Here is a 144,179-nt window from a genome sequence, read left to right on the forward strand (position 1 = left end):
TGATATGTTTTCTGTTTACATGTTGCTATGACGTTTTTAGAACGGCGTCAGAATACGGCTTGAGAACGTTTTGTGCTAACGTCTGGAGGATGTATGTGATAATCTGCTTTTGGATACGTCTAAATTAGGACATTTCGGTGCTTTTCTCAGATTACGCGGCTGTTACACATCTATGATCCCAAAATTACTATATGTACTGCTCTTCCGTGGGTCCGGTAGCGGCATGGCGAACGGCTGTCTGAACTTTGCTTGCTTCATCTTGCAGGTAAGCAATAGACACCGTGTACATTGCTTCAGAAGTGACGATCGTGGTTTGCTGCTGCTGCCGGACCCAGAGCGCCTTTTGTGTACCTTTTGTGTTTGTTACCTTCGTTGAGAATCTTGCTAATTATGTCGGATGATGTAGAATCAAACCCTGGCCCAGACACAAAAACTGAACGTATGCTCACGGAACTGCTAGAGGGGCAAACCCGAATAAGCAAAGACTTAGTAAGTCTGACCGCTAAAATTGATGCATTTGAAGATAGGATCTCGAAGATAGAAGCGTGGGCATCGGCCACTGCTAATGTCGACCACCGTGTGCATACTTTAGAAGAAACAGTCGACGACCTTAGGGAAGCTATCAAACTACTGGACAGAAAGAATGACGATTTAGAAAACCGATCACGTCAGAACAACTTAATAATATATGGCCTGCCGGAGCCGTCGGCTGAATCCCCTGATCAACTACTTACCGCTGCGCTGAAGCTTTTTTCCACGAAATTGAAAATAGAATGCACCTGTGTTGAGCGCTGTCACAGGCTCGGTGCACAAAAAAATGGGAAGGTAAGACCTATCATACTTAAGTTGCTTGATTTCAGAGTGAAGACTTCGATACTAAGGAATGCTTTTAAATTAAAAGGCTCAGATACTCATATCAGTGAGGATTTTTCTTTCTGTGTGCGCCAGATTCGCAAAGCTTTGTGGGATAATTCAGCCGAGCTTAGGAAGAAGGCGAACAAGGTTCGACTGAGCTTTGACACCCTAATAGTAGACGGCGTCCGCTACTCGTGGGATGACAATAGAAAGTCGCTTATCAAAACTGCCAGAAACGTACCCACTAGCAGCACAGAGTGACTTCGTGATAGATACAACGTAACCCTTTTGAACATAACTGCACGCAGCCTATTGAACAAGCTAGCTCACTTCAATTGGCTAATTGAGTGCCATCAACCATCTCTGATCTGTGTCACTGAGACCTGGCTAAACGACTCCGTCACGGAAGGCGAGTTCGTGCCTCCTAATTACTCTGTTTTACGATGTGACGGGTTATGTGGTAGGGGTGGCGGAGTAGCTTTATTTATTCACAAAGCCATTGATTTTGTAGTGCTACCGAGTCTTCCTAACACCGAGTCGGTATGGTGCAAATTATATATAGGTGATCTTGTGGTGACTGCTGGCGCTTTATACCGACCTCCCGATTCTGAAAAAAATATATTTCCAGATTGTTGCGATTATATATTAAAACACAAGTTTCACGACTGTAAACTGATCCTTGCTGGTGATTTCAATACCCCTTGTATTAACTGGAGCACATTGGCTTGATATGGTCGCGACAGGTCGATTTGTGACTCGCTTATTGACTTGGTTTTGTCGTTAGATCTGACACAGATTGTTAGTGGCGTTACCCGCGAAAGCTCGATCCTAGACCTGATTTTCCTTAACCAGAAGTTACTACAAAACGGATATGACTGCCAAATCATAAAAGGCCTGTCCGATCACAAGGGAGTTCTGCTAAAGGTGGATGTCACTTGTGAGCGCAACAGACCTGATTTTCGGATTGTTACTTATTTTTCCCATGCTGATGACAATTCCATTGTTGATATTCTAGCATCCTCCTATGACGATTTTATTTTTAATGTAGCAGCATTTGCAGTGTGGAAGAGTTGTTTGATATATTTTGCAACATTGTTATGAAATACATCTTGCTGTATTTTGTTCCCAAAAAGTGTGTGAAACGCAACCCGAGGCACCTTTGGTGTAATAGGGCCATTATTCTTCTTATCAGGCGCATCAGGAGGCTCCGAAAACGTAAAAACGCAAGTTGGAGCAACCAATGCTCAAAACTGCACCTGCTTCAGTCCGAACTAAAAACGAAAATGCACGAAGCCAGACACTTTTATTTCGACACCACGTTATCAACATTCTTTAAAGAAAACCCATCAATGTTTTGGAAAACGGTGCTTCCGGCTGCTCACGACAATTCATCATTCACCATAAACGATCGCCCTTGCTCTGATCCGGTGATTATTTCCGAAACTTCCAACACTTACTTTCAATCTGTATTTTGTCAGGATGGCGGCGTCGATCCGCCTTTTTGCGTCAACAACACTTTACCAGAGCTTCCTACTCTCGTTATAACTTATACTGGCGTTCTCAACTTATTACTAACAATTGATACTACACAATGTTCTGGAGCTGACGGAGTGCCAAACAAATTTTTACAGCGATACTCTGAATCGAACGCCCGATATTTGACAGTTATACTTAACAAATCTTTTGAGATGTCGACAGTTCCTAGTGTTTGGAAACAAGCTAACATTATTCCCTTCTTCAAATCTGGCAGCAAACAGCTAATTACTAACAACAGGCCTATATCGCTGCTGCCCACGTGTTGCAAACTTCTCGAGCACATCATCCATAAGCACATCATTCAATATTTATCGGCAAATAACTTTCTGTCTCCACAGCAGCATGATTTTCGAGCAGGATTTTCTACAACAGCGCAGTTATTAGAATTCACACATGACATCGCCACATCACTAAATAACCGCGGTCAGCTTGATGCCATCCCTATCGATTACTGGAAAGCATTTGACACGGTAAGCCATAAAAATTGCTTCTAAATCTTGCTGCAATCTTTCCTGGTAATAAACTAATTGACTGGATATCCGATTACCTGCACCTGCGTTTCCAGTCCGTCACTTTTAATTACAAAACCTTTTCTATAGCTCAGGTCATGTCAGGAGTGCTACAGGGCTCAGTCCTCGGGCCACTCCTATTCATCATATGTGTTAACGACATTATTTAAGTAGCCAGAAACACACAAGTGAAAATACGTCTTTACGCAGATGATTGCGTGATCTATTCTAATATTCGTACTCTTCGTTATCAAGAAGTGCTTAATAACGTATTTTCATCCTTTTCAGAGTGGAGTAACACATGTCAGATGAGCATTAACTTCAGCAAGACTGTGGCAATGTCTTTTACTAATAAGAAACAGCCCCTAAAATTTACGTACAGCACACAAGGATACAGTATTAACGAAGTTAACGAGTTCAAATACCTTGGATTTACTATCACAACTAACCTTAGTTGGCATAATCACATCAATATAGTCTGCTCTAAAGCGATGCGAAAACTAGGGTGCCTAAAACGAACTTTAAAACACGGCACTAAAGACTGCAAGCTTACGGCCTATCAATCACTAATTAGGCCTGTTTTAGAGTATGCTTCTGTCGTGTGGTAGCCTTATCGCATAAAGGGTATTTCCAAACTAGAATCCATTCAGAAAAAAGCTGTTAGATTTATTTATGGCCGTTACGACCATATGTTTTCACCGTCATCCCACGCACACGCTTTATCACTGGACCCGTGGTCGTTCCGTCGCACGTGTGACCGCCTAATCCTGCTGCACAAAATCGTACAAGGATCGACTAACATTGAAGCGCCTATCTCGCTAACCACACCTGCTGCGCGAGTAACCCGACGTACTCACCCATTAAACATAGATCCCTTCGTTCCAAAAATAGATTGCTACAAGTTTTCTTTTTTTGCACACCCTGTCGAATTATGGAACAACTTAGATGGTTCTCTGCGTTAATTGCCGACTGATCAATTTCAGAAAGAACTGCCTAACCATGTTGGTTGAAATGTTGTGTTCATAAGGTATGTAACCCACCTCTGCTATGTCTCTAAATGAGATAGCAGTATTTGTAAATAAATAAATAGGTGCACTTATTGGTACCCTTTCATAGCATTGATACGTACGTCACCGAAAGAAGACATAAACTAGCGTAAAATTAAGAGTGCTAAACTCCACTGACAACGCGCACCTGCATATTCCAATATCAATCAAAGCTTTACTTATACCAATCAATCAATCAATACCAATAAAAGGGCTCTACTTAAATTGAGCACGACGCAACAAGCTATGCAAAGAAGAATGATGGTTGTGACGTTAAGGGATAAGAAAGGAGCACATGGTTGAGGGAATAAACACGAGGTAATGACATCTTAGTTGGAATCAACAAAAAGAAATAGGCATGGGCAGGACATGTAATGAGGAGGGAAGATAACCGATGGTCATTAAGGGTTACGGACTGGATTCTAAGGGAAGGGAAGCGTAGCAGGGGGTGGCAGAAAGTTAGGTGGGCGGATGAGATTAAGAAGTTTGCAGGGATGGCATGGCCACAATTAGTGCATGACCGGCGTAGTTCGAGAAATATGGGAGAGGCCTTTGCCCTGCAGTGGGCGTAACCAGGCTGATGATGATGATGACACTACGGCACCAAACAACCCAACTGGTACCGATAAAATCTTAATTTAGTACAACCTGCCTCCGTCCGCCGGCCGCACACCATATTGTGCAGGTTAGTCCCGACTGAAAACACCATATCAGGATCGCAGTACGACAGAATAATCAGCAAACTTCCAATGCATACATTAAGTCCTCTGAGCTTGAAATTACAACTGTTTACAAGGTCACAATCGAAACATTACAAGACATTTGGCGTTGCAGTAACCTTTAAGATAGCTGTTTTGACATATCTAAACTCCAGACGCTACGGAAATGAACAAAAAGACAAAGATCAAGTGGTTTTAGTGAAGTATTAGCCATTATGTTATAAGCTATTTGCTACTTAAGGCAATCTTAAACGTTTCCGTGCTAAGAGTATGTAAAAAAAGAACTAGTGATCGATGCCTAGAAGTACTAGCCACGATAACGAAATTATGCTCGATAACCTAATTGATGCTCGGCAATAGAGACAATGCATGCGGTTTTAAAATGGCGCGACGAGTCTTCCAAATTTGGCTTCGTGTAATCTATGCAACAAGAAGCAATGAATAAAGGGAAAGTCAGACATCCACCCGTTCGTAGCAATTGCTACAAAGGAAACCCATACGGGTTCCTCGAAAGAAAAGCCTCATAATTGAAGAAAAATTCGTCCTGGTCCGGGACTCGAACCCGGGACCACCGCCTTTCCGGGGCAGCCGCTCTACCATCTGAGCTAACCAGGCGGCTAGCAGATGGCAGGGCGAAGTCGAATTTGTCGACAACACGAAGCAAAGGCAAGAGTTTGACGTTTTGACTACTACGCCAACAAGAAGCAACTGGAATGCGCGTAGAGGTTTTTAGATGTAGAAACATGCGAAGGTACGTAACTACTGTCGATGCCGAAGTGTTTTCAAGCGCGGCGCGCAGCTCTTATGGTTGTGACGTTAAGGGATAAGAAAGGAGCACATGGTTGAGGGAATAAACACGAGGTAATGACATCTTAGTTGGAATCAACAAAAAGAAATAGGCATGGGCAGGACATGTAATGAGGAGGGAAGATAACCGATGGTCATTAAGGGTTACGGACTGGATTCTAAGGGAAGGGAAGCGTAGCAGGGGGTGGCAGAAAGTTAGGTGGGCGGATGAGATTAAGAAGTTTGCAGGGATGGCATGGCCACAATTAGTGCATGACCGGCGTAGTTCGAGAAATATGGGAGAGGCCTTTGCCCTTTGCCCTGCCCTGCAGCATTACGAGCGACATTTCCCTTTTGTTTCGGTGTGTTTCACTAGCATCAAAATACCATGTTTAGTCACATCCTACAATGGGCACTGCCATTGCTTTGGCAGCACGGTAAACGGGGGGTGGGGGGGGGGGGGCGCTTTCGGTCGCGCTTGTCGGGCGCGTAGCACACGCTCTGAAACGGACGCGGCCAAATCTGAGCTTTTCCTTGGTCCTCGCTCCTGCGGGGTCGTAAGCGAACTCCGCTGCCACTTCTGCGCCACCCTTATCTATGTGTAAGAATCTTTCCCTAAGAAACTGCGTAAGAATGGCACAGCTTAGTGAATTTCGCACCTGTTTTACCGAGATTATTATTGAGGGGTACATATGCGGAGCCTACAGTCACCAATTTGTTGAAAAGAATTGACTGAACTGACTGTTCCTCAATGGCTGTCTTTAGGGTCACATGTTTACAAGCTGCATACTCTTCTACAACTACCAGAGGATGCGGCAGCCCCATCTCGTTCTCTGCTGAAAGTGGCCAATGGCCGACAAAAGTGAGTTTGTGTAGGTTTAAGGGGTGTCTCTTGAATACGCATCACCTTTGGATGAAACCTGTGTACGATTACTTTAACGTCATCGAGGTTGTTGAGGAGCACTCTAAGGTTCCACCGTAATATCTGTGTATTCATGGTGCAAGTGGCTTTTGCGCTGTGTGTCTAAGAGAGACAAGTTAGTTCGTAGAATCCTTGTCGGGCTCTGTGATGCGGGATTTGTCTTTTTAGGAGCTATCGCGAGAGTCTTGCCGCTCCTTAGGTTCTGGTGACACCGTTTGACTGATTATGTCTATAGCCTCTTGCGAAGAGCTACATATGTGTTCTTAGGAGAACTGTGTTTCAAGTGAAGGCCTTGTTTCAAAAAATGAGGCCCCCGACGTCACAAGGCCGCATGTCAATGACGCTTTTTTCTGGGATCGCGGAGCTGTGCAAGCTGCACTCGCGCGGGGTGCGAAGGGGTTCGATTGCATTTTTCATTAATTTTTTCTTTGACAGTTTGTTCTGTAAAGACTATTCCTATGCCACTTATAAGCTTTGCCTTGTGTTCTATATGTTATGCGTCACCCTATATAAGTTACGCCATGTATCTGCGGTCTCCCACTGATGAAGTGCGTGGGTGTTGCGCTTTGCGAAGCAGTTACTTAGGATGGGTACATTGAAAATGTGTGGAAGGATTAAAGACAATGATTGGTTCCCTATACCGACTTAGCCGCGTGATACCAGCACGAGTGAATTTTCTTTAATGCTTTCTTATTATTAGTCTTCACTTACTGCTTGTCTGCATTGGAAACAATCAATAAATCGAATAATGGGACAGTGACACCAACGCGACATGACATGACAACGTGCTGACATGACGAGCTGACAAATTGTGCTGTCAGACTTAGCACTAAAGTATCATAGTACACACATGCTGAGCAATACTTCACAATCTTTAAAGCCTTGTGGATAACCATGTTATATGTTTTTAAAGCACTACGCATGTAGAAGGCTGCTGTTATAAGGCTCTCATGTTATATGCATTCAAATCTGTTGCTTGTGCAGTATGAAGTGCGTTTATGAAGTACGTCACGATGGTCCCTGTCTTTACCCTTTCGCCGCACTATTAATTATGGGCAATCGTTGCACATCATCGCATCGTTTCATCTTAGTAAACTTGAGCCGAATGCGGTTTTATTAAAAGAACTTAAGCAGAAAAATCTGCTTTCCATTCTTCACCTATTATAGCACATTCGTAATTAGAATAAAAATAAATGTGTGTATCATTCATTTTTACAAACAATACTAGTCTAATTTTTGTGATAGTGCATTTTAATAATAATAATAATAATAATAATAATAATAATAATAATAATAATAATATCTTTATTGCCATAACACATATACAGCATTATAATCAGGCCTGTCTAAGCCTACAAGGGCTTGTGGGACATGGCCCTGCAGAATTGGCAAGGCAATACATTGAAATAGGAAAACAATCACATATCAAAAAAAAAATAATGACGCTGTTACATAAAGCGCGCGACACTACATTTGGCTGCGCAAATTTATTGCAGCAGTACCTAGAGTTCAAGCTTACATAAAACGAACAAAACATACAACACAGAATGCAAGAATTCGAATCTTTAAAACAATTTCCTCATAAATGTTACCCGAGATGAGAAGGCAAAACAATGTGAATATGGAACATGTTTAGCCTACAGAGCACGTATCATCTTTTTCAGTGATCTTTTAGAAGTTGCTGTGAAAATGCCCTCTGGTAGATTGTTAAACAAATTAGGAACATACACACATCGCCGGGCCTCACCATATCTCGTTGCGGAACGAGGCACAGTGAAACGCAAGCCCGAACGGAGCGTGCGCACAGGTTTATGCTCAACTTTGAAATCTGAGTTCCAAAAATGACGTAATACCACTGTTTCAACAAACAATGAGCGGAACGTAGGAAAACTTACGGCGGTAAATATGTTTCGAGAAGAAAGCAGAGGCGAATTATACGCTACACTTTGGAGCATGTTTTTTAATAGAGCGTCCACCCGGCTCTCCCAACGCGCAGAACAGAAGGCGAAAATTGTGATGCCATACCTTAATATTCCGTACGCAAGAGCGTTCACAATTGTTTTTTTGACTGAAAAAGGAACTATACTTTTACAGTGATAGAGTACCCAGGCAACGCTTCGGAGTTTACTGCATAAATACGCTAAATGCGATTCCCACGACATGTTTGAGTCAAAAAATACGCCCATGTATTTTATAGACTGCACATATTCCACTGGAGTACAGCTACAATGCGAACATGACTTATTGTGCAGAAAGATATGTTCATCTATCAACGTCATCTTTAAGGGATTTCTGAAGCAAATCAACTTTGTTTTTGAATTGTTGATTACAAGAAAATTTTTAGAAAACCAATCAATTACGTTATAGACATCTTTTTGTAACATATTGATTGCTGATTTGTAGCATAAATGCTTTGCTAGCAGAACGGTGTCATCGGCGTATTGAAAAATTGTACATTTTGAAACAGTGGACGCAAGGTCATTCATGAAAATATTAAAGAGTAGCGGGGCTATGATGGATCCTTGAGGGACTCCAGCTTTAATAGGCAAAATAGAGCTAGAGTGATTACCTAATACTACTGTTTGCGATCTGTTCGATAGATAATTTTTCAGGGTGTCATGAAATGGCCCCCGGAAGCCCAATAAATGTAATTTGTTCAACAAAATGTCGTGGTTAACTGTTTCAAAGGCTTTACTAATATCTAAGAATAATGCAATGCTAAACAAATTTTGGTTGAAAGCGGAAACAATTTCATCCGAAAAGGATTCTAAAAGTAAGGTAGTACCTTTACCAGCGACAAAACCAAACTGATGAGGGGACAAAATCGAGAACTTATTAATGAAGGAAAGCATTATTTCCAATAGAAACTTTTCTAACACTTGGGAGAGTATAGGCAAAATGGATATGGGTCTATAGTTTTCAATTACATCTTTTTTTCCTCCTTTGTGAAGTGGCTTGACTAAAGCAGTTTTGAGTTTTTCAGGGATAGAAGAATCGTCCAGAAACCCGTTAAGCATAAAAAGAAGAATGCCCGACAGGGTTTCAAAGTTTCTTTGGAGCATGCGCGCTGAAAGGCCATCAAGACCTGGTGGTTTGTTCTGTCTGAAGCTGAAAATAATCCTATGTAAGTCAAGCTCCGACAACTTCGGCAGGAAGGCTGAGGCAGATATAGATTTTTGAAGCGTGCAGTCCAGAGCATGCCCTTGACTAGCTCCGTCAGACGAACGAGCAAAATGACGGTTAAATAGATTAGCCGTTGTTGCGGGGTCGTTCGAAAACGAATGAATGGCAGATCTCGAGTCTGCTTTTCCTCGAAGGTGATTTATTAAAGACCAAGTCTTTGCTGGGTTTTTCAAAGCTAGATTAAATTGATGTAAAAAATACAGCCGTTTTGCCGATCTAATGAGGGCAACTACCCTGTTTCTAGCTGCTGCGTACTCAGCGCGAAGTGTTATATTTTGGGGGGAGCGTTTCGAACGTTTCCACAAGACATCTCTTTCCGCTATAGCATGAATTACGTTAGCATTTATCCAGTTATGATTTTTTCGGCGTTTCCTTGTTACAGTTTTTTTAGCTAAGTTTTCAAATGTTTGTATTTGTTCACAAAAGCAGTCGTAGACATGTGCAGCCTTTCTGTTCATTAATGTAGACCAATCAAATGCCCTGATTAGGTCATCGAGCTTACGCTGGTCTATTATAGAAATCTGAACGCTGCTAGGCGAGTCCTCAGCGCAAGCGCGTGTTAATGGGGTTGACGACACAAAGTGGCAAGCCACAAAATAATGATCTGCCAAACGCTGTTTTATGACACCTGAATCTAAAGAATAATTTGAAGTACGAACCAAAATATGATCTATGCATGAACTGACTACACGCCCATTTAGCAGGTCTTCTCTGGTTGAAATGTTTATCGTATTTTCAATGCCGTGGGAAGCTAAAAGGGATAAGTAGTCGGATACCGCACCCTTTGTGTGACAACGAGCGTTTATGTTGAAGTCTCCAATTAGGCATATTTCATCCACCGGGTTGAATCGTTGTAAGAAGGCTTCCAATTCTATTAAAAAGCGACTGACACTATTTGATGGAGGACGATAAAACGCGAATACAGATAGCAGAAACCGCCCCTGAGCCACTTTGATAGCAAGACATTCCGCAAAAGTGAATGAAACATCGATGTGTGACACGTCATACACGTTTTTGACGAAAATAGCAATCCCTCCTCCTCGCCGATGTGATCGTGTTACAAAGCGCGGTTGATAACCGTTTAGAACAAACGTATCCAGGCCTGTATCTGCGACGTTAATTTCTGTTATAACAAAAAAATCCACAAAACTAAGTGTTGAAGTGACAATAATTTTAAATTCGTCCCAGTATTTCCGTAAGCTTCTAATGTTAAGATTAATAATTATGAAGTCACCTTTCGACTTGGGACTGCAGCTGTCACCGAAAGACTGAAAATCGGGCAACTCTTCGCAGGTGCTTGCCATTATGTTAAACAATCTTTTCAACATCTGCTAGCATGTTGATTCGAATCAGAGTCGAGGATTCATCTTTCTTGGCGAAAATTTTTCCGGCTTTGACCCAAGTGAACTTGTATCCCTTTTCTTTGGCTGCTGTCCTTACTCGCCAAAACAATTCTCGATTTTGCTTGGTTAAATTTTCATTGAAAAATAGTTTTGGCAACTTATGAGAGTGATGGAGCTCCCGCAACTTGCCACGAACCTGGAACCATCTTTCCTTAGCCGTAACAGATGTGAAGCGCACCAGGACTGTGGGAATCGAGTCGCGTTTTCCTTGTAAGCGATGAACAGCCACCACATCTGATAGGGTGAAATCCGCCAATCCCAGTTTATCAGCGAGCTGCCCCAACGTCTGCTTCAAGTCTTCGTGATCTTCTTGAGGAAGGCCGTGAATTTCCAGATTAGCACTGCGGCTGTATTGCTCACTGTCATTTTGAACATCGTGCAGATGCTGAAGCTGCTCTGCCTGCATTTGCACTGTAGAAGATAGAGCGGCAATCTCAGATTCGTACTTAGCATTTTGAGTCCTGATTTCGTTTAACTGAGTGACAACCGAGTCGTACTTATTCGACATAAGTACCACCGCTTCCTCCAGATGGTCAACGGACTGAGTTTTTTCGAAAAATCTTCTTTGAGGCCTAGAAGTGTGTCCACTTTTTGAGTCAGGAATGGTAAGCAGAGAAGACTCTTTTTTATGTCCTTGAGCTCAGCCGCCAGTGACCCACTCGGGATCGCGTTATCGACTACTTGAGAAATGTCAGACTGTGAAGTGGAACCCGCCCGGCTCTTTGTAATTCTACAGGTTTTGCAGATCCAAGCTTCCCTTTTAGACAAACCCATTGTGGTGAACGTATTTTGGGCAATACCAGAGCAAGATTGGCCTAAGTGATAGGAATGGTTACAGCCTGAACACTTCATTAACTTTCCGTCAGTGTGCAGCTGTTTGTGACACACAATGCAATCTTCATCATCGCCCGACATGCTGATTTCACGAGGTAGCAACAAAATTGCAATCAACAACCAAAAATTGCAGTCGGCGGCGATACAACCAACAAAAAAAGTAATAGTGTCGCAACACTCTAACTGTTAAAAACGAGGTATCAGCCTTGGCCGAGGGTATCGCCGCCAACTGCAAGGAACCGTGGACGTCCGGCCAAAATATATAGGTGCCCTTCTGCCAGAGTTTCCAGGTGAGTAGAAGGATGTCGCTGAATCCAGAGACTAGCAACCCAGTCCTGGTGTAGCAAAATGATGGACCGGTCCAACGACGCTTGACGAGAATCCCGGAAATCAGGAATAGCAGCGGGGGCGGTGGCTTGAAGAATCGGCAAACCAGTTGCAGTGCAGCCCCAACACGTTCCCGCGGCGCATCTGTAATCTGTTAAAAACGAGGTATCAGCCTTGGCCGAGGGTATCGCCGCCAACTGCAAGGAACCGTGGGCGTCCGGCCAAAATATATAGGTGCCCTTCTGCCAGAGTTTCCAGGTGAGTAGAAGGATGTCGCTGAATCCAGAGACTAGCGACCCAGTCCTGGTGTAGCAAAATGATGGACTGGTCCAACGACGCTTGACGAGAATCCCGGAAATCAGGAATAGCAGCGGGGGCGGTGGCTTGAAGAATCGGCAAACCAGTTGCAGTGCAGCCCCAACACGTTCCCGCGGCGCATCTGTAATCTGTTAAAAACGAGGTATCAGCCTTGGCCGAGGGTATCGCCGCCAACTGCAAGGAACCGTGGGCGTCCGGCCAAAATATATAGGTGCCCTTCTGCCAGAGTTTCCAGGTGAGTAGAAGGATGTCGCTGAATCCAGAGACTAGCAACCCAGTCCTGGTGTAGAAAAATGATGGACTGGCCCAACGACGCTTGACGAGAATCCCGGAAATGAGGAATAGCAGCGGGAGCGGTGGCTTGAAGAATCGGCAAACCAGTTGCAGTGCAGCCCCAACAAGTTCCCGCGGCGCATCTGTAATCTGTTAAAAACGAGGTATCAGCCTTGGCCGAGGGTATCGCCGCCAACTGCAAGGAACCGTGGGCGTCCGGCCAAAATATATAGGTGCCCTTCTGCCAGAGTTTCCAGGTGAGTAGAAGGATGTCGCTGAATCCAGAGACTAGCAACCCAGTCCTGGTGTAGCAAAATGATGGACCGGTCCAACGACGCTTGACGAGAATCCCGGAAATCAGGAATAGCAGCGGGGGCGGTGGCTTGAAGAATCGGCAAACCAGTTGCAGTGCAGCCCCAACACGTTCCCACGGCGCATCTGTAATCTGTTAAAAACGAGGTATCAGCCTTGGCCGAGGGTATCGCCGCCAACTAATAATAATAATAATAATAATAATAATAATAATAATCAGCCTGGTTACTTCCCCCTGCAGGGCAAAGGCCTTTTACATACTTCTCTAACTCGATCATGTGCTCACAGTGGCCATGTTGTCACTGCAAACTTCTTAATCTAATGTGCCCACCTAACTTTCTGCCGCCGCTTGCTACGCTTCCCTTCTCTTAGAATCCCGTCCGTAATCCTTAATGAGCATCGGGTATCTTCCCTCCTTATTACATGTCCTGCCCATGCCTATCTTTTGTTGATTTCGACTAAGATGTCATTACCTCGCCTTTCTTCCCTCACCCAATCTACTCCTTTCTTATCCCTTAACGTCACACCCATCATTCTTCTTTCCATAGCTCGTTGCGTCGTCCTCAATTTGAATAGAACCCTTTTCGTAAGCCTCCAGGTTTCTGCCCCGTAGGTAAGTACTGGTAAGACACAGCTGTTATACACTTTTCTCTTGAGGGATAATGACAGCCTGCTGTTCATGATCGGAGAATGCCGGCCAAACTCACCCCAGCCCATTCTTATTCTTCTGATCATTTCAGTCTCATGATCCGGATCCGCCGTCACTACCTGCCCTTAGTAGATGTATTCCCTTACCACTTCCAGTGCCTCGCTATCTATAGTAAACTGCTGTTCTCTTCCGAGGATGCTAAACATTGATATAGTTTTCTGCAGATTAATTTTTAAACCCGCCCTTCTGCTTTGCCTGTCCAAGTCAGTGAGCATGCATTGCTATTGGTCCCCTGAGCTTCTAAGCAAAGCAATATAATCGGCAAGTCGCAAGTTACGAAGGCATTGTCCATTAACACTTATCCACAATTCTTCCCAATTCCGGTCTCTCAATACCTCCTGTAAACAGGCTGTGAATAGCTTTGGAGAGATCGTATCTTCCTGCCTGACGCCCTTGTTTATTGATATTTTTTTTATGGAGGACTACTGCGGCTGCGGAGCCGCTATTGAAATATTTCAGTATTTTTACATACGGCTCGTCTACACCCTGATTCCATAATGCCTGCGTGACTTCTGAGGTTTTGACTGAATCAAACACTTTCCCGTAATCAATGAAAGCTATATATAAGGGTTGGTTATACTCTGCCTATTTCTCTATCACCCGATTGATAGTGTGAATATGGTATATTCTTGAGTAGCCTTTACAAAATCCTGCCTGGTCCTTTGGTTGACAGAAGTGTAAGGTGTTATTGATTCTATTAGCGATAATATAATTAATACCTTGTAGGCAACGGGGAGTAAGCTGATCGGTCTATAATTTTCAAGTCTTTGGCGTCTCCTTTTTTATGGATTAAGATTATGTTGGCGTTCTTCAAAGATTCGGGTACACTCGAGGTCATGAGGAGTTGCGTAAAGAAGGTGGCAAATTTTTCTAGAACGATCGGCCCACCATCCGTCCACAAATCTGCTGTTACCTGATCATCCCCAGCTGCTTTCCATCTTGGCATAGCTCCGAAGGCTTTCTTTAGTCTTTCCGGCGTTACTTTTGGGATGTCAAATTCTTCTATAATATTCCATTTTCCATTATCGTCCTGGACGCCACTGGTACTGTATAAATCTGTATAGAACTCCTCAGCCAGTTGAGCTATCTCATCCATATTAGTAATGATATTGCTGGCTTTGTCTCTTAGCGCATGCATCTGATTCTTGCCTGTTCGAAGTTTCTTGCCTGATGTTATGTTTCCTCCATTTGTGAGAGCATGTTCCATTCTATCCATATTATACTTACTCATGTAAGCTGTCTAACGCTTGTTGATTAACTTGGAAAGTTCTGGCAGTTCTATTCTAGCTTAAGGGTTAGAGGCTTTTATACATTGGCGTTTCTTGATCAGATCTTTGCTCTCCTGCGATAGTTTATTGTTATCCTGCCAGACGAAGTTACCACCGACATCTATTGCACATTCCTTCATGATGCCCATTAGATTGTCATTTATTGCTTCAACACTAAGTTTCTCTTCCTGAGTTAAAGCCAAATACCTGTTCTGTAGCTTGATCCAGAATTCTTCTATTTTCCCTCTTACCGCTAACTCATTTATCGGGTTCTTGTGCACCAGTTTCTTCCGTTCTCTCCTGAAATCTAGGCTAATTCAACATCTTACCCTCCTATGGTCATTGCAGCGCACCTTGCCGAGTACGTCTACATCTTGTATGATGCCAGGGATAGCGCAGGGTATTAGGTCTATTTCATTTTCAGTCTCGCCATTCGGGCTCCTCCACGTCCACTTTGGGCTATCCCGCTAGTGGAAGAAGGTGTTCATTATGCACATATTATTCCGTTCTGCAAGCTCTACTAATAACTCACCTCTGCTATTCCTACAGCCCATGTCATATTCCCCCACTGACTTGTCTGCAGCGTGCTTCTTGCCTACCCTGGCATTGCAGTCACCCAACAGTATCGTGTATATTGTTTTGACTTCACCTATCGCCGATTCCACGTCTTCAAAAAAGCTTTCGACTTGGTGGTCATCATGACTGGATGTAGGCGCGTAGACCTTGCGGTTAATAAACAGACGGTTAAGAGCGCTTAAAAGCCATAAAGAACAGACACTAACGTTCGCAAACTTTTTGATAACTGAAAATTATGTTTGTAGTTTTATTTGGTTACGAATTTTTTCGCAGTTTTATGTTGGCTGTGCTATTTAGTGGTGTGTGAAATGCATGTAATTGGATCGCGTTTGAAGTTAGGAAGGTGGAACTCTCACGACCATAACCGCCAACTGCTGTCTTGTGATCAACGGGTGCCGGGCTGACTTTAAGCTGTACCAAGCATCTGTTTGCACTTGGTACCCTCCCATTAGCTACCCTGAAACTGAGAGAAAAATAAAAACATCCTTTCACCGCGCAATAAGGAGAGTGATGTAACCAAATGGCAATTCAATGGCGTTACTATCATGTATAAGGAAGTGTTCGGCGACTCGATTTGTACGAGTGGACAGTTCATTCGTTTCCTTTCTTGCACTAGAAGCTGTGAATACGGGCATCTGCTACTAACTAATCTTCTATGTATTTATGTCATGTAGCGCATGAAATATAGGTGGTCCATTCCGTTATATACAGAGAGACAAATAAACTTTATTTATTGACCATGCCTCTTCCATTTAAGCCCAAATGTGGTTGGCCTCTTCAGTTCAGGTAGCCATGGGTCACTGGCGCCTCCTGAGCCCTCTCCACCAACCATTGCTATTTTTCAGAACCATGAATAAGCAGCATCGTCCAAACTGGGCTCCAAATTCTTGCTGTCGTTCACGATCTCTCGCAACCTGCGAGCGGGATTGCAAGTTCTATAGGTAGTCAAGTATTTCTAAATGTGAATAGCAATCTTTGTCGCTTTCAGCCGTTCGGTATCGAAAAGAAATAACCTTAGACGTGCAAAACGCAGTCTTACACGTTAAAACTCTCAAATATGACAATTTTTTGCTGTAAAATAACATCTTTATAACACCGTAATCAAATATCGAAGGAAAATTATTCAAAATGAAGCCTTTACGCAAGAGATCGCGTGACGCGTCATAAGACCATTAACCCTGATCGCGATAGCCCGTGTATCTCTGGTGGACTACGGTTCACGTTAAACACGGTTGAGCGAGTTAAGTACTGTTTGGCTTTACCGCTAGGAAGAAACTAAGAATAGACAAGAATCACATGTATGCGTTAAGAGACCAAGCCGGCAATATCATTACTAATATGGATAAGATAGTTCAAGTGGCGGAGTTCTATAGAGATTTATACAGTAGCAATGGCACCCACGACGATAATGGAAGAGAGAACAGTCTAGAGGAATTTGAGATCCCACAAGTAACGCCAGAAGAAGCATAGAAAGCCTTGGGAGCTATGTAAAGGGAGAAGGCAGCGGTGAAGGATCAGGTAAGAGCAGATTTGTTGAAGGATGGTGATTAGATTGTTCTAGAAAAACTGGCCACCCTCTATACGTAAGGCCTCATGATTTGGAGCGTACCTGATTCTTGGAAGAACGCTAACATAATCCTAATCCATAAGAAAGGGGATGCCAAAGACTTGAAAAAATATAGACCGATCAGCTTACGGTCCGTTGCCTACAAGTATTTACTAAGGTAATCGCAACTAGAAGAAGGAATACCTTAGACTTCTGTCAACCAAAGGGCCAGGCAGCATTCCGTAAAGCCAACTTAACAATAGACCATATTCACACTATCAATCAGGTGATAGAGAAATTTGCGGAATATAACCAACCCTTTTATATAGCTTTCATTGATTACGAGAAAGCGTTTGATTCAGTCGAAACCTCAGCAGTCATGAAGGCTTTACGGAATCAGGGTGTAGACGAGCCGTATGTAAAAATACTGAAATAAATCTAGAGGGGGTCCACAGCAACCGTAGTCCTTCATAAAGAAAACAACGAAATTCCAATAAAGAAATGCGTCAGGCAGGGAGATACGATCTCTCCAATGCTATTCACAGCGTATTTACAGGAAGTATTCAGAGACTTAGATTGGGAAGAATCGGGGATAAGAGTTAATGGAGAATACCTTAGTAACTTGCGATTCGCTGATGATATTGCCTTGCTTAGAAACTCAGGGGACCAATAGCAATGTATGCTCACTGACTTGGACAGGCAAAGCAGAAGGGCGGGTCTAAAAATTAATCTCCAGAAAACTATATCAATGTTTAGCATCCTCAGAAGAGAACAGCAGTTTACGATAGGTAGCGAGGCACTGGAAGTGGTAAGGGAATACATCTACTTAGGGCATGTAGTGACGGCGGATCCGGATCATAAGACTGAAATAATCAGAATAAGAATGGGTTGGGGTGCGTTTGGCAGGCATTCTCAGATCATGAGCAGCAGGTTGTCATTATTCCTCAAAAGAAAAGTGTATAACAGCTGTGTCTTATCAGTACTCAGGTAATGGGCAGAAACCTGGTGGCTTACGAAAACGGTTCTACTTAAACTGAGGACGACGCAATGAGATATGGAAAGAAGAATTATGGGTGTAACGTTAAGGGATAAGAAAAGAGCAGATTGGGTGAGGGAACAAACTCGAGTTAATGCCATTTTATTTGAAATCAAGAAAAACAAATGGGCGTGGGCAGGACATATAATTAGGAGGGAAGATAACGGATGGTCATTAAGGCTTATGGACTGGATTCTAATGGAAGGGAAGCGTAGCAGGGGGTGACAGAAAGTTAGGTAGGCGGATGAGATTAGGGAGTTTTTAGGGACATGGTTACAGTTAGTACATTAACGGGGTAGTTGGAGAAGTATGGGAGAGGCCTTTGCCCTGCAGTGGGCGTAACCAGGCTGATGATGTTGATGTTGAAGCTTAAGCGCGGTTAAGCTGCCCGTGTAACTAGGGTATAAATGAACTTAAAGTGACTCAATCGATATGCCTCGCGCTGAATTTTTAATGAGAGCTGCCGCCCCCCCTCCAAAAAAAAATTGAAGCTCTAAACCTAGAGGAAAAGTGATGAGAAGGTTTGTAGTAGCAGACAAACAATAAGAAGTAAATAAGGTAACCTCAACATATGCAAGTTGTGACTTGATCAGGTTTGAATTCCCTGTGGTGATGATGTCGTTCCAAATATTGTTCATCTTGAATAGTTTCATCTCAGAAGGATTGAAATCCGGGCCCGTTGGTACATAGTTGAAGGAAAAACGAGTCACAAAACACAAAGAACAGGAAGAGAGGTTCACACCACAGCGACTGGACTATCAACTGCGCTTTATAGAAACGGCGTAGTCCCAGCAAGGCCAGCAGAGCATGCGCATCCAGAGCATCACTAATCACAGCGCATGAAAAGTCATGTTCTTGCATCTATCGTAAGCAATCTAAATAGGCAAATTCTTTTTCAAGTAAGCGCACCGAGGTTGTACTAATGCATTGGTACATCGTCGTCATCATCATCATTAGTACATTATTACAGCATCTGAGTCGAACACTTGTTCATCAATTGGGGTATGTGAAAGTACAGTGTTAATCAAGCAAAGCCACTTAGTTTGATGGCTTCTGCAGACCCAATTTTTATAAGGCAAAATAAAATTGTATCAATTTTGCACATAGTAAACTACTGGACAGTAAAGTGCACAGTGAGGAGATGTATTAACCTTCCCAGACACATATGTACTTGTTTTGAGACGAAGATAAGTTTCCGTGAAGCGCGATCATTTTTCTTGCTTGAAGACATCTTAACCCCTTCACTACGAAAAAAGCTTTGGTTTCAGGTAGTTGGTTCATTGTGCAAGTATATGCATAGCCGCATGCAAAATCCACGTGCATGGAAGGAATATGTGGAACGGGATGGTGCCTTTGTCAATTTATTATTTGCTTCTTTGTCTTTTTCGTGCACTTCCCTGCCTGTAATTATGTTTATGTCCCATTTGATGCATCATATTCATCACATCTGATTTCTGGTTCACATCTGAAGCCGTGCTACACTTTAGTTAGATTGCATTTGCAACTAGTAACAATATTTGATCATGCAATCATCGTATCGACTCCTTAGCAGTATAGCATTCTTGCCGCAATGTGAATGAAAAGCTACCATGTATGACATGAAATTTGATGCGCGTGATTTTAATGTCAATGCTCCTTGCAGCTTTATACTCATTTGCTACCCACTAGATAATATTGTAAATTTGATTTTAATTATTTGTGAGAAAGTGTGACGCATCAATCGCAACAGCACCATGAATCTACTTTCGTGATGAGGTCAACCGAACAGGAAATACGATACGGATGTTTACTGCTTTGAGACCGGGCCGGATATTACTGCAGAACCACAAGCCACACTTAGAAACAGGGGGGTGCAGCCCATCCATGAAAAACTTTATGTGAAATATAAGCAAAGCTAGCTAGACCTGTGGCCTCAAATGAGAATATATAACACATTTCGAAATACGCTGTACTCTGAGTCAGGAACATCCATACGATGTACAGGACGTTATCTATATAGCAGCTGTCTGAGAATATGGCACACTAAAAAAGTTTATCGCACAATTTATCTACATTACCAGCCCCATGCTTACCAGCTCCATCTGGTAACCTCTGCCATATAAGTGCATTCGTTCTGTGGCAGAAATGCGTTTGCTGGCCAGTAAAGCGGCGCATATTTCTCTCCGATCCTAGTGTCAATATTTGTGTGTTTGCACACGTTTGTTCTATGCTTAACTTTCCATTGTGTACTTTATTTTTGAGAAAGTGGAGCCAATTGCTATAAAGGATATTTCCACACTTTACTACTGACGGAACTTTCGACAATATACTTATGTTTTATTATAAGATATGTTGTAAAGTTCAGGGGCATCATTGCATTCTGATCTTATTGTTTGTCAGTATGTTTTTCAAATTATTGTTCAGTTTGTCTTGTGACTGAGCAATAAAAATTTTGACCTTATAAGAGAGAAAATGTTTCAACTGAGCAACTCGCCGACTACAGATTACTTCCAATTCTCCAAGCATAAGTGCAGGAGCTGCTTATGAAAGAATCAAATATTCCCCACACGTAAGTATTGCGAATCAGTTCTAACGTGATCATGGCTCTACATCGTGCTTTCACACTATTGGGAAGATTACTAGCACTCTGTTGTGCAGGAATGCAAGCACTCTGTACCGGGAAGTAGAAACACTTGGTTTGGAGGAGTGGAGGCACTTGGTCCGGGGGAGTACTATTACCCTTGGGAGAGTATAAGAACTCTGGAAGAGTACTAGCACTACCTTGGAGTGGAGCAATACAACTCTGTCAGGAGGAGTTATTCTACTGTCTCTCAAGGAGGGTCGATCTACTCTCGAAAAGAGAATGAAATACGGGACATGCATATACTCCCTCGAAGAGTGTGCCCAGAACTCTCTTTGTTTTTAGAGTGCAATTCATGTCTTTGCAAATTATTGAAGGGAGACACCGCACGACATGAGAAATATCGGTCACAGTCGTACATCGTAATAAGGAGGATGGAGGGGCACCCCGAAATGTCGGAAAAATGGATCGGTGACTGTGTTGATGAACAGGGCAGCGCTACGTAAATTAAACTGGAGTCGTCTTTGTATAAGGATGCCTGGCGATTTTTCAATGCGAGATTTAAAAAGAAAACACATTTTAGGACAACCAAGAAAGGCTTAGTGTCAAACGCGAACGACAACGCCTAGCCCTGCGCAAAGCCACAACAAGGTAGCAATAATCAAACGAGAATACACGATTGGCGTGATATTGAAGTGATTAGGTGCAATATTTGCACTCTAGCATTCCCGCGCACCCCCACACATCACACTTGTGTGAATGCGTGTGTGGGTGTCTGCATGAATGCGAGAATGATAAACTTGCACCTAATTACTTCAATACGACGAATTACCAACGACGACGAATTACCAACTATCCCAATAGCAAATTCTGCTGGGCGTGAGAGACAGGGTTAATGGATAATCCAAATGCGATGGCAAAGAAAGTGCCGTAAATACCAACAACATACAAATAAAAACTGGTTTATGTGAAAGCAACTGAAACAGGACTCCTGACTTTCTTGGTTAACAAAAGGTAGCAGGTGAACATGTATTCAAAGTGCAAAACGCCTGAAATTCGTAGCCTTGAGCGAAGGCAAAAAAAAAAAAACCAACAATAAAGCGTGCTTTAAGGCTAAACCCCATGAGCGCGATTTTGTGCGCGACAGCGACGAGCGACGGCTTCGAGCGACGGATCGGGCCGTCGCGTGAACAGATCGCTTGGTCTTGTCGCGCGATCGCTCGGTTCTGCAAATCTAGAATTCGTCGCTCGTCGCCCGGAAGTGCTATGAGCGACTAGCCAATAGCGCAAAGCCGGAACTGGATGTACATAACTCCAGTACTTCCGTTTGTCGCACGGAACGAGCAAACGATTGAATTTTTATACGTGCAAGAATAAGAACCTACTGCAAGACTTTCAGAAATATTTTATGCTGCTTTTTACAGTAAAATACATCAACTTAAGTTAATAAAGCACGCGTCACGCTAGTTTCGGCGCCTATATTGCTGCCCTCATACCGGCAACACTGGGAAGACGTCGCTCGAAGTCATCGCTCGAATGGGGTGCAACTTGTAGGCGACGAGCGAACGCGACAGCCATCTCCATCGCGTCGCTTTTCGCTGCCGCGTGCAAGATCGCTTGCATGGGGTTTATACTTTATTTTTTGAGAGCGAAGTGGTTACCGCTCACCGATTCAACGTGCCCGCAAGCCACTGGGCATATCGCATATATTTGGGGGCACCGGGCCAACTTGAGTAGCATGCACTGAACGCGTCGAGCGTGTCGACGCAGCTGCATCCGTCGCCACACCTGGCGCCGGTGAAGCCGCCGCAGTGACCGCCGCACTGAGGCACGCGCCGGCACACGCCCCAATTCTCGTAGTCTTCGAGGACGCATTTACACCCGTCCGCACACTGGACGTTGCGGCCGCCACCGCAGTAATGCCCGCACGGGTCTTGCTCGTAATACCAGTCTTCCCGGGCCAGCACGCCGCCCGGCCCCGCCAGCAGCAGGACCATAAGCAGGCGTCGCACCATCGACATAGAGCGAGAGGCGAAGGCGCACGGAGGCTCAAGCCGCAAGCGGCTGGCAGGAAGGTCGTGCTCGCCTGTCAAAACCTGCACGTGGAAGCACAGAGTGAATTGAGCCATTAAATCAACTAAAGCAGAGTCCGAGTGCTTGCGTCGCCTCACGGTGAATTATAGCACGCGTTCTCTCGTATCCAGCTTTTCCATGCACCACGGTTTAGTTCGTGGGATTCCACCACGTGTTGTATCGACACTAATCTTTTGAAACTTCCCGCGGTGACAAAGTGCTGACGTCATCAAAATAAAAATGAAAGAATGAAAATCTATCCATGCGCGCTTTACTTAACCACAAAGCTTGTCCCGCCGGCGTTATTGGTGTTCTTGATAAGTAGTAGCCGCTCGTCGGGTGCAAATGACTTATCGTGCTAAGAGCGCTTAGTCGGGACGAAGCAAACCCAGCAATTATTGCTTCCGGATTTTGCAGAGGCTTGTCGAATGGAAACCACGGTTTTTTGTTAATACTACGGAGTCAACGGGCGAGCATAATCGACGGAAGCACTCCGCGGCCGCTTTTCTTCAGCTGGCAAACATTCTTAGCTTCCGAACGTCGCCCAGCGTCTACGAAAGACGCCTTCGTGGACGGCTTTTGATTTTTACCTATCGGTTTCATTGAGGTGCTCCAAATATTTTTCTAGCAATTTTGCTATCTGTACTCACGGACTGTCGCAGCAGTTGCATATTGAGAAGAGATGCGACTATTGAGATTAGGTAGGACAAATTAACAAGTTGGTTTTGCACCTTCAGGCAAAAGGTGCGACACAAGAATTGTGCAAACTGTCTGTGTATCGCTATCCGGTACCATGCCTTGGCCGAAGCAGCTCACAATTTTACGTCGCCTTCACGGTACACAGGCACAGGTACACCTTGGGGTATGAGAGATACAGTACTTGCAGTTTGTTGTCAAAGTGCTGTACTATCACGGTGATCCACGTGCGTGAAGGAATACCGCCATTTAAGGTTATTCTGTAGTAATACACACGGGAATTGTTCTGTTCTCTATATTCTCCACCATGTTGCCGTTCTGCCTTCAGGATATAGCCGCAATGTAGACTAGCAGATATCGAGCGTCAAAGGCATCGCTAACAACTCCTCACACTTGTATTCAAGAGCTGGGTAACTGCCATGGACATCCCTAAGGGATGTTGGCAGTTCGAGGAAGGGGACAGTTGGCACATGAGAGTGTTTTCTTGCATCCTCATTGCGTGAGAATTGGTAACAGCTGTCGTAGACTGACACCGTAGAGTGTGTTGTATTTAATGTGATGGAGTCCACGTCACAACAATCAGACCTGACTCACCCGCTAACGAGTGACGACCAGGCATCACGCTTATATGTGCAGTCTCCCGAGAGTAGCCGGACGCTGGCGTCTGCCACAGGACCTCTGGTTTTCTCGTCAACACTTGCCGACATTCTCGCCTTATTTCGCACCATCGCGTTTCCGCTGAACAAGCAATTTATTTGTCCAGAAATTTCGCCACACTGTCAACAATTTTTATCTGTAAGTTCTCTCTTATATGTTTGTTAGTGCTGTCCAGAACTTTTCATTCGTTTCACCATTCCCAAGATGCCCGCATTTTAATGCGCAAGCATTCTTTGGCGAGTATCCCAGCAAGATCTTTCACGCGAAATGTGTAATGCCTTGTATCTGCATAAAGAAGCGTAATTAGCGAAGTTTAGACATTTAATATTTAAAATAGCATAAATGTAGATGATCGGTAGGTTTATAAGCATTAACAAACTACTGAAACAAAAGGAAATTGATCCGACAGATAGATGATCAGATTTATGCGTACACATAGGGATACACAGGGCTCCAAAGAAAATCCATGCGGAAGCCTTATAGTAGGGGTGGACCAGCTTGATACTTGGGGGCGGGCCAACTTGAAATTTGCACGAGGGCCAACTGAAATTTGGTGTTGGGTCGACTAGAAATTAGGAGGTAGGCTAACTTGACATTTATGGGCGAGCCAATCTAAAGTTTAGGGTAACCCAACTGAAATTTGGGCTTGGCCAACTTAAAATTTGGAGGTGGGGCAGCTGCAATTTGGAGTATGCTTCCGCATACTTAGACCACTCCAGTGGAGTGGCTGCATACTTTTTGTCTGCATCTGTTCATACTTTAAGGGATCTTTTGTAGACGTCGTAACAACAGCACGCCGCCTGACTACGCTGCTCAAAAAGCCATTTTATTTTCCTGAGGCCTCCTGCAAGCTTCGGCCTTCTTGCAACTTGTCAACCTGCCGAATTCACTGTCAATTGTAGCCAATATGGACGACTACGATTCCTGAGAAGTCCGCAGTGATGCATTGACGTTGGCATGGAAGCCGTTTAAATGAACTTTACCGTGGACACGACAGCCACTTTTCCCCACTTTGAATGACGCTATGCCATTATAGAGTATGGTTCTTACGCGTAAAAATTCGTACTCTGAAAAATTGTCTTTATTTATTGCCGTCCACTCGCATGTCGTCATGGCATGATGGCGTCATTGAGGGGATATCATCACTGCGAGGGCCAACAGGCCGACTTGGCCACTACGTTTTCTGCCTTCAGGAGTAACATTACCCTTTTACTAAGACGCCAATGGTCTATCGAGTTTAGTACACAGGTACAAGACTGTAATTTTCAGCCTGTTCATTGTTTACGTCCTCGATAGCTATACTGTGAAGGTGCTTCATCTTTATTGGTGTACTATTAAGTGAACATTTTCGAATTATATTCGTTTAGTAATGTTGTATTCTTGCTACCTTTGTCATACATAGTGTACACAAAATACTAGGGCACCCTCAAATTTTCTGCTTTTAGTTTTTGCCTGAGCAAGCCTTACAGCGTGTCATGCAAATAAGCACAACTTGAACCCCTTTTCTCCGAACAATAGGCTGAATAAAATGCTGACGTCATCCTCAACAAGATCAAAAAGGGCAATAGTACTCAATGTTGTAATGCTTCTATTCAAAAGCTTATTTTTTCCAGGCTGTATCTTGTACCGCAAGGACGTCCACATGTTGTATCTGATGTGCTCGTTATTCTCGAGCACACAATATAAACCGTCATCGCACAACTCCATAATGCCCTGGTGGCAGATCTCCATGGCGTGCCGCGCAAGTATGACCACGCCGATTCATTTGGATTGGCGTATGCGAGTACTATATTGTGCGTCGTTTTTTCGCCACATGTGAGCTCTGGCAGAGCTTGAAGAGGCCATCCATCTAACCTGAGTGTCTCCTTCCGGTTCTTGATATACTATACGAGGTCTTTCATTAGGTTATTTATCAACTCACTCGGCCCTTTCTCCTTGTTTATTTTGCAAAGTATGCGTTTATCGCCGTAATTACCGAAAACGCCCAATGGTAAGCTACCACTGAAGCCTTCCCGGTCACCTGCGCAACTGATATCGCACGCTTTCTTCAACACCCCGTAGATGTTCAATGTGGCGATCCTCTAGTACTTTTTGCCGACTCAGCTCATCGCTTTCTGTCCAATGCCATCACTAACACTAGTCGCTCGTACTACACACAACACTAACATGCAACGACCTTAGTAAAGTATGGATTACGTGTTACTTAAACGCTGTCGGTGTACATTTGCGCTGATCACAGGGATATCAACGTGGGCCTGTCGTTGTTGACATTGGCGTGTAAGTACTTGCTCTACAACGACGCTTGTTATTCATTACCTTTTTTTTCGCCAGGAGCTTACTATATTTTGTCAGAATATACTTTCGGCTTTAGATGCGACCTCTGAGAATACTTCAGATGCTCGTGGTGATGTGCCCTGATTGATCACCCAAGCGAACTCGCTCGTACCCACTTATCCGCTCAACAACAGGACCAAAGCATTTTATGTCACAGCTACGCCTCGATCACCTGCTTATCAGCAGAACCGCTTGTGCTTGCCAGATGGCCTAGCAGCGCCCTGCGTCTGCGTTCGTGTTGTGAGTGTGGAGCCTTACAATACGTACTTGATCCCTGCATCGAACAAATACAGCGCATTTCTTCCTCGTGTTTTTGTCGCCTAGCACCTTTCTATCGCCGACACCTACACCTCAAGTGCAAGAAATAAACAGGCATTACACTTTCAAGCGTACAAACGGATGCACACGATAGGACACAGTAACGCCTAAGTTTTTTTTTTCTTTCTTTTCGCTTTTTCACGGGTGTCGTTCACTATAGTGTAATTTAGGTTGAAACATTTGTAGCTCTATATTTTCGCAATTGTGATTTTGACAGGTATGTGTAAAGTGAGCTTTTGTTGCACATCACAATTTGGTTTAGAAGTGAAAAACAGAAACCATCATCCGAGAGCACAGAAAGCTTTGTTCGCAACCACTGTCACTGGGAATAGAACCCATTTGTCTGCAGCATTGTGCGTGTGGGAGCTGGGCATGCTAACCGCTAGCTGCTTCTCGATTTTGGTGCAGGCGCATGCCGAACGGATGCAGAAACGAAAGGAGTAAATACTGCTTCAGCCGCTAGCTGACGTAATACCCTAACTTGGTCAGGCTGCTCTAATTAAAAAGCGGGGTTGTGCGTACCAAAACCACGATATGATTATAAGGCACGCCGTAGTGGGGGCCCCGGAAATTTGGAACACCTGGGGTTTTTTAACGTACGCCTAAATTTAAGTACACAGTTGTATTCGCATTTCTCCTGCATCGAAATTTGGCTGCCGCGGCCGGGATTCGATCCCGTGACCCTGCGCTTAGCACCCCAACACCATGGCCACTAACCAACCACGGTGGGTCAGGCTACTCTCATCGGAGCGCATGTGAGCCTTGCGGCTGGGTGCAGATCGTCACCTTAGCTTTATTGTAAATTTGCTTTCACTGACTCCTTTCGGTCAAAACTGGACCGGTGGACGAAAATGACGCATATGGCTGCATTTATTTCCCTTCTTTTCTAGGTTGAAACCAAAAACGCCCAATCTGAACTTTAAACACAGCAACAGCTTAAACATTATGGGTTTTTACGTGCCAAAACCACTTTCTGATTATGAGGCACGCCGTAGTGGAGGACTGCGGAAATTTTGACCACCTGGGTTTCTTTAACGTGCACCTAAATCTAAGTACACGGGTGTTTTCGCATTTCGCCCCCATCGAAATGCGGTAGCAACAGCTTCATGTCAGCGACTTGAACACTAATTTACATAAATGGTGATTTGAAATGACATAATGATGCTATACGTCGAGGTCACGTCGCTGCCAGGACGGGCCGGCACCACGTGTCAACGAAAACCGATCACAATGCCGATGCCCATGACAGGTTACTGAATGATGAAAACAGAATATATGACTGTTTTTGGGTTCGCGCAACTTATCACCCAGAAGGCACCCGCCGCCATAACACAGCGATATATATATATTGCTAAGAGATTTATTAGCAACGGGCGCGAACGGGTAGCTATCACAAGCGTTCGCCGAAAGACAGCAACCACGAGCTCATGCCGGTGGAGATGGTGCTGTGGCGCAGGCGGCTACTCTTCTTCCTTACAATCGCCCTTCGCAGAAAAAGGCGCCATCCTGGCGGCTTAAGGCGAAGAGACTACTATTGGGTCGTAGTACGGCTTAATGCGAGAGACGTGGACAAGTTCGCGGCCGCGATGGCGTAGGTCCGTCGATGGCGTGAGGGGCTCTACGATGTAATTGACGGAGGACGTTTGCTCGAGAACGCGGTAGGGTCCTAGGTACTTTGCGACAAGTTTTGAGGCCGGGTGTAGTAGCGGGTACCCGAAGCCATACGAGAGAGCCAGGCAAAAAAGTTGGTGCAGAACGGCCGGCAGGCTGACGGGATTGCTGCTGCCACTGGTCCTCGGTGGAAAAAGAGCGGGCAAGCTGGCGGCATTCCTCGGCATGACGAGCAGCTTCAGATAGCGGAGTACTTTCGGACGCGTCAGGTGTGTATGACATTATGGTATCGAGAGTAGTGGAAGGTTCTCGTCCGTATAGGAGAAAGTAAGGGGAAAAACCAGTAGTTGCTTGGGTCGCAGTATTGTACGCATACCTCACGAAAGGGAGAACTTGGTCCCAGTTTGAATGATCAGAGGCGACGTACATGGAGAGCATATCGCCAAGAGTACGGTTGAAGCGCTCGGTCATGCCGTTAGTTTGCAGATGGTACACTGTACTGGTGCGGTGAATGACTCGGCATTCGTCTAGTAGTGCCCTCAAAGCATCGGAAAGGAAGGCGCGGCCTCTATCGCTCAGAAGTTGGCGAGGGGCACCGTGGCGAAGAACGAAATGTCGTAACAGAAACGATGCAACGTCGCGGGCGGTGGCAGTCGGCAGAGCAGCTGTTTCAGCATAGCGGGTCAAGTGATCCACTGCAACAATAATCCAGCGGTTGCCTGCTGGAGTGGAGGGTAGCGGTCCGTAGATGTCTATACCAACACGATCAAAGGGCCGACGAGGGCAGGGAAGGGGTTGTGACGGGTAGACTTGTCCTGGAGGTAATTTTCGGCGTTGGCACTGAGCACAGGAGCGAATGAACTTTCTGACGTAGTTATCGGATGCGTAGTCGTAAAAGAGACGTAAAATCGGATGCTAGTCGAGCATTGGTCTTGAAGAGGCCGGCATGTGCGCACTGAGGGTCTGCGTGGAAAGCGTCGCAGATAAGGTCACGGAGATGGCGGGGTATCACGAGAAGCCACTTGCGACCATCAGAGAGGTAATTACGACGATAAAGAAGGCCGTCGCGAATGCAGAAGTGGGTAGCCTGGCGGCGAAGAGCGCGAGATGGTGAAGAGGTGGATGGATCAGAAAGGATGCTGATGAGAGCACTCATCCAGGGATCCTTGCGCTGCTCCGACGGCATGTTGCGCAGTGCATGAGATGGAACTGTGGGCTCAAGGGCGGATAGGCAAGCGCAGTCAGCGGAGACCGGTGAGCGAGAAAGGGCGTCAGCGTCCGTGTGTTTGCGGCCGGAACGGTAGAGGACGCGGATGTCGTACTCCTGTAGCTTAAGGGCCCAGCGAGCAAGTCGGCCAGATGGGTCTTTAAGAGTAGACAGCCAACAAAGGGCGTGATGGTCAGTGACGACATCGAAAGCGTGGCCATACAAATAAGGACGGAATTTTCCAAGGGCCCAAATAATGGCTAAACACTCTTTCTCTGTAACAGAGTAATTAGCCTCGGCCTTTGTCAGAGTTCGGCTCGCGTAGGCAACGACATATTCATCAAAGCCCGCTTTTCGTTGTGCGAGTACGGCGCCAAGTCCGACGCCGCTGGCATCGGTGTGGACCTCTGTGGGTGCTGCAGGATCGAAGTGGCGGAGGATAGGTGGCGAGGTTAGCAGGCGGCGTAATTTCGTGAAGGCGTCATCACAGGTGGGTGACCAAGCGGAAAGTTCTTTGTCGCCACTTAGAAGGGCTGTCAGGGGTGCACTTATGGAAGCGAAATTTCGAATGAAACGTCGGAAGTATGAGCATAAACCAAGGAAACTTTGAAGCTCCTTTAACATCTTTGGTTGCGGAAAGTCGGTGACAGCGTGGAGCTTGGCTGGATCCGGAAGGACGCCGTCTCGTGATACAACATGGCCAAGAATAGTGAGCTTTCGGGCGCCGAAACGACATTTTTTAAAGTTAAGTTGAAGTCCCGCGTCAGTAAGGCATTTGAGAACTTGCTCGAGACGGCTGAGATGGGTTCGGAAATCAGCGGAAAAGACAACTACGTCATCCAGGTAGCATAAACATGTGTTCCATTTGAGGCCGCGTAAAATATTATCCATCATTCTCTCAAAAGTGGCTGGAGCGTTGCACAGGCCGAAAGGCATTACGATGAATTCGTACAATCCATCAGGAGGTGTTACAAATGCTGTTTTAGGTCGATCAGGTGGTGCCAAGGGGACTTGCCAGTATCCGGAACGTAAATCCAGCGAAGAAAAGAACTCAGCTCCCTGCAAACAGTCGAGGGCGTCGTCGATGCGCGGTAATGGGTAAACGTCCTTGCGCGTTATCTTGTTCAGACGTCGGTAGTCGACGCAGAATCGAATAGAGCCATCCTTTTTCTTAACGAGGACGACCGGTGATGCCCAAGGACTGTTGGAAGGCTGCACAACGCCACGCTTGAGCATGTCAGCAACCTGGTGGTCAATGACATGGCGCTCAGAGGCGAAAACTCGGTAAGGGCGCTGCCGTAAAGGTGCATGACTGCCGGTATTTATCTGGTGAAAAACGGTCGATGTGCGGTCCAAACCGGAAGCATGGCTGTCGAAAGAAGCGCTGAACCTCTGCAGGAGAGCAATAAGCTGGCTTCGTTCTGAAGATGACGTGCCATCGTCGATGGAGCAGTGGAAAGCGTCGAGGAGTGACTGATCAATCGCAGAATCACAAGTAAGTGCGCCAAGGCCCGCAGAAGTAGAAATGGCAGGAGTGTCAAAGATGCAAAAGGTGTCGACCGGTTGAACAAGGCCTAGGCATTCACCATGAGATAAAGCTAAAGGGCAGGCTGTGGGATTGTCGACGACCATTTTCGTGACGCCATTGCGAAGAGTAAGGAGAGCAAAGGGCAGCGGAGAACATCGGCGGCGAATGAACAGCTCAGAGGGCGTAAAGAGAACAGTGGCATCAGAAATAGCGGCGCACGACACAGGCACAAGCAGGGAAGAGCGTGGAGGGACGGAATTGTCGTCGGAAACGAACAGTTTAACACTGGAAGGGTCGTTTTCGATAGGCTCGACGTGGGGAAGTGCAGAAAGTTCGAGTTCGGCGTGACGACAGTCAATAAGGGCGTTATTATTTGCAAGGAAGTCCCAGCATAACATGATGTCATGGGAACAAGTGGGCAGCACGACGAATTCGAAGGTATACAGCAGACCTTGAATGAAGACGCGAGCAGTACAGGCAGCGAGAGGCGTTATATTTTGAGCGTTCGCGGTTCGAAGGGAGAAGTCGGAGAGAGGCATCAAAACCTTTCGTAGTGTGCGGCAGAGTTCGGCGGAAATTACGGATACGGCGGCTCCTGTATCTACAAGTGTCAGGACGGCGATTCCTTCGACAGACTTCAATGACGTTGGCTGGAGAGGGACGAGGACTTGGGCATTGCGACGTGGACGCAGTTCGTGCCTCGGGAACTGCGGCCATCAGTTTTCCTGCTAGGTGGACACGGGACGACGCCGCATCGGAGAAAGCGAGCGACGACGGGGAGATGGTGAGCGGCGAGTAGAGGCGGTTGGGCGGTCAGGGGAAAAGGAAGAGGTAGGAAGGCTGGAAGGCGAAGAGGGAAACGGAGCGGGGAATGGTGGCGCTCGCCGGATGTTCTGAAGAGGAAGCATGCCAAGACGACAATGGCGCGCCACGTGACCAGCACCACCGCAAGCAAAACATATTGGGCGGTCATCGAAGGTGCACCACTGGTGAGGGTAAGGTCCGAGTCACGGTTGAGGATTCAGAAAATGCTGTCGGTCGGGCAGCAGCATAGGAGGAAAATGCCGGCGGTCGTGAAGCGGCATAGATGGCGGCAAAAATGTCGGTGGTCGATGCATAGAGGGTGGCAGGGGCGTTTGTGGACGAGATCGGGAAACTGCTTCAGCGTAAGTGAGAGGAGCCGTGACTGGTGTCTGCTCAATGGCTGGAGGAACGGCTTGAGAGACTTGTTCTTGAATGAAGTCGCGGATCGCAGGATGCAAAGCAGGGGGTGGTTCCTGGACAGAAGATATCAAAGATAGCTGGTGGGCGACCTCTGCGCGAACGAATTCCTGGATTTTTACGAAGAGAGCAGCATGGTTGACGTCGACTCCAAGGCTTGATAGAGAGTCGGCGGGTGGGGTGGGACGTCGGGTGTGAAGCCGTCGCCTGCGCAACTCGTCGTAACTCTGGCACAATTCTATCACTTCAGCGACAGTGTGAGGACCCTTCGATAATAACATTTGAAATGCGTCGTCCTGAATACCCTTCATTATATGTTTGATCTTCTCCTCCTCTGACATCGACGCATTCACCCGTTTGCAAAGCTCGACAATGTCCTCAATGTAGCTTGTGAAGTTTTCTCCGGCCTCTTGGGATCGTGTGCGCAAACGTTGTTCTGCACGAAGCTTTCTTACTGCAGGCCGACCGAAAACTTGGGTAAAGTTGGTCTTGAAGACCAACCACGAAGTGAGGTCGGCTTCATGGTTTAGAAACCATAGTTTCGCAACGTCCGTAAGATAAAATGCGACGTTTCTCAACTTGGTAACGTCGTCCCACTGGTTATGGGCGCTCACTCGCTCATAAGACGAGGTCCAATCTTGAACGTCTTTGTCATCTGTGCCGGAGAAGATAGGAGGATCTCGCTGACGCAAGGCACCGGCGCAAACCAAGATGGCTGGCGCCGTTGGAGGAGCTGGAGGAGTGCGTGCGTCGTCGGGCATGATGGGGGGTAGAGTGCGACTCCGAAGTTCCAAGGTGGTCGAAACCCAGCACGTCCACCACTTGCTAAGAGATTTATTAGCAACGGGCGCGAACGGGTAGCTGTCACAAGCGTTCGGCGAAAGACAGCAACCACGAGCTCATGCCGGTGGCGATGGTGCTGTGGCGCAGGCAGCTACTCTTCTTCGTTACAATATATATATATATATATTGTAAGGAAGATAACGAACGTGCGCACTGGGTCAGCAGCATCGGCAGCATCAAGCGCGCAGCAGAAGCTCAAGCTCGGGAATTGCTCGGTGCATCGTAGAACCGGCGGTCGCTACGAACCCCAATAAATCCCCTTTACAAGTGGTGGAGCCGCGCTGGGTAACGTTCTACTCTACCATCCTGAAACTCCGTTCTCGGACGCTACCCTCTGCCATGCCGGACGCCGACCAGCAGACTCTTCCACCGCCACCCGTCCCTTGCCCTGGTACCGTTCGCCAACGGGAGCCTCCCATCTTCAGCGGAACCGACGACAACGACATTGAAGAGTGGCTGTTGTCCTACGAGCGGGTGAGCGTTCATAACAAATGGAATGACTCAGATAAACTGGCTTACGTATCATTCTATCTCGCGGGCGTGGCCAGTCTCTGGTTCAGAAATCATGAGTGGGATATCCGAACGTGGTCGGTGTTCAAGACTTCGATTACCGAAGTATTTGACCGACCCGCCGCCAGGAAACTCCGAGCCGAGCAGCGTTTGCGTACACGCGCACAGGACGCGGGTGAGACATTCACCAGCTATATAGAAGACGTGCCAGATTTGTGCAGGCGCGTGAACGCTGCCATGACGGAAGCGGAAAAGATCAAGCACGCCATGAAGGGAATCAACGATGACGCGTTCCAAATGCTTCTGGCCAAGGACCCGCGCACTGTTGGCGACGTCATCAGCTTGTGTCAGAGCTATGATGAGTTGCGTAAGCAGCGAGCTCTGACAAGGCGACATCCCACACCAAGTGCGGCGTCACTCTGCAGCCTGACCACCGGCCCAGAACATGCCTTCCTGATAACGCAGATCAAGGATTTCGTCCGCGAAGAAGTCGCACGACAGCTATCTCTGGTGTCCGTTACTCAGGAGTCTGCCAGCAATTTGCCGTCTCATATCCGTAACGTGATCCATGAAGAGGTCGCGGAAGCGCTGCCGGCTGTTCACCAGCAGGATGTCGTGACTACACCAGTCACTTATGCTACGGTTGCTGCAATGGCCCCTCGCAGTGTGCCCGTGCGTCGCTTCCAGCAGCCTGTGCACCACCCTCCCCCTCCCGTCCCCCGGACCACCACTGCCGTCGCTAACCCGTGGCGTACGCCGGACAATCGCCCTATATGCTTTGCATGTAGGTGTCCCGGTCATGTCGCAAGGTTCTGCCGCCGCCGATCGCAGGCGTTCGACGACGATCACCGAGCGCCCTATGTGCCGCCTGATGCAAATGTGTCTTACGAACCCTTCGGCCCATCACCAGCTCGCTCCCCGACTGATCGCCGTCCTCGCTTCGAACGCCTCCGGTCACCCTCCCCACGTCGTCGATCGCTTTCCCCTATGCGTCGACGACCCGTCTCTAACGAAGAGGGAAACTAGACGACGCAGTTCCTGAGGCAAGAACTGCGCAAGTGTCGACATGCCGAAGTCCTCCTCCTTTACCTGCCAATGTTATTGATGTGTTTATCGAAGATGTCGCTACAGCAGCCTTAGTCGATACCGGTGCCGCTATTTCAGTTATGGATGCCAGGCTTTGCCGTTCGCTTCGTAAAGTGACGACGTCTCTGTCTGGATTGTCGTTCCGAACGGCGAGTGCTCAACCCATTCGCCCTACCGCTGCTTGTACTGCCCGTGTGATCATACAGGACGTTTTGTACACGATTGAATTCATAGTTCTTTCATCGTGCTCCCACGCCGTTATTCTAGGATGGGATTTTCTCTCACGCCACAATGCCATCATCAATTGCGCTCGGGCTGAGATAGAACTTTGCCACCTTGGTGACCTGGCCTCGGTCGATGCTCATCCTGCCGCTAAAATTGTCGTGACAGAAGACACCTGTATCCCCCCGTGCTCGTCAGCATTCGTACCAGTCTTCTGTAGTACCATATCCGATGGGACGGTCTTCTTCATTCCCTCTCATCACTTTGCTACCCGAAAAGCGCTTCCTTTGCCCTTTGCAGCTCTTGACCTTGCCGCCGGTGTGAGCACGATGCCCATTTACAATCATCTTTCATCGCCGCTATCACTGCTCCGCCTCGAATGCCTTGGTTACGTCGAGTCGGTCGATTCCACACGAATTGTCTCCGTCCTCGACGAAGTGTCTTCTACTGCCGCCCATGAACTGAGTGCACTCTCCGTACCAGACTCAACATCGACTGGTGTGTTCAGCCTATTCATCGCCGAAGATCTGACGCCTTCGCAGCGATCTCAACTTGTCGCAATCCTTCACCACTTCCGCCTTTCTTTCGACGTTGCGCAAACCTCCCTTGGCCGTGCATCGACAGTCAAGCATTATATCGACACTGGCACTCACTCCCCCCTGCGACAAAGACCATATCGCGTGTCCGCTACGGAACGTCGCGTCATAGCAGACCAGGTCGATGACATGCTCCCTCGAGGCGTCATTCAACCTTCCCAAAGCCCATGGGCCTCTCCCGTGGTCCTCGTCACAAAGAAAGACGGTTCCATCCGCTTCTGTGTTGACTTTCGATGGTTGAACAAGATCACGCTGAAGGACGTCTACCCATTCCCACGCATCGATGATGCTCTGGACTGTTTGCAGGGAGCCGAGTTCTTTTCTTCGCTGGATTTGCGGTCAGGCTGCTGGCAGGTTCCGATGACAGAGGCCGATCGCCCGAAAACTGCCTTTGTTACACCAGACGGCTTGTATGAATTCACCGTCATGCTTTTCGGACTTTGCAACGCGCCTGCTACGTTCGAAAGAATGATGGATAATGTGCTACGTGGCCTCAAATGAAAAATATGTCTTTGCTATCTTGACGACATTGTAGTGTTCGCCCCTGATTTCCCAACCCACCTGCTCCGCCTCCAGCACGTACTCACTTGCTTGACCAATGCCGGGTTGCAACTTAACTTGAAGAAGTGTCGATTTGCTGTTCGTCAGCTAACAATTTTAGGCCTTGTCGTGTCAAAGGAGGGCATTCGCCCGGATCCCGAGAAGCTACGTGCTGTTACTGTGTTCCCAGAACCTGCTACTATGAAAGAGCTACGCAGCTTTATCGGCCTCTGCTCTTACTTCCGGCGATTCGTTCAAAACTTTGCGTCAATTATATCGCCTCTCACGCAGCTCCTTGGTGGCCCCCGAGATATCTCATCATGGTCTCCATAGTGTGACGACGCCTTCACAACCTTGCGCCGTCTTCTCACGACGCCACTCATTCTTCGCCATTTTGACCCACAAGCGCCAACCGAAATCCATACCGATGCAAGCGGTGTAGGCCTTGGCGCTGTGTTGGCACAGCGTCAACCTGGCCACCCAGAATACATCGTCGCATACGCGAGTCGCACGTTAACCAAGGCGGAGACCAATTACAGCGTTACCGAAAAGGAGTGTTTGGCCATTGTGTGGGCGCTTCGCAAGTTTCGCCCATATTTATACGGCCGATATTTTGACGTAGTGACCGACCACCACGCACTATGTTGGCTGTCGACGCTCAAAGATCCATCGGGCCGCCTTGCCCGCTGGGCATTGCCAATCCAAGAATACGGCATCCGCGTGGTTTACCGTTTCGGGCGAAAGCACTCCGACGCTGACGCGCTATCCCGATCACCGCTTCCCCCGAAGGCCAGTCACGACTCCCCCTGCGAGTGCACATTATCCTCTCTGGACGCTGTCACTATCGCTGCTGCACAGCGTAATGATCCCAGGACTGCATCTCTGCTCGACCTTCTCTCGGATACGTTGAAAGTTCCAGCGTCACGCACGCTTCAGCGCCAAGTGCCTCATTTTGCGATTCGCGACCAGCTACTATATCGACGCAACTATGCCCCAGAGGGACGCACCTGGTTACTCGTCATTCCGAGAACCTTGTGATCAGTGCTCTGCTCCTCGTTCCACGTCGACCCTCAGTGTGGCCATGCGGGAGTCTTCAAAACCTACGAAAGACTTCGACACGGCTATTACTGGCGCGGAATGTACAATTTCGTTCGAACGTTCGTCCGCTCTTGTCATGAGTGCCAACGCCGTAAAGCGCCACCGCACAACTCCGCCGGTGAACTCCAGCCTCTGCAATGCCCATCCCGACCCTTTGATCGCGTGGGCATAGATCTCTACGGGCCACTTCTGTTGACTCCTACCGGTAACAGGTGAATAATCATTGCGGTAGACCACTTAACCCGTTATGCGGAGACCGCTGCTCTACCAAATGCTACAGCGCAAGAGGTCGGCCATTTCCTACTTCGCCGTTTTCTCCTTCGTCATGGAGGTCCACGTGAACTTTTAAGCGATAGAGGCCGCGCCTTCTTATCTGAAGCCATCGAACAACTGCTTGCTGAATGCGCTATTGTTCATCGTAAATGCACTGCTTATCACCCACAGACTAACGGTACAACGGAACGCTTTAATCGAACTGTTGGGGACATGCTCGCCATGTATGTTTCACCTGATCACTCTAATTGGGACCTCGTTCTTCCGTTTGTCACCTATGCCTACAACACCGCGGCTCAGGCCACTACCGGATTCTCACCCTTTTACCTTCTTTACGGCCGTCATCCTTCGCACACAATCGACACCATTCTGCCCTACCGGCCAGACCCATCCGAATGCCTGCCGATCTCGGAAGCCGCCAGACACGCCGAGGAATGTCGCCAGCTGGCCCGCCGATTCACCTCGGACGACCAGAACCGTCAAAAAGCCGTTCACGATGCCCAGAACTCGACTCCCACTTTTCTTCCGGGCGCTCTCGTCTGGTTGTTAGTGCCACACCGCACGCCTGGGCTCGCTTCAAAACTCTTTCCGAAGTACGACGGGCCATACCGCGTTCTCGAGAGAACATCACCCGTGAATTACCTGATTGAGCCGCTAACGCCGCCATCCGACATGCGACGTCGTAACCGCGAAGTCGTTCACGTTCAGCGTCTCAAGCCGCCTCACGATTCTACCGTCCTTCCAGAAACCTAAGTCGCCAGGATGGCTCCTTTATTTCCGCGGGGCCATTGTAAGGAAGATAACGAACGTGCGCACTGGGTCAGCAGCAACGGCAGTATCAAGCGCGCAGCAGAAGCTCGAGCTCGGGAACTGCTCGGTGCATCGTGGAACCGGCGGTCGCTACGAACCCCAATAAATCTCCTTTACAATATATATATATATATATATATATATATATATATATATATATACAGAAATAAAAACTATATCTTCATGTGGTCCTGACAACCTTCCAAACATCTTTTTTTGAAGCGCTGGCCTGAAACTATTGCAAGGTTTCGTGCTTCATTGCTTCCTGGAAAATTACCGGATGACTGGAGGATAGCCAGGGTTGTACCTGTATTCAAGAACGGCAGCTGTTCATTGTTACAAAATTTCCGTCCTATATCAGTGACATCCTCATGCTGTAAGCTAATTCAACATATTGTTGCCAGTCAGGTTATCGAATTTCTAGATAAACATACAATACTGTCTATCAACAGGAATTTATAAAAGGCTATTCAACCGTTACACAGCTTGTCACCGTAATTCATTCACTCATCTCATGCATTGATAAAAATGGTCAAATTGATGCTATATTTCGTAATTTTAGCAAAACCTTCGATGCAGTTCCACATGACAAACTACTACTAAAACTTAGACATCTTCAGCTTTCAGAAATATTGATTGCATGGATAACAAACTATCTAGCAAATCTCCGCCAGTTCCTGGCAATTAATAAGCAACAGTCTGGCTGTCTTCCGGTCAGTTCAGGAGTTCCTCAAGGACGTGTTCTGGACCATTGCTCGTTTTACTCTATATAAAGAGTATTACTACTGCAATTCGTTCCAGTGTGCAAATTAGGTTGTCTGCGGACGACTGTGTGCTTTTTAGAGAAACCATTTCAACAAAGGATCAAATTGATTTAAATACTTCTCTTGCTGGCATTATAAATGGTGCAAAAAATTGGGGAATGCGGCTTAACGCGGAAAAGACGGTCTTTCATGGCTTCACTCGTCAGAAAGCTCCACTAACCTTTAGTTACACGTTAGATTCGTTGCCATTGCAGGAAGAAACAAAATATAAGTAATTTGGGTGTCACAGTTACTAACCATTAATCATGAAATTTACACATTAATAATATGTGTAAACTCAGGTGGGCTTGGCCGCAGCGCTTTGCAAACGATGCTTCAAAATCCGTTCTTCTCGGTGCAGGTTCTCGCTGCCCTGATCACTGTATGGTCATCGAACCGTGCTTGTGCATCTGACGGATTTCATGGCCACAATCTTGGTGACAGCGTGATCGGGGTATCAGTGAACATTGACAAGTGCAAGATCAGCGAGAACATCACGCCTTTCATCCTGACATCTGCGCGTGCATCTTCTGTGACGTCTCATCACGTGGTACTTCCAGCAGCTTTAAAACGGGTCGTACTGCAAGTTACCTCTTGTGGGCTTGGCAGCAGCGCTTCGGCAACGATACTTCAAAATCGTTCTGCTTCTCGGTATAAGCTCTTGCTGCCCTGATGACAGTATGGTCACTGCAGCGTGCTTGTGCATCTGACGGATGTCATAGCCACAATCTTGGTGACAGCGTCATCGGGGTATCAGTGGATGGTGACATGTGGAAGATCAGCGAGAAGATCATGCCTTTTATCGTGACATCTGCGCTTGCGCCTTCTTCTGTGACGTCTCATCACGTAAGACTTCCAGCGGCTCGCACTGCAAGTTACCTGCGAAACGGGTCGCACTGCAAGTTACCTCCTGTGGGCTTGCCAGCAGCGCTTCGGGAATGATGCTTCAAAATCCCTTCTGCTTCTCGGTGCAGGTGAGTTCTTACTTACCTACGAAGTGCTGCCGTAGTCACAACCGTTTATTGATGCTGCTGCCATGCCCACTGCTTTTGTCTGATATGCTTCCTTTTGTGTTGAATCCTTTATCATGTGGCGATATTGAGGCAAAGTTAGGTTTAACTAAGAAGGAACTCTTGATGAAGCTACTTCATGGGCAGAATAACATGATGACCACCATGAATAGCCTATTATCGAATCAAAATAGAGTGGAGTTAGATATAACAGACATGAAGGAAAGACTAAGCGATTTAGAGGCTAACTCGTCTGTTCTGCAATCTATAGAGCAAGAATTAAAAAAATGTGAAGTCATCTGTCGCTCTTTCGCAAACACAGGTGTCATATTTACAGAATAAGTTAGATGACCAAGAAAATAGAGGTAGATGGAACAACCTGATCGTTTATGGGACACAGGAACATGATAATCAAACATCGGATAGCCCCACAAAAAAACTACAAAAAGATATTTTCAAGGATAAGCTGGGACTCAGTATAAGTGGCATGTGGAGGTGTCAGACTAGGCAAAAAGAGCTGAAAAGGCCACCCAGTGATAAATTCTTGAATTATCGTGAGAACCTAACCATTCTCAGGTCTTGTTCAAAGGTAAAAGGAACAAACCTTTCTGTAAAAAAAGACTTTTCATTCAGAGTGTGTCGAATAAGAAGAAAATTATGGCTAAGTGCGAAACAGGAAACAGAAAATAATGCTAAGGTGAAGTTGTTCTTTAATAAGTTAAGCGTGGACGGCGTAATATTTGCACGGGCCAGAGCTAAAAATAAGGGCTTCAAACTTACCAAAAAGAAATGAATTCACAAGATAAGCAGTAGGTCCTTCACAATGCTGAACATGAATGGCCGCAGTGTCGTGAATAATACTTTCCTGCTCAAGAGCACGCTGTTTTCACTCGATCCCGACGTGGCCGTACTGACAAAAACTTGGTTAAGCGATGATATATTTGACAGTGAATTCGTACCAATAAATTATAAAGTCTTACGTAGGGACTGGGACTGGGGACGTATTGCTGTACTCTACAAATCTTCCATTATGCTGCAGACAATGCCTGATGTTCCGGATGTAGAAAGCATATTTTGTAAATTATACGTGAATAACTTTAGATATATCCTTGCAAATTTGTACAGACCTCCTAACTCCACTGTTGATAACTTGGAGCGCTTCTCCACTTATTGCATTCATATGTCACGCGAGCAGATAAATTAATACTAACTGGAGATTTCAACCTGCCAAATATTAATGGGGAAGCTTTTTTTTCGTATACAATTCAAAGTGCGGAAACTATTATCACTGATATAGCTTTTAACTTTGATCTACTACAAGCTGCGAAGGATTTCATAAGAATTCAAAAGGATTCAAGGTCCATTCTTGATTTGTTTGTTTTATTTGGCGCCATAAAAGACAACATCTCATGTATAGTAACATCCTGTATTTCTGATCACAAAGGAGTTGTCGTAACGTTAAAAAGTGTTTTAATCAATCGAATCAATAAGGTTAAATATTTTCACAATTTTTCAGGAGCACAGGATGAATGTATAGTAGATGCGCTAGCTTTTAACTACGATAACTTTCAAGGCCTTGATTGTAGTGAAAACGGCATCTGGCTTTTTTTCGAAGGCCTGATTTTTAATTGTGTGGAACGTTTTGTTCCTAAAATAGTGAAGAAGTCTGAGCGCCGTAATCTAAGGATTACGCGGATGAGGCGGAAACTTAAGCGATTAGAAAAGAAACGCACCAAAATAAAGGACGGCGAAGAACTGAAAGCCGATATTCATAACTTGTCCGAAAAATTTCACGAAAAGATTGTCAAAGATAAAGAATATTATCACAGCAAATAACTACCAGACTTTATTAGATCATCTCCCGAGAAATTTTGGAGGGTTGTGACACCGGCCTCTTCGTCTTCAGACACCTTTTTATAAACAGTTAAAGTGTGCGGGATGAGAAAACTGTGTGTTGTAATATTATTAACTATTTTAACAGTGCATTCACAAGTGATGATGGTTGTTTGTCATGTTTTTCTGCTAAACCGCCTTCCCTTCCCGACATTGTTATTTCGGAACAGGGTATTCTAAATTTATTTTTAAACCTTAAAATAAAAAAAAATCACCAGGGCCAGATGATGTTCCGAATTGCTTTTTAAAGCGTTATGCTGAATTGTGTGCAAAATACCTGTACATTCTATTTGCAAGGTCAATCAACGAAGGAACATTACCTGAAGACTGGAAAATTGCTAGAATAAAACCTTTGCATAAATCGGGGGATAAATCACGCATCGAAAATTACAGACCAATTTTATTAACATCAACATCTTGTAAGCTCTTAGAACATATAATTCATAAACATATACCTGGCTTTCTAGACGAACATATCGTTTTTACGAACATGCAGCATGGTTTTTGAAGTGGCCTTTCGACAACTACTCAACCAGTTGAAATCATACATGACTTTGCTAGCACTGTAAACAAAGCGAAACAAACAGACGCGATATTCATGGATTTCAGCAGGGCGTTTCATAGGGTGCCTCACGTTAAATTGCTTCATAAGCTAGGAGCTGTGCTTAAAGATGATAAAATATTAGCATGGATTAACGCCCACCTTACAAACCGCCATTAGTTACTGTAGAAAAACAACTTCTGATAAAGCTGCTGTCAATTCTGGCGTCTTACAGGGATCCGTTTTTGGCCGCCTTTTCTTTTTGTTATATATAAATGATATTGTCAATAACTTCTCTGTTAAAATCAGGCTGTTCGTTGACGACTGCGTTCTTTACGATGAAATAAGAACGGAAGAAGACCAACTCAGGTTAAACAGGCACTTTAATAAGGTAGTTGAGTGGTGTCAACAATGGCAAATGCGCATTGATTTCTAAAAGACAGTACATGTGCGGATCACTTTAAAAAAGAACCCACTGCTATATCGCTATGGCAGAGAAAACGCTTTTTTTTTTTTGTCAGAGGTAACGCAATAGAAGTACCTTGGCTTGTACATAACAAAGGATCTTTCCTGGTCAAAGCACCTTGACACAGTAATAGCAAGCTGTCGCCGCAAGTTGTTCTTTCTAAGACGCGTATTGAAATCCTCCACACCAACAGTACATATATTGGCATACAAAACACTCGTCCGTCACGTTTTAGAATAAGCTGTAGTTATATGGCACCCATTCACTAAACGCGATTTTCGAAAGCTAGAAAGCTTACAGAATATAGCAGTTCGATTCATTTACAATACATATGGGCGTAGTTCTATTACTAACCTTTTATCTAGGAGCGTCTTGCCTTCTGTAAGTGATAGAAATCGTGTATGCGGATTAAAATTTTTGTCAACTAATAACTAGTCGCTACAGCATCGACACGTCTCACATTATCATCTATACAACAGGTTACGCTACCAGACAGCGGCACTCACTAACTGTAACTCTATTTACAACACGTGTGAACTGCTTCAAGTATTCCTTTTTTTCTAGAACTATAGTAGATTGGAATAAGCTGGCCGGTAGAACTGTAACACAGCACTCATTATCACTTTTCGAGACATATATTTAATAAGAATCATTTTGCGCTCTTGCTGAGATTGTTAGTGATAGTACTGTTTGACTCTATGGCTGGAAAAATCGCTGAAGTAACGTTGAAGCGCTTGTTTAGCGCCTGTTTCTTCGCTTGTGTGAAGGGCTTGTGTGCTGAATTTTTTTAGTGCCGTTCCCCATTTTTGTATTTATTTTGTTTCGTAAACTTACTCGTGTACCACTGTGCTAAAATCTTGTTTAAGATCGCAGTATTTATAAATAAAAATAAATAAATCTGTTTCCGGCCTTACGCAAGTTATATTTTTTGCGACATAAACTGAAAACTTCCGGACCTAACGTAAAACTTCTTGCTTGTTATTCATTAATTAGACCGACAATTCAATATGCTTGTGTTCTTTGGGACCCGTTTACGAAAGAAAATAAGAACTTTCTCGAAAGCGTACAGAAAAACGTTGTGCAATCGATATATTCGAAATTCTATCGATATGACTCCCCCTCATAATTAATGCGTGATACTGGCATCAAAATTCGTAAGCAGCGAAGGGAAAACTTGAAAATTTTATTTCTTTCTAGGCTTTTTATGTAGATGTTTGAAATAATCCTGCATCCTATCTGTCTAGTTCAACGTCTGGGATTACTCGACACCATCATCCGAATTAAGTACCACCTTTCTTTGCACGGACGGATGTATTCAAATATTCTTTTTTTCCCCGAACTATAAAACACTGGAATAACTCATTGTTGCCTGTTTCCATTGATTTATTCATTGCATTACTGTTATTTCTTACGGTCTTACCACCGTGCTTTATTGATTGATGCATTGTATTATTGCTCTGATTGGCCACCCTGCATGGACCTGAAGAAGGTCTGCAGTATGAAATATATATATATATATATATATATATAATGTAATAGCATGCTGCACCAATAACACCCGATTTTCAAGTACAAAAAACAGGACTGCGCCGAACAGAAATAAATTATCATAAGCTTTGGCAAAAATAGCTGTAAACGTAAACTTCCATCAACCTCCATACACACAAGAACTAAATAACATAGGTAAATAGATGTGGAGAGTCTGAGAGAATTAGTCTGTGCAAGCAATACGCTTTTCATAACTTGCATTACTATTAACGAAAAAAGAACATTCGAGCTTCAGGCACACACACAAAAAAACGTAATGATTCAGCCTTACACGAAAAAAATCCTTAATTCTAACGCCCAGCTTCCTTTGCCTAATCCCATAACCCCCTCTGGCCTCTCCTGCGGTTGTTGGGTGTGTCGGCGCCTTTCCCGAGGCTGCAATATTTTGATACACGATGCAGTGCCAGTAAGTGCCGCCTGTGTTTCGAGTAAACCCGATATCACGAGATAATATGTCTGCTTATAAGGAACCCCTACGTATCTTCAAAACGCACAATCATCTGAATAGAGTGGCGTATGATGTTTCACGGTTGCTTTGAATTTCTGTAATTTTTTATTTAGGCTACCCCCACTCATTGTGCCCTGTGAAATGACGGGCTTCATTTAGTACATTTCCATACGTGAGTTAAACTAATTAGTTAAAAAGTTTTGCAGTGAAATTTTGTTAGTTTGACAATTATGTATTTTGATTTACACTGCAATAATACTCGCTTTATTGAGTGATCCAGTTCACTGAGTAGTTCCGTGCCTATACGCCACAGTTTCATTTTTATATTGTTTGTGCGCTATAAGAAACATCCTGTACAATACGGCTAGTGGTCGCAATAGCTTTTCCCGATTCGAAAGCGAAGCTCATTTCAAACAAGCACAGCGAAAAGCAACACAGTAAGCAAGCCGTGAAATTTGCCCAGTCTACAATGCACTTGCTGAACCGCTGGCGTTATCTGCAAGTAGTAAGCTGATATATCGGAGTGTCTTCATTCTGCGGCTGGTATTGCGCGGCTAAAAAAAAAAAAGACGAGAAAAACGCTTGCTTGACACACCTTGCAGCATTAGAACAAGAACTTCAGTCGCGCTGATTTTATGCGTGAGCATATATTATTTTACTTTGACGATAAAACTTGGCAGAGCGCTAAGAATGAGGCCAGCTACGCAGCATTCACGGCGGACGATGGATGAAATAGATAAAAACGTGCTGGCTCTCCCGTAATCGAGAGTAGGTGTAAGCATGAAATGGCAGCCGCCAAAAACAGAGTTGGTTTGAGATGATACTAGCTACAATTTTAAAATGAATGTAGTGCGCTGTGTAGCACACCCCACCACACCACAGCGCCCCACGCGATATTGTCCACTGGTCCATATGGACGCAATAGTTTTCTGTCACAGAACCTCACTGCAAGTCTCATCTCAGTCAAACAGCCACCCGCGGGGCGGCGGACGCTTCCAGCTTGGATGCTCCCGGCGCGCTGGACACGTCGAGGAACTCACGGATCGCTGGCGTTGAAAAGAGCAAAGGCAACGCTGTCGCAGTGCCAAAGGATGACACTCAAGTGTATAGTGCCATGTATCGGTTATTTGGACGTCGCTATTTTAAATTAGAAATAAAAGATCAGCGTACTAGAAGGTACAGGTAGAGTGATATTGTGAACAAACATTAAGAGGAACTCGGAAGCAATATATTTTGTAACTTGTTTGGGAAGTAACCAGGGTATGTAATGAGGTCTTGACTAGTTGTCCGGATGATTTCGTTTTCTTTTCGATTCTTGCCTGATGTTTTCGTGTTAGTGCCCGGATAACGGCTCAGGCTTTTGGATCAAGGTAACTTGAAGGTCGCGGACAATGGGAACTAAAATCACTTTATGCTTAAAAAAAACTTTGAGGATGCTTAGGCTTGCGTTTAGGAGTGGAAAGAGATAGCATTCAAAAATACCTGACTGCTTCTCACGCTTCCCTGCAACTGCAGCTTATGTAACCGTAATGTTTACCGGGATACGCCGGCGGCGAACGGTATTCGCTAAGCGCCCGTACATGGTCAATCCACCCGTCAGCTCCGCCCTCGACCGCACGCGTGCTGATGGCTCTCTAGTGGAGAGCGAGGAGCGGTCGCAACTTTCCCGTCCGCACGCCTGCTCGTCTCTCATTGGCAGTTCCGAGGCGGACGGTTCGGCTGTCGTCACAGCAAACATGGCGCGCGCTCGAAGCGAAGCGAAGCGGGGACCCTAGACCTAGGCTACAGCCGCATCAGAAACAGTCTATTTTTTCTAGAGATATCTGGCACTCACGGAGATAGCCATCGAAAGCAGCAAGCCGGTGTACCCTTCCAGACCTCATCAGTGCGTGTGATCGCCGACAGAAACAGGTGGAGCGCAGGAAGTGTGTGTTGTGTTTACGAGAGCATCGGAAGAAATATTTGAAGCCGTCGACTTCGTGATTTCTTGTGCCATGCTTCGCGTGTGCGTCGCAGACGAGAACTCCATCACATACACGAGCATTCTGCGCAGCACACATGTTCAAGGCGTAGCGAAATAAGTAGCGCTCGATTAGCGCACCCAGCGAACACAATTGGTTTCTGTTCTGCGTATACGCATCGTTGCCGTGAAGTGGTGAACACCAGCCCTCGCAACTTTCAGAAGTAATGATACGATCAGTAGCGATAAGTTCTCATTGCCTCGTTATCGCTGCCATTCAACGTGTGAGTCGTTTTGCCGGCTGCGATGCGCCGTGGTGACCACGACGTTCGAGCTGTGTTCTTGCTGTTATGAAGTGCGTTTGCAAGCTACGAATCGTGAAATATATGTGCGATATGTTGCAGCGTTACTGGGTGTAGAAGTGGTCGTACTACGCGATGTTCGTGTGCTCGGAAGTGAACTGAGCATAAGTGTTGCCGATTGCGTTTTCTTAAGTAGTACCCCGATAGAGAAGCCCTATGACACCGGCCTTTTCTGCTTTGTACATGTATCGTTTCTTTAAAAAGTTGTTACTGCACGGTTAAAGATGCTTCTACCGGTTTAGGGAACATCATTATAATTGCATACGTCAAGACGTTCGGCGCTGTCGTGAAATGTGGACGCGCCTGAGAGCACTAATGTCATGAATGCAAATTTCTGGCAGCCTTGATTTTCATAATGTGGACATTAGTGTGAAGAGCAACAGTTGTGATATGGATTTTAAGATTACGTCAAACAAATAGCTTTACATTTGGGGGATGCAAGCGTCTTGCATAAACGAGAACCTAAACTGTCTGGCTTTTGCTGGTGCCCGAGCATACAAGCTGTTTGTGCAGACACCAGTGACATGGCAGCAGGCCTTATTGTGGATGAAAACCGCATGCTTGATTTTGGGTCTTACCAGTTTGCCTTTACTGATAGAAGGTCATATGCATGTAAAAAGAAGCAGCACTGACTAATAAAGCTTGGCCATATGATTTTCATATCGATATGGGTGTCAGAAAACATATTTATAGTCCCCTGCAAAATGCGCAATCATCCTCGCTAAAAAATCGTTGGCCCTTACACTTCGTGAAAATGGTTGATAAGTGAAGCTTGTCCATTTATATAACTAGCCGTTTCCTTTGCCATTAACTTTATGTTTTCTTGAATGTGCCTCTGTGATTAACAAGATGTGCATTGTGTGGATACTTGTGACATCGGCCAAGACAAGTTGTCAGTGAAACACGTTTATTGAACATCAGAAACTTCACTGCTCAATATTTTACAAGCGAGCAGAGTAGCCTTGTGATCGCTGCAGTATACTGCAAGAGGTTCGGTCATCTCGATGTCACACATGTCATTTGCATATGTAAAATTATACACATCCATCATATAGTAGTGGGTACGTTCACCTGAGTGCAACACCGCAGCGAAAAGCACTCTAACGCGAATGTAATCAGCCACTGTCTGCTTTGTCGACAGTGAAGCACATGTTTATTGAAAATCGGAAACTTCACCGGTCAATTTTTGGCAAGTGAGCCGAATAACTTTGTGATCGCTGTGGTATACTGCAAGAGGTTCGGTCATCTTGATGTCACACATGTCATTTGCATATGCCAAATTACACACGTATGTCGTATAGTGGGTACGTCTGTACTTCTTGATTACGTAATGCCTCTATGACTGCTGTTATCTCTACTGATTCAAATGCCTTTTGGTAATCTATGAAAGTCATATAGACAGGCTTATTGTACTCTGCGGATTCCTCACTAACCTGATTAATGAGATGGACGCGATCTATTGTAGAGTATCCCTTCCTGAAGCCAGCCTTTTCCCTTGGTTAACTGCAGTCCAGTGTTGCCCTTACTCTATTGGAGATTAGTTGGTAAATATTTTATATAATACTTGGAGTAAGCTAATGGCCTATAATTTTTCAATTCTTTAACGTCTCGCTTTTCTTGGGTTAGCAAAATGTTTGCACCCTTGCCGTAGACAGACACTTTGCATAAAGAGCCACCAGTTTTCCAAGCATTATGTCTCCTCCATCTTTGATTAAATCGACTGTTATTCCATGTTCTGCCGCTCTTCCTCGTTTCGTGTCTTGCAAGGACTTTCTGATCTCATCACTGGTTATAGGAGGTGTTTCTCTATCCTGTTCATTACTGTTTCTAATGGAGGTATTCGACTCCTCTGGCCACTGTACAGGGCAGTATAGAATTCTTCCGCTGCTTTCACTATACCTTCGAGATTGCAGATGATATTACCCTGCTTATCTTTCAGTGCATAGATCTTGGTTTCTCCTATGCCAGGTTTCCTTCTCACTGATTTCGGGCTGCGTCCGTTTTTTAAAGCTTCACTCTTTCTGACGTTGTAATTTCGAATATCCCTGATTTTCGCCTTGTTGATCAGTTTGACAGTTCCGTGAGGTCTATCTTGTCTCTTGAGTTAGGCACTTTCATTCTTTGTTGTTTCTTTATTAGGTCCTTTATTACTTGGGACAGCTTGCCTATTGGTTGCCTTGGTGCCTTGCCTCCCACTTCAATTGCTGCCTCTAAAGCCAGCCTAGTTACGGTTTCATTCATTAGCTCTATGTCATCATCATCTCTCCGTTCTAAGGCTGCATATTTGTTTGCAACTACCGGCCTGAATTTGTCAGCCTCTAGGCTGACATGTTTCTTCTTTACCAATTTTACTCTTTCTCTCTTCAAACTGAGGTGAATCCTAGCCCTCACTAACTTATGATACATAGACACAAGATGTTGATGCTCAATCCAAGGGCACCATGTGCAAGCTTGAATAGATGAATGGTAACCACTTTTCTTGTACAGGTGGCACACTTTCTTGCATAATGTGGCCCCAAGCTTGCTGTTTCTTTCCACCACAATGATCATCCATGTAATATTTGTGCCTGGACTCAACAAGGCATGTCTGAAACATGCATCGCTATGCAGAGCCAGCCAACCAAGATATTCTGTTTTGACATATTTATAATGCTCCCCGAACGTTATTTTGCCAGTGCCCATAGTCCCTGGGTAAAACCTTGCCACATGAAAGAAGAATTTCATAGACATCAGCTGTTATGCATTTTGCAAGACATGCAGTCCTGGCTATCATGAGCACACGAATTACTAATCTTCAGAAAAATAGACAAATTGCATGGTATGGAAAAGAGGGGCTTGACATTCTAAGTGTTATGCAAATATGGCACCACAGCTCTTCTTTTCTGGTGATTAGGGAACGCTCTTATGTCATTACATGATTTCAAGTTCAACCCTTTGTAACCCAATGGCAGCATATGTTGTCATATTATTGTACCACAGCTCTTGTATATACCTAGAGCTCTGTTTTACTAATAGTAGCATGTATGCTACATCAGCATTTTGCTGGACCCCACCTAGATGGCACAACCTGCAGAGGGGCCATGAGTATACTTTTCTGACGCAATGTCACAGTGCCCCGCAAGCTTGCTGTACACTACAGTGAAGGAGGTTACATCGAACAAGCAGGCTTGCCTGGGCACTCGCCGCCTATTTGCAGCATTGGTGCTGTATGAAATGAAGACAAGGCACTGCTTCTTTCTTGACACACCGCACAACATAATGACGCATGCTCACAAGAATCTACAATTGCATCTCAATGCAAGAAATATGAAAGAAATAATAGAATCAGTGCAGACGTCGCTGAGCAGCTGCGCTTTCACAGAAATGTAAATTTGATGGTAAACATGTTGCTTTCATCTTTGGGAACTTAGCTTACAGAATGATGCATTGTCAGATGATGTGTAACAGCCAGTAAGACCATGGCTTGTCAAAAAAAAGTTTTATCACCCTTCTGCTGCCACAGTGACCTCGTTAAAGAAGCGCATGTGCCGTGTGGGGTTCTTGAAAATAGTCTGGGTGCTTTCTGGTTAGTTGCTCGCAGGTTGGGCGCTATATGTGCTCCAATGTTTACGTAAAAACAAAATTGTCCTCTTACTACTCGCGCTTTCATGAGAAAATGTACTAGGATTGGCTTTATTGTCTTGGTACTCTCACTATTGTGTTCCATGTTGAGAGGATTCAAGTAGCTCACATTAATGTTTTAATTTGTGCATATTGGTCACAAGTGACGTAGGGTGCTCCTTTGCAGGAAATTATTTTTCACAGCAATTCTAATCAGCTGAGCTACACCAAAACATAGTTTTTACAGTTCTCAGCACGTGCTATATGCAGCAGGGTTGAGGCGTTAAACCACTGATCGCAGCTAAGCCTCATGGTCTGTCACAGAAGTTGCGGAACTTTGCGGAACACATTGAAAGCATTCACAGTTTCACTCTCAGATGTGGCACTAAACATCATTGTGAAATGCAGTGCTTTACATTACCGCACAACAAGCACAGAGCGAAACAAAGTGTTCTTATTCAGCTTTGAAAATATTATGCAAGAAACTGAAGCTAACTCCTCCCCCTCCACCTTTTCTTGAAAAGTGACAATATTTACTTCTAAAATATGTGGCATTAAACAATGCTGACCACACAATGGATCCACCTCACAGTTGCCTCTGCAGCTGTGGAGTATGTGCTGGGTTCAGTGTTAAAGCTACACATTGGCCAATCATATTTTTGTGTTTGCCATGTAGGTCAATTTTGGCCACCACACAGAATTTCTCAGTGTCGAAGGGTGTGTGGATTGTACACATGGGTATTGACAGGTACTGGAATGGCACAGGCGGAAAGCTAAAGTGCAATGCTCATCTCTACGGCATACACACATTTCTAATAAACAACTGCATGGCTATTGGTGAATCTTGTGTGTCAGAGAAAGGTATATTGCGGGAAAGAAATTTCGGCATCTGCCGAGAAGCGCTCCCCTGTATATTGGTGGTTTTGTTTCTCATCATTTTCCGATACCCTCTATGTCTGAGTTTACGCTGCCCATTTGTGCAACAAAAGTTTCTCCAGGGGTAATTTTACGCTATATATTGCAGTGAAGCTGTGGTAGAGGTTTTTATAGCCTACTGAATAAAGAATACAAACAATACATCCACATAAGTTGCTACTAGGAGGCTCGACAGGCCACATGCGTCAGCAGAACTAACAATATTTATTCACAGTCACGGGAAATGCAAAAGAAAATAAAAGCATGACATTCTTGATGTCCAGTGTCACGAGTCCTTTATCATTTGGAAAGGCACAGTGCTATAGTCACATTCCAGAGGTACTAAAATCAAACCATTGTCATGGGGCCCAACATACACAGCACAGACCCAGTCAGAGAGTGTAATCGTTATGAACGAAAAAAAGTTCAATCATGTGTGTGGGCACAACTTCGTCAAAGTCTACAAGAATTTGGGCGAGGCAGGCTCGAAGGACTATTGCTGATCCTTCTACAGGAACGTCGTAAAGATGGTCATTCTGTATATGCTAAGCAGTCCACAAAAAGGCAGGTTTCTGTCGTCATCATTGCGTAACTAGTTTACATGAACTTCAGGTCGGAGACCTCTCCCAGCAATCTCCAATTATCCCTGGCTAGCATCGGGTCACTTGATCACACCACTCAATCCTCTGATGTCCTCGACTGTGTCTCCTTCTCTTGGCACCCATTCTGTTGCTCTAATAGATAACCAGTAATATGCTTTGCGGTTTGCATTGCCTGATTAACTACAATGTCAACTAGACTATTACTGGAACTGATTTTGTATTGAGTTATAACAGCCTCTGAGGGGCAAATGCAGCTTATCTTTAGAAGCAGGGGTCTATCGGGCTCATGGAGGCAGCATTTGCTATAGAAGCACACAACAATATCAAGTACAGCATCAGACATACCAAATCGGAGAGATTTAGGAATAGCTCACCCAACCTGCTTTGCATATGAAAAACCTATGAATTGCTTGTGTCATTTAGTATGCCTTTTTGCATTGTTTTGTATGCCCGCTAGTTTGTGTCTTCTAACTTGGGGTGCGGAAAACCTAAAACTCCCCATTCCGTTTGGTTATTTAGTTACATATGATCTTCCAATTCCTGGCGACACTATGCGAACGGGTACAATGCCATATTCCATAAGGCCTGGAAAAGCGGCCCAGAAAAGTGCGCCCAGCTTTCAAACTCCTGTAATGAACCTGTTTACAATAAAAAAAGTGTGAAGTGCATCTCTATATCTTCATTAGTTTTGTTGAAGTGCCTCCCATTCACTTTCTGTACTCAAGAGAATGGAGCAATGAAGTGCTTCAATTACATTCACGTCTACTAACGTGCTGTACTTAATGTACACAAACGTGTACGGCTTTTTTAAAAATAAACTAGCGTTACAACATTGGCTCATGTTATTTAGAACATACTCAAAAATTTTGATAACTGGAAATAAAGTTTTCACTTGTCACTTACCGTATGCTCATGGGATACAAAGCCTGCCTTCAGCAGACTGGTAAATTTTTCGGAGCCCGGAATATGCGAAGAACCAAGCAGTGCTAAGCAAGCGTTTAAGAAGTTTTGTTACTGTTTCGAAAAAAGCTATTTCGTTCCGAGATACACATGTTCGGAAAAGTTTTGTGGTCGATGTTAATTATACACGATTACATCGGGATTCTGTTATGCCTCATAGGTGCAAGTCCCATTGGATTGTAGCGCAAATCCGCGGTGCAGCTAGGCGGTGTATTAAAAAAAAATTAAATCATGGGGTTTAACGTGCCAAAACCACTTTCTGATTATGAGGCACGCCGTAGTGGAGGACTCCGGAAATTTCGACCACCTGGGGATCTTTAACGTGCACCTAAATCTAAGTACACGGGTGTTTTCGCATTTCGCCCCCATCGAAATGCGGCCGCCGTGGCCGGGATTCGATCCCGCGACCTCGTGCTCAGCAGCCCAACACCATAGCCACTGAGCAACCACGGCGGGTAGGCGGTGTATGTTCGGGTTCGTAGCAGACGACACGCCTTGATGTCTGGGCCACGGCTCTTCGTATTTTGTTCTCCAAATACATAAATAGATAGATAGAGAAATTAATTATAGACTGAACTTGAACTTAATAAAGGGGAAAAATTACGCAGAACTATTACGTCAAACTTGAACTTGCATGCACGAATATATGCCAGTGTCGTCTGCTGTCAAAAAGAGTTGCCAACCTTGAACACGTTTGCTCAATGCTCCGCCGAATGGTTTCCAGCTGTCAACAGACCGCATCGTCCAATAGGAGGGCGCCTGGGAGCCGCTCGTGCGGATTGATGCTGGTCCGAGGCGGGCGGACGGACGGTGTCGGATGTCGTCACAGCAAACATGGCGCTTGCTCGAAGCGAAGCGGAGGACTCGAGGCCTGAGCTACAGCCGCGTCAGAAACAGTCTATTTTTCTCTTTCTTATGATTTTTACTATAGTTATACGGCACCCACGGAGATAGTCACCGAAGGCAGCAAGCAGGCCTCGTCAGTGCGTGCGATCGCCGAAAGAAACAGACGGAGCGCAGGAAGTGTGTTGTGTTTACGATAGCGTCGGAAGAAATATTTGAAGCCGTCGACTTCGTCATTTTTTGTTTCATGCTTCTCGTGCGTGTCGCAAATGAGAAGTCCATCACATACACGTGCATTCTGAGCAGGACACATGTTCAGTGCGTGGCGAAATAAGTAGCGTCCGATTAGCGCACCCAGCGAACACGATCGGTTTCTGTTCTGTGTATGCGGATCGTTGCCGCGAAGTGGTGAACGCCAGCCCTTCGCAACTTTCAGAAGTAATGATACGATCAGTAGCGATAAGTTTTTATCGCCTCGTTATCGCTGCCATTCCGCATATGCTATACTGCATGTGAGCCGTTTTGCCGGCTCCGACGCGCCGAGGTGACCGCGTCGTTCGAGCTGTGTTCTTGCTGTTACGAAGTGTGTTCGCAAGCTACAAATCGTGACATGTATGTGCGATGCGTCGCAGCGTTGCTGGGTGTAGAAGTACTCGTTCTACGAGATGTGCGTGTGCTCAGAAGTGAACTGTGCAGAAGTGTTGCCGATCGCGTTTTCATATTTAGTACCCTTACAGGTAAGCCACATCACACCAGCCTTTTCTGCTTCGTACATCTATCGTTTGTTTCAAAAGTTGTTATTCCACGGTTGAAGATGCTTCTATCAGTGGGGGGAAATTAGGGAACATCATAATAATTGCATACGCCAAGACGTTCAGCGCTGTCGTGAAATGTGGACGCACCTGAGGGCACTAATGTCATGAATGCATATTTCTCCAGCCTTGATCTTCATAATGTGGACATTAGTGTTAAGAGCAAAAATTTCTAGATTTCACGAAGTAAATTGCTTTATATTTTGTGGTGCAAGCGGCTTACATAGCCAAAAATCCAAGCTGCTTGTTTTTGATTAGTGACTGAGCACAGAGTCTGTTTGTGAAGACACCAGTGTCATGGTAGATGCATATGTTATACGTAAGAACTGGATACTTCCTCCTTATTAGGTAAAAATTTTACGTTTGCTGACAAAAACAATATTAATGTAAAAATTAACACGTAGGACGAGTAGTAACAAGTAAGTAAATGTCACAGCTATGGTTTATATAACATTCTGCTATCAGCCAGCAGAACTGCGTGAAAGAAATTTTGCCCAGAGTTCTTCCTCACTAGCTAGGCATGGTCACGTTACTAATGCAGGCAGAATTGGGTAAGCGAAAGTTTGCCGTTACTTTGTATATCCACCCTATTTGATTATCTGATTCGTGTCGCCTGTTTTGGCACGATCCTTCAGTTTCAAGCGAACAATAACACAAGTACCAGCATTGTATGCCAGATAAGTGCTTCATTTTCTTTCCTCGTGTTCATTCTGCCAACAGTCATTAGCAAATTATGTGTATTAAACTGACTTGGGCCGGCAAAGTATGCCCATTAAATGTTTTTCCGGTGCACTTTCATCTGCCAGTAAGCTTACTGCTACCGATCATTCATGAATATAGGATGTTGGACGCTATAAGTGGCTATCTGACTGATCTTTATTTTCCAGAGGCCACGGTTCCACTCATTAATTGAACCATTTTTCAGCTGCGCTGACAGACTAGGAAAGGGGGACATCGCCTCTTGTCATTCTTTAGCATGTTCATGGCCACAGTACATTGCCCCTGAGAAGTCAGCTGCTATCACAATATAAAACGGGCCTATTGGCTGCTATGAGTTTATTCTGAGCACAAATTTTCACAGTTATGTCAGCATTAGTTATGTGATCGAAGCCAGCCAATGAGAACCAACTGCTGGCAAAATTTTCAAGTGACTCTGCTGGCAGAGTGTCTGCTCCCTATATTATGCTAGCCACACTGCTTTGTCAGTGTGCTGAATTTTTCTTTTTTGACAGAAATTTACTATCCAGCCAGATAAAATATTGTCAAATCATCAATTTTAGGCCCATACACATGGTCACTTCTTTATTTTATAATATTCTGGACATGACGCCCATGTGTAGCTTAGATTAGCAATATCAGCTTAACTTATGCACGGAGTTGAGTTGCTGCATGTGAGAAAAAAAATCACTGCGTAGCTGATAAGAATCACACTGGTACGAAAAAAAGTATTTGTCTTTATGGTTTGTTGTATAAGTGGTGCTGTTCATTTGATGCACACAGTAAGAAGTAAACAAAAATGTACCTTGCATTTACGTGTGTGTGTGAATAAAAAAGCACAACTTCTAGTATCAAGGCACGTTGCACCAACTATATCCATTAAAGATGTTCTATGTGGTATTCAGCTGATCTAATTGAAATTTCATCGCATGGTGCAGTTACAACATTTCATACCTGTATGTAACCAATTTAGGAACTGTATCCACTGCATGTGAGAATGCATATTTTATGCCAATGCAGTACCTGAGGTAGCAGCTTTTTATTTAGCTTTTGCCATAGCTTATTAGAGGGATACTGAAATACTGAATACAGCAGAAATACAGCAGAGAAATACTGAATGCAGCTGCAATTCATTGTATACTAGTGAAATTAATTCCACTGCTCATTGTTCTGTCACGTGTTGATCTTCAGTCACACATGGTGACTGTATTTGGCGTCATGAGTTCTAGGATAATTTTCACATGGGCCTTTCGAAGTAAAATCTGCCTTTTCAGCAATCAGTTTAGCGGAAAGTTACCACTAAACCAATAGCTCAAAGACCAATTCCTGCATGCTTTTCGCCAATCGGGTAGTGTGCGGAAACGATGTGTGATAGATCACTTCAGCTACACCAATAATCACACAGCTAAACCTGCCACATATAGTTAAGTCATTTATATAAGCAGAGGAAGATGTTGCACATACGTAACAGTTACTCATCCCTTGAAATCTGAATGACCCAAACCTTCACGAGCATATCGGTCACAACCATCCAGCAGCACAAGTGGGAACACTTGTGCTATCACAAGCGAAAACAAGTAGAATAGTACCACCATCTCAGCTGGTTTGTCGTGATTACCTTGTCTGCAAGTTTCTTATTTATATTGGATAGGCTTCCTACGTTATGAACTAACAGCTTTCACAACATTTACTGCACTAGTGAAGGTACAGCACAGATACCAGCACTGCAGGAGGTATATACAAGTAGGCCAAAGAACTTATGGGTAAGTTCAAGAATTTCAGGTGAAACAATGTCGAACAAACTATTTTTACATTAGAAGATATACCATCGGCAATTAATGCACATTCAGAACATGCAATAAGTGCCCTGTGTGGAAGATTGAGACCTGTGATGCCAAAAACCTGTTTGCCTTTTAAATATTGACATAAAGAAAAATTCCAGTGTGTACTTCTGTGTCGGACGGTAGTATATAGAAGGAGAGGTGAAAAACGGATTTTGCCTGCAGTAGTCCCTTATGAATGTGCAACTCAAGTTGTGCGAAACATAGCTATCTGTGTGCAAAGCATTGGACAAGGTACCATATGTATGTCTGACACATTGAAAATCTTTTCCATTGAACGTTCTGAGCTCTAAATGTGCAATGCATGCTGTCTTCAGCTAAAAATAGCGTGTGTACATATTTGACCTGCACCACAAAGAGCTGATGTCACAAAGAAATGTGTACACCTTAGTGTTATGTTGCTTTTCATGGTGTCTCAGTTTACTTAATACAGTTTTGAATTTACAGATTGCTTCACATGTTTATAGCTAAAAACCACAGAAGACTACTTGCATTGTGACTGGGAGGTCACAACACGAGGATTTGTGTGGTATCCTTCCTCTCCATCGATGTGGCCTTGCACTAGAAATGCAAAACGTCACACCTGCAAACCTGAGCATCCACCCTTGCATTTCAAACACTTTTTTGAATGCTCTGCAGTTATGCTTATAAGGACACTGTGACAGCAAATCTACACCACCTTAATTTAAGTGCGATGTAAATGGTTGTTTGTGCATAGCCAAGCTGTTCTAGCGTGCCTGCAGGAATACAGTATTGTCCAGTGGCACCGTATAGTTCAGGCGTAACAGTGAACTAATAAACAAAGCGGCTCATATTACTAAGCTGACCCATACGTAGGAGCAATATGTTAACTAACCTACATGCAAAGTAGCTTTCAGTGTACTGAATAACCACAGCTTTGGTTTACCAAGTTACATTACTGCACACACACAGCGCTGAAACAAATTCTGTACAGTGGTGAGCAATGTGGCAAGGAATGAAAGATTACATGTGATGTGTGGATTTGAATAGTAGATGCGAATGCATACCCAATTCACCAGTATGCATGTTTTCTTCTGGAACAATTTGACATTTGGCGCAGAAGCTGAGCCACTACGGCCCCTTGACGGCAAATTTCTGTGCTCTCACAGCGCTAATGGGAGTATCATTCATTTGGCTACCCGAATAGTGAATAGATAATGGCACACAACAATCTTATAGTTTTATGTAGAACAGCTTGTGCATTATTCAGAAAACTGAACCTAAGGAACTATTTGCTGGTTTGTTATGCAAATAAAAAAATGGCAATGAGTGTTTCCTCACTTTTTGTGCAGCCCGGTCTTCCGCCATATGAGCCTTCATTTCTTTGTCATGTGCATGTTAAAGTAGCTACTAATGAAGAAAGACAAACACAAAACCACTAACTAAATCAACCTTTTTACACCACAAGAGGTCACTGAACTCACTACAAAGTCAAGTCATTTGATACTCTCTGTTTGCTTTCAAATAAATGCAGCTACTGGGCAGCTGTTTATGTTATGCTATGTATTTTTCGTTTTCCTAAAATATGGCACTGTGCATCAGCTAGCTAGGTTGTCACTGCATAAATACATAAACAACATGCAGCCCATGCCCAACTAACTCAAGTAACCTGAGTAGAGCTTACAATAGTTCATGGATCATATGCACCCTGTCTGAGCTTATTTTTTATATGTAGAGCAATCGGAACAGAACGTGCATGTATGATGCGGACAGTATCAAACAGTCTCAAGTCGAACATCCTTGTTTGCTGCCATAGGTGAGAGAGGGAGCATGCCTGTCGGGGTACTGCTCAATTTTGTGCGCTTTGGTAATGTTTGTACATTGTTGACCTGTTAAATTACGTATGGTAAGTAGTAAGGTGGCAACAGATTGGCCACCCAGGCTGGCAAGAATGCCATTGTTTGATATCGCTCAAAATAAGTTCTCTTATCAGCAACGTAAATTATTTACTTTCAAATAAATACTCCCCTTAGAAGCACCTCATGAGTATACATATACCTGCATAAGGTCACCGCTATACATACATATTGCTTTAAGCCAGTCAAAATGAATTGTACACTCACAGCTTAACCTTCAATTCCGTGCTGCATGAAGTTAACCACTTATGCACAACCTTTCTGCACCCGGTGAGAACTTCATTCAACTCTGAGCACATCAGTTAAGGTTATGTTTTGTTTGGAAAGTTTACAAGCAGCAATTATTAAATTTTAATATGCAAGTTTGATGCCACATCTTTGGCAGCTTTATGCTTGTAAAAAAGAAAGTGCATTTCATGCATTCAAGTGCTTTAAGCACTGTCTTAGAATTGGCAGAGTGAAAAAGAAAAGCATGATCAAGCAAATGCACGCATATCAGCAAGCTGTACTCGGAGCCTCACACCCGTGCTCACTGGTAAAGAGGTGTGTCTTGGCGACTTATGCAGCTGTATTCCGCGACAGATGTGCGTGTGTTCCGTATTTTCGCAAGCTGTCACTAGCACTACAGAAACTGCGCCATCGCGCCGAACAAGGAGATTTCTGACGAATCGCTTCCGGCGACACTAACACTTTCCCATGACGTAGAACGCAGCACGTTGGGTAATTCGAGAGATTTTGATCAACCAGCCCAGACAGCGCACACTTAAAGTAATCATCCGAGTATACGTCTCATGTTGCGACATGATGCGATTGCAATAGATCTTTAAGAGGTGGCGCAAGTAAAATGACCGTGCAGTGTTTCGAAGAAGGGTGACGGTGCCAGTGCAACAAATGCGGTTGCAGAACAGAATGTGGCAGCCCAGAGTCGCATTTTCACCGTGACGCGGAAACCTGAAATCATATCTTCAAAAATATGCCAGTGTCGTCTGCTGCAGCTCTCTGCTGTCACAGGTAGTTGCCAACCTTGAACACATTTGCTTTGCCGAACGGTTGCCAGCTATCAACAGGCCGTGTCGCCCAATAGGAGTGCGCGTGCGATCCGCTCGTGCGGATTGAGGTGCATCGAATTTTGCGACACCATCCGCATTTTGGGCGTCCGCTCGCGGGCGGGCTAGGGCGGAACGGACGGGCGGATTGACCATGTATAGGCCCTAAGGCGAGCTTTCTGGCAGAAACGCGGGGTTCTACTTGGGGTGATCCCGGAGGTTGTGCACAGCCGCGTCAAGAACATTACACCATTTTCACTCTTCTGCTATTGTTTCGCCCTTGAATATTTAAGTGCGAGAAAATTTAACATAAAAGGCATGTGCTGTCGGTGTTTTGCTTCATGATATTTGTCTCTGGGCTGTCATTCTCAAAATTCTAAGGTAAAAAAATATAGGATGAGGTAGTGATAGAATATTGTGGCAATGTAACCCGCATATACCCCATGTCATATAGAAAAGTGTGGCATATACATGTGCCTAAATATATACGGAAATCTTCGCTCACGGAATACACCGCCGACGCCGGCGCGAACGCCCGATTTTCTGCGACACGAAGGTCTTAACGCTTTCGCGTTAATAAGATAATAATTAGATAAACAATGATGGCAGAAATGCGAGAAAGTACTATCACACGAAATATAGCTTCACTCCGTGGAACGATGGCCGTTTTATTTTGTGAGGTGTATTAGCATTTCTTTCTTAAATTATGCAATAAACCACGCATTTTAAAAATTCCCAGCATGTCATCTTTTGCACGTCTTTTTGTTTTTGTGCATATCTAAACTTGCCGTCACATTCTGTTCTTGAAGAATAGCGGAAAAACATGCGTATGACGATTCTATGGTGTTTTCCAGACGTACAATAAGTAATTCCTTACATAAGCTGCAATTAAACGACGCCATCTAAAACATTTTTTTGTATTTCTTACAGCATAGCCCCTATTCAAGAAAAATTAAATCTTGCTTCTACATTGGATTATTCGAGGGCACGAGAAAATTGTGCGTATAAAGTTTTGAAGCGCTTTACAAAGCATTACAATATAGAACAAGTATCCCTAGCGGTGTGGGACCGCTATTCAGAACTTTGATAGTGCAAGCCTGCTCCATACGTTTTTTTTTTGCATGTGCTCGGGCACAATGTTTTCTTGCGAGCTTACGCGAAGCGTTTGATTGCTTTGCATATAAATTGACACGGTGATTTGAACTCTACTGATGCCATTGTAATATGCTTTAGGTTAGTCTTCATCGCTTGGCACTGGCAACGCATTTAAGAGAAGATACATGATATTAGTTTTGGCTGTATTATATTTCATACAAATATATCTTCATACTAGAAAACACAAACTGTCTTTAATCGCAAGTGTGCTCCTTCTCCGCCAATTATGGTTTTATATTTTCGGGACCATGGAGCATGGGGCGGTAGACACCAGAGGCAGGATCAAGCGTGGTATGTATAGGGCTAATCAACTAAAGTCACGTGATTCTTTTTTATATAATTCCCTTAAGATGTGGATCGCAATAAATAAATTGAAGTGACCGGTAAGTGCATGCTACATCAGCGCTTAAATTACGAAAACTGCGATTCACCGCGCCATTTTAGCGCCACCAACCTCCAAATCCGTGCTAACCCGAATCTCAGACGAATACACTGCGAAGCGCGTTTTGGGGCCTCAAGCCTCGAACTAAATCTTGCATTATATTCGCGTAAATACGGTAATATATTAGTGCGATTTAAGGAAGGCGTCCAGTTGCGTGAATTACATTTTGGAACTACCTGCAGCATGGATGGATGGATGCAAAACTTTAATAAGGTCCTGAGGTACGCGACTCAGCGCGCTGCGGGCCGCTCCCACGTTGGGACAGTCAGGCCTTGCCCGACCGCCGCATCGTGGGCCCTCTGGACAGCCCATAGTTGCGCCCCGGCATCGGGGCTCTTGATAGCGGAGAGCCACTTGTCTTCATTGATTTGTTCTGTGCCTCGTAACGAGGGGCAACGCCAGAGCATGTGGTCTAGGCTAGCGATGTCATTGCAGTGCCTGCAAGAACTAGTGGCATGGCAGCAGATAAAAAAGATTAAATGCGGTGTCGCGACATGTTCATAACTGTGTGAAAGCGCTCACGAAAGATGAAACAGTGGTGATAATATTAGTGAACCGTTGACGCACGTGCGGCAACTGCATTCACTATTTATGCAAAGTGCCTCATAATCCTTCACGTCAATTAGTGGGTAAACAGTGGCGAATGTTCATTAAGCACTCACATCACACAAGCTTCGTTTCTGCAGAGAGACCGTTCATAATTTAACCAGGCGAGGAAGTGCGGTTGACGAAGCTTTTCTCAAAGCTTGCGGCAATAAATCGACGCAGCAGTATTTTCTTTTCTTTTTTTTTTGAAAAAGCAATACAGCCGCGGTCTGATATACTTCTTATAGCTGTTTAATTTTATTTTACGCCAGGAAACCGTAAACGCGCAGAGTACCGCGCTTATACCGCGCGCGCGTATGCTGGAGCCGTGCTCTTTTCGCTCTATCGATATGGCCGCCGGAGTTTGCACCGGCAGCCGTATTTGGCGGCTGGGAGCTGGGAATGCCACTCCAGAAGCTTAAGTATATAACCTCCTTGCATAAAATCACCAGCACGGTTGCTATTTTAATGTGATGGCTAGAATACGTTTGGCACGAGGACCAAGAGAGGCACATTGTTTTCTAACGCGTTTCTTTGAGTGCGTTAGCGTACACTAAACTCTGTCTTGAATGGACACGCACCGTCACATGCTGCAAAGATGCTTTTGTTGAGGGCATGTAAGGTGAGAAACGCTATTATAAACTGTCTGTTCTCTAACTTGTGCAGTAAAGCGACGAGTATGGCAACCGTAACCGCAAGAGTCACGGTACGGTCGTAAGTTGTCGGGACAATGCAGTTGTGACCCACATAGCCTGCCGATAAGGAAGACATGACGAGATATGACCGATGAATAAGTCATTGCTAAGATTGGTGTTCAGGAAACGTTTATTACCAAGAACTACGGGTGCCTATACCACTGCGAAGGACGGACGCTCGGCTGTGACTCGAATCGTTTGCTCGCCACATCAAACATCTACAGTGGAATTCAGCTGATTTAACCAACGCCCGCTTATATTCTCTTCACTCTTAATTGCCACTTCACCTTGTATCTGCTCCTTTTCTAATGTGCTGATAAGTGTTCCCATAGATGTTTGGTCCTCCCTTTACATAATAAATGATTCCATTCTTTAATTCATTAAATTATCCAGACATTGCTGCAGTAAATAGCATCTCTTCACCTCCATAATCACCCTCGTTCTCACCTGGACTTTCCCATCGCATTCCTCTACGATTGTGTTCACTCTCACTACCACTTCATTCTTTTCTTATTTCTCTTTTTCCTTATCTCTCTCTTTTTTAATTTAATGCATAACGCTATAGGAGGCTCAAGGCGGGGAAAGTGCATGCGTGCGATGTGTGGCCAGCTGGTCACGTGGGAGTGTAGGCGGGGGATGCGACACAGCATGGAAAAGCATATATATATATATATATATATATATATATATATATATATATATATATATATATATATATATATATAATTACGGGAATTCTGGCACATGCGCCAGCAGTCGAAGAGGTGAAGGACAAAGTGACTCTTGTTGGGCGCTCGTAGGCGCGGCTGGCCAGGACTCGGGCCTGCTGGCGTGGACTGAGGGGCCGCCTCATTCCCACATTGGGGCCCGAAATATGGGGTCCCGGCTGCATTCCGGGGCGCACTATGATCATGGAGAAGGCAAACGGCCCCATTCCACGGCCAGTAGCGACGCCTGCGCCCGGCCTGGTGCGTGAACATGTCCACGGTGCTGCAATTCTGGCGTTCGCTGGGAAGCGTTTTTACCGGCTCGTCGTTGTCATCGTCATCGAGTATAGCATGGAACACGGGCCGGACCGGTCTCACACGCGCTGCTGAGCTATCAGCGCCACCTTTTGAGAAGGGACCTTCCGCCGCGGTTACTGAGTCAACGCGATGCAGTATGGCATCAATACGACAACATGTCGAAGCACGGAGACCACCCGTGGCTCCAAACCCAGCGGCGCAGCCCCGTGCAGCGGCTCGGAGACGACGGAGAGCTACGAAAACTAGACCGTGTACTGTAAGGGAGTCGACAAGGCACGCAAAGGTAAGCTGTCGAAGAAAAGGACTCAGAAGAACCGCACGTCCGGTAGCGAAGCCGAGAACAAGCGCGGCGTGTCATCCTCGGTCCGAGTCATAGGAGGTCGAATTCTCGGACTCTGGCGGCGGTTTACGGCGACGGCCGGCAGCAGCGGCAGCGAAGACGACGATGACGACTATTCCGAAGAAGTGGAGTTCAACGACGGCTACGGCGAAAACCTCATGGGCGTTTGAGGTGAGTTGCCAACGGTAGTGTAAGCGGCACCGTCCGAGCGACCATTATCATCATCATCTGCGATTTTCTCTTCCTGTTAACTGCGTGGCGCGGTGCCGCGTGGTCTCCGTACGGTGGAATAACATAGAACGGGCGGTTGCTACTTCCAGCCACTAGCTGCGTGCAATCTTTCGAAGGAGATCGACGAGGAAGACCGGACGAGCTGTGCCTCCGGGAATGGTTTAGGGCCTTCTCACTCCTGCAAGACCTCGACGACTAGAAAGCTGCACCACCTGGTTTGCCACATCTTCGCGAAATGTACGTCCGGGAAGCCAGCCGGGTTTAGGGCTTTTGTCTTCCTAGAATAGCTTGGTTAGACGGACGTTGCCTGCTCCGCCGTCACTGCAAGCCGCCGTGGGCCAGTCCGATTGTCGTCTTAGCAGAGGGAGGAGCAGCATAGGAATACCGGGATAGGAGCTAACAGTCGAAGAGGCGGAGGACAAAGTGACTCGTGAGTGGTGGGTCAACGCTCGGCTGGGCGCTCTTGTGCGGGGCCGGCCAGGCATGAGGCCTACTGGTGCGGGCTGAGGGTTCGCCCCGTTCCCGCAACACAGACACACGCACACACACAAACACACACACATATATATATATGTGCGTGTGTGTGTGTTTGTGTGTGTGCGTGTGTCTGTGTTGCGGGAACGGGGCGATCCCTCACACACACACACACACACACACACACACACACACACACACACACACACACATATATATATATATATATATATATATATATATATATATATATATATATATATATTGTGGGAGATACGGGGTTCTCCTCCGTACTCTTGGGACAAAGGAACGACAACATAGTGCAAACAGTCACAAGGGCATTTATTGCACCTTTCATAGATCCATGCCTGCTAGCCGAGTGGCTATCCACAAAACATGCCGATGGGCGCGCGACAAATCTAGAAGTCCGACTCACCGCGAGCGAGCGAATATGTTCGCCCCATGCTGGATCCCAACGCCTGGTCGTTCGCGTGTACAGTCACGCCAACGGTGTCCAAGGCGGCCACGCGAGACGGTCTCGCAGAACCATGGATTGGCACGCGCGCGCGGTACGTCCGGCGCTGTTCGCCGACCCGCCGGGAAAAAGAGCAAGCGCCTGTCCCTCGGCGCCCGAGTAACCCCGCCGCGACGGTGGCGCCATCTCTCACACCGCGCTTGTACCACTCCGAGCGCCGCGGGCGCCAGGCCACGCGAGCCGTGCGGGAAAAACAGCATATCAGGGGATGCGCTATGCGGGAAAACATCAGGGGAGGCGCGAGGGTCGCGCATCCCCACATCCCCCCAACCTTAAATCACTTCTTATTCCGGCGAAACATGTGACACGGTCTAACATCAACACGTGCTTCGCGAACAAGGTGGTACATGCAACAGTGGCCGCGCCGGGGAAATGTCCACACGCTGTCCATAACATGCGAGCCGACTGTCCTTGGGGTACACCGCTGGCGTCCGCCGGTCACAGCAGTAGCTTTGCGACTCGACGGCACGATCCCAGGCCAGGACTCCGGAGACGACGACGCAGTAGTCGGTACGAGCAAGCGTCGCTCGCGCCGACGCGCCCTGCTGGCAAGAGCCGCCGTAGCTGTCGGTGACCGCTGGCTCCTTTGTCCGCCGCCGAGGGTTGTGAGCTGGATGCAGGAGGCCGCCGAAGTCGCTGCGCCGAGCTGGCCACAGCATCACCATCGCCCGGGGTGACTCGATCGTAGTCCGGGGCAGCAGCGCAGACGATGTGCAGGTGACAACAAGCCAGGGGTGACTCCAATCACGCTGCGTAAACTCAACACACTCGGCAAACACTACAGTAGTGCAAGGGAGAGGAATTCTGCATGCGCATCGCCCACGTGGTACGATGTTCAACTCGGCTAGCAAAAGATCGGGCAGCTACTCAGATGCTAAGTTCACGTGAACGAAGCTCGCTTCCTTGAGCCGAACGAGTAATTTCAATTCGTGCGAGGCTAAATAGAATGAGGGAAGCAAATTGCAACGCCTCAACGCCACGGTCCACCAGGTTGTGTCCCTCCACGTGCGACAGGCAGCTTCGTAAAGCCTTAGGCCTAAAGCGTCGCTACCCTGACAACAACCGGCATCCAAAAACAACACCCAAAATGGGCGCAAAACAGGCAGCCGCGAGGAGACGTCAGCTCTGTGAGGTGGTCCTACTCCGCTCGGTGCACACAGCATCCGAGTTGACGGCGCCCACCGTCCCAGACGGTGTCGGAGCGCCCGATGCCAGGCCGCAATACCAGTCAGCCCGTCGTGGCACCCGTGGCCCGCGGCCACCCGGCTCCCAGAGCCGCGACTTCATCCGAGTCAAAGAGATAGAAGAAGCTATTTACATAAGAAATTCGGACCACCCACGAGGCTTCCGTACTCACTCGCTTCAGGCTTGCCACTGCTCCGCGGGCGCTCAGCCTCGCTCTCCCAGGATGCAGACCACGTGGCTCTCGTACCAACGTATGCCATTAAAAAAAAAAACACTTGCGAAAAGGCTTAGCATGTTGACATGTTCAAACACACTACAGCCACCGTCGCCTCACTCAAGAAAGCACGCCGCCGACGCTAGCGATCAAAATCCACGCTAGGCCTACGCTTCGGTTCAAACAAAGGTCTTGAACGAAGCAACACTTAAAATTATCGTCCGATGCCCCAAGAGGTCCACGTTGGGCAGCCAGATGTGGGAGATACGGGGTTCTCCTCCGTAATCTTGGGACAAAGGAACGACAACACAGTAGTGCAAACAGTCACAAGGGCATTTATTGCACCTTTCATAGATCCATGCCTGCTAGCCGAGTGGCTATCCACAAAACATGCCGATGGGCGCGCGACAAATCTAGAAGTCCGACTCACCGCGAGCGAGCGAATATGTTCGCCCCATGCTGGATCCCAACGCCTGGTCGTTCGCGTGTACAGTCGCGCCAACGGTGTCCGAGGCGGCCACGCGAGACGGTCTCGCAGAACCATGGATTGGCACGCGCGCGCGGTACGTCCGGCGCTGTTCGCCGACCCGCCGGGAAAAAGAGCAAGCGCCTGTCCCTCGGCGCCCGAGTAACCCCGCCGCGACGGTGGCGCCATCTCTCACACCGCGCTTGTACCACTCCGAGCGCCGCGGGCGCCAGGCCACGCGAGCCGTGCGGGAAAAACAGCATATCAGGGGATGCGCTATGCGGGAAAACATCAGGGGAGGCGCGAGGGTCGCGCATCCCCACAATATATATATATATATATATATATATATATATATATATATATATATATATATATATATATATATTACACACCGTGAAAGTGTGTGCCCAGCATAGCGGTCGACGACGTTACCGACTACCACCACAAGCGACGTACGTATAGGTAGCGTTAGCATGGCATACATCCTTGTTCTTGCAGGGGCCCCTGTCAACCTGAAGTGCGTTACTGAAATAATTGAATTTTTCAATGTAAAATGCTTAGAAAAATCGCAAAATACAATTTATGCACGAGCTGTACACATTATACCATCGCACTTTTATTAGACTGCACGAAAAACATCATTCTTATACGCAAAAACTCGAACACGAAGTCTTCCAGGGGCTCTATAACGTAAAGCTATTCCAACTCTTATATTCCAATTCTGCAATCAGCCCTCCGCGATCGGTCCGAAACTTCTTTGAACCACCCCAACTTCGCCTGTCTGTCATGTGACGACATGATAACCGCGAGAACTCCCCAATTCATATGAGGCGTACATACTGATTATGTATGATTGGACCGAACAAAAGAAAAAAAAGTTATTTCTGACTCGACGCCTTTTCGCCGTTAGCGTTCGGCTATTGGTCATAAGTTTTCGGGCTGCATCCAGTTCACCTGCCTATCACGCGACATCACAGAACCTCACCGCGTCAGTGTGACGTGCACGCGTTAAAGATGTATTATTATGCCTCACGAAACTGAATTTGTTTTTCATAATAGCCCCGGCTTGCCCCGTTCCGAAGGGAATAAAAGATGGCTGCCCGCGATCGCTCAGGCACTGGCTATCGCACCTGCCGGAGAGCATGGCTTCATTTGTGTACAATAAAGCTTTTTGCATGGTCATGTAACGTTATCAAGCGCTTTCGGCAGGTTTATGACCTCGCTCTGCCGACTCTTCTTTGCTGAGGATCCGTTTTAGCGGCATCCTTAACATTTCATTGCAAGCCGCCGCAATTTTTTATCAGCCACCTCAAGCTAAGTAAGGGGAAGCGGACCAATCGAAGATGCCGGCATCACCCTCTTTAGGGGGTTATCAATTTTCAGTGCACTGGCTCGCCCTCATCGAATCTCTCTCCACTCGTGCGTGCTCCTTGCTGTTCTTCAGCCAACTAAATAAGATAAGCCGCTCAGCGTAGGCAATATTATTTGTTTTTAAAACAAACAAAAGGGACCTGCTAAACGAGGAGAGCGCTTGATTGGTCTGTTCAGACAAGGCTGTGGGTAACCGCGCGATGCTTGCGTCGGCGGTTACGCAAATTTGACGTCAGGACATTGGAATAACAACATATTGGAATAGTTTCACGTCATAGAGCCCCAGGTGCCGTTGTCTTTATGTGGGAGCAGAACTGTGCAGTCCCCACCAGCTAAAAAAGTCCCCACCAGCTAGACGCCAACAGCTCTGTTGTAAAAGTCTCTTTCAGTCGATGCTGGTGACTTTATTGGTTTATGGCGGCGCTAACATATCGTAACTGCACGCACCTATTCCGTTCAGCAATAGCGCGTACAGGAAAGTCGTCACGATAGCGCATAAGGTAAATTAGCAACCAATGCTTTGCGAGCATCTCGCGCTGCGCATGAACTTCTCATGTCTGCGACCGCGCATCGACAGCTTACGCATCCCTCTTTCCACGTAAGTCGAGCGACACCAGAGCAGCGGTGTCGTCTTCCGAGAGACAGTGACTGCGCTGCACTTTACCCAGCTTTCACCCCTTTGCATTAAGAATCTCGTTGCATGCCAAAGCGTTGTCGGCGCATTGTAGGCTGTGCATCAACGGAAAGTGAGCCAACGTGCTGTGGCATCCAAAGTATTATTGCGCGCACTCATTCTCGATAACAAATGCTGAGGCATGATTACAATCACATTTTTCACCTTCGTATTGTGAACAACATGTCGAACATTGGCGTCCATTTTAGTAGAGTGGAAATGCAGTTTTCTTTTACTTCCTTTTCTCGATGTGAAAGAAAGTTCCGGCTAGAAAGACGGTCTCTAAAACAAAGGCATAAAAAAAAATTAGATCACACCGGCGAGCTTGGCTTCACACAAGTCGTTTTGTGCGCTTCTTTTTAACGGCACTCATGTCGGACAACAACTTTCAAATATTAGCGCCCACATTGGTAGCCCTACGGATATATCGTGGAACTCACGCCCAAATATTATGAACATTTTTCCACGGCCAAGTATCCCACTCCCGAGGCCCAACAGCTTAGTTCAATAGACACCATTCCAAATGTGGTATATAAAAGGCTGACCGAATTTAAACAACTTACAGTTAGTAATATCGAGAGAGTTTATTCTGCTAATAGCATGCAAACTTACTGCTCTTATTCATAACTTTCCTGCTGCATCGAAACAGTGTTTTATTTCTGACCAATATCCTACTACAGCGAAGCAAAGACAATACTACCAAAGCGGGTAAATATGCGTGATAATGAATGGGCGTACCCTCTCGGTGTCGCTGACTGAAAGTTGTAATTCGGGCAGTCTTTTGAAGTATAACTCTGAGTGTTAAAGAACGCCACGCGGTCTAAATTACTCTCTAGTCCATCCCTAACGCGTGCCTCATAACCACATTCTGTTTGTTTTGTTTTTGCGCACGAGGGGCGCAACTCAGAAGAAAAAGATTTGACCTGATAGGTGTAATCGGCCTCGACAGCCATATTCTTTATGTATCGCATTTACAATATATACAAGAGAACCAACGATACATAAAGGCTTCCGCAATGTAACAAATTGGTGAGTGGTGCGGGGTACCCACGAGAGGCAACAACTGAGCTTGGCAGTGGTCGTCAGCTTAAACTGGACAACATGACGGACGAACAGGAGCCGAAACGGTGCAGCGTACGTCAACGCCTGCAACCCCGATGGTTGTCTTGAAGCAATCTCTCCTCGACCCATTTTTTTCCGCCCCAGTGAGCCAAGCAACTTGCCTACAGTGCCATTTGTAGAGGCAATATTCCGCAAAAACTCGCTAATATTTGAAATCATGCGGTATGTGCCATTGCCGCGCACAGTTCTCCAATGTTCCTTGTCGATACGCTGAGCAGCGGCATCCAGCACGCTAACGAATTCCAGCCGAGTGGCGAGCCGTCATTCGCCAGTTATCATCGCCCCGAACAGAGCAAACGTCGTTAACAGCCTCCTTTCGAACAACAACAGCGAAAAAATGACGGTCGTGCCGCTTGGAACAGTCCTTCATCGTCATTCCGACGCCACCAGTCCCGTTTGCCGACAGCTCGTCACCCACCGTCCCCGACGCTGCCCCGGCGCCCGTTTCCGGAAAACTAAACGATGCAGTTCCCGGAGGTGACGCTGCATTGACGACTCGACCGCAGAGCTCTCTGATCACATTGCCAACCAAACAGAACATGATGTACGTTTTAGTGCATGGATTCATTGTCCCAACGCGCAATGACACTGGTGCGCACGTATCCGTGATGAGTGCCCTCTTGCGCCGCCGCCTGAAGAAATTTCTCACACCCGCTACATCACGCGCCCTCCGCGTCGCCGACGGACGAACGCCTGCCGTGCTTAGTACGTGCATTGTATTGCGGGGCGCCTAACGACTGTTTTGTTTGCCGTTTTGTAACAATGCCTTATGACGTTATACTTGGCTTAGACTTTTTATCATCCCATGCAGCCCTCTTTGATTGCGCGTCTAGTGTCATGCAGTTTGAACTACCTTACGGCGTCTACAGTCCACCAATCACACGACCGTGGTTTTGCTCTCTCGAGGATATCTGCCAGTCGCCTCAAGCCACTAATTACGTCACTGTAATGTCGTTTCTATCTGCTCTCGACGGTGTCTATGAGCTTTGTCCCACCGCTGATATACTGCTTGAAAAGAATTTGGCCGTTTCCCACACCGCGTCCTTGCTATTACAGGCAATCAGATTTCGCTCCATCTCCTTAATTTTACCTGCTCGCATAAAACTGTTCCCAGAGGCAAGTAATTGGGCGACATCTTGTCTGCCAGCGGTTGCGAGCTATTGGCTCTTGACGCTGAAATTCCGTCGCCCTCTACAGGAACCTTCAATTCACCTAGTTTAGTCACAGACGAGCTTAGCAAGATAATTGCACCTGACCTCCTTCCTGCGCATGCTCCTTATTTCGGCCGTCTCTTGAAAACTTACCGCGACGTTTTTGACCCTGACGGCTGCCCTTTAGCTCAGACATTCGTGGTCACCCATCCTATTTAGGCCAGAGACACTAATTCAATACAACGCCAGCCGCACCGCGTCTCGCATTCTGAACGACCAGTGATACAACAAGAAGTCGATAAGATGTCTATTAAAGGCGTTATCGAGCCATCATGCAGTACGTGGACGTCACCTGTGGTCCTTGTGAAAAAGAACGGCAATTTGACCTTTTGTGTCGATTACCGACACCTAGACACAATCACGCGCAACGATGTCTGCCGCTTGCCTCGTATTGATGACGCTTTGGACTGCTTCCACGAAGCCAAGTACTTTCATCTATAGACCGTCGATTAGGCTACTGGTAAATTTCGGTAGATGGCATGGACCGTAAGAAAACTGCCTTCGTAACAAATGACGGTCTCTTTCAATTCAAGACATTTCCGTTCGGTGTTCGCAGTGCCCCGGTGCTTTCGAAGGAAGGATGGACTCCTTACTTGGCGGCTATAAATGTTCTACATGTATATGTTGCTTAGACGATGTGATAGTCTCTTCACTAACTTCAGCGAGTCATCTAAGGCGTCTATCGGTCATTCTTGCTATTTCCCGATGCGCCTATGTGCAGTTGAACTCACGCAAGTGCCACTTTGGACGTCGTGAAATTACCCTTCTTGGCCATCTGGTCAGTGCTGCTGGGGTTCAACCTGACCCTGACAAGATTCGGGCTCTCTAGAATTTTCATGTTTCGTCTTCGACTGCAGACGTAAAAAGGCCTTGAAATATACCAGTGCACTTGTCGAAACGCTGGCTTCCGCTTATACCTTGTTCTTGTTTTGCTCATCGTCTTGAATTTCCATTTTCCGCCTTCCCCGTGCTTTCCCTGGACTGAGACGTCAAAAGCATCGTTGGACTATGCTGGTACTTCTGTCGTCCCATCAAGAATTTCGCCGACACCATTCGCCCGCTCACGAACCTACTTGAGAAGGACGCTGCTTTCACATGGGGCCTTGCTTAGACTAAAGCCTTCTCCGCCGTTGTACGCTTGTGCGCCTCCCCGATTACTTTCTCCATATGATCCATCTGCTCCCACTGAACTTCGCACGGATGCCAGTGGCCATGACGTTGGGGCTGTACTCGTTCAGTGCCAGCGTAACGCAGAGTGTGTAATTGCATACGCCGGCCGCCTCCTGTCATTCATCGTGAGGAATTACAAACGCCAGGCACTCCCGCTCAGTTTCTGCATTAGGCAAATTGCGTCCCCACTTGTACTACCGCACATTTTCCGTAGTTACCAACCACCACGCCTTGTGCTGGTTCTCGTCTCTTAATCACCCCACTTGAGCATAGGGTGGATGGGCACTACTGCTCCAGAATATTAATTTGCTACTTTATACAAGTCAGGCCGCTTGCACAAGAACGCCGACTGCCTCTCTTTCGTACTGTCGACCGCACTGAATATGATGCGCAGGAAACCGACGCTTGCATCCTTTTCCTTTCTGATCTGCGTGACATTCGCACGGAACAACGGCGTGATGACTGCTTAAGCGTTGTCATCGATCGTCTGAATTCAGGACATTTGGAGCCCAAGCTGCGCATGTTCGTACTCCGCGACAACGTTCTCTACCGTTGCAGCGTACGCTCAGGGCCAAAATTATTCTTGTTGTACTGCACCACCTCCGAACATCATTCCTGAGCAGTTGCATGAAGCTCCTACTGCAGGCCATCTCGGCGTTTCTCGTACTTACGATCATGTACGGTGCCGCTTCTCCTGCCCTGGCCTGTGCCGCTCTGTCCGCTCTGTCAGCGCCGCAAAAAACCTGCTAGGCTGCCTGCTGGACGCCTCCACCCCATCGATGTGCCCTCAGAATCATTTTTTAGCGTTGGTCTGCATCTTGTCGACCCTTTTCCGACATCAAAATCCCGTAATAAGTGATTCGTTGTCGCGACTTATTACGCGACGCGGCACACGATCACACCAGCTTTGGCCACAAGCTGCTGTGCAACTGAGGTGGTGGATTTCCTTTTACACGACGTCATCCTTCATCACGGCGTACCACGGCAGCTCCTCACTGATCGCGGCCGCGCCTTCTTGTCCCTAGGTTTTTGAAGATCTACTTCGCTCCTGTTCTGCCGAGCACCACCGCCTACTAGCCGTAGGAAAACACGCTTACAGAGCGGCTCAGTAGCACATTGACAGAAATGATGTCTATGTATGTTTATGACGATCACAGTGATCGAGACAGCACGTTACCCTTCGTAACGTTCGCCTATAATTTGTCACGGCACGGGAACGCTGGCTCTAAACCACTTCACCTTGTTTTTGGCTGCCACTCGACTCTGTCCTTTGACGCGTTGCATCCTGCCTCGACGAACATTCCGACTCAATATATTTAAGACTTATTCGCCCTGGCCCACATGGCGCGCCAGATTGCCGACTCCCGGCTCACGAGTCTCAAGCCGCACAGACGATGCCGTACGACAGCCGACATTTGGATGTTCAATTTTCTCTGGCTTACTCCGTTGTCTTCTTATAAATACAAGATCGCTCCGCTGGACCTGACTGTACCCACTGACGTTGTGCATGTGTCTCGGCCGAAGCCTTACTTTTCCACGAGTTAACTTTCCTTACAGGTAGCGCCGAGCCGGCGCCTTTAAGGCGGGGATATGTAACAGAGCTACCAAGGGTGCCACCAATCACAAGACGATTTGACGAGCAGAGATGGAATGGGTCTCGACAGCCGTCTTATTTATGCATCGTTATTTCGCTTGTAAATATTTCAAATGCATATTTTATGTGACTTCTGCAACGTAACAAATCGGTGAAGGTGCTGGGTACCCACGAGAAACAACAACCGAGCTCCCTAATGGACGTCACCTCGGACTGGGCAACATGACGTACGAAACACCTACAACCCCGATAGTTGTGCTGGCTCAGCCGCGGGCTCCAGGAATGCGCTGCGGCACCGACCACCTCGATGTGGAATACTGGATTGCCACGTATGAGCGTGTAAGTGCCCACAACAGATGGGATCTTACGATTACGTTGGCTAACTTGGTCTTCTATGTACAAGGTGTGGTATGACCACCATGAGGATGAACTTGACGACGGAGACACGTGCAAACAGAAGCTGAGGGACTTATTCGGCCGTCCCGCTGGCGGAAGAGCAACGCTAAGAGAGAACTAGCGACCCGCGCACAGACGTCCACAAATTCACACGTATTTTACATCCAGGGCGAGCAGGCACTGAGCGGGAAAGCCGACAGGGATGTGGCTGAGTCAGACAAGGTAGGGCATGTACTGAAGGGGATCGCTGACGATCCTTTCAACCTGCACATGCGCAAAAATTGTGAAACAGTACAGGACATTATAAATAAGTGTCAACGCTTTGAGCAGGCCAAGATCCGCCAGATTGCAATGCCGTTCGCACGTCTGCAGAACACAGCGGCAACATCCTCTTTTGACAACTCGCTAGGAGTGCAGCGACCATTATCATCAGATGACCTGACACGGATAGTGCGGCTAGAACTCGAGGTCATGGCTCCTGCAGCCAATTTTTCGCACCCCACAGTGAAACGAACAACTTGCCTGAACACCATATTTGCAGGTATTAGTCCGCGAAGAAATCGCTAATCTTGGAGTTGATTCTCTATGTGCCGTTCTCGTTTCACAGGTGTCTCATGCTCCAGGTCCGTCGACTGGTCCGCGGTATCCTTCACGCTACCGAAATTTAGCCGAGTGGCGAACCGCAGACAATCGGCCAATCTCTTTTTCCTGCAGCGTATTGGTCACGTTGCTCACCATTTTAATGATCACATTGGCTCCTCCAATGTGGTGATGACGAAGAAGACGTGTCTCTGCTCTGTTTTTGAACAGATTGTCCTGTTGTTCGTGAAGAACGTCTCCCTGTGTTCTGTCCGCCTTGTACCGCGAGAATATATATAGTGTCACGGCTCACTTGAGACAAAGGCGGAGAGCAGTATTTAATCTAGGCAATTAGAACAAGCGTTCAGTTTAGGCTTCTTCTTTTCTAGCACTCTCTCTTGCACACACGAGGTCGTCGTCTTCATCGTCAACGTTGTTGGACAGAGACGGCGTCGCGGCATTTGCCTCCCTCCAGAAGAAGCATCGTCCCGATGCTCGGCGGGTAGCATCCGGTGTCCAGCAAACCGGAGAGTGTCATGTCATTCAGAAAAACAAGGTTTCATGCGCACCACGTGCACAGTCTCAGGCAGGTCCTGACGGCGCCTCGAGCAGGATGGGCTGTCAGGAACTACTTCATAGTTGACGTCGCTAAGGCGTCGTAGAACCTTGTACGGTCCGAAGTATCGGCGCAGAAGTTTCTCCGCGAGGCCTCGGCGGCATACTGGAGCGCAAACCGACTTTTTGGCCGGGCTGGTAGACTACGCATCGATGGTGTTGACTGTAACGTCGGGCATCACGGTCTTGCTGGCTAGCTATGCGAACGCGCGCGAGCTGTCTTGCTTCTTCGGCACGCTCTGTAACATCTCCGGCGTCAGTCTCGGAATCACTGGAATCACGAGGAAGCATAGCATCTAGCATCGTAGTCACTTCTCGACCGTGTAGGAAATGGCGTCATTCATGTTGTTTCTTGCCGTATTATAAGCAAACATTACGTAGGGTAATATTTGGTCCCAGTTCTTGTGTTCCACATCGACATACATGCACAGCATCTCTGCGAGAGTCTTGTTGAGGCGCTCCGTAAGTCCATTGCTTTGCGGGTGATAGGCTGTCGTCCTTCTGTGTGCCGTGCCACTGAGGGTGAGTACAGTTCGCAAAAGTTCAGCCATGAACGCGGTTCCCCTGTCGGTTACGATGACCGCTGGAGCACCGTGCCTCAGGACGACGTTTTCAATGAAGAACTGTGCGGCCTCGGCTGCTGTGCTGCTAGGAAGTGCCTTGGTTTCAGCATATCACGTGAGGTAATCTGTCGCGACTATGATCCACTTATTTCCGGCAGCAGATATCGGGAATGGGCCCAAATGGTCCATCCCAATTTGTGCAAACGGTGTTTCCGGCACAGGAAGGGGATGTAATAGTCCGGCAGATTTCGTAGGTGGCACTTTTCATCGCTGACAGTCAAGGCACGTTCGAACGTAGTGCTTCTCCTGTGCTGCGAGCCGTGGCCAGTAATACTTTTCTTTTATCCTTGCTAATGTTCTTGTGTAGCCTAAGTGACCTGAGGTAGTTTCATCGTGACAGGCCTGCAAAATTTCATTGCGGAGGGTTTTAGGGACGACTAGTAGATATCTCTTCCCTGTTAAAGAGAAGTTCCTCCTAAAAAGAACACTGTTGCGTAGGCAGAATGATAACAGGTGCCTTGAGAACAATCTTGGCTTGTTTGTGGTGCGGCCTTCGAAGAAAGCAATTAGTGACGCGAGCTCCTGGTCCTCTTGCTGTTGTTGAGAGATGGTGGCCGCATCAACAACTCCTAAAAAGCCTGCGGATTCGTCATCATCTCCGCCTGACGACTCGATCGGCGATCTGGAAAGGCAGTCAGCGTCTAAGTGCTGCACTCCCGATTTATAGACCACTTTATGTCGTACTCTTGAAGCCGTAGGCTCCAGCGTGCCAAACGTACAGATGGATCTTTCATGTTGGTCAACCAACAGAGAGAATGGTGGTCACTTATAACTTCAATTGGGCGGCCGTATATGTACGGGCGGAACTTGGTAACTGCCCATACTACAGCCAAGCATTCCTTCTCTGTGGTCGAGTAGTTCGTCTCGGCACGTGACAATGTTCTACTCGCGTAAGCGATGACTCGCTCAGTGCCGTCTTGCCGCTGAACATGGACCGCGCCACGACCTACCTTGCTGGCGTCGGTGTGGATCATTGTCGGCGCATCCACGTCAAAGTGGACAAGAACAGGCGGAGTTTGTAGACGGTGCTGCAACTCATTAAATGCCGCCTCCTGCTCCTCGCCCCACACGAACGTGGCATCTTCTCTGGTTAAGCAGGTGAGCGGTGGGGCGATGAGTGCAAAACCCGCCATAAATCGCCGGTAATATGCGCATCGGCCCAGGAAGCGTCTGAGTGCCTTTTTGTCTGTAGGCCTTGAAAAACTTCGTGACGGCTGCGATTTTCTCAGTATCAGGTTTGACACCTGTGTGACTTACTACGTGGCCCAAAAACTGTAATTCTTCATAGCCAAAGTGGCACTTTTCAGGTTTTAAGGTAAGCCCAGCGGACCGTATGGCTTGAAGAACCTACCGTAGCCGCCGGAGATTTTCCTCAGATGTGGCAGAATAAACAATGACATCATCTAGGTAGACTAAGCAAGTCTTCCACTTAAGGCTGAGAGAACAGTATCCCTTAGTCTTTGGAACCTGGCTGGGGCGGAACACAAACCAAAAGGGAGAACTTTGAATTCATAGAGCCCAACAGGCGTTATAAAAGCAGTCTTTTCGCGATCCCGCTCATCGACCTCTATTTGCCAGTATCAACTTTTTAAGTTCATCGATGAGAAGTACCGTGCATGCCGTAACCTGTCGAGGGAATCGTCGATGCGTGGTAAGGGATACAGATCCTGTTTTGTAAGCCGATTGAGCTGCGATAATCGATACAAAACCCCAGGCTACCATCCTTCTTCTTAACGAGTACGACGGGCGATGCCCAAGGGCTTTTTGACGGCTGGATGACATCATCTTCTAGCATTTTCTTGACTTGTTGCTGTATTGCTTCACGCTATTTATCAGCCACGCGATACGGATGCTGTCGGATGGGTATTGCTGTTTCCTCCGTAATAATGCGGTGTTTCGTCAGTGGTGTTTGACGCACTCGGGACGTTGTAGAGAAGCAGTCCTTAAAATCGTCAAGCAGTTCCCTGAGACTTTGTTTCTGTTGCGGCGCTAAACCTGGGTCAACGTCGACGATGGTTGCATGTGGCATCGTATCGGTGGTCGATTCCTCTTTTACAGCAGAGCAGTGTTGAACGTGGTCAATTTCATCAAAGTATGCCAATGCGGTGCCTTTACTGATCTGCCGGCGTTCATTGGTGAATGTCTCTCTGGAAACTGTCGCGGAGTGGCAGGTGACATTTCCTGGATGCCACCCTGGCGGTTAGGGCAAAAACGATAAATGTGCCCTGGTTCGCCACATTGAAAACACAATAGTCGGCGATCAGCAGTGCGCCATACGTCGGTCCTGCGAAGGCGAAGCTGGGGCCACCGGAAATGCTCCCTCTGTATCCAGGCAGCAATAGGTGGCCGCTGGTGGTACTGCTGCACCGGCACGGTAGAAAGCGGGCGACGGACAGTGTCTGCGTAGCTATATGCGTGTGACTCGAAGCGCGGCTCGAAGCGCGGCTCGGGACATGGCTCAGGGAGTGGCTCAGGAGATGCGAATGCTTGCCGAATTTCTTGGCGAACAACTTCAGCGACCGAAGCAACAGTAAATTCCTTCGGTGCCACAGTTCGCTTCGCAATCTCCTCGCGGACAACGTCTCTTATCAGTTGACGCAGCGAGGTCTCGTCTGTCACTGTGAGTACTGCGGCTCCTGCAGGCGCATCCTTAGTCAGGCGTTCGTATTGCCGACAACGCTGCTGGAGCGCCTGCTCGATTGCTGTGGCTTCCTTAATGAACTCTGCCACTGTTGTTGGTGGGTTACGCACGAGACCAGCGAATAGCTGTTCTTTGATGCCGCGCATGAGATGGCTCAGCTTCTTCAAATCCGGCATCTTGGGATCCGCGCGGCGAAACAAACGAGACATCACCTCGGCAAACATGGAGACACTTTCGCTAAGGCTTCTGAATGCGCAACTCGAGAAGGCGTTGTGCATTATCTCGGCAAACAGTGCTTCCGAAGGTGTCAAGTAGCCGACGGCAAAATTCGTCCCATGTTGTCAAATGTGGCTCGCGGTTATGGAACCACGTCCTTGCGCTACCTTCAAGAGCGAAGTACACATTGGAAAGCTTCTGGTCCGGACGCCACTGACTGACCTTAGGTACGCGTTCGTACTGGTCCAGCCAGTCTTCGGCGTCTTCGTACGCGTCACTGTGGAAGCTTGTGGGGACTAGATTGTTTTGGACAGTCACCTGTGTTAGACTTGTAAGCGCCATTTTCTGAGTCGGTGAGGTCGCTGACGAAGTTCGTTGCAAGAGACCGAATTCAGGGCACAGACCTTGTAGGTGGCGGCTTGCGCGGTGCACAGGTGTCTCGGCGCGTGGATGATGTCTTGAAGGGCTGGATACAGGGCTACTCGCAGGAGTCGTCCCTATCATTAGACGATGATGCGATACCCAGCACGTCCACCAGTGTCACGGCTCGCTTGAGACAAAGGCGGAGAGCAGTATTTAACCTAGACAATGAGAACAAGCGCTCAGTTTCGGCTTCTTGTTCTCTAGCACCCTCGCTTGCACACACGAGGTCGTCGTCTTCATAGTCAACGTTGTTGGGCACAGACGGCGTCGCGGCATATATATATATATATATATATATATATATATATATATATATATATATATATATATATATATATATATGCACATAGTGAAGAGGACATGTCTCGCGGCACAGCCGCATCGCCAACGCGCGGGTGGGCTCGGCTCGCGCTGTTGATTGCTGCCTCATTTGTGGACAGTGCTTCGTTCTGCCTGTCGCGCCGTTCCCTGTTGCTGCGCTTTGGCATAGTGAGCCGCAAATAAACCTTTTCTCAACTGGTGCAGGTGCTGGGATTCAATCCCCATCGCTTGAAACCCTGGAGCTGTGATCAAGAATGGTACTCCCCGCCATGACCGGCAGCTCCACCTAACGGCGCCAACGCCACACTCCGTCACCTGCACCTGCGTTCCACGACAACGGTGCAGAAGACAAAGACGTAGAAGACTGGTTCGCGTCATACGAATGGCTGAGCGCGCACAATTGGGATGACCCAGTGAAGTTAACCCACGTCATCTTTATCTGGCTGGTGTTGCCCAACTCTGGTTTCACAACGACGAAAGTGACGTGCCCACATGGTCAGTCTTCAAGACAACCTTTACTGAAGTGTTAGGCCGACCCGCTGTTCGCAAGCTGCGCGCTGAACAACGCTTGCGCACCGGAGCACAGCAGATGGCAGCAACGTTCACGAGCTACACTGAAGACGTCATGGAACTTTGCAAATGAGTCAACGCCGCCATGTCCGAAGCTGAGTGAATTCACCATATACTGAAAGGCATCGATGACGGTGCATTCCAGATACTCCAAGCCAGGAATCAGCGCACCGTTTCTGAAGACGTCAGCCTATGACAAAATTAGGATTAGTTAAGGAAGCAACGCGCTTCGGACTCTGCGTGTGCCGGTACGCGACGACTCGTTGGCGAACCTTGACAGCATGTACGACTCATCGTCATTCTTTCAGTGGGTCAAGGACATCGTGTGTGAGGAAGTTGCCCGCCAACTTCGCATCGACGACGCCCTCGAAAGTCTTCAGGGAGCAGAATTATTCTCGTCCCTCGACTTGCGTTCAGTGTACTGGCAGGTCACGATGGCTGCGGCCGATCGCCAGAAAACCACATTCATTGCGCCTGACGGCTTATGTGAATTTAACGTGATGGCTTTCGGGCTTTGTAACGCCTCTGCGACGTTTGAACGACTCATGGACAACACGCTGCGTGGCCTCAAGTGGTCTATGCGCCTGTGTTATTTAGATGATGTCGTGGTTTTCTCACCTGATTTTCCATCTCACCTGCTCGGCCTCAAACATGTTTTGACCTGTGTAATGAACGCTGGCCCCCAACTCAACCTCAATATGTGCCGCTTCGCCGCGCTAGAGCTGAGAATCTTAGGCCACTTTGTGTCCAAGCACGGCGTTCTACCCGATCCTGGAAAACTTCGAACAGTCGCTGCGTTTCCGAAGCCTAAGACCATCAAAGAACTTCGAAGCTTTGTGGGCCTATGCTCCTATTTCCGGCGCTTTGTTCGGAATTTCGCATCGATCATGGCGCCATTGACTCAACTTTTACGCGGTGACGCGGCCCTCTCCTCCTGGTCTCCTGCATGTGACTTCTCCTTTACTATGCTGCGTCGTCTTCTCACTTCCCCATCTATTCTTCGCCATTTCGACCCGTCATCTGCACCTGAGGTACGTACAGACGCCAGCGGGGTCGGTCTCGGCGCCGTGCTCGCCAAACGAAAACGCGGGTACTCCAAATACGTAGTCGCCTATGCGAGTCGCACGCTGACGAAGTGAGAGGCTAATTACAGAGTGACCGAAAAAGAGTGCTTGGTTTTAGTATGGTCACTTGGCAAGTTCCGACCACACCTGTATGGGCGCCCATTCGACTTGGTCACACATTTTATTATATTATGGGGTTCTACGTGCCAAAACCGCTTTTTGATTATGAGGCACGCCGTAGTGGAGGACTCCGGAAATTTGGACAGCCTGGGGATCTTTAACGTGCACCTAACTTGAAGTACACGGGTGTTTTCGCATTTCGCCCCCATTCAAATGCGACCTCCATGGCCAGGGTTCGATCCCGCGGCCTCGTGCTCAGCAGCCCACCACTTCCCGTTCCTTAGCTTGTGCTAGCTGGCCGAAAATTGTGGCGGTGTGCAAGGGAAGGTTAAAAATGTCGCTAATACGGATCCGCAGCACCAACGAGCTCGCAAAGCGATGTCGTATCCATTCCGAGAGAGCTTAATAATATTATACTACCGTGCAAATAGCTTTATTATACACATATAAATCCATCCTCTTTTGGAGGCGCAAGTAGCCAGTGCCTGAGCGATCGGCGCGCAGCCATCTTCTATTCATTTCGCAGGATTCAGCAAAAATCAGAAAAAAAGTCAGGTTTGTTCGGCATACTAACGCATCTTTCATGCGAACTTGTCGCTTTGAAGGGGTCAAGTTTTCGAAGTTTTGGGACATCGCGTGACACAGGTGAAGTGGGCGAAGCTCGAAAACTTTGAACCAATAGCAGAGGGCTAATGCAAAATTTCATAGAATGAGAAATAATTCTTTTTGTTCTATTCGGTCTTGTCTTGCATAATCAGTGCGTAAACGTCATATCAGATAAGGAACTATTGCGGCTTTCGTGACGTTGCGTGATAGACATCCGCAGCAGAGGTGGTCCGAAAACTTTTTGACCAATCGTGAGGTGCTGATTGCAGAACCGTAGCAGTAAGTTTAGAAGAGCATTTCGTTATAGCGCTCCGGGTGTCATACATTACATTGTCGTGCTGTAGTGACGAAGAACAAGCACGCAGTACCAAAACTGTGAGTTACAAATTTGACTCTTCATTGGGCCAACCTGTGCCCAGCAAAACAAGCAACACCCAAGCGCATCAATAGCAGCGAGCAAAATCGGTGAGTGTCGAAAATGTGACTTGCTGGTCAAGTGCGTCGCTGTTTTTACGAGACTCGGCTAATGTTCAAGCGTAAGTGCTAGTGCCCGAGTACTACATAGTTACAGTACTACAGTACTGTAGTACTACACAATTATGTAGTACTACAGAGTACTACATAATTCACGTATCGCACACCGTCAGGTTACACAACGTTCGGTGACAACAGAAACCGGATTTAACCGTCCGTTACACTCTAGAATCATCTGATACATGCACGCGCGTCCTACGTAGATCGATAACATTTAATACTTGTAGACGGTTAAAAGTGGTGACCAGAGAAAAGTAAGAAACTGTGTCAGGATGGCGCGAAATGTGTGCGTATATAGACTTCGTCTTCGTTCATCCGGTTTTCGGTGCGCAAAGTTCTTTGCCTCCATCATGTTATACCAAAAAGCCCAACGTGTGACTTTGTGTCAATACTGTGTGGCACCTACAACTGGAATGAACCCACCTGTCCAGTAACGTGCAGCTCTGAATTGTTCCTCGGTAGCGTCATTTCGCTAGAGCAAATGAACGGCTCTAGGCACGGCTGTGGAGACGTCCTGTGAAATTTTAGCATTGTCACAAAATCTTTGCGTATATTTATGAGTCTCCACTGCTGCAATAACGTGTTCATGCTGATTATCTTTCTTCAAAGCAGTATATTACCATCAGCAGGCCGAAAAAGAAGGGAAAAAAAGTTCAAGAGCGAATGTCCTGTAAACCCAGCTGCAATAACAGCACGAAGAAAGACAGCGGCCCCTACTTTACAACTTTGAACAAGTGTTCACTTAACGAGTTGCCGTTTAGGGTTTATTATTACACGCACGATCTTAAAGCTTTGCATGAACACGTCATTCCATATTTATTCAATTAAAACATAACGTTGGCTTGTAAACTGGTACCTAATTTAAAGTAATTGCCGTCAGATATTTGAGAGGATCGCGATAGAAGAAAATGCGTGATCGAAGCCGTCAATGCAATAAACAATCTCTTTGAGTCGATGCTGCCTCCTTTCTTGGTTTATTAGCTATTAGATTCATCAATGGCGCGTAGTCGGCGGTCGTACCGTAGCGCATAAGAGGAATTACGAAACAACGCTTCGCAAATATTTCCCACTGCGTGCAAAATACTCAGTATGGCGACCGCGCGTCGACAGCTTACGTGTCACTCTTTCAACGTCAGCCTAGCGAAACCCGAGCAGCGCACGCCAAAGTATTGTCGGCACATTTTAGGCCTGGCCATCTACATAACGTTAGCCAACGTGCGGTGGCATGCGTACTATTGCTGCCTGTCACGTTCGTCGCTAATAAGAGCCGAGGTATGATTCCAAGCGTATTTTTCAACTTCATCTCGTACGCAACATCTTGAACATTTACTTCATTTATAGAACACGGTAAACGCAGGTTTCTTTTACTTTATTTTGATGATGTGAAATCAAGTTCCGGCTGACAAGACTCACGTGAAAACACCAACGTAAATGAAAAAGTCACTCCGGAAGCGTGCCACGACAGCAATGTTCTGGTGAGCTATCTTCTAGCGGCAATTAGGTCTCACAGCAAGTTTAAAATAAAAGCACCCACCATGGTAGCCCTGCGCGCATGGTGCTGAGCACAAATTATGAATATTTTTCATGTATCGAACTCCCCCAAACCAATAGGCTAACTCAATGAACACCATTTTAAAGAACGGTGTTTAAACGGCCGCCTGAATTTAACAGCCTTCGTTCAGCAATGTGAGGGTCTGTCCTGCTAGCAGCATGCGTATTTGCGGCGTTTGTTCATAATTTTCCTGCTGCATTTAGCAGCGTCAAATTCTTGACCAAATTTCTGCTATAAAGAAGCGAAGGCAATACGACCAAATCGGGCGCACACACTTTGTAATAGAAGGGCCTAATCTCTCGACGTTGCTGACCGAAAGTTGCACAACTTCGGGCAACCTCCTGAAGTATAGCTTTTTCTAATCACTGCCGATTGAATTACACTGGTGCACTGCGGTAAAGTTTACATACTACCGAAGGTCCACGTCCAACATTCCTGGACATATCTGAGCTAGAGGTGCCTAGTTTTACCCTAGTCACGGCAGACGCATTTTGATGGGAGCGGAATGATAAAACTGTCGCGCACTTAGATTTGGGTAACGTTAAAAACCCTAGGTCGTTCCTTAATCCATCACAACTTATATATAGTTAGGTGTTCATGTACCATGTTCTCTAAATTGGACAGTGCACACAGAAAACAATACAATTAATGCTAGCCGTAGGCTAGGATTACTTACGTCGCAACTTTTCCACCGTTCCTTCTTCCGTTAAGCAAATGCTTTACGAAACTTTAATACTAAGGTAACTTAAACTTAAGGTAACTTTTCCATGTAAATGGGGTGGGGTACCATTACTAGTGCAAATGTTAATAACGCCCGCCATTCGCTATAAAGACGCGTAAACCCGCAAAAGTGAAATGAAATAAGGTGTACCTCACAGGTACGCCTGTGAGATACACCTCTCCTTTACTAGGCAAACAAGGAACCACATCAAATGGACTCGCAAAGGAAAGAAGGGCAGGAAGAACACTGCCAAGAACAATTAAAAAGCGAAAGTGTAAAATAAAGTTTTATATGGTAGCATACAACTTCAAAAAACAACAGTTGACAACCAAGGCACACGGCCCACGCGGCGTTGTGTTACTCCACCAGCCAACCACAGAAGCAAACAAAATCTGCGTCATGCGGTCTTTTCAAAATGGCGTTGTACTTTATACCTCCGGATCGTCTGCTGTTGTTGAAGAATTTTTCATCAACGGAAAGAATGACGTGTTCAACGGACATGGACAAAGTGTGTCGAGTCTGAGCATTTCACTCTTCAAAAGTCTACCTGCCATGGTTGCTTAGTGGCTATGACTTTGGGCTGCGAAGCACGAGGTCGCGGGATCAAATCCCGATCCCGGCCACGGCGGCCGTATTTTCGAATGGGGCGTAATGCGAAAACACCCATGTGTACACCCACGATACAATGTACTTAGTTTTAGGTGCACGTTAAAGAACCCCATGTGGTGCGAATTTCCGAAGACCCCCACTACGGCATGCCTCATGGTTTCGACACGTAAAATTCCGTAATTAATTAATTATATCTTCAAAAGCCTGCGGTAAAGTTGATTTCACTGCTGAGCCGTCTTACTCATGAAACTTCACTGCCAACTGAAGTGCAACTTGACAATATACTGCATAGTTGCAGCGAAGCAAGCATTTTATTTCATTTCAATAAAGAATTAGACATCCACCATTCCACAATAATAGGCGAGAGAACAAGTATAAATTTAGGCGCTAAGAATAAATTTTTTTGTTGTTCCCGCTTGATTTGGGTAACAGGAAATGTTTGAAGTTCGAAGTATTTTCAGCTGTGTCTTACCAGTACTCACCTACGGGGCAGAAGCCTGGAGGCTTACGAAAAGCGTTCTACTTAAATTGAGGACAACGCAACGAGCTATGGAAAGATGGATGATGGGTGTAACGTTAAGGGATAAGAAAAGAGCAGATTGGGTGAGAGAACATCATCATCATCATCATCAGCCTGGTTACGCCCACTGCAGGGCAAAGGCCTCTCCCATACTTCTCCAACAACCCCGGTCATGTACTAATTGTGGCCATGTTGTCCCTGCAAACTTCTTAATCTCATCCGCCCATCTAACTTTCTGCCGCCCTCTGCTACGCTTTCCTTCCCTTGGAATCCATTCCGTAACTCTTAATGACCATCGGTTATCTTCCCGCCTCATTACGTGTCCTGCCCATGCCCATTTCTTTTTCTTGATTTCAACTAAGATATCATTAACTCGCGTTTGTTCCCTCACCCAATCTGCTCTTTTCTTATCCCTTAATGTTACACCTATCATTCTTCTTTCCATAGCTCGTTGCGTCGTCCTCAATTTAAGTAGAGCCCTTTTCGTAAGCCTCCAGGTTTCTGCCCCGTACGTGAGTACTGGTAAGACACAGCTGTTATAAACTTTCCTCTTGAGGGATAATGGCAACCTGCTGTTCATGATCTGAGAATGCCTGCCAAACGCACCCCAGCCCATTCTTATTCTTCTGATTATTTCAGTCTCATGATCCGGATCCGCAGTCACTACCTGTCCTAAGTAGATGTATTCCCTTACCACTTCCAGTGCCTCACTACCTATTGTAAACTGCTGTTCCCTTCCGAGACTGTTAAACATTACTTTAGTTTTCTGCAGATTAATTTTTAGACCCACCCTTCGGCTTTGCTTCTCCAGGTCAGTGAGCATGCATTGCAGTTGGTCCCCTGAGTTACTAAGCAAGGCAATATCATCAGCGAATCGCAAGTTACTAAGGTATTCTCCATTAACTCTTATCCCCAATTCTTCCCAATCCAGGTCTCTGAATACCCCCTGTAAACACGCTGTGAATAGCATCGGAGAGATCGTATCTCCCTGCCTGACGCCTTTCTTTATTGGGATTTTGTTGCTTTCTTTATGGAGGACTACGGTGGCTGTGGAGCCGCTATAGATATCTTTCAGTATTTTTACATACGGCTCGTCTACACCCTGATTCCGCAATGCCTTCATGACTGCTGAGGTTTCGACTGAATCAAACGCTTTCTCGTAATCAATGAAAGCTATATATAAAGGTTGGTTATATTCCGCACATTTTTCTATCACCTGATTGATAGTGTGAATATGGTCTATTGTTGAGTAGCCTTTACGGAATCCTGCCTGGTCCTTTGGTTGACGGAAGTCTAAGGTGTTCCTGATTCTATTTGCAATTACCTTAGTAAATACTTTGTAGGCAACGGACAGTAAACTGATCGGTCTATAATTTTTCAAGTCTTTGGCGTCCCCTTTCTTATGGATTAGGATTATGTTAGCGTTTTTCCAAGATTCCGGTACGCTCGAAGTCCTGAGGCATTGCGTATACAGGGTGGCCAGTTTCTCTAGAACAATCTGCCCACCATCCTTCAACAAATCTGCTGTTACCTGATCCTCCCCAGCTGCCTTCCCCCTTTGCATAGCTCCCAAGGCTTTCTTGACTTCTTCCGGCGTTACCTGTGGGATTTCGAATTCCTCTAGACTATTCTCTCTTCCATTATCGTCGTGGGTGCCACTGGTACTGTATAAATCTCTATAGAACTCCTCAGCCACTTGAACTATCTCATCCATATTAGTAATGATATTGCCGGCTTTGTCTCTTAGCGCATACATCTGATTCTTGCCAATTCCTAGTTTCTTCTTCACTGCTTTTAGGCTTCCTCCGTTCCTGAGAGCATGTTCAATTCTATCCATATTATACTTCCTTATGTCAGCTGTCTTACGCTTGTTGATTAACTTCGAAAGTTCTGCCAGTTCTATTCTAGCTGTAGGGTTAGAGGCTTTCATACATTGGCGTTTCTTGATCAGATCTTTCGTCTCCTGCGATAGCTTACTGGTATCCTGTCTAACGGAGTTACCACCCACTTCTATTGCACACTCCTTAATGATGCCCACAAGATTGTCGTTCATTGCTTCAACACTAAGGTCCTCTTCCTGAGTTAAAGCCGAATACCTGTTCTGTAGCTTGATCTGGAATTCCTCTATTCTCCCTCTTACCGCTAACTCATTGATCGGCTTCTTATGCACCAGTTTCTTCCGTTCCCTCCTCAAGTCTAGGCTAATTCGAGTTCTTACCATCCTATGGTCACTGCAGCGCACCTTGCTGAGCACGTCCACATCTTGTATGATGCCAGGGTTAGCGCAGAGTATGAGGTCTATTTCATTTCTAGTCTCGCCGTTCGGGCTCCTCCATGTCCACTTTCGGCTATCTCGCTTGCGGAAGAAGGTATTCATTATCCGCATATTATTCTGTTCCGCAAACTCTACTAATAACTCTCCCCTGCTATTCCTAGTGCCTATGCCATATTCCCCCACTGCCTTGTCTCCAGCCTGCTTCTTGCCTACCTTGGCATTGAAGTCGCCCATCAGTATACTGTATTTTGTTTTGACTTTACCCATCGCCGATTCCACGTCTTCATAGAAGCTTTCGACTTCCTGGTCATCATGACTGGATGTAGGGGCGTAGACCTGTATAACCTTCATTTTGTACCTCTTATTAAGTTTCACAACAAGACCTGCCACCCTCTCGTTAATGCTATAGAATTCCTGTATGTTACCAGCTATGTTCTTATTGATCAGGAATCCGACTCCTAGTTCTCGTTTCTCCGGTAAGCCCCGGTAGCACAGGACGTGCCCGCTTTTTAGCACTGTATATGCTTCTTTTGGCCTCCTAACTTCACTGAGCCCTATTATATCCCATTTACTGCCCTCTAATTCCTCCAATAGCACTGCTAGACTCGCCTCACTAGATAACGTTCTAACGTTAAACGTTGCCAGGTTCATATTCCAATGGCGGCCTGTCCGGAGCCAGGGATTCTTAGCACCCTCTGCAGCGTCGCAGGTCTGACCGCCGCCGTGGTCAGTTGCTTCGCAGCTGCTGGGGACTGAGGGCCGGGGTTTGATTGTTGCGTTCATATAGGAGGTTGTGGCCAAGTACTGCACCAGGGTGGCCAATCCTGCTCTGGTGAGGGAGTGTGTTACCGGTTCTGGTCACCGGGATCAGGCCACACTCCAGGCCTGTTTATGCAATTTTATCAACACGCGGATTTTTTTTTTTTTAATCCGGTGGAAAATTGCGCGGCACCGGGATTCGAACCACGGACCTCTTGCACGCGAGGCGGGTGTTCTACCTCTACGCCACCGCTGCACCCAAACGCGAGTTAATGACATCTTAGTTGAAATCAAGAAAATGAAATGGGCATGGGCAGGACATGTAATGAGGAGGGAAGATAACCGATGATCATTAAGGGTTACGGACTGGATTCCAAGGGAAGGGAAGCGTAGCAGGGGGCGGCAGAAAGTTAGGTGGGCAGATGAGATTAAGAACTTTGCAGAGACGACATGGCCACAATTAGTGCATGACCGGGGTTGTTGGAGAAGTATGGGAGAGGCCTTTGCCCTGTAGTGGGCGTAACTAGGATGATGATGATGATGATGATGATGTATTTTCAGCCTCGCCGAGGAACAGTGGCTGGCGGTTATGAGGGTCTGCGCGGGGCTTCACTGTAGACTTGAATTGTATCCGACTATAGCAGCGTTTTTAGAATTAGCTCTGAAAGAATTATAGAGGAACATACATTTGCGGTACAATCACAGTTCTTTTTGATCCCTCGTTTACTGCTCTACCAGGTTAAGTGCCACAACTGATTCGTATTGTTATTTGGGAAGTTGCGTAACGATGCGTGACCACCAGTCTCGTATAACCGCGTAGAGCGGAAGACGCTGCGGTTATCGACGTACTGCGCCCACCGCGGAAGGTTAGAAAAACACCTATACATAAGCACAGCAGAGAAGTGGCTACGTCAGGCGGCTCGATTGATTACTGTAGAAGCGCCATTGAAAACACACGGAATCGTTCTCCACTTCCGGCGGCATTTTCTCTACTTGCTTTTCAAATAAAAAGAAGTTGATCCATAAAGATTTTCATAAACAACGGTTAAATTTCTTAATATTCGCGTTTTCTTTCTGTTTGGCTGTTGCCTTTGCTATCTTCCTTTGTAAATCGCTTAATTTCTCATCTCCTTGCGACTCTTGTTTCCTGTTGCCAATTATGCACGAAAAGTGCTTTAAAATGAGGGAAAAACCAGACGAGGTAACGGGTGACAGTTATATTGCTTATGGGTTTAAGAGGAAGCTTTAGCTCTGGTGCTCCTATCTAAACACATGTAAAAGGAGAATTCGTTTTACTCGGCAACCACAGCACCAAACTTGAGGAGGTTTGTCGTATTTAAAAGAAAAACTTAAGATCTAGCGACTGTTGGTTTCCAATTTTTGATTTAGATTGTCAGTAATTGGCAAAAATTAAAAATTTTCAGAGAGCGAAACTATCAAGTTTACAACTCTCTAACTCAGCAAGGAAAAATAACATCACAATTCTGTGAATTGCACCTGATGCATCATCTAAAGGGGGCAACATTGCACCATCTAAAGGGGGCAACATTTTTATGTTACACATGAACCTAAAGAATTCAGTCATATGGAAATAAAGCTTTTGCTGAACCCTTGTACACAACGCAACACATTCACGTAAGATATAAATTGACACGTTGAATTTGTCCACTTTGAATGATTTAATGAATGCCGTTTACAGAACTGCGGTATCTGCTTTACATACAGAGCTATTAATTTATAAACTTCGTGCACCTTTTTCTTTAACTTTTGAATATTTGAAAGTCTCTTTCACAAGATTCAGGCCATAAATCGAAATTCCCCTTCCAACAGTCAGTAGAATTTTTACTTACTCTCTCAAATGCAATAAATTTCAATAAAATCAGTCCAGGGGTTATCTCGAAAAGGCGTTTTTGCGTTTTACATGTATTTGAATAGCCCGCGTCAGAGTTGGGCCCGAGCTGAAGCTTCCTCTTAAGGGTTATTGCAGGGTTTGATGATGGACGTTGTTTCGCATAATCTTATGTTCCACGTTACCTAACCCATATCGCGTGTATATGGTTCCGAGGATGTGCCACCTTCGCGGCGAGCCATCACTCGAGGAAATAATGAAGCAAAAGGACAAGTTAAACGCAACTGGAGTTTTGTCGTTCCGCAACTCGTTTCTCGTGCACACAGACCAGCTGACTACGAACCGAATTCCTTTTCGGGTCCCTGTATCAGTCTAAACAAAGAAGGTGGAACTAACGAAGCAACAGCAATGCGCGTGACCGTTGAATAGGTGGTGACAAATGAACGCATCTCGAGTTAATCGCGTGGGCACCGAATCTATGAGAAAAGTGGCCTTCACACCCCAGGAGATGCCGATAACTACCGCCATTCAAAAGGAGTGAAAAGGGCAGCGAAACGTTGACCGCGAAATAGCTGTGCCTACATGAAGAACGATTGTTGTGGTGTTCTGGGGGACAAAATCCAATAGTGCTGGTACGTCACTGATTGATGCACCGCACTGAGACACAAGCGCTGGCGTTTCGTTCACCGCAGGATCGAAGTATTGGTAAATATGCTTCGTCAAAGGAGTCACCTACAACGGTCACTGACGGGGCACTCTTTGGGTACTTCCAGTAGACATGCTTCAACGCGGTCTTCTCCGGAACCATTGTTCCAATATACCAGAAAAAAAAAAGCAGTTCAGGGTCCGGGTAAATATTCACAGAGAAGCAGACGCGCGTATGAAGCGGTTTATTGACGTTTCGGCCGGGGTCCGGCCTTCATCACTTGATGTAGCATCTTTGTATACTAACATTCCACATTCTGATGGCATCATGGCAGTCGTCAATTGCTACGAATGTGTATCACCCGAGAAACTCATCGATAGCGACACATTGGAAACTTTGCTAGCCCTTATTTTAGAACTAAATAACTTCGAATTTGAAGGACAGCACTTTGTGCAAGTTAGTGGGACGTCTATGGGTACGCGAATTGGCCCGAACTACGCCAATATATCTATAGGTCAGCTAGAAGATAAATTTTTGCTAACCAGGACGTTAAAACCTTTTTATTACAAACGCTACATTGACGATGTTTTTCTGATTTGGCCTCATGGGGAACAGGAACTGCTTTCTTTCATATCTGACTAACAATGCCCATCCATCCATATCATTTTCTCACACGTATTCTGCATCTCCTATTAACTTCCTTGACGTCAGCGTTTCAGTGCTAAATGATAAACTATCTACTGCCCTATACAAAAAGCCGACAGATAGATGTCAATATTTGCGCTTCGATAGCAGTCACGTCAAACATTGCAAGACTAGCATTCCTTATAGCCAAGCCTTACGTTTTAAAAGAATTTGTTCTGAGCAATCAGAGTTTCAAAATAATTGCGGTACCCTAAAGAATGGTTTAGCCAAACAAAATTACCCACCACAATTAATTGACGATGCAATAAAACGCGCAGACGTGCATGACCGAAGGATGCTTCTTTGCATTAAGAACAAACCGATTCCCTCACCCCAGACAAATCTTGTCCTAACCCACACTGCGTCAGTCTCAAGTGTTTCGCATGTATTAAAGAAACACCACAATATTCTAATGCAAAGTGAACGCCTCAAAAACACATTCTCTGATACGCCTAAAGCAGTATACCGTAAAGCTAGAAATATTCGAGATATACTAGCATCATCATCTAAGACTGACTGCCCTGATGCCATCGGATGCCATCCTTGTCGAAAACCGCGATGTAAAGTATGCCCCTACATGGTCACATCGCAACAGGCTACTAGTACGTCATCAAACTTTTGTTTAAAAATGAAAGGTGATTTCGACTGCGACACGAAAAACGTAATATACATGCTTGAATGTACACTCTGCAAAAAACGGTACATCGGGCAAACAGAAGGGCCTTTCAGATTCCGCTTTAGCAATCGTAAATCCCACGCTAACACGTTGCTCAACCTGCACATCTCAAGACACGTGCATCTTCCTGACCCCTCATTTGATAAACTGAGAGTCACGTTGCTTGAATCTGGATTTCGTTCAAATTATGATAGAGAAGCCCGCGAATCCTTCCTTATCTATAAGTTTGATACCGTCGCGTGTGGTATGAATGAATGTGTAGGAAAATTGAGTTGCCTGTCTTTGTAGCCCGTCAATTGTCTCTTCTTCTACTAGTACGTCGCTATTCCCCTTTTTCTGTGTCTGTGTTTGCTTGATAACATAGCACATATTGAGCACATTGAGCACGTTTTGTTGTGACGTGGCGATTGGTTTTTTACAATTCATTTCGATGCGTTTTTATGCTTTGTATTTTAGATGATATGTTTGCAATCGCCATCGGTCTATACACGTGTCAACTATCCTTTGAACGATTCGGATGCATTTTGTTCACCCATTTTATTCGTTCTTCATGTAAGCGTATCTTCATTTGGTTGATAGGCACATGTATATTAACTGTACTGACACCATGCAATGCATTCCGATGAAGGCCGGACCCCGGTCAAAACGTCAATAAACCGCTTCATACGCGCGTCTGCTTCACTGTGAATATTTACCCGGACCCAGAACTGCTTCTCTTCTGGTATATATATATATATATATATATATATATATATATATATATATATATATATATATATATATATATATATATCCGCAGCTGCATGAAACCAACGGCAAATAGTTTGCCGTCCTGTGGTACTCCTCAGATCATGTTTTTTATTCTGCCAAATTATTTAATTAACTACGATTAATTATGCAAAATTTGTAATATTAATTTTAGGGACAATTACGTTCTGTTAGGTAGTAGAGGGCATTTTAAAACGATCGATTCAATTTTTTTTGAGAACGTACCTGCTGCGTGGTGATTTTTTCCGGCGTTGTAAGAAGCGATGCGAAATATGAAATAAAACCACGTGACTGCGCTCGTGCGCTATCATATTGCAGCGCGCTTAACTATGCGTCGAGCCTACCGCTCATTAAGGACGACGGCGCTTCCTTTCGATGTGCCGCCGCCGAAGATGCTGACGCACCGTCAAGCCGACGCCCAGAGCTGCGGCCACTCGCTACGCCAGCTTTCACGCGCACAGCTTTTTTTCGCAGGGCCGCGATTGAGAGCGCTGCAGTAGAATTACACATGAGCGCAGTATGGTGTGAGAAATGAGCGCAGGAGAAACCATGAGTAATGGTTAAGGGGCCCTTCAAAAGTCCACCTTACGACATTTTCAATGGCGCCTTATGAAAGGCCTCCTTGTCTGAATAAGTATGTGACATGTGAGCGAGGCTACGCATATATTTACGCTTGAATACTGTGCGTAGTTGCGCAATTTTATTCCCACAACAAAATGATAATAAATCTGTGCACCACCACTCCACAAGGAAGCACCGCCAACTTTATGCATGCAGTTTGCCCGTTGCTGACTGAACTTTATTTTCGGCTGACCACCATTCAGCGTAGCCGTCTAGGGTATTCTCATTTTTATTTATTTATTTATTTAAATACATGCATCGTCCAATTGGGCATTATTGCATGTGGTTGAAAACAATAGCGACAATCAAAATAAGGAAGCAGACGGGCACAGCTCCCGCTTGAACACTCCAGAAAAGCCCAAATCTTGCAACTCTCAAGTTCAAGAAATGGCCACAAAGTGCGAAAATATCCAGCCGGCGGCACTGCTAATAAGGCAAGAACAGTAGAGCAATTCCAAGTGTTCATGCGTGAGTCTAATATCTGCCGCTAGAGGTACCGTAGTAAGCGCGATTTTAACCTAGACATTTTCTCCTACACTTATTGAAGCGTTTTTAATACATGACAAAGAGTACAAAGTTATCACTCCTAATTATATACTGTTCTCTTTATTTGTAATTTTGTTGTGTTTCGTCATTAAAAACCGAAAACAATGTTCAGCATCATTTAACTCCCACGTGACCTCTGTCCTGTATTTAACATATTTACCGGTATGTTTGCGTCCACGGCAAGCACAGATTCATTGGTTGGTACATGTAAGCTGGTAGCTTAATAATGCTAAAACCAGTTTACTCCGCTTCAATATCTCTCGGGATTTAACTTGGGGTGAAGTGCCGTGCTTGCGAGCGGAGATGCAAGCCCGAAAGATACGTTTTGGTCGTGAACTATGCGGAGCACGTCTGCGTCGAAACGGGAGCCTTATTCTCATGCAACTGACGACAGCAATACCGGTGAGTCGTGTAACAAAGCTGCTTGAATGGTTATGGAATATTCGTCTCGTTAATTTACAAGCGGAGACAAGCTAACAAATTTGATGCTGCATTATATATCGGCAGTCAGGACCCTAACGTTGTTGTTTCCGAAAGAAACCTTTAGTTGAGCGGCCGTCGTTCTACGTACATAAAGATACACGAAAAAAAGATAAAGCGATATTGGAACGCGCGTCACATTCTTCAAATCCTTGTATCCGTGGCCATAGCCGACTGAGTAGCCTTATCAATATATATTTTTTAGAGAACACCGGCAACTCCTTTTGTCCGCAAAGCAGATAAACCTTGCCTAAATTGAAGTAAAACTACAGAATTTAATGCATTAAACAGTTGTACGCTTGATAATTCCCCCATATTTCGTTCTTGTTAGTTCCAAATGTTCTTGCTGTTCAGTTCGGTTTACCTTAGGGCATTTATTTTTGCAGTAGTGAAGCAGTGCATCACGTTCTCGCCGAAAAGAAAGAATCACTGGTGTGATCTCTTCTAGTGTATAAATGAGCGCACAAATGCTCTCATTTGTGATCTTAATTATACTTAAGCTTTTGTCATGCATTGCGGTTATGCAGATAGCAATTTTATGAACAGTAGAAAAATTAATTTAACATACTGCTTAAGCACCGTACAGCGAATAGCGTACATTTGCATGTGTTCTGCACTCACAAACCATTACAACATATATTTCACACCTTTTGCATTTCATATTGCAAAATTGTGCTTTTTCATGTTCTGATGCAGTCCAAATTTCTGCGTCAGACATGCGCTAATAAGGATGGCAGCAATGTAAAGCAGCACACCCCACGCAATGAAGGTAAGCTACTGCCTGCTACAACAAAGCCATTGTGTAGACTTTGTCTGCTACTACAAGCTAAAAAACGTGAGGTTGAGAAACAAATATGCCTGATATTTGCTGTATTGGCTCGCTAGTCTTGAGATAAATGTCACTTGTTTGTAGCAGCTGATATGAATGTTTGTTCATAATGGTGGTTCAGTGTTACTGGTTCAAACATAGATGAAAACACTACATGACTTTGGGCAGTCTCCGCTGTATTTCATGCGTTACTGTTCTGCTCCAACAGAGTCTTCACCAAGCACATTTCGGTCACCACAGGAGTCCGCGTTACACCAACAAGAAGGGGCTGGAGCCGAATGCGCAAGGCTTGTACACCACAAACAAACGCATGCAGAAGAATTTGGGTGAGATATGATGTCTACGGAAGACTGTGTCAAGACTGAAAAGGGTTTCAGGCATCAGTCCACCGGCACGGATATTTGCCTAGTAATCCAGGTACCTCAATGAAGAATTTTGTCAGGGTGTTTATTTGATCCCACTAGGAGCAGCGCAGCGGCGACAGTCTAGGCAAAGCGTGGACTCCGAGTTCGTGCCGCATTTATGAGCGAAAGCACTGAACAGGACCGACCCACTATATTCTTCCAATCATTCTCTACAATTACCCCCGGGACCGAAAAGGGAGCCACTCGGTGACCTAACAGCTTGGTACTATGAATGGGTCATAGTAGGTCTTGAGGCGGTCGACGATGACAATGTCTCGTTCGCGACCGCGCATTTCCGAAGACGGTTCAACGGGCTCGACGACGTAGTTGGCCGGAGATCTGCATTCGACGACGCGGTAGGGGCAGTAGTATCGACGAGAGCCCAGATGCAGTGGAAGGGACCGAGAGCCACAGAAGCGCTCCGGGGAGGAACGTGGGCGTAGAAGTGGTGTTACCGCGAACGCTCTTCAGGCGCTCTTGGTCATTTGCAGTAAAGGCCCTCGCAAGATCGCGACACTCTTCGGCATGTCTGGCTGTTGCAGCAATAGGCGCACACTCAGATGCATCCTACTTGTACGGAAGGATTGTGGCAATTCTGTGCGGCGGGTGCCGGCTGTACAATAAGAAAGAGGGTGAAAAGCCAGTGGCACTCTGAGTGGCGGTAATGCAGGGGTAGGTTACAAAGGGAAGAATGGCATCCCAATTTGTGTGGTCGGGGGCTGCGTACACTGCGAGCATGTCGCCAAGCGTACGCTGAAATGTTCTGTGAGGCCATTGGTCTGCGGATGGTAAGCAGTAGCTGTGTGGTGCACAACGTGGCATTCTTTGAGTGTGGCTTCGACAACTTCCGACAAGAAGACACGTCCGCGATAGCTGAGCAGCTCCTGCCGCGGACCATGACGCATTAGGAATTGGCGTTACAGAAAGGAGGCAACATTGCGCGCTGTAGCCGCTGGGAAGGCGGTAGTTTCGGCGTACTGCGTGAGGTGGTCAACAGACACGATGACCCATCGCTTACCAGCAGATGTCAGGGTTAGTGTCCCATACAAACCGATGCGACGTGCCCGAACGGCCTTGTAGGGCAAGGTAACGGTTCCAGGCCGGCTGGTGACAGGCGCGGTGCAGCTTCCCGGCACGCACAATTGAGGCACGAGCGAAAGAACTTCTGGATTTAGCTCTACATCACGCGCCAGTAGTACCGCTGTCGAATGCACTGGTAAGTTATGAATACTACCGAGTGTGCACACTGTGGATCAGAGTGGAATGACGCGTATATTTCAGAACGGAGACTACGGAGAACTACTAGCAACCACTGGCGGCCATCGGCGATGTAATTGCGTCGGTGGAGTAGGCCGTCGCAAATGACGAAATGTTGGGCTTGACGACACAACACGCTAGTGGTTGGTTGTACCTAGGGATCAGAGAGCATGTCAATCAGCGTGGTCTTTGTGCGGTTCGGATGCAGTGGTGCGAAAGTCGATGAAATAAACGGCAAGCTAGGATACCGAGCAACGGGCGTTGCCTTCGGGCTAGGGAGAGCGCGAGAGAGCGTCGTCGTCAGAGTGCTGGCGGCCGCGGCGGTAGAGCACGCAAATGTCGTAGTGCTACAGGCGAAGTTCCCAACGGGCAAGGTGGCCTGAGGAGTCCTTCAGTGACGACAACCAACAAAGTGCATGGTGGTCCGGAAGGACGTCAAATGGGCGGCCCTACAAATATGGCCGGAACTTATTAAGAGCCCATATGGTCGCCAAACATTCTTTTTTCATTCAAGGTGTAGTTACTCTCGGCTTTCTTAAGCGTGCGACTTGCATAAGCCCGAACGTATTCAGAAAACCCGTTTTTGCTGCGCAAGGACTGCGCCGAGGCCAACACCGCTGGCATCAGTGTGCGCCTCTATACGGGCCGTCGGGTCCTAACGACGCAAAATTTGAGGTGACGTCAACAAACGGCGCAGGATTGCGAACGCCTCATCGCAATCTAACGACCTCGAAGTGAGTGGCCGCCTCTTCCAAGGAGCTACGTCAGGGGTGATATGATGTTAGCGAAGTTTCGGATGAAGTGTCTCAAGTAGGAACACAGCCCTACAAAACTGCGCAGGTCTTTGAGAATTTGAGAATTCGGCAACGGCGCGAAGTACTGGGATAGATACTGGGATCGATACTGAGCACCTCCACCAAATATTAAGTTGCTAATTGGCCGGACTAAGAGTAGCGCAGAGTCTACAGTCTAGGCAGAGCATTGACTCGGAGCACGAGCGGCATTCACAAGAAAAAGCACAGAAGAGGACGACCCACTATATCTTCCAAACCTTCTCTACACTTTCTCGTAATTCTTCGTGTGCAGATGCACCTGCAACCTCTGAACAAGGAAGGATGGCGCTGGCCAAAAGAGTTCCGTCCCTTTGCGCTTCCTTAGCTTCCTGGCCATGTCAAATTTTAATTATGCCAAGTATAATTTTTTTCTGTGAATGGAATCTTTTTCATTCCCGGTTCTTGTTAAAGACCATTTTTCTTCCTCTTCCAAACATAAAGGCCTACCGATTCTTTGGTCATACTTAATACCAGTCACTGTCTAGTAGCATAACGTATCCATAGCAGTATATTCTAGTATATGTTGCCATGTGCAATTCCTCTGCTCAAGTAGCCGATGCGGCCTCGGCATGTGTCTTGCATTAGCTTTGCACCGTGCGTTATGTAGCATTTGAGTTAATGTTTTTGGCATTCAGTGCTTACAAAGCAGAGTGGCTTCTTTCTTGAATGCAGGCTTTCTCATTGCAATATTTAATTCCAACTCTCATTGACCATTGTACTTCTCGGTCGATAGCCTGGGTCTTTGCACAAGCTACAGTGAAGCGATCGATTACAGAACCTGGTTTCTCTGCGGTCCCACTTGGCTGTGGTCGCCATGTTACGGTTCTCAGATGTGGAGGCCTGAAAATTTGCATTGGGAATCATTCTCTCAAGGAAAGCAGCTACTCCTGCAGTCCTCACAGAGACATAGACTCCTAATATACGTGCACCATAACTGATGCACTCTGTTCCGTCCATTCCTGTTACAGCCGTATGCAAATTGTGCTTGTGGCAATCTTTGGTGGCGATTTGGCGTGAACGGAGACCAGCTTACCTGCCTACATGGTCGGATGTGCCTGAAGTTGTTGGCCACAAGGTGGAAAGGCCCGCAAAAGTGGCTGACAGAGGCAATGCGCACGAAACCCCCCATGCCCATATTGAGGCAATGTGGGGCACAAAGTATGAGCCGCAGTGTCGATTAGCGGCCCCCGAAAGAACAAAGAGAAACGTGCAGGTTAGAAAGGCAACGGAGTTAACGGCAGTTGCCGGTAGCCTATCTGGCTGCGTTGGGTGGGGCAGCAGACGCCTGGGTCACCTGACTTCTTCGCAATACAAGTTTCTCATCTTCACCGGCGTCTGTGGGTGCCAACAGGTGGGACATTCTCCAACGTTCTTGCACTGCTGCTTGTCGCTCGTTGCCAGACCACCAGGTACAAAGATGATGGTGAGGCGTTTATGAGCTCGTGTTAATGATTCCAGCGTATCTGGACATGTAAATTTTATTTCTGCAGTCGTACAAGAAGTTGCACTGCTTGTCTTAATTCTGTGAATAAAGCCGCAAGTCCTGCTCACTCACTTGTGGTTTGTATGTATGGGCGTCAGTAGATGCTCTTCGGTCTCCAGGCGATTAGAACACACAGGCTACGCGGCTGCCACGGCAATGAAGCAAGCCGCAAAGCTAAGAGGACGAGCACGGCGCGCACCGGCGTACACTACCCCTGAAAGCGGGCATATTGAATTTTGCACACACACCCCAAAAAAATGCGTTTCCACTTCCTGTATGAGCAGCAACATCTGTTGGACCCCCCGCTAAGTTCCAGGTGCTGCCGCTTCTTGTTTTCGTATTGCTGTGGAAGGTACAGTTTCTCTTCTCTAAAGTTGGTTGTTTATTCTATGGTGCGAGATTGGCCATGGATGAGAGCTAGGCCGGGCCGCCTTCTCTTAGCTCTGCGTGGGAGCGGGAGGCTTTGAGCTGTCATCACCAAGCTGCGTCTGACCACCCCGCGGACATCGTACGGTGAGTTGCTTCACTGGAGAGGGTCCGAAATGCAACAGGCGTCGCACCATCGAGATCAATGTCGCGACCGCGTTCGCGCCCTGTCCGTTTTCTCTACGACGCTGCGCATGTTCGCGGGGTCTCTTAGCATGTCTAGCACTTGCGCGTTCCCTGTGGACTATCAGGCGTTGCCCCGTCGAAGGATGCATATCTGCCCAAGCCTAGTCACATTCACGTCTAGCCGCTGACCTAGGCGTGCGTCTAAATGTCGTACTAAAATCCCTCACGTGACCTGATCCTAAGCGCCTAGGGAAAGGATAGCTTAGGGATTTTTGGGAAGGCGCGGTCATGGCACCGAGTGACGTCGTGGCGTGGTCGCCTTTCCCGTGTTCTTTCTCTGGCCCGCGCAGGTCGCGCATTGTTCAACGCTGCTTATGTGATTAGGCTTGCAGTGGCTGTGTGTTCGTTGTAGGTTCTGTGTTACTTGGCGGACAGCCGCGAGTAGTGGTTGTGCGGCAGTGCGGTTTTGGTCTGGATGAGTTCTGGAAGTACAGAATCTGGGTTGTGTGACTCGTATACTTCCTTGAGATCTCGGCGGTGGTGACAAATGGAATGTCGAAGTGGCCTAGTGGCCTAGAGCTTCGGCAGCGAAGTTCTGCGAAACCGCGATGTCGCGTTGCCGTGTCCCACTTTGCTCAACGGACATCGAGGGATGTCCTGCTCGCTACAAGTCATGTAAATGCGACTACGTCGACCGCCCACTGTTCAGCGCTTAATGTGTGTTTGATGTGCAGTGCTTGAAACGAGTGGTGCAGCCGGGCAACGGGGGTGGTGGAGGAGCAGAGTTGCTTAGGGGCTCCATTCGTGCTTTCACAAACATGTGCTCCCGTTTTCGCCTCATTAGCGGCTGTCGCGGGATAGTGGTGTGCTCTTTGCCTAGTATGAAGTTTACAATGCTAACACACAGCGTGTTCGCGTTTTTCCGTGCTATATGTCATTTGCATGACGACTGAGTTGAAAATGAGGCACATGTCTGTGTGTGCGTTTGCGTGTTGTAAATTCCTTTCTACTGTGGACATTCTGGCAGTCTTATTAAGCACGGAGTACGAGCGTAAATATACTTCTGTGTGTCTGAAATTTTCAATTACCCGTAATACCTTTTACCACTGGTAAGTGGGTTACACGGCCTCTGTGAATCAGCTACCTTTTGTTGCGACGCTCTTCCGTGTGGTAGACTGATGCATGGTGCGCGGTTATTTCTGTACTGTTGTAAAAACCATTTGTTTATTCACTCAATACAAATGTACAACTTTTTCGCCGCAATACATTTAAGTTACGCGGTGAAGCATGCTAAAAGTGGGAGGGGGCCGCTATCACCCAGCACAGTATGTCCACTTAGCCGACCGGAGAGGCGGCGGGTGCGCGAGTGTATTATTAAAGAACTCTTATTATGTCCAGTGGCAGTGGCCCCTTTCCACTTTTAGTACGCTTCACTGCAGTACACTGCTTAGGCTTCACCGCAACACACGTGTGTATTTTGGGAAAGGCAACTTTACAAGCCCAGTTATGCAACTTTTCTTTTGCAGCTTGCTACACCGCAATACAGGGGTGGAAATAAGCCTCCTGCAGTAAAGCATACTAAGAGTGGAAAGGGCACACAGATTTACACTGTGCTCATTACTTCCAATTGTTATATAACATGCAAGTTCATCTCCTCGTGGTAAGCTTCATTGACAATTCCTTGTACATTACATATTCATATTGCAGGGAAGCTTACTAAAGCACATTTGCCATTATGGAACGCGTTACTCACCTTCAATGCAGGAGCACAATGCGGAGTCATGCCTATACTTTTGGCTGGACTGCACATGCGCTTTCAGAATTTGTTCGTTGTTCATAAGTGCACTGGTACTTTAGTCTAAACTGAAGGGGTGAAGTTGATATGGAGGCGCAATTTTTATTAAGGGGACAAGATGTTGCCAAGACGGTTGCAGCACAGCTTCTGTTTTTATTTCTTCTAGGCACCATTTCTACTAGAAGCTTCTATTGCAATGTATCGAGCCTCTTTCAGCCAGCACATAGTGTATATAAAAATGTGACACTGATTGGGAATATCACCTAATGCTCTCTGCAGTAGGGCTGTGCACAGAAGCTCATGCCTAACTATAGCAAGAAAATGTAGCACGACCAGACCAAATAAAAGAAGGGGGTTGGCTGCAGCAATACTAAGTGTTAAATGGTGCTGTATCCTTTCCCTTGAGTTTTCTGGTTCTGTGCTTTTTATGATGGATCCTCCACAGAAACCATGGGAGTGCCAAACTTGAGCTTGTTGGTTTCAGTTCTCATGGTTGTTAATAACAGAACAGTGTAATAAACGAACAAAGGTTTGGAAGCATCGAGTCACCTTGGTTGTCTCATGGTGTCGCTTCATGAGCACCGTGAGCCTCCAGACCAACGAGGAAGGGAGGTCTGTTGCAATCACTTCTTAACTGTATTGCCACCAAACCATCAGTGCTCAATGACAACTTTGACAGTAGAGTGCTTGCCCCCAGCAAATCTAAGAAGGAAGCATTCAGGATGTGCAAAATGGCCCTTCTGAAGCTGGAAGCATTGCTGAAGGGGCTTTGCCTCTCTGCCCTCTTTATGCATACACAAAGATGATTTCCTTTTTGAGAGCGATTTTTCAGAGGTCATTACATGGAAAGAGTGCGGGGTGCTTAGTAGCAGAGAAGCTTCTCTTTGCCCACTGTTGCCTCTGTGAAGTGCCTACTTTTGGACGCAATGTGCTCTCCATGCATGCGTGCATCTTTAGCTTGTAAAGACGTCTACTACCTCTTGCCTCAAGCTGGTCCATGCTGGTGTCACTCAATAAGGCATTGGGGTGTATGTCGAAGCACACTTACAAAACACTGTTGATACTAGTGAAACCAGATTAATGGAGCTGCTGTTTTTTTTTTGTCCACTCCATCCTTGTTAGTCACAAAGATCAGCTCTTTGTCCGAACAGAAGGCATATGTAGTTGGTCGTGCGTAGCCTGCGCACTAAGACTTGTTAGCATGTTATGACAGAGACCTGCCTGAGAAAGTTAGCACAGTGTCTATATGTAAAAAACCTTCTGATGTGTTTATGACTTCCTTCTCTTTATCGCACTTTGCCTGATGAAGCCAACGAATGGGTCAACCAGATGCTCAACCCGCTTCCCACTAGTTTTCCTAGCGTCTCCTTTACCAGGGTGCTGCTCATAGATATCTGTTTTCTTGACATTGCGCTGCACTTTAACCATGACCATACCTGCTGAATCTATAGCATGCGATTAAAAAAGTGCTATACATAATGTTGCTCCAAACTCATGCCGTGCTGCAAGGCCTTGAAGAACACCCTCATTTATTTACGCCCTCATCATACTGTATGAAGCTTCGCATGATAAGTGCGAAAATCAACATCTGCTGGTTTTTCAGTGTTACTCCTATACAGTTTCCTGAAAGCTATCCTGAGTGTTTCAAAAGCAAAAGACTGCTGCCAGACAAGTGCATAAAGGAAGGGTCGCTATAACCACATATGACACACAAAATAAAGAAGGCCACTGAGTGTAAATGCGGTTTACGTCATATGCAACAAGCTTGGTTCTTCCTTTCGAAGTGAGTAAACTCAACCTGCACCGAAGACATTGCCTGTGACAAACTATGAGACAGATGCTATGTCCCCTGCAAAGCTGAAGATGTCTACGAGATCCTGACACCCCGCAGCGGCTTCTACACTGGGCAAACAGGCTACTATAGAAACGACTGCCTTTATTAATATGCTAATAACATGAAAACGGGCAGAATTTTGGCTATTCATTGGGCCCAACCGAAGGTGCAAGCCACTCTTTTGTGAGATCCTCTTTCATATCCGGGCTTTGCCACTGGTCTCCACCAAAACAACCCTTTAGCTTCTTACTGCTGAATTCATTTTGGATTTCTCAAATCTATATTTGGGCTACCCATTGCTAGGTCTCGCGCTGTGCTTGAGGAAAACAAGACACCAACAGCCCCATCCAGTAAATCTGAGGAGCCAAGCACTAGAAGAAGATTAATAAAGCAAATGCACCCAATTACTGTCATTACATGTGAGAAGAAAATTTAGCATAGGACGGCCTTCACAAGTGGGTAGGTCAACTTGAAGGCATGGCTCTATATACAGTACGCAGAAATTGAGCAGGTGTTAGCCAATCACGGCACCTGTTGGCTAGATCGTGCTCTCCAGGATCAGTATTGACCACGACTGTACCTTCAGCAGAGTGGCTGAAATGCAGAATTGTGTACTGCTAATCTTTTGATTGTATGTTGGAATACTCGCAGCACAATGAGAACTTTATTTGCAATATTCTAGCAAGAAATTTACGAATTCCAGTGCCAACACCAGTAGACATCAAAACAACCAGAGGAGTTGGCCCATGGCAGCTATTGCTGTAAAAAAGAAGACTAACATAAGCACAAGAATTCAGGTGGGCCCACTACGTGCCTTTGTTCTGGTAGTGGTCCACTACTTTGGTGCTACAGTTAATGATCTTGAATGAGTTCAAGGAGCAAGAATTTCGCCCAGAAAAAGTATTACGCTGAAAAGCTGTATCTAGTATCCTTTTGCCTATGCACCTTTATATAACCCTGTCCACACTTACCTAAAACACATGAGTGGCATCCTGAAAAAAAAAGAGGTTTTGATATTGCTTTGGAGAAAATGCACCTCTTTCGGCCAAACAGTATATATACATACTGCACATACCTGCATTCGGTATACCTTATCACCAACTGTTAAGTCACCTAATTACCTCATGAGCAAATCACTCCTGCAACCAAGCGTGCTGGTCCGGGTTTTACCTGCATTTCGATCTGTGCAGTTGGTAAAAGTCTTTGGCGCTTTACTATAACCTCATATTTCGAACATTGGATGTAGCAGATGTAGAACAGTTGATCATTTGGTGCCTAGATCAAAGGTAGAACATTTGATCTAGGCACCGGTTTCTCTGACCTCGCACGACTTCTTTACTTTAGCGAAATCAGAGAAAGTCAGCTCGGCGTGAATCTATCGGTGTTTATACATGTCCCAATACCAAGTTCCAAACAGCGAGAAATGCAGTCTGCGCCGGAGCCCCGAAGCGTCCATATGACCTTGGCGTCTGTTTGGACTGAGGCGCGGTTGGCGTCAGTAGAGCAGGTGACGCAGGAAGCTCGCGCCGTCTTTTCTACATGAGAACCGTTTCGATTCCCGAATGGCTTCGCTTGGTTTTTGCGTAGACGTTCAAACGTTTGTTTTGTGTGCTTCTATATCTTTTTGTTGCTCAAGTTCGTCAACAGCCTCCGAGGGAAATTGATTGCTGGCAAATCAAGGGACTCATACTCACCAGATGACGCGTGCGTCCTTTCGTTTTTGAGAATTGTGTAAAATATGGACGGTCTCGAGTGTGCGAAAACTCGAAAACAACGAACTAAACAGAATAAAATATCAGCAGCTTGCTGTTGAATTTAGGTGCTATGAAAACAAAATAAAATATTGCTTTTTGTTTCCCAAGTAACAAAACGTGAACAAAACGGCGGGACTGTTTCCAGCAGTGATGAAAGAGGTGAGCTTTGGTGATGCAGCTTTCGCTTCGTAGCCTAGGAAGGTTGTCAGCGAGTATAGCTTCTTTTATGGTCATGAAATCGCCAAGCTTGTTAATTCATGCCATTTTAAATTAGAAGTAAACAACTGTCTGCCATCATTATGCGGATCTGGCTTCTTCCCAAGCCGACGCTTGAAGAAAGCACCACTCGAGCCGGAAGCATTGGGGATAGCCTTGGCGGTACTGTCCTATCTGTTCAGCTGAAGCTGCGGTGCTCTCTTCTGCTTCCTAACGAGGTCATCGATGAGACTTAGCTTGATTTCTTACTTTGCGTATTCTTGCCGTGCTTTGCGGAAGCGATCGCCTGGTACATCAAAATTACGAGTACTTCCGGATTTTCTCTGAAAAGCACGTGCAGAATGTTCCGATAAACATCTGTTTCATGGAGCACAAGATGTCGTTATAGGACCTGGTGTATTGCTTATATTGTTGCATAAACCAGACGCTACCGCGCCATTTCGTGCGTCAACATTTACGCATTGCGGCACACGCATAGTAAATGCGCCGGTTACTACCTGTTCTTTCTAGTTATAACATCGCTGAACTTCTTCTTGCACACTGTTTTAATTAGCAGAACATACTTATACGCCATTGCTATGGGGCACTGGCTTCTTTCCGTATCATTGCCTGAATAATGTAGCTCTCGTGGAGAGTGTCCTGTTGTCACTATCATATCTGTCCGCTGAACACAGCGGTGCCCTCTGCTGCTTCCGTTGCCAACATTGTCATCAATAAATCGAGCCTCAATTTCTCAGGGTACTTATTCTGGGCGCATTGTCGCAGACGCTATCCTAATAGGGTAGCTTTAGTTTCGTGTGTCCACGAAAAGGCTGCATACGGCGTAGAGCGTTATGCAGTTGTTCGTGCGCGTATGAAGTGTCGCTGCAGGACTTGGCGCATACTGTACGACTCGGTGCACGTCTACGCCTGCTCCACTGGTTTATGATTTTCGAGAAGAACGCAGAGTTTCTATGATCATTAAATACTTTTCGCTTTGTCGGAAAGGCACACTTTTGATTTCTTATTGCCCTTTCTAGAGTATTGTTGTTGTACTTCTGCTTCCTTCCGTAGTTCCTTTTCTTAAGTTCCATATTTTCCGCCTTGACACAGGCAGCGACTTTCGTAATAGTCACCACCTCCACATTAAACTGCTCAAACTTCTCGTTCATAACGTCCATGCCTTCACACTGTCCTGTTGCCTTTCTGTACGCCCTTTTAGGTCCATATTTCAGTTCTTCCTTCACGACAGTATACCATTTGCTAGGTCAGCAAAGGCTTTCCCCAGCTCTTTTACAGTAAACGGTGCCTCGTGTCCCATATTGATAGCAAAGAAGCACACGCAATTGGACAAAACCAGGAGACAGACGAGAGTTTGTAAAAAGGTTTTATAAAAAAAAAAACGCCTACCTGCGTGGAAGCAGAGCAGTACGTAGTGAAATAGCTACTCGATCCCAGTGGCTTTGGTTTGCTCCAAAATGATGCCCGTTCACCGTAGATTTTGCTCTTTCAATGGACGGTAATTCGTTCCAAATTAGTACCACGTAGGCGAGGTTCTCGGCAGGATTTTGCCAATAGCGTTGACATATGCCGCATTCCATGAAGTTCAGCAGGTAAAATGGTGTAGCTGTAACCAACGCCGACCTGTAAACCCAACTTTTGTCCTGAGAAATATATGCGTGGGGGCAGAGCAGCGCATAGGCGAAGAGCTGTTCTATCCTAGCGAGTCCTGGTTTGCTCAAGGTGTTGATAATGATAATTTGTGCTTTGCAGTGCAAGAGGCAAAAAAAGAAAGCTTAAACAAACAGCGCCAAGCTATTGTAAATGAGCTGGTAATGTAGCGAATAATTACGAACGGTGGATGTGACGTGGCTGTATTGGAGCCTCAAAACAGTCGCTGTAGAATGACTAAAATGTATATGCAAAAACAGTGAATGAATGAATGAAACCACGTTTATTCCACATTAAAATGCGTCGAAGACGCTGCGGTGGAAAGAGGAGGGGTGTTATTGGAAAAGGGGAAGGGTAAGGCTGCCTCCGTTTTATTAATGAAAGTCTTGGAGGCAGCTAAGTGGGGGCGGCATGACGCTTGTGGCTGTCGCGGAGCCGATCGCCGACGGGTGGTGCTGCAGGGTCCTGAAGGAACAGCAGCAGTGCTCGCCCGAGCTCGATGGCATGGTCCGGAGACGTGGTATCCGGGCAAGCCCAAGTCCGGAGAGAAGAAGGCCAAGGTCCCCGCTGTATGGTGGCCAGGGCACGAAGCCTTGGTGGGATGTAGAGGGGGCACTCCCAACAAAGGTGGTTTAGATCAGCACGACATGTGCACATGGAACAGAAGCCAATTACGGGTGGTGGTGTGCCACCCTTGTGGAAACGGTTCAACAAGTGAGGAGTAAGGAGGGTGCTTGTCTAGATTCTCCGAAGCAAGACTGACTCTCGCCGTGTGAATACCTTCGGTGGAAGTGAGGGTATAGAGAGAGGATTGCCGACTGCTGCGAGGTAGGCGGCACGTCGTTGTTTGGTCGCATGCTTGTCTGCCATTGGGTCTGCTACCTCAGATGTGGTAGCTAGGAGAGGATAAGGATTATCGGAGGCTCTGGCTAGCGCGGTAGAGAGATGAGCGCGCGCCAGTCTATGAGCCTTCTCGTTTCCGGGGATACCGCAGTGCGCAGGGACCCAGTGAATGGTAACATCGTGACCGCATTCGCGGAGCAGGCGTGCCTGGTGCCGGATATTCTGCAGTACGGGATCTGTGTAAATAATATTAGCACATGCCCGATGTGCAGCCTGGGAATCTGTGTACACATGATGGTGAACAGGGTCAGTGTGAGATGAAGTTGCGAGGGCCCACTCCAAATTGTCTAGGATGGCCATTAGCTCAGCGCGCGTGCTGGACATTGCTTCTGCTGATATATGATGGTGGCGGTTCTGATTTTCATTTGTCTGGTCGTACCACGCAGTCGCATAACAGGTCTTACTCACGTCGTCTGCAGGCAGTGCAGCGTCCATGTATACGATGCGTTCAGTCAAGGAGAGTGAACTCGTAGCCTTAGCATGCCTCTTGGCATATTCAAGGCGCCGCATTCGCTGAGTAGGGTCCATATTGCGAGGAAGTGGCCTGCCATCGGTGAGAGCCGTGATTTCCCACGGCGGCGTGTTCTTGGGCAAAATCGGCATTTTGTGGACGTCATACCCGAGGAGCATGAGCGTGTGTCGCCCGGCTTTTGTGGCGCGAAGTCTCGTCTCTTGTGTATAGATTTGGATGTCTACGAGCTCGGACAGGTTGTTGAGTTTGCTACAACTTTTAAGCGCTTCGAGGCTTGTGTACCTTGGGAGTCCAGTTACAATGCGTTTGGCTTCGTTAAGTAACCGGTCGAGCGTGTGCATCTGTGTGCGGTTGACTGGATGATACGGCAGCCCGTACATGATACGGGAGACAAGAAAAGCTTGAGCGAACTGCCGCATTTCACGTTCGTTTACTCCACGGGTGTGGGCAGAGATTCTGCGTAAAGCGTGCAGGATTTGTGTACTGGTCTTCGTAACGCATTGGAACCAAGTGTTAGCTGTGCAGTTCTCGTCTAGGTGCATACCGAGTATTCGGATAGTAGATTTCCGTGTGATGGGTTGGTCACCGATGTACAGTTTAAGAGACTGCTTTTCTTCCTGCTTTCCAAAGGTAGACCTGCTACCATGAATGACGACAAACTCTGTTTTGTCTGGGGCAGTGTGTAAACCCGTTTCCGTGGCATAGGCGTGAATAATGTCGAGAGCTCGTTGTAAGACGTCCTCCTGCTCCCCGATGCACCCTAGATGCGTCCACACGGTGACGTCATCGGCGTACACCGCGTGTTTCAGGTGTGTGTCAATAACAGTGTGTCAATGACTGAACAAGCTTACAATGAACACGCAAGAGACGTTGCAGAAGAATGAGATGATCTACTAAAATGTGTCATTGGTAAATATTTATGAGAAGCACTCGTGCGTTAAAAGACCACTTGAAACCGAAGGGCTTGGACTCATGCGCTGTACAAACTAATATCGCAGCAGCATCCTCCGGTGAGATGATATGCTACGAATTCCTTGGACTAGTAACATGTAACAGAACACCATTAAGAGACATAGAACTGTTGGGCGTCAAAAAATGAGCAGAAGCCATCTCACGATCCCTGTCAACGGTAGTGCGTTTAGAATTGAATAAATATGGCAAAATTACGTAAGGCCACCGTCTAAAGGTGGTTTGTATGAGACGCGCACTTCAGCAGCATTCCTCTCTCCCTCTTTCTTAAGAGCATTCAGAGCCATCTAGTGGAGCTGCCGCGAAGCCTATGCATATGGCCTCCGAAATGCACGAAGCACCGGTGCGTTCGAAAGCTGAGAAACGTGTCATGGGGCAACCATGCTCCTCTCTCGCGCTTCAATATGGACACGCTGTGCGATCTATTGGCGCTGCCGAAAAGGCCACGCGTGGCCTCTGAGACGAGAAGAGTGTCGGGCTGGTGCCTGCGAGTGCCGAGACTTGTTACCTTGCTTCCTCCACCCTCAGTGGCCCCTACTCAGTGATCCAAGTTGGCGAAACATTGATTGAAGGGGGGCACATACGCAGTTTCTTTATGGTGCAGCTAGCTAAAGCACTGGCGTGAAAGGCGTTTATTGAACACCGGCACCTACCCAGTGCGTTTGTAGCACAGCCTGCTAATGTGCCGGGTTGCTGTCTTTGACGAGCCTCTGTGACGTGGGTTCGAATCCGCTGAGCATCGAATATACTTCAGGCACCTTTAGCGCGCAGCTCTTAGGCACCCGTCCGTGCGTTTAGCGTCGGCGTGCCTCGGTGTCGTACCTTGTAACCAAGCGAACGAGCACAGCGCATGATGAGAGGGAACGATGTGCGCAGCGGGAGACGAAAGAAAATAGCGCGAGGAGCAAAGTGGAGGGGCAGTCTACAGTGAAAGCATGAGTCAGAAAGCGGAGGAGGAGAACAGGGAAGACGGCCTGCCCATGGACTGAGCTGCCGGTGGTCAAGGCTCCCAAGACCGTGTGAGCGATCTCATGTGCGCTTCCGGTGGGGCGCAGGTTAGTGTGAAGTGGGGCGGGCTACGCTCGTCCGCGACGTCAGCTGCAGAGTCAGTCTGCGGTACTAGCGTGTGTGACGGGAATCCCTGCTCTTCCAAGGCGCGATGGCGAGTGGTTATGAGTAAGGCTCGATGTGGCGATCCCTTGGGCGTTGTCGCCGCTGCCACTGGTGTCATAATTTCCCCGCAACGAAGGGCCGCTCTCGACGTTCGTGGAACGAAAGCATGGGAAAAAACCATAGTGCTGCGTAAGGTGGGCTACGCGGCCATGATTGCTACGATATGGTGCCACAGTAGCGCGTGTCGTCTTTTTGGATGGCGGTAGTTATCGGCATCTCCTGGGGCATGTAGGTCACTTTTCTAATCGATTCGGTGCCGGCGCGATAAACTCCAAATGCGTTCAATTGTGACCATCTATCGCAACAGTCATGCGCATCGCTGTTGATTCGTTAGTTCAACCGTCTTTTTTTCGACTGAACAGGGACCAGGAAGGAGATTCAATTCGTAGTCAGCTGGTCTGTATACTCGTGGAACGAGTTGCCGCTGGCGGTATCGCCAGTTGCGTTGCCAACAATGCCAATCGCATGCTTGGCCGCTTAAGGCGCAATTTCTCTATGGCACTATCCTCATTAAATCTTTTACTCTATAAACTGCTCATACGTCCAAAACTGGAATACGCATGCTCGGTGAGGGATCCCGGACTTGAGTGCCTCGTTCAAGTTTTAGAATCGGTGCGAAATCGCAGCACAAGATCCACACTTCACATCTACTCTTCTATCTAGTGTGTCCACTATGAAAGCTACTTTGAACCTTTCTCTTCTTTTCCTACGAAGGGAAGCGTCTCGGTTATCACTTCTTCACAAAATTTATGATCATCGCTACCTTAAATAAGTCCTTCTCTCTGAGCCAGAGTACATTTCATCCCGTAGATATCACTTCAAAAAGTAGGCACCCCGTTTTCTCGAACTACCTCATATTTTCACTCATTCATTCCTAAGACAAGTAGCGATTGGAACCGCCTGCCCACCTCAATTGCCACAATTACCGATACTGACTTGTTTCAATATAATGAAGTTATTGCTTATTTTCAGTAATGTGCATTTTGCTGCAAGGTAGGTAACTGTTGTTTTTGTTGTTGTTTTCTGTATTGCCGCATTTCAGTGTTAATACATTTGTTTTTCATGCCTTCCACTCCCTTCCGTAATGCCCACGGGCCTTGAAGATGTTTGAATAAATAAATAAAGAAAGAAAGAAAGAAAGAAACTCTTCCTTTTCCTTCATTGTTTCTTCGAGTGACGGCTCGCCAAGATGCTGGCGTATCCCCGTGATGTAGGTTTAATAAGGTGGAAAATAAAATCACGCGAAACAGCGTCCATGATCAAACCCTGCAATAACCGTTAAACCCGTAAGGAATATAAATGGCACCCGTTACTTCATCTGGTTGTTCCCTAATTGTACAGCACTTTTTTATGCAAAGTTGGCAACTGGAAAAAAGAGTGGCAAGGAGTGGAGAAATTAAGTGATCTACTAAGGGAGAGAGCGGAAGCAACAGCCAAACAGGAAGGAAAAACGAAAATTAACAAATTTAGCCTTTACTTGTGAAACTTCTTATGAATCAGCATTTTTTTATTTAAAGAGGAAGTAGAGGAAACACCGCTAGAATGGAAAAGGATTTTATGGGTTTTTAATGACGATTCTACCGTTATCAGTATAACCGCCTGACAGGCACTTTTCTGCTATGCTTATGTGGGTGTTTTTCAAACCTTCCGCTGTGGCCGCCGTACGTGTAGAACCGCAGTGTCCTGCGATCTAGCGGTTGTACGGGACTAGCAGCCACGCATCGTTACGCAACTTTCCAAATAACAATACAAGCTGGTTTTGGCACTTAACTTGGTAGAGCAATAAACGAGGGATCCAAAAGACGCTGTGATTGTACCACAAATATCCATTTCTCTTTATTTCTCCAAAGTTAATGAAAAAAAGAAATGCTACTTGAAATCTTTATTTTACACTTTCGCTTGTTTATTTGTTCTTGGCAGTGTTCTTTGTGCGCTTCTTTCCTGCGCTAGTCCATTTGATGTGGTTCCTTGTTTGTCAAGTAAAGAAGCGCTATGTATCTCACAGGCGTATACCTCTGAAACAAACCTTGTTTCATTTCTCTTTTGCGCGTTTACGCGCTTTTATAGCAAGCGGTGGGCATTTTTCATATTTACACTAGCAAAGGTAACACCCCCTCCTCATTTGCACAGAAAGCTTACCTTAGGTGCCGCCCTCCCCCCTTCCGAAGAAGAGATCCTGAGTACGTGCCTGACGCTCGAGAAGGAGAATTTTTCTAAAAAAATACGAAAAAATTACCCGTACATAAGCATTACTTGTGTAGTACTTTCCCAAGATATCTTAAAGGAAAAACAGAAATTTTGGCCACGTGAGCGCCATTTGAATTTCCGGAAATGATGCAAAACTAGATGCAATAAACAAATTCACCAACAATCGACAGTTTTGCGCATTATTTCAAAATTTTAATTTTTGCTATGAACATCGTTCGTTCATTACATAATAGCTTAACAAAATACCTTAACGTTGTTTAATTCTCAGCAACGAAGGGAAAATGCAGAAATGTTCGATAAAGGTAGTTCCTGGTTTTCTCCCCTAACCGTTTCTTGTGAAATATTTCGCAGAAACGCTAGAATTTGGGAATTTTTACATAGATGCTAAACAGTAAAATAGGTGAAGTTATCTGGTGAAACTGTTTTATAATGAACGAAAAATGTTCAGAGAATGCAAAAACGGAAATTTTGAAATAACGCTGGAAACGGTCGATTTATGGCAAGTTTGCTTTTGCGCCTGGTTTTCCGTCATTTAGAGAAATTGAAATGGCGCTCACGTGACCAAAATTGTTTCCCTTCAAAATATTTTGTGAAAATACTGCGCAAGTAATGCTTAAATACGAGGAATCTTTCGCAATTTTTTTAGAGAAATTATTTTGCTCGAGCGCCACGGTTGGAGCAGTGCCATGGAATGACCCAGATACAAACATACTAGGGAAAAACATCTATAAATAGATAGCCCCCGGAAAGTGCATGATGTCGCACGAGAATGCTAGCTCATGAAAATAGTTCTGCATCAATGACATTACCGGATGGAGAACGATATGCTGGTACTATGCTAGAGGAAATTGTTGCTTATTCTCAGCTCCTCTTTCCTGACACTCTAAGGTGGGCATGAAGAACGATCAGGCTCTAACCACATCTATCACAGGTTAGAGGCGCATTACCAGTCAGTAGAAAATTGTGGGTGGCAGATGTCTGTCCTATTCTGAGTCGATAGAATAAGACATCAGTTCGTCATGTTTTCATTGTGGAGGGCCAGAAACATAGATATGGCTTAATCGCGCGAAGCTGTTACCCATTTCCGCGTTCCACAGCGCTGCCAGTGGCATCGAGCTTTCTTCCGTAGGAACGGCTGCAGCTCTCTGGCAGGGACAGCAGCCGTAAGATTAGGAGCGCGCGGTGCAATTCATGGGGCAATTTGGTCGGCTAACATATTGTTACGTAGGAAGACGCAGACTAAAAGCTATGTACAAGTATATTTACAAGAAAATACGCTGCGCTTGGCCAAGAGGCAACAGCCCGCGCTAGCTTCTAATCGTCGTCGTCGTCATCTATACTGTTCGGCTCTTCGTCATTGGAAATACTATCCCGTAGCAATATTACTCTTGAGGCTCTGGCCAGATACCCAGTATATAACAACATGCTGTTTCATATATACGCTGTGCACAGAAGGGAATGGAGTTCGCTATGTACAATATTTTTATGATTATGGAAAACATTAGGGCTTTTACGCCGCATAGGTAGTCTGTAAGTATAATTCTTTCTGATGGTTTTATTTCCATATATGTTTGACAGTCTGCAATAGTGCCTACGCCTTACTCACAAAGAAAGGTGTTTTCAGGTTTAGGGCATCAGATACTGAGAAGGACGCGCCGACTGCGGTAGGAGACACGCCGGCATCTCACTTGGAAGCGTCAGTGTAAACTTCTGTGCACAAGTACTTGGGCTGAATGTCTAGCAAATGCAGTCTGATACGTGCCCCTCGATTGTCTTTTGTCACCTTTAGAAACGATGTATCGCATCCTATGAGCTACCACTGCTACGGCGGCAATGGCTCCGCTGGGGGTCATGAGACTACGTTCAAGGGATGGAACACTCTTTCTTCACTCTTTTCTCCCACGAAGTTAGAAAGGTATTCTCGCTGCCGGTCTATTAATGAACAGGGTAGTATATGTCACGTGATTTACGCTTAAGTGGAAATGACGTTCACAGTTCACAGTACCTGTGAGAAAATATGTGAAACTGAACTATGACTGTTGGAGAAGCAGAGACCACTCGTTAGCTTCTATGTAGAGGCTCGCTGCAGGACTTGTCCTGAAGACACGAGTTGCCAGGCGCGTGCTTGGATGGCGAAGACGGGGCAGCATCTTCAAGGCACTTGGAGTGCCAGACTGATTAACTTTGCGCACGTAGTCTAAGCGCGTGCGTATGATGCGTTTGTATAAGTTCATGGTGCATTTCCTTTCACTAGTCCATGTTGCGTGCGACAAAACGATAGAAATATTCATTGTTTTCAGGCAGATACATTATGTCGAAGATATAAATAAGGTACACGTATTTATTATGCTAAAAAAATAGACCTTTCTTTTGTCTGAAAAGAACATGGGCACATTGGTTGCCATGCAGCCTAAAACAGTTTTCTTCGGCCTATTTAGACACCTTATTCAGACCAAGCTAACATTTTTGGTCACGGATCGCGAGGTTACATGATTTAAATCCAATCGGCACGTCATCCACATATACCGAAAAGATACACTACGGTGTATTGATGAACGCAAAGAATTCTTTTTTATGATAATTAGTGCAGCTGAGTACGCCACCATGTCGTGCCCTAGCTTCCAGCATAAACGGTTTTGATCGTGTATTTCCGATTTTAACCGTAATGAGTGGTTTGATAAATAACCTTCGTTTAGAGTAAGCATTTTTCCACGAATGTGCATTTCCGATAGGCCGCGCGAACTTCCACACCGCTATGTGGTATCGTAAGCGCTTTCAGTATTGACACGCGTACTTGTTTGTCTTTTCTTGGTGACCGCTTTTCACCGCCTAACAAATGTTATCGCATAGCGCAGGACGTGCCTGCATGTATCGGAACTTTCTCGAATGTTATCGATGGATCTTTCTGCTGTCTGGCTTCACCAAACCTTGTGTGATCTGATTTCATGTATGTGCGACGCGAATGGTGCAGAACTTTCTGGAAGACGCGCGGGCACCAGCTATTACTCTACAACCTTCGAAGACTGATGTATAAAAGCCGACGCACTCGACCCGCAGATCAGATTTTCGAAGATCACCGACTCTGTTTCCCGTTGTCGCCGTTCTTTAATTGTAACCTGTGTTTCAGGGCACAAGTTCACCCAATAAAACTCTAGTTTCGTAACTCCCTGTTTTTCGGCTTTCTTCACCGTCACTACCACGTAACAACATCTAAGAATACGGAAAGGAAGACCTGTTTGCTGATATATTGTTGAATGGAAATCAGTCTGTCTGTTACCCATCGACCTTGCGAAAAAATGCGCTGGTATCGATCGAAGAGTTTGTTCGATTCATGGAAGTGTGAAAGCCGGCGCTTTATCATTTGGAAACAATCTGCATATGCAACTTGTGAGCGCTAGTGGCCAGTACCTTGCGACAGCAGATGGATAGTTATTAGTTTTCGAGACAGAGACTAAAATGAGCTCTTTCCATATGAATTGGATGTTTCTTGTTAGCCTAGATAATTGTTTAAAAGACACAACAGTATCATCTGCGTGTCAAGATGAAGTTTAATCATGTGTTTGTGCATGACCATTAGCTCCCGGTGCAAATTTCCTACAACCATCCTAAGAAGCTCCGGCCTTATCAACCCTGAAATGATGGGTGTGTGGTTCATTTTCACTGCCTTTACGGTTGAGTGCTTTACACTCTGATACCTGTTTATGTTTATGGAATGACTATGAATATATCGCAGAGGTAGACACACACTCGAAATGAGGTTTGTCCTGGTCTTGAAGGTTGTTGCGTTGATCATCGACCAAATGCGATAGGCAATTCAGAAGGATGGTTTGTGGGCGAGTTGGTAACACAGTCTTGATTTAGGCAGTGGAAATGGCATAGACGGAGGCAAAGAAAACACAGACACAGCGCGGACAATCAACTGAGGGTTTAATGAAAAACACTTCACTGGTATGGCTGGCTGGCACGTCTATATGTCTGTTTCTTTAATGGAAGGCTCAGTTGATACTCTGCGCTGGGTCTGTGTTTTCTTTTCTTCCGTCTATGTTATTTCCCGCTGCTTAAGTCAAGAAATCTATACCTAAATTGGCCGACTGTTTAACTTTCGTAGCCTGTTTGATAGCGTCGCTTCTTGCGTGTAGGAATTTATGCTTGTGTGAGGTCTTTTTCTCATCTCTCTTATTTAGTAATACGTGGTGTTCATCTCCGTTAGCATTCTGACTGTTGAACTTCATGAGGTGTTCTGCCATTGGCGACTGAGGCAGCCAGTTTCACGCTTTGTTTTCATCCTATGTGTGCTCTTGCATTGTTCATTCAACCACGGCACGCGCCGTCATATTTAAAACGTCGTTTGTATGCAGAATGTACTCTAATCCAGCGTCAATTGTAAAGGTGTTAAAATAAGCAACATCATTAATTATGCTAAACCCTTAAAGGACAACTGCGGCGATTTTTCGATGTCAACAGATCTGAGTGAAATTCGCTGGGTTCGTACCTTTGCACACTTGCGTCCTGTCCTCAAAAAAGTTGTTTTGAGCGCTGCGCAGATATTTTACAAACGAATTTAATTAATTGCCGTGAACACCCTACCTTACCTCTTCCTCAGTTAGAGGCCACATTTCGTATATTGACACATGTACTTGTCTTTCTCGGACGGCACGTTTCACCGCCTAAGATATGTTATCACACAGCGCAGGACGCGCTTGCATGTGTCGGAAGTTTCTGGAATGCTATCGATGGTTCCATCCGCTGTCTGTTGTCGCCGAATGTTGTGTAATCTGATTGCATGTATGCGCGACGCGAATAGCGCAGAACTTTGTGGAAGACACGCGGGCCCCAGCGATTAGTCTGGAACATTCGACGATTGGTGTATAAAAGCCGACGCACTTGACCTGTTGATAAGATTTTCGACGATCGCCGAGTGTGTTCGCCGCTACCGTTGTTCTTTGAGTGTAGCCTGTTTTTGAGGGCACAAGTTCACACAATAAAACGCTCGTTTTGTTAATCACAGTTTTGCTGCCTCCTAAACCGTCACTACCACGTGACATCTGGTGGAGGTGCTAGTGCGTTCATGTACCAAACGCCCCCGCAATGCCGCGATCCAAGCCCGAAGCCCGAGGACAAAACCAACATCGCCCAAGACCAGCGTGCTAGCCACAGACTGCAAGGACTGCCCCCAGAGCACGGACTTCTCCCTCAGTCGACAAAGAAGATCGTGATCAAAACAACCCCAGTGACTGCCCCTGCGTCCCCCGTTATCCTACAACAACCTCGGGATCCACCGACCTTCCATGGAGCAGCGACTGAATACCTGGAATCCTGGCTGGAGACCTACGAACGAATCGCGACTCTTAACAACTGTGACTCCGACGACAAGCTGCGGCATGTATATTTTGCCTTAGAAGATGCCGCCAGAACGTGGTTTGAGAACCGGGAGTCGACCTTGACAACACTGGAGCTCTTCCGTAGCGGCTTCCTGCGCACTTTTATGAGCGTCGTGCGCAACGAAAGGGCCGAAGCCATGGTGGACGCCCGAGTGCAGCTACCTAACGAGAGCGTCGCCATCTTCACGGAAGAAATGAACCATCTCTTCCGCCACGCCGACCCAGATATGCCCGAGGAGAAGAAAGTCCGCCTTCTCATGCGTGGTGTGAAGGAAGAACTTTTCGGAGCACCGCCGAAGACAGTAGAAGAGTTCCTTCGCGAGGCCACCAGAATCGAGAAGAGACTCAAAATGCGGAACCGGCAATTCAACCGCCGTACAAGCTCTACCCACTACGCAGGAATTCAATCACTGGCCACGGACGATCTGCGCGAGACCATCAGGGCCATTGCGCGCGAAGAGCTGCGCAAGGTCTTGCCTTCATCGCAGCCTCAAGTGGCCTCGATCGCCGACATCGTGAAAGAAGAGGTGCACCGATCGATTGGGTTACTGAGGTGCAACCAGAATCACTGCAACCCCAGCCGGAAGCGATGACCTACGCCGCCATCGCCCGCCGTCAACGCTCGCCTGCACGACCGCACCAGGCCGCTTTAACGCCATAATTACGTCGTCCACCGCCACCACCGCCAGCATTCCTGCGCGTCGCCCAGCGCCGCTAAGCGAGGAAGACGGAACTTTGGCGCGCTCCTGACCACCACCCGCTCTGCTACCACTGCGGAGAAGCGGGTCACGTCTACCGCCGATGCCCATACCGGGAGATGGGGGTGCGAGGGTTCGCCGTTAACGCGCCGCGACCACAGATTGGCGAACGACCTCGCGATATCGCCGACTACCTCGCCGCCACTCAGTTGAACCCTCTACGACCGTCCCGTTCGCCGTCACCAGGCCGCTACCTGTCGCTGCAGCGCCGTCCATACACTGGCCCAGCCCGGGGCCGGTCAGCGAGCCCATATCCGGAAAACTAAAAGCAGCAACCGATGGAGGTGCGGTTGCTGTTCGTTGAACTGGCCAAGATCTTCCACCGCCGACAAAGACGCCGGAGAAACTACCTCGACGACATAACGACACGCCGCCGTCCCGACGAAGTGTGGGAGCAAATACGACGACGAAAGACGACCTGACGATGCCACATACCAGCCACAGGTCAACTCGACGCAGTCGTGATCCGACACCAAGACTTAACTGTAACGCAAGACAAAGAACCACCGACCTCGACATGCTTCTCGACGGGCACGCAGTTAGCGCCTGGGGCCGATTACCCCGTAATGAGTGGACACATCGCCGCCCGGTTGAAGAAAGTTAAAACTGCATGGGAAGGCCCTCAAATTCGGACCGCTGGAGGACACCTCCTGACGGCGACTGGAATCTGCACAGCAAGAATTTCAGTTCATGACAGTCCTTACCTTTGCCACCGTCGTTATCCTCCAACAGTGTTCACGAGACGTCATTCTCGGCATGGACTTCCTGAACCAATACGGCGCAATCATCGACCTGAAGTCCAAGTCGATAACGCTGTCGGGAGATGGAGTGATACCGCCAGAGAGTTCTCGCAGTCACCATGCCTTAAGCGTACTCGAAAGTCAAGTCAGCATCCCGCCTCGCTCCAGCATTGTCATTTCCGTGGGCACCAAAACACCTGCATACGTAGAAGGCGTCGTAGACGTAGAGGGTTACCAACGTCTACTGCTCGACCGTGAAATTTGCGTCGCAAGAGGAATCGCTCGACTGCACGGAGGGAAAACTGAAGTGTTGCTGACAAACTTCAGGCAGGAGTTCCAGCACATCAACAAGGGCACGACGATCGCGTACATCGAGGAAATTCTGGAAACCAGTAATCCTTTGTCCTCTCGGATTCCGCCGCATCTACCCCGACGACCATGTTTCCCGAACCAGACAACAACATTAATCCAAGTCTCCCCATAATTAAGCAAGAATAGCTCAGAAGTCTGCTCCGACGATATAAAGGCTGCTTCTCGACGCCATCAAGGATTCGACAGACACCAGTCGCAAAGCATCGCATAATCACCGAGGAGTGCACTTGACCACTCCGCCAGAGCCCTTAACGATTTTCGCCGCGAGAACGTGAAGCTATACGAAAACAAGTCGACTAAATGCTGCGCGACGACATCATCCAGCCGTCGAAAAGCCCGCGGGCATCCCCTGTTGTTTTGGTGAAGAAAAAGGACGGAACCTTACGTTTCTGCATCGATTATCGTCGACTGAACAAGATCACAAAGAAGAATGTATACCCCCTACCACGGATAGACGACGCATTAGATCGGCTCTGCAACGCAAAATACTTCTCGTCGATGGATCTCAAGTCTAGCTACTGCAAATAGAAGTCGACGAGAGAGATCGCGAAAAGACCGCCTTCATCACGCCAGACGGCCTCTACGAGTTCAAGGTCATGCGATTCGGACTGTGCTCGGCGCCTGTAGCGTTCCAGCGCGTCATGACAGGGTGTTAGCAGGATTATAGTGGAAGACCTCTCTTGTTTACTTAGATGACGTCGTCGTCTTCGCCGGGAATCTTGACGATCATCTTAGGCGGCTAGCGACAGTACTAGAGGCCATCGAGTCATCAGGGCTCACTCTGAAGCCAGAAATGTGCCGCTTCGCTTGCGATGAACTTCTGTTCCTAGGCCACACCATCAGCAAGTCTCGAGTCCGCCCCAACCCGCAGAAGACAGCTGCCACCGCTAAGTTCCCGCAGCCCATCGACAAGAAGGCAGTGCGTAGATTCCTTGGCATGTGCGCCGGCTATAGGCGCTTTGTCAAGGACTTTTCACGCATCGCTTAGCTGCTGACACAGCTAACTAAATGTGACGTCGAGTTCAAGTGGAAAACGCCGCAGGCCGACGCATTTCAAGAACTCAAACGACGCATGCCCGCCCGTACTTGCGCACTTCGACGGGGACGCCGATACCGAAATCCACACTGACGCCAGTAGCCTAGGCCTCGGTGCAGTCCTAGTCCAGAGAAAAGATGGACATGAACACGTGATAGCTTACGCTTGCCGATCGTTGTCAATAGCGGAAGGCAATTATTCTACAACCGAAAAGGAATGCCTCGTCATCGTCTGGGCTACAGCGAAATTTCGCCCTTACCTATATGGCAGGCCATTCAAAGTCGCCAGCGACTATCATGCCTTGTGTTGGCTAGCGAATTTAATGGATCCTTCAGGACGGCTGGCGCGGTGGAGCCTAAGACTGCAAGAATATGATATCACTGTAACCTATAAGTCCCGACGAAAACACTCAGATGCCGATTGCCTATGACGCAATCCCATTGACTCACCGCCGTAAGATGACGAAGATGATGACGCCTTCCTTGACATTTTAAGCGCGGAAGACTTCGCTGAACAGCAGCGAGCAGGCCCGGAGTTTAAAAACCTCGTCGAGTGTTTGGAAGGGCACACCGACGTTGTCCCTAGGGCATTTAGGCGAGGATTGTCTTCGTTCTCGCTTCAAAACAATCGACTCGTAAAGTAGAACTTCTCACTAGTGTGCGCCAACTACCTTCTTGTTGTCCCGTCAGGACTGCGTCCAGAAGTATTGCACGCCCTGCATGACGATCCGACCGCTGGACACCTCGGATTTTTCCCGGACACTATCGAGGATACAGAAAAGGTATTATTTGCCGCGCCTGACCGCCGACGTCGCCCGTTATGTCAGAACATGCTGAGACAGTCAGCGACGCAAGACACCACCGACAACGCCAGCGGGATTACTACAGCCAATCGAACCTCCTTGCCGACCATTTTAGCAGATCGGGATGGACTTGTTGCGACCTTTTCCGACGTCAACAACCGGAAATAAGTGGATCGTCGGGCCGACGGACTACCTCACCCGCTTCGCTGAAACTAAAGCACTGCCGAAAGGTAGCGCAGCCGAAGTGGCAAAATTCTTTGTCGAAAACATCCTGCTGCGACATTGCGCCCCAGAAGACATCATTACCGATAGAGGAACGGCCTCTACAGCGGAGCTCACCCAAACCATTCTGCAATACAGTCAGACAAGTCACAAGAGGACAACGGTCTACCACCCACAGACAAATGGTCTTACGGAGCGCCTGAATAAGACCCTCGGCGACATGCTGGCAATGCACGTCGACGTCGAACACAAGACCTGGGATGCCGTCCTGCCGTACGTAACATTCGCTTACAACGCGGCGGTGCAAGAAACAACACAGATCACGCCGTTTAAGCTGGTTTACGGCAGGAACCCGACGACGACGCTCGACGCCATGGTGCCGCACGTCAGTGACGAGGAGAATCTTGACGTCGCTACCTGTCTCGAGCACGCCGAAGAAGCTCGACAGTTTGCCCGCCTACGGATCAAGAACCAGCAGCGTACCGACAGCCGACACTACAACTTCCGACGACGCTTCGTCGAGTACCAGCCTGGCGACCCTGTTTGGGTATGGACCCCGATACACCGACGAGGACTGAGTGAGAAACTATTGCGACGTTATTTCAGACCCTACAAGTTCATCCGACGCATTGGCACACTGGACTATGAGGTCGTGCCAGACAGTATTTCGCATTCACAGCGGCGCCGCGCACGATCTGAAGTGGTCCACGTGGTGCGTCTTAAACCCTTTTATGGACGCTGACGAACTTCCTTATTTTCTTGTTTTCTTTGCTACGAGCTCTTTTCTATATTTCTTTCGTTTGTTTGCAGCATCGGGTCGATGCTTTTTAATAGGGGGTTACTGACACGTGTAGTTGTCTTTCTCGGGCGACACTTTTCACCGCCTAACAAATGTTATTACACAGCGCAGGACGCGCTTGCATGTGTCGGAAATTTCTGTAATGCTATCGATGGTTCCATCCGCTGTCTGTTGTCGCCGAACCTTGTGTAATCTGATTTTATGTATGCGCGACGCGAATAGTGTAGACCTTTGTGGAAGACACGCGGGTCCCAGCGATTAGTCTGGAACATTCGACGATTGGTATGTAAAAGCCGACACGCTTGACCCGTTGATCAGATTTTCGCCGATCGCCGAGTGTGTTCGCCGCTACCGCTGTTCTTCGAGTGTAGCCTGTTTTTGAGGGCACAAGTTCGCCCAATAAAACGCTCGTTTTGTGAATCACAGTTTTGCTGCCTTCTTAACCATCACTACCACGTGAAAATATCACGTGAGTAGCGTTACACGCAGAGCATGCCGGGATCATGCAGACGCCAGCACCGAGAGCCTGGTCGAGACGGGCGATCTTGAGTTCGGCGCGACAAATTGCTGTCGCGAGAAGTGGCATACACTGTGGATAGGCAAGAGATAGCAGTAAATTGACGTTGCGTTGTCGGCTGCACTAACTTTGGCCTTCGCCATCCGCGAACACAGTTTGAGCCGATGCCGATCGCGGTCAGCCGAGATTAAGCCTATCACTGCAGTCGCCGAGTTCGTTTGTCTACTACTGGCAGACCTGAGCGACTGACCTGAAGCTAATTAAGCCATGAGGATAAAGAAAACTGCTTCTGTAGTTGAGTTTTGACCGTACGGGCTTTGAAATAAACCGTTCCTCATCTCTTACAGTGCAGACGCAAAAAGCCTGAAACGATGACCCGCTATCAACATCCGTACGTTGCCGTTTTCGAAGGCGGTCAGTCGCACTCGCCGGTGCTTCCCTAAATAAATGTTGATACGTACATTAGTGTATCTCTGCGTATTGTTATGCTGACTCACTCTTTAGCTTCATACGTGGACTGCTTGCCTCATATCCCAAATGGGCCTGAAGTCGAAGCCCCTTCGATACACCAGCGTAAGGAACCGCCTCGTTCAGATTCCAACGCTGTCAATACTGACATCGGCATTTCCGCGCGAGAACGATGTCTTCTCTAAATGAACGACCATACGCGAAAAGTCCTCATCTGTATTTACTTTACACAACACATTGCGTTCATGAAGAGAACACAAAGAATGATAAGCAGGCAACATAACAACGCTCCCGTACTACTGTCTCCCGCTTACTGTTTTCGAGGGTGCGATCGCTCATATAAGCGCGACTCACAGTGATGCGACGCTGCTTACATGCGCAAAGCTTGCTTGTTCTAATATGTTCTGACATTAACTGATGTGACCGACGAGCGGCTAGAATTATATCTCAAGCGAGCGACGAGCGGTATCTAAACAAATGCACCAGATCAGTGCTTTGGATTGTCAGCGGCGTTCTTGCGGGATAGAAATGCGGAAAGTCGAGCTCCACATGTTAGAGTGGATGCGAAGCGCTTCTCCGAAAAGGCTTAAAACACTTTAAATAACAAGCAGCACGTATAAAATCAGTGGTTAGGGCAACCCTTGGTCTTCATGTTGCGTCGCGATATGTTGCCTATGGGCGCTGGCTCTTGTGGTGACAAGTCGAATGCGAACGGCGATTCGTGGCTATTGGATTAGCCAGAATCACAGCTGTCAGTGTTTGAAGAACCCGAAGAGCTCATGGCTGACTTGGTCACGTGAAGGTCCGGCGGGGTCATGAATCAGCTGAGCTCCTGCTTTTTGCCAGTTTCATTCGCCCCGCGGGCGAGCCCGGCATGCGTTGCGCGCCTTCCCCACTGGGGTAACTCTTGTGACATGTAACGAAGAGGTTCGCTCGGCTGCTCTGTCAGGTTTTGGATTGTTTCTTGCAGATTATTTATTAGTGACAATTATTTTTTAATTTGCGTAATAATTTTAGTATTAGAAGCATGGCAGGGTGTCTCCGGAACATAAATATTCTATAACCTTGACACGCTTGAGTTGCCCTTTGAAAATGTTTCGACTCGTACGGGTGATTTTCTGTAATTTTTCCCATTCTGCTGATTCACTTTTCCACAAAGGGGTCTGTGGGAGCAATTAATTTTGCTGTCATGTTTTAAGACAGATTTGACAGCGATCACTCCAATATGGGTTTTTACCTGCATCCAATTCTAGGCTTGGGATAAGTTTAGCATAGGAGATAGCTAAATATATCGCCGCATAGGTGTTATGTGTTGTGCAACAGAAGATCAGCTCCTTGTTATTTAATAAGCATGCATCTGAATAAACAAAAATTTGTTTAAGTAACTGGTCTTCTGCATCGCACTGGCAGTATCCAAAGAGAGTACGGACGGTTTAGTCAGCGCATCCATTAGACACAGGAAGACTGCTCTTTGGAGTCGACAGTTGGGAGAACAGGCGGGATTGCAATGAATTTTCTCAAGAGTAGCACTCACACCACAGCTGCCACAAGCGTCGTTCGGAGTTCTAAAGCACGACATGCTGCACGCTTATCAATTACAAGTGCGACGCCACTGGAAGATGCGGTAGCGTCGTCATGGTACTTGCACAACATGGCTAATTGTGGTAGAAAGCCTGTCTCTATAAGCTCTAAGTTGGTCTTCTGGACACACAGCAACTTTGGAATACATTTAAGCAGAAGTTCCTTGAGATCGTCGATGTTTTGTAGAAGTTCCCTCGCGTTCTATTGTAATATTCGTGTCTTTATTTATTCATATTAGGAAATGTTTGTGTGTGCTGGGTGTTTAAGAGAAAGAAAAGTGATTTAGCTTACAGGTCGATTTTCGGGATCCCTTAATTCGGGGTTTGTCATTTTCCAGGGTCATGAGACTCGCATCGTTATTTCGGCAACGATGGCGCGGTCTGGCTAGTAGTAACGGCCATTGCCTCTTGCGAAGCGCTGGACGGCCGTTTTCGAAAGCGGCGCGGTAGCCGATAGGAACTCGTCTCCAAAGAGAAGGCCCGTGAACCTACCATTCTGTAGTTCAACGGGTACTCCTTTATGAATGGCTCGGCGGCGTTTGCTGTTCTCGCGAAGGCTGGCTGAGCCGCGGCCTCACACTTAGTGGGCCGGGCATACGCCGCACTGCGGCGCTGTCCTTTTACGCACCGCATCAGTATACCCTGCGGCATGAAGAAATAATACACGCTTTCGCGCTTCCTCGAACGCTTCTTTTTTTTTGTTTGTGAGAGACTATGTCTTATCCCCTCTTCCACGTAGTGCAAGGTGCGTGTCCAGCGTCGGAGTTCGGAATGTGCAGTACGCCACTACAGCTCTCTGAGAGGTGATAGTGGTCCCCGTACTTCGCACAGGGTTGTCGGCCTCGGCAGCTTTGAGAACCGTGGCCATAGCTCGGACGCTTGAAACATCGCCGACAGTTTGCGAAGTGTGGTCTGACTCACTTCGGTGTATCATGTTTCTATGTTTTCTGGCCACACGCGGGACGCAAAGATGATGAGCAGGTCTTTCGTTAGAATTCCCTGTTGTCCCGTTCATTATCGTCTAGTGTATTCTGGTAGCGTTCTGTTCCTTTCAGCCTACAAAATCTCTTCTTCTCTTATGTTGAACAGGTAATCGCCAGAAATAACTGATCTGTTTGTATTCGTGAATCAATGTGGAGTTACTGTGATCTCCACATGAAGCGACCTGTATACGACAGGATTTGGGAGCTCTTCTAGTTGTTGCTTGTTCTAGTTCTTCTAGTTGTTGCTAGGCGACCTGAAGCTGGAGGTCGCCGCTTGCCATCTTTGAACCTTTGTAGCCGGGACCTAGTGTTTCAGTGAGACCTTTCGCAGCAGTAAAAAGTGAGAGGGTTCTCATAGTTTTTCGGATATTTGACGATGTATGACAAGGTAGCGTGGGAAGCTTTACTTGCGTTGAAAGAAAGATTTAGCAGTTTCTTCGGCGCGTCCTATTCTTGAGAGATGTCGATCAGTTATTTCACGGATGTGCATCGATGCACTAAAGGTTTATTTGATCTCGGTAGCCATGGTAGCCATCCACTACGGAGCACTACAAGGAAACGCTACAATGTTTGAAGGTTACCTGCAGATGCCAGCTTTGCACCGCCTGTTATAGTCTAATATATATATCCATGACTCGATGTATTGCGGGAGGTCAACTGCTGCCAACTGGAAATCCGGAAATGAGCAGAAGTGAATAAAAAACTGAAAAGATGTAAAGAAACAAAAGGTTTGAGAGGGGGACAGGTAAACACGTCTGCAGATTTCCCTCGGGTGGGTCAGTCTGGGGGGCCGACTACGTGAAGCAGAGGCCACAGAGCTGCGTTGCCTCCACCTAGGGGCCAAGAAGATGCAAGCATTGGGCATTCGCTCAAACCTCAGGATCTCCTTTTCCCCCTACAGGGTTAAGCCGCACATTGGTAGACGCGCGATCATCCAGCCCCCACGTGCCAGTGTTCGTGGTGTCGAGAAAAAAAAAAACAAGCACCTGCTTACGCGGACGCCCCTGTGGGCCAAACTTAAGGGCGAAGGCAAGCCTGTGGGATGCGGCAGAGTTCCGCACTCACCTGCATACCCTGGCTTTGCAGATATTTCATGCTGACCCGACCGTTACTGAAGTGCTTGTACCTCTCGTACACACACCTTTCTTCAATAAAGCACTGCATTCATACGCCAGGCACTGCATGTCGGGACAGTGTCTTGATGCATTGCCAAGTTTGAAGCAGACTTTTAGGTTCGCACTTTCATCCATTTCACGCATAACACCGCCACTTCTCTACACATTACTGCACCTCGCACATATATATGGAGAACTAGGCGGCATCGAAAAGATGTCTGAGAGACCTCGGACTTCACTGACCTGACAGCCAACTAATACTGCCAACTGCCCCACATGCCAGGAACTCATTCCTCTTATTTATTAGCCACTGGTGCCATAAGCAATTGCACAGCGCTGTAACACAACTTTCTGCAGTGAACAAAACGCTATACCACTATAGGAAAAGTTTATGTAGCTACGCCACAAAACAGCTTCAGCTGGTAATAACACAACAGTACGACTTGAAAACATCACTTTTTGTGCTCACAACACAATGTTACAATGTAACACAATTTTAGGAAGCAATTACGCAATTGTGCAAGTTGTCAAAATATTAGGGCGCCACCAAATACTACATAGTGGCAGCAAACTTCAGATAACAGCGCAAGAGGAGCCCAGAGCAATAGCTCAATTTTCATTTATGTTTCCGTGGACACTCCAGCGTATTAGTCGAAATCGTCGCCGCCATCAGCATAAAAATCCATATATATATATATATATATATATATATATATATATATATATATACATACGGAACTAACCAGGAGCTTAGTTCCGTAACCGCGTTCGGTGCAGGTGCATCATCACTGGAATTTCGTCATGTTCTTTTGCTCATAAAACCACATTTATTCTCGTAAGCGTTGTGTCCACATTGTCCAATCCTCACATTCAGCGCATTTGAACTCGAACAATCCTGAAGAACCCAGACCCACACATCCGCTTCGCCTCAGTTTGTTACTGGCGCTCTCCACCCGCCTCGGCGCCTCTTTGCCTGCCCTAGCCTCATTCGAGCTTGCTTGGCTACGTGTCCTCCGTCATGCCACTCATAAATTGGAACGAAGCCACAGCGGATGACGTCTATGGTTTCCCAACCGACCATATTCGTGATGAACTGTCGCGTCGTAACCTGGAGACATCCAGTTCGTAGGGCGAAATGATCGAACAGTTGCTTGCTGACATTGCTGACAACCACCCGCCGTCGCGCAGCCCTGACTCATCCGCACACGCCCTTGAACAGTCATCGGCTCTCACATATTCCCAAAGCATGCAAGTATTGAGTGATTTATTGAAACAGTTTCTGACTCTGTCACAACGGTCGACAGTTCCCGTTCAAGTTGCGACGCTGCCCGATCTTTCCGCGTCACTCCGAACCTTTTGTGGCGACGGCCGTATTTCTGCTCGCCAGCAGATCGAAGAACTCGAACGTACGCAAGGATTGACCTCGTGGACACATTCTACTCTTCTCGCCGTAGCGCATGGTAAACTCCGTGGCCCTGCTACAGACGGGAAACGCTTGGCAGGAAATTACTGCGACACGTGGGAAAACTTGAAGGCTGCTTTCGAAGAACAGTTTGGCGACAAAATTGCACTCCTGTAGTTGCACCACATAGTCACTAGACGAGTAAAGTCACCTGGAGAGAGCCTTGTTGATTAATCGCTAGCCAAACTATGCATCAATTCAAGATATCCTATCCAACTGGCTGATCATCAGCGCATTGAGTATGCACTACAGGGAGTGCGTGACGCAAACCTGGCAACCACTATTGCAGCACAATGTCCGTCGACTGTGGATTTGTTTCTTTTCATCACCACTCAGCTTGGTAGAGCTATGGAACATCTTTCTGTCTTCAGAAGTCCGCCACTTGCTGCAGCTAGAACATCAACTTCACAAGTGCCTCCCTTGCCTGTGCAGTGTCGTGATATTTAGAACAACACAGTTTCTTCACAAATGAGTCTAGCTGATTCATCAGCCTCACGCCGAATTTCCTCGTTACCATTGCACCAGCAAGCTACTCGCTATCTTGCAATCAGCTCCCAACATGGTGCACGTGCCTATCGTCCTGGGGAAGGTCTAAGCTAGGTCATATGCTATAACTGTCCCCAAACCGGCTATCTTGCTTCGAAGTGCCCTTGACCCAAGTCCAATTGCCCCCAGCGATCCATCCAGCAAACGAACCTTACTTCCATGGCGTGCCTTCAGGCTTCAGAACTACATGACGGGTCACTTGTGCAGTGTGCTGTAATTCAAGCAGACATTCCACTTATAGGCGCTGTTGAAGCCTTTCCTGACCGTGGTTCTTAACAGACCATACTTTCCCTCAATATCAGTGGATCTGCCAACCTGTTACCATGGACCAAGCCTCGCGTATTTGTTGTAGGTGGCAGCTTCACGCCAGCTGGTACTTGATAATTTACTCACAGGCATGCCGCTACTCAGCCATCTCAAGGCGCAGGGCTATGAAGGCACGGGCACAGTGAAGCAGAACCGTGTTCCCGAAGAGTGCCTTATCGCTCGACCACAATTCTTCAAGCGCCAACCTCGCGGGCACGAAGAGCCCGTTCTGAGCGACAATGGGATAATTATTGTCCGCTGGACGACAATTCTGGACAATTCTGTAGTAACGATCGTAAGCACCATTCACGGCGTAGAGCCAATGTCATCTGCAGACAGGTAATCTCGTGTTCAGAAGAAGCAAATCGAGGTGGCCCGCAAAAAACACTGTTGCTCAGTACAAGTTTTATGAGAGGTACGGACCAGATTGATGCAAATGTAGGCGCCCACAGGATCGTAATCGGTGGCAAAAAGTGGTGGTGGCCAATTTTCACTCGACTTTGTGATGTATCTATCAGCAACGCTTGGGCGCTAATTCGTAGCAAAGGGTTCAACGTCACGCAGGTGGAATTCCGCAGGCAAATCGCACAAAGCTACCTGATGCGATGGGCCAATAAGCATAGAGGACCTGGTCAACGCAGAATCCCAAAGACTGGTGATGTCCTGACTGGTACACGGTATGACCAAGTGGCCAACTTTGTTGCACCAATACCTAATGGCAAGAGGTGGAGTTGTGCATGAGATAATTGCAACAGCGCAGTGCACACACAATGCGCAAAGTATGACGACGGCATGTGTATTCCATGATTTAAACCATATCACACTAAATAAGTGCTCGACTATTCGCTATGTATGATTTTTGTGATGTTTCATGGCTTCAAATAAATGTTTTTCACTTCGCGTATTTTGCTGTAGCGTAAGGGCCCAGTGTGACCATATGGTCACGGGCTATATTTCAAAAACTAATTAGGCAAGCGTAATAATTTTTGCATGTGAATTGTTAGTACAAAGATAAGTTAATATATAAGATTTATTTCAAGATATCAAGAAAAAAAAAGAGACCGGTCCCAAATGGGTTAAGTACGCGAATCGCATTTGGTACTGCTTCTGCAGTAGTCGACGTTTTAGTTGTGGCTAGAAACCACTTTCCTTTGATTCTTGGGGAGGACTGGTTTGAGGCAGCTCACGCTGAGCTCTTTGTACGGTCATCTCTTCCAATGGAAATTCGCCATCCTAGCACGGGTGTTGTTTTGCGATGCCAAGAGATAGTGCTACCAAGGATGTCGAACGCTGTTGTGTTGCCCAGTATAACTATTTCTCCTTCCACACAAGTAACGTCATCTACAGGCTGCCTGCAGGTTGCACCTTTGCCAGAGAACGCCAAACCGACATGGTTATCCCTTGAACAGCATTAAGAGCTACCTGAAGTAGTACCGCTTGAACCGGAGGTACCACTTTGGAGGAATGATGACAAGTTTGAACGTCATTGCCCACAGCTGCGCGATGCTCACATAGGTGCACAGGTACAGCAACAAGAAGTCAACGCAGTTCATGACGTCTTGTGCCAGCATGTGGACCCTTTCACCACTGACAACAATGATCTGCGCCTTTACAAAGGAATTGAACATTCTATTTACCTTGTGCCTGACGCATTACCAGATGCCCGTTGACCTTACAGATATAGGAAAGAGGACTGCGACTTCGCTGAGAGCCAGTGTCAAGAACATCATGTGAAACGTATCATTGTGCCATCCTCGAGCCCTTGGGCTTTTCCAGTCGTCATTACTCTTTGTGTTATTGCGTTCGCCGTGAACACAAGCGTGAACAAGAGCTTATAATTCTCGCCATTAGGACTGCTTCAGGGGTACATTCCAAAGCTACCAACAGAAAGGCTCTGCCCTTCAAAATATGAGACCCTCGAAACAAGACTTCTAGACTTTGCAATAACTTGTGCTGAAGCACAAGAAAACACCACAAGGGCACATGATAGTCGCAAAAAACAGTATGATAAAAGCCATCATCACGTGGCCTTTCGTGTTGGTGAGTATGTGATGCTGCAGTGGAAGAGCATATTACTGATGACACAGCAAAGTAGGTTCCAACATTTAAACAGACAGTCTGCTCGGGAACATAGCGCAAACACCTGCGAGATCTCGAAAGATTACGTGAAGCTTTTAAAGCCGAGAATGTACAACTGAAAGAAAAAGTGTCAATTTGCCAAGTCCATAATCGAGTACTTGGGCCACAAATTTTCACCAGGAACTGTGACACCTAAGCAAAGAAACGTTCCCACTGAGCACACATTCGTCTAATAGCCATCTACAAGACATCTAGGCAAAATCAGCAGTACATATTTTATTTAATTTTAAATCTTTAGAAGACGTCCTACCAAAACATTGGCGTACGTCTTGAAACGTCTTGCAACAACCGTCCTGAAGATTCCTTAATGCACCGCCAAATAATGGATATAAAACGTCTTGGAAGAGAACTTGTAGCAGTTTGAGAAGCAGCTACAAGAAGTTTTGCAAGAAATCTTATAGATGTTTTAAAAACGGCTGTAAGAAATGTTGCAAGACGTTTTGCAGCCGTCTCACAACCTTTTTCCAACAGATTAAACAGACCCTTGAAGAGAAACGCACATCTTCAAGTAAATATATGCGTTAAGTAGCCCTGTAATTTGTTTAGGGACAGATCCCTTAGGACCCCAAGGTGATGTATGTACAAGGCATTCAAATCTCTTTAAATAGTGATGGCACGTCAAATCAGAGCAGTTTAACATGCATTGCAAACGTCAGCACCTTGAAACTGAATCAAAAAGCACCATTAGTTTATTGGGCAAGGGAGAAGTTACAAAATTGACAGCAAAATTTACCAACACGTCAACTTACAGTGGGAACCCTATTGTCAGTGGAAGCACTGGTGCAAAGACGACATTGTAACCAGTCTCTACACGCTTAAATTCGGTCATATCGTTAAGCGAAGCTGAAGCCGAATGCTATTTACAATTTATTTACAGGTAAGCTCACGGAGGCCAAAATGGCGACGCTATATCAAACCGGCACACACGTCGTCTTCGTCTTCCTCAGTGCAGCCACACTGTGGCACCTGTTCCGTAGCATCACCCACGGCTGTACAAGCACCGTCCCGGTGCTTAATCTACACATCCACGGTGAAAGGTGTGTGGTAGGGTATTAGTCTTGCCACGTGAACGATGTCACTTGCAGCTCATGATTACACTGAGAGATCGGCGCGGATGATTTCATACGTGACATCGGTCACTTGTCGTACAACACGGTAAGGGGCAGTGTAGCGCGACAGCAGCTTTTCGGAAAGGCCCACACGGTGAACGGGTGACCAGAGAAGCTCCAGAGAACCCGGGGAAAAGTGCACGTCATGATGGTGGCAATCATAGAGACATCTCTGATGCTCCTGTGAGGCCTCGAGGTGGGAGCGGGCAAGCTGGCGCGCGTCGTCGGCGTGTGCGATCGCGTCGCGGGCGTATTCAGTGGTGAAACGTGTGGCCGAGGGCAGCAAAGTGTCCAAGGGCGACACGGCTTCTAGGCCATATAGGAGACAGAACGGCGAATAGCCGGCGGTGTCATGACGCGATGAATTATACGCGAACGTCATATATGGTAAGTGAAGATCCCAGTCGTGGTGGTCGGTCGAAACGTACTTGGAAAGCATGTCGGTGATGGTCCGGTTGAGGCGCTCCGTGAGGCCGTTAGTCTGGGGGTGGTAGGACGTGCTGAAGTTGTGCTTTGTCGAGCAGCAGCGGAGGATGTCCTCGACGACTGCCGACAGAAAGCTGCGGCCACGGTCAGTGAGTAATTGGCGCGGAGCACCGTGCACTAAAATGATGTCATAGAGCAGAAAGTCAGCAACGTCAGTAGCCCCTTTTGTCGGCAGGGCTCTGGTGATAGCGTACCGCGTAGCATAATCGGTAGCGACGGCGACCCATTTATTTCCGGAGCCCGAGAGAGGAAATGGTCCAAGAATGTCTAGACCAACACGGAAAAAGGGTTCGGGTGGGATGTCGATCGGCTGGAGACATCCAGCTGGAGGTGTGGAGGGCTTCTTCCAGCGCTGACAGGGCTCACAAGCGTCAACGTAGCGCCGCACGGAGCGGGCGAGACCCGGCCAAAAGAATCGACGGCATATGCGGTCGTATGTGCGCGAGACGCCCAAGTGTCCAGCCAAGGGAGCATCGTGAAGTTGTTGGAGGACAGTCGAACGCAGGTGCGATGGAATGACGAGCAGAAGGTCAAGGCCGCGTTGATCGAGATTGCGGCGGTATAATGTCTCCTCCTTAAGGAGAAACATCCGGAGAGAGGCGTCGCCAGGAGTTGACTCCAGACGGTCGATGAGGGGGCGTAATGAAGGATCGCACCGTTGCTCGTTGCCAATTTGAAGCAACTGGGACACAGAGAAAACGCAAGCGATGGCGTCCGCATCAGCCGGTTTGTCGACGGGGTAACGGGACAAACAATCGGCATCCTGGTGCAAGCGTCCCGTCTTATATACCACGAAGAAGGTCTACTCTTGCAGGCGTAACGCCCGGCGAGCGAGTCGTCCCGTGGGGTCCTTGAGCGAGAATAGCCAGCAGAGAGCGTGGTGATCAGTAATGACACAGAAGGGGCGTCCGTACAAATATGGACGAAATTTCGCAACAGCCCACAGAAGAGCGAGGCACTCGCGCTCTGCGATTAAATAATTACGCTCGGCGGGCGATAGAAGTCAGCTGGCGTAGGCTATAACGCGATGATATCCACACTGGTGCTGTGCTAACACTGCTCCTATGCCGCGACCACTCGCATCAGTTCGAACTTCCGTTGAGGTCAAAGTAGGCCAAAACGGGTCGACGGGTCAAAGTAGGCCAAAACTGGAGGCGTGGTAAGGAGAGTAGTCAGCTGCGAGAAAGATGCGGCATGGTCAGTACCCCAAGAAAAAGGGGCGTCTTTCTTCAAAAGGTCGGTAAGGGGACGTGCGATGGTTGCAAAATCCTTCACAAAGCGCCGAAAATAAGAGCACAGCCCTACGAAACTACGAACGTCCATGGTAGACTTCGGAACAGGAAAATTCGTAACGGCGCGAATTTTGTCCGGATCGGGTCGCACGCCTATGGCGTCTACGAGGTGTCCAAGGACGGCGATTTGGCGGCGAACGAAATGACCATTTGACGAGTTCAACTAGAGACCGGCGGGGCGGAACACGTCAAGAATCGCTGAAAGACGGTCTAGATGCGTGTCGAATGTTGGCGAATAAACGATGACGTCGTCCAGATAGCACAAACAGGTGGACCACTTGAACCCCTGAAGCAAAGAGTCCATCATTCGTTCGAAGGTGGCGGGCGCGTTACAGAGACCGAAAGGCATCACCTTGAACTGATAAAGGCCGTCAGGGGTAACAAACGCAGTCTTCTCTCGGTCAATGTCATCGACGGATATCTGCCTGTAGCCGGACCGTAAGTCGATAAAAGAAAAATAGGTGGCACCGTACAGGCAGTCTAGAGCGTCATCAATACGTGGCAAAGGCTACACGTTCTTTTTTGTGATTTTGCTCAGGTGGCGATAATCTACACAAAAGCGCCACGTTACATTCTTCTTTTTGACAAGTACGACGGGAAATGCCCGGGGACTACAGGAAGGCTCGATAAGGTCCTTTGCAAGCATCTTTGTGACTTCCTGTTGGATAACAGCTCGTTCCGACGCAGAAACACGGTATGGACGTCGGTGTATAGGGTTCGCATCGCCAGTATTTATGCGATGGGTCACGACGGACGTTTGACCTAAGGGTCTATTGTCAAAGTCAAAAATGTCGCGATAGCCTTCAAGAACGCGGCAAGGAGCTTCAGCTTGAGCAGGTGTAAGGTCAGAGGAGACCATCTTCTTAATGTCGACGTCAGTACCGTGCGATGACGTCACGGTATGGGCTGAGCTGTAACGATCTTCCACTGTGAATGGCTCGACCTCATCATCCTGCAAAGCGCGAATTATAGCCAAGGAGATCCAATGAGGCAGAACTTGCGCAGTTAGCGCGAAATTGACAAGTGGAAGGCAGGTGCAGTTGCCAGTAATTTTCAGCAGAGTGTGCGGCACGGTAACACCATGTGTAAGCATAACGGCCGGAATTGGTGCGGCCACGTAATGGCCGTCAGGTACAGCTGGAGACGACAACAAGTCGACGTGTGTCACAGAGTGAGGTGGTAGGTGAATAAAATCTATGCAGCTCAGATGGCTTGGAGGCGGGTCCACAGGGTCGGCAAGGAGAGGCAAGTCAAGGCGAAGTGAGCTGGCCGAACAGTCAATGAGGGCAGAATGATGGGCAAGAAAATCCAGGCCAAGAATAAGTTCGTGAGGGCAATGCTCGATGACGGTGAAGAGAACGACGGTGTGTCTCTCAGCAATGGTGAGTCGGGCAGAACACATGCAAACAATACCGAGAGTCCCTCCGTCGGCGACTTGTACAACTCGGTTCGGGGCAGGCGTCAGAACTTTCTTGAGCCGACGGCGAAGAGCAGCACTCATAATGGACACATGCGCCCCGGTGTCAATCAACGCGCACACAGGAACATTGTCGACGAGAACGCCCAAAAGATTCTTGTTCGTGGGTAAGGTGAAGCGAGGATTTCGTGCCAACGTCGTCAATGCAGCTTCACCTCCAGAAGCTGCACTGTCTAGTTTTCCGGTCGGGGGTGCGGCGAGTAGGTAGGAGAAGGAGCACGGCGTGACGGGAGCGAGCGAGATTGGCGGCGGGAGGGAGGAGGCGAACGGGAGTAGCGGGGTCGTGTCAATGGTGTCGCAGGGTCAGATGATGGAGCGGGCATAGAAGGGGCGAAGAAAAAGGATGCGCTAAAGGGGCGAGGGGGGTAATCAGCATAATAGCGCGTCGGAGAAGTCCAGCGGCAGCGGCAGTGGCGAGCGACATGTCCAATGCGTCGGCAGTTAAAACAAATCGGCTTGTCGTCCACGGTTCGCCATTCGGAGGGGTTGCGCTGTCCATAAGAGGAGTAAGAAGAGCGCGGTGGGGACGTGCGTGCAGACAAAGGTTCCGAGCGTACGGAACGAATGGATTGCACGCCGACGTTGGACAACTCTTGACGGACGATGGCCTGGATCAAGGAGATTGTCACTGGAGAATGATCAGGTAACGGGAATGAAGGGGCCGCCGGTTGTGCCGCTTCGACCTCACGACGAATGATACGGGTCGAGTTGTTACATCGCGACGGCTGGTGGAAGAGGTCGTCACAGGATGTCATAGCAGCTGTGTTGGGAAGTCGCGTGATTTGCTGGGATACCCGGCGGCTTTTAGCATGCTCGAGACGGCGGCACTCCTTGAGGATGGTATCGATGCTGGTGACGTTCGTAAATACCAGTAAATTGAAGGCGTCGTCAGCAATGCCTTTGAGGACGTGATTAACTTTATCGTCCTCAGTCATGTTCGGGTCAGCCTTGGCACAAAGGGCCAACACGTCGAGAATGTACGACACGAAGGACTCGGTCGACGTCTGTACACGTGTGGCAAGGGCTTTCTTGGCGTTGACTTGTCGACCAAATGAATTGCCAAAAAGGTCGCGTAGCTTGTCTCTGAAGAGATCCCAGCTCGAGATGTCCTCTTCGTGAGTCTGGAACCACGCCAATGGAGCTCCGTCGAGGTAGAAAAGTACGTTGGCAAGCATACTAGTCGGATCCCACCTGTGACTGGTGCTGACACGTTCGTATAAGCGGAGCCAGTCGTCAACATCAGGACTGCCGACTCCGTTGAAAACACCAGGATCCCGAGGTGGGGAAACGGCGACGTAGGTCGGGGCTCCAGGCGGAGACGCTTGCGTATATGAAGTGCCGCCAGCAGGAGCCGGAGTTGCATTGTCGCCGTTGCGACCGCTGCGAAGCTCCATGACGGATATGGGGAGCGTTCACCTCCACCAAATGAATGTTACGTGAAGCTGAAGCCGAATACTATTTACAATTTATTTACAGGTAAGCTCATGGAGGCCAAAATGGCGACGCTATATCAAACTGGCACACACGTCGTCTTCGTCCTCCTCAGTGCAGCCACACTATGGCGGCTGTTCCGTAGCAATATTATTGCAATCTTTATGGCCTGTTTCTTTACATATGAACCGTCTAATGAAATTTTGCTTAACTTCACAAATCTGGCTAGAAATGGCACACACTGCACATATGCGATGGCCTGGGACAAACCAAGAGTATTTTACTTACCTTGTCAACACTGATCGACATTTTCTGATGGAATGATATCAAAACCTCCAGCAACACTTTCATGAAACATATTCTGGCATAGATGATTACTACACACACTAATTTAGAAACAAAATAACAATTCGTTTAGCATAACATATGAAGCAATTGAGTATCTTCTCTTACCTGCTAAATGGACAAATCATCGGGAATGTTCCTAATCCTCGCACTATTGAAAAAAGCTTGGTTACACCGCCACACCCATGCCTGTGCACCATTTCTTACAACCTACAATAGTATCACTAAAATATTGGCAAGGCTATGAAAGTGATAACACATGTTTAAGCCACGCTTAACATAATGCACGATTATTCACACAAATTAAGCACTGAAGTGGCCGAAAGTTTCAAATAAATTTTATTAAATCAATAACACATCACCCCATATACAAAGTGTTTCTGTTGCACCTTTTAGAGGTTTGCTTTGTAAGTGTCTGTTATCACTGGGTCACTTCGCGATTCAGGGAGCTGGATTAGACAGTTCCACAGGCTTAGGCTTCCGCACATAATTCAGCTTGTTCCTAATGAAGCTTGACCTCAGATTTGGCAGCTGTAATTAAAATGTGAGTCTGAGGATATTAACAAATACCTGTTACGGTAAAACGTCGTTATAACAAAATTAGATATAAGGAATTATTGGAGGTAAAAAAGTGAAATTCCGCTTGAAATCTGCGTAGATATCCACGTTTTGAAAATTTTTTTCAACGAAGTAAGATGACCCCGCCAATAGATTTGTCGAACTTGATTTATCTCCGATATGCAAACTTGATTTTGCAAATGACCGTCCCTTGCCGTCTCAATAAATCACTTTCCGCGAGTTCGAGCACACATTCGTTTCCGATGTTCAAAACTTTCAGGTGTTTGCGCTGAATGCGCTGTCGAACACTGGTCGTTCCCACCACTGTGCGTAGCTGCGCATAAGCAGAGGCTCATTATCGCCATCTTAACTGCTCTCACAGCGGCACCGCGCAGGCTATTCCTGCTAGGCGTGGCCTCGGAGATTGCACCAGAGCCATCTCGGAGGCCACGCCTCCCTCTGTGTGGTGCGCGCTGATCGAACACGACATTGTTGGTGTCACAGCGTGCAACCTATTGAACAGCATCGCCATTTCGCAGGTTTCATGATGCTAAAGACGCGCTAACTGAAAGCTGGAACGAAATATCATCGCATTAAAACAGAAGGCAGCTATTGTACATGCAATCGTGTCAGATGCTAAGAAATCGTGTGATGAAAACGCCTAAATTGCATTTGCTGTTTTCTGTTCAGTGCGCACGTAGCCATATAGCAGTTCTGGTGTCCGCAAGGGCCGTCTTCTATGTAAGTTCGCAGTCGTGCGCTACATTTCGCATGCATTGATGATGTATGGCGTTTAATGGCGCAAGGGTCAGCTATGGCCAAAGAGCGCCATAACATATGATAATAAATTGCGTAAGGAATACGTATGAAGGGATCGAATTGAGTTGCGAATGCAGATGTGATGTGGCTGTGAGGAGGACTAAAACAGGTTGCTGTAAACTTTGTAAAATGTATAAACATGAAAATAACGACAATGACTCATGATAAAAAAGGGCACAAAAGTTTTGTTATGAAGTGATGTAATAGGATGCTTCCAAGCACTAAAGCCTCCTCAGGGATATTGAAGTATAAAAAGAGCTCCCAGACATGTGCGGCAAGTTTCATGTCAGTGCAGCTACAGACTAAAAGGCGAGGCTATTCTACGTATGACCAGGCCAAATCATTTCTAAGATGTCAACGTCATTCAAAAAGCTAAGAACTGTTTCCAGGTTTAAAAGCGGTTCGTTATGTATATATTTGTTTATTCAGGTTTGCTTAGATTCCGTCCGAACAACAATGAGTGAGGGGGGCGATTTAGTCAAACAAAAGTTTAACAGAAGCAAGGCAGTATGAAACAATAGAAAATGGTTACATAGTACAAATAAACAAAAGGTTAACATGAAACAAGTACACTATCGTTACAAAAAGGTTTTGCTTTGCAAAGGCAGGATAACGCATGGGTGTAGAATACGCATGGGGTTCAGACATGTTCAATGCGCAGGCAATAGGCGCTCGGCAAAAACTGGTATGGTAAAAAAAAGAACAAAATGACGACAATACGACAATACTAAATGACGGCAATACTAATAAATAGAACACTGGTTAAAGTGGAATACGTTGACGATACGCAGAATAAATGTACTTTTTAGTCGCAGTTTCTATTTTGCTGCGCTGGACGAGGACATGCAGAACTGTGAGGCTGTCGCCACACCTTCGACATAAAGCAGGATCACTTCCAGTAAGAAGCTAAAGGTGGATGCCAAAGGATTGACCTATTCTTAGTCGATGAAGGAACACTTTCTTTTATCGTGTTGTTTTCTCCGATATCCAGTGCCATACTTTGGATTTGATGAAGCGCAGTTTATTGGATACCTGGGAATGCCCCTGCTTCTGCCAGTGCTTCTTCAGCTTGTGACGTAAGTGTCATTTAAGGTCCCTGGCTTGAATAGGTATGGTAGTGTAGCTGTCGCTAAAATCTACTGAGGTGGTGTTATCGTCAGCAGCTTCATTTTCTTTTATACCAGTGCGGCCAGGCACCCTGCAAAAAATGACGACTTGTTTGTCCATATAAGAACAACATGACAATGCATTTAGTTTGTTAAAAACATCGTTATGTTTTCGTAAGCTCATTGGGGCTCGGACTACACTAAACGAAGCCATAAACGCAATAGTCTAAGTAAGATTTGTTTGTTTAATGTGTTTAGCTGCAGGAAGCATCGCGCATTGTTCCCCATAAATATACATGTATATATGGATTCAATATACCAGGTAATAAAAACTATGATTCTAGAGCTCCGTAAGCAACACCAGGAGGATACTTCAAAGAATCTGTTTAAAATTTAGCGCAGGAATATTTCTCCTTAATTTCAAGAAAATGAGAATGTCTATGTGCCTCAGGTGCTCGTTTTGATATTTCGAAGAGATGTCACACTGGATAGTCTGGCACTCCCAAAGCGGTGGAAGCCTGGTAGTGGCCATTGGGACATTCTCTAAAAGAGGGATGCCTGCTTCTTCTGGCAGTGTTTGCAATCTGAGTGACAAAGGAGGCCTAGTGGCTGGGCGGTTACGGAAAAGCTTCGCCGCGGACACGTCCTGATTAATTGAAGGACATCTTCTACAGCTGATTTTACCTTCAAGGAATATGAAAGCCTTAAATACGTCCTTTGCAAGTATAAATACCATTCGTTAGATTCGACGTACAGGCTTTACATAGGACCAAGTTGTGAAGGCGTCTGTAGCAAGGCGGATGCCTAAGTGGTGGATAGGATGTAGCATTTTCAAAGCACTAGCTAGGCGTAGCAGATTTAGAGAATATGGCTCCGTAGTCAAGACGTGATATTAATAAAGTTGTGCAAGCTTATAAGGCATTTCCTGCCACTTCCACAGGATGTGCGTAACCAGACTTTCAGAAGATTCAAAGTTTTGAGGCATTTTGCCTTAAGATACATCAGGTGCAGGACAACAGTTAACTTGCTCTCTAAAAGGATGTCTAAAAATTTGTGTTCGCGACTCAGAGTGAGCCGTTCTCCATTGAGAACTATTATGGGGTCGGGCAGTATATCTCTATGAGAGAAGAGGACGCACTTATTTTTTGGGGGGTTGAGTTTAAAGCCGTTCCCGTCTGACCACTTGGACAATTGATTTAAGTCAAGCTCTGCTTGTCACTTGACGATACACAGATTACATTATTTGTAACCTATCTGGATGTCATTCACATAAACAAAATAAAACATAGTACTCAGTATTTCAGTACGGAGTATCACAGTGTGGAACGAGTTCTTTTTTACAATAAAACGAGTGCAGCTCAGCAAACCCTCTTGTGAAACACCAGGAATTTATGTAAAAGCACGAGACAGAACGTTACGAATTGTAGCAGGGAACGTGCGATGGGAGCGGTAACTCTGAATCACATTCAGTAAGTTGCCTCGGACTACCATTTCACAGATCACAGAGG

General features: G+C 46.8%; 1 protein-coding gene and 1 non-coding gene across 2 annotated transcripts; both read right to left on the reverse strand.

The window, feature by feature from the left end:
- Positions 1-5,205: 5,205 nt before the first annotated feature.
- On the reverse strand, positions 5,206-5,280 carry TRNAS-GGA (transfer RNA serine (anticodon GGA)). The gene has a single exon. It is a non-coding gene; the product is annotated as a tRNA-Ser (tRNA).
- An 11,010-nt stretch (positions 5,281-16,290) lies between these two features.
- On the reverse strand, positions 16,291-84,290 carry LOC129383543 (uncharacterized). The gene is made up of 3 exons (XM_072284012.1): positions 84,208-84,290; positions 22,387-22,814; positions 16,291-16,490 (listed from the first exon to the last, which is right to left on the reverse strand). Exons 1-3 carry the CDS (start codon positions 84,250-84,252, stop codon positions 16,418-16,420), a joined length of 546 nt encoding a protein of 181 aa, XP_072140113.1. The 5' UTR covers positions 84,253-84,290; the 3' UTR covers positions 16,291-16,417.
- Between the last annotated feature and the right edge of the window lie 59,889 nt (positions 84,291-144,179).

This window comes from Dermacentor andersoni, chromosome 8 (genome assembly GCF_023375885.2).
Source record: "Dermacentor andersoni chromosome 8, qqDerAnde1_hic_scaffold, whole genome shotgun sequence".
NCBI lineage: Eukaryota > Metazoa > Arthropoda > Arachnida > Ixodida > Ixodidae > Dermacentor > Dermacentor andersoni.

Excerpts from the sequence above, each read along its gene's own strand:
- LOC129383543 (XM_072284012.1), bottom strand. The coding sequence starts at position 84,252 with ATGACGCTACCGAGGAACAATTCAGAGCTGCACGTTACTGGACAG. Across the intron at positions 22,815-84,207 it reads AGCTGCACGTTACTGGACAG|GTTTTGACAGGCGAGCACGA; the intron begins GTGGGTTCATTC and ends TTCCACGTGCAG. Across the intron at positions 16,491-22,386 it reads CTTGCGGGCACGTTGAATCG|GTTGCGAGAGATCGTGAACG; the intron begins GTGAGCGGTAAC and ends TCCCGCTCGCAG.